The following is a 144,179-nucleotide window of genomic DNA, read 5'->3' on the forward strand; positions in this document are numbered from 1 at the left end:
TGTTGACCAGATCTGTGACGAGGCCCAGTCCTTCCAAAATTAGGAGTGAGTATCCAGCCAGAGCTGTGCAAAACCAATCTCTTAGCTTAAAATAATCTAATTCAAACCATTTCCACCTATTTAGAACTGCATCATAGAAATCGTGTGTCCATTCTGTGATTTCAAACCTGTGAAAGTGTCAATTGTTGTTTGAATCTTACTTTATTTCTGAGAATCTACCTCCATTAAATCGTCCGTATCTTTTGAACCGCGTGTGCTAGGAACGAGATTTGACTTTCATTTTAAAGCTAAGATCCCCAGCTTTCCAACAAGCCCAGGACTTTCTATTTTCTACTCCTTATAGTTTACGCACTCGGAAAAATTGCAGCGAATTGCAATTTGACTCAAACTTCTTCGCCTGTCAAAAATAGCTGTCTTTTGCTTCCATTGCTGAAATTCGTTTTCAACCTGATAATCCCTCATGAATCATTGCTAGTGTTGACCTGAACTAATTCAAAGTAGCTGTCACTTACCCTGAATCTCCTAGAGGGAATTAAAATCATTTTTAGCTATTTTCACTTCATTACAAATCACATTAAAAGTATTTCTGCATGTTTTAAAAGCATACCGGTTGCTCTAAGCTTGCTAGGGGGGAACTAGAATTTGTATTGCATTTGATTATATTCCTGAAAATTGTGTGCTTCCCTTCCATCTCTTTATATTGCATAGGGCGGGAGTGAATTGCCACACGGGGAAAAGTGATTATATTATCTCTTGTTGAAACCATATCAGTTTATCCCTGTGCTGCATTCTTTTCCATCATTGCATTTCCTTGAAACCGTAAAGCATTCTCAGCTACCTTATCCTCTCTATACCAACTCCTAAGTAATTAAAAAGTGTGCTAGTGTAATATTATCCATTGTTGATCACTGTCATATTCATAAGTGTGCTAACAAATATTAATTTATTCATAAAAGTGTAATATATATATATATATATTGTTTAGTTTTTCAAATAAATCCACCCAAACCTACTTCTTGGCTCAGTGAGGTCAGGGGGATTCAAAGAGAGGGGCGTTATACAAGAGTTTATCATCCAGATCTATGAACTTGTCATAAAAATATATAAATAAGGGCTTCCCTTGGGCATCCCAGACTCGGCATTGACTTAGTTGGAGTGCTGAATTGAAGTCACTTAACAGAGTGGGGGCTCGAGCCGGGACGTCTGTATTAGATCTACCACTTGTGCAGCTTAATACAGTGTGCTAACTGACAGGATACATAAATCCTGTTGAACCACCACGCTGTGTTACACTATAAAAACACCCCTCAAAAGAAGGACGCTCTAAGGAGACGGTCTGCTTTGCAAAATAAAATACTAACTTCTCTAAGTCAGGAAGGAAATCAATTTCCAGAATAACGACCTTGGTAGATATCAAAATAGCCAGAGAGCATCCCTTACATAAGCTATTTGTGAGAGGCGAATGGAAGGTACAGGACCAGACGGTGTGGTTGCAGGCAATTGCACCCCAGATCACTGCAACAGGGTCAGACAAATGGAGAGATCAGGGTCCATTACATGTTGCCCTGAGTGAACTAAATATGGCCCCTAAAGCCAAAGATGAGCATGACAAGATTGTCAGGATAGCGGCATATTTATATTTATATATGGGAGCCATACAGGACAAATGTGCTGAAGGCCAAGATCTGGCAAATAGGCAACATATGGCATTAGAGAAGGCTCAATCTGACCTGGTCTCTTCTGAGCAGAGGCTGCACAGGAGCCAGGAGTCAGAAAATGAGAGTAGACAGTATCTCATTAAAATCAAAGAGGATATGGGTATCTGCAACAGGAAATGTCTGACCAGGATACCAGATTTCTGGCCTTGCAGAAGGAGTACCAAGAATGATTGGACGCCCTACTGCAGAGCCAAAAAAGCTGGAGCAACAACTGGACTTCAATAGGGCATGCGCAGAGCAGGTAGTCACCCTGGAAAGCCACCTAGATAGGGAGAAGGCAGAGAGCAACAAACTGATTCTGAAAGACCTGGATACTCAGACAGAATTTGAGGAAGAGCACCAGAAAGCTGGTGCCCTTAAAAGGCAGAGGGACGACCTGGCAGCACAGATGCAGGCTCTTAGTCAGGAAAGGGACACCTTAGGCCAGGAAGTCTGCCAATTAAAAGGACAAATTGAAGAAAATCACTTGGCCCTCCAGGGACTGGGTGACCTCCAAAAAGAGCATCAAAACTTGTTGGAGCACACCAGGAGGGTGGAAGATGCTCTGGCAAGAAAGGAGCAGGCCAGTAGGGGTGGGACTCAGGAGGTAACCCTCCAGCAGCAAAGACTGGCCCAGTACTCCAAGACTAACCAGGAAGCACACAGAGAGAATGAGGCTCTCTGTCAGCACAATGATAGGTTCCAGCAACAGTAGCCATGCAGGAGAGACTGATAGAGTCTAGTAAGGCCTTGAATGAGGAACTGAAAGCACAGGCTCTTGCATGGCAACAGGGAGCAGGGGCTGATAGAGATGAGGTTCGCTGGGAAAGGGAAACACCTGAGCATAACCACAGGAGCCCTAGTACCAGAGGCCTTCATCTCTCCCAGTCCCTGGACTCTGCCACACCCATGTCCCCTGGCGCACATGAGCACAGGGCCACAGGGATGGCAGATTATTATCCAGCCAAAAGTATGGAGCTCATAGGCCAGTACCACCCAGGAATGGATGGGCGGGCATCCGGGTATGGGCACCTAAGTACAGTGCAATTTAGTGGGGAACCCCAGGAGAGTAGGCCCAATAAGGGCATCCTAAAAACCTCTGCCCAGTTAGGTCAGTGGGGGTGGGTACTCATCAAATCCTGGCAGCAAGGAGGGATCTGAAGACTCCTCTGAGCGTCGCAGGACACAGGAGACTTGGTCCCCACATTCTGCCAGCCGTTCCCAGGCTTGCAGAATCCGGGAAAACCTGGAAGATCAGACGGGCACCTCTGGGAGCAGTGCTTCTGAGTCAGAGGATGAATGGACCAGGGTTACCTGAACCAAAAAAAGGCCAATAAGGCAAAAAAAGGCCTTGCTTAAGGACCCCTTAAAACAGATTAAGGCAATAAGGAGTGTCATCACCCCTTATCACAAGAACAACAAGTATTCTGTTTGGGAACACTTGGAGCTTTACGAGCAAATGATGGAGACTTTCCATTTGAAAGACAGCAGGAGCTGCATTCAGTATGTAAAATGGACATTCTCCCCAGAATACTCCAGTTTCTTTGCAGGGCTGGAGGACCAAAACCATTCAAGATGGTCCACGTATAGGGCGGCCTTCTTGAAACATTTTTCTGTTCACAGAAATCCCCAAGAGGCTCGCAAGGCAGCCTACAATTTGCAATGTGGGGAGGATCAGGCCCCACAAGAATTTGTGCAGGAATTGAAGCGTGCCTTTGCGCAGACTACCAAAAGGGTGCGCACGGACAGTAAAGAGTTTGTAAATAAGTTTTTCCATGCCTTACCCAAATACATAATGACCCAGATAGTGAGAGATTTTCATGAGAAAAGGTCACTGGACTGGGTCATTGAACAGGCCTCCCAAATCTATGAGGTGCAGAAGCCCATAGAAAATAAAAATAACGCCCAGAAAAGTCCCAAACTGACCAGCACCCCTGCTGCTGCCAAGGTGGCAGAGGTAAAGGTTGCCCCCATTTTAGATTTGGAGATGGGGGGCCTAAAAACCTGCCTGCACTGAATAATTCTCAGTCCAGAAGGCCCTCGGGCCAGTCACAGACAGGGAGTCAAGGAGGTAGTCCCACAAATGGGATCCCTCGTTCCCCTGATTATGTAAGTCCCCGTTACAAGGGAAACCGACCCATCCAGGGTTATGTGTGGACTCCTCCGGCCCAAGGGGGGGATCCAGCCAAGCACCTAACCTAGGGAACTCCCCTCCTAACTTCCGACAGGGGGGCAGAAATTCCCCAAATACTGGTCAGAACTTTTTTCCCAGCTATCCACCCAATTTCCAACCCCAAAATCATCCATCCTTCTTTCCCCAATTCCCTGAGCCCAGACCACTTAATCCGGGAGAGAGGAGGCCAAGGGTGGAGGGGTACCCAAATCTTCCCAACCCGGGGTACTACCAGAGAAGGGATAGCTACCCTTCCCGGGATCAGCCCAGGGGAGAAAATAGAACCCTGTATCAGCCTGAGCGGGTTTCACAGTTAGAACGCCAGGTCCAAAGTATGGCACAGGATCTGGGTCACATGCTGAGGGCGCAACAGAACCCTCAGATGAGCATGCCAGTGCAGAATGCCTCAAACTCTCTACCTGGTGCTCCAGAACAATGACGGGGGCAGCACCCCGATAACCCACCGGTTCCCAGGGAGGAGGCACAAGGGGAAGGGGGATGTAAAGCCTTGGAGGAAGCTTCCTTCCCCACTTGTAAACAGCCCCTGGAAACCCAGGGACCGGAAACAAAATCTCCTACCCCTGAAAGTCTGCCACCCAAGGAGCAGAGAGGAGGTAGGAGAAACAAAGGACCCAAACAGACCCATTTTGTGGAGGAGGTACAGATCTTCCAATTTGAGGGAGAGGGATCCTCAGAGGATCCTGGGAAAAGGATCTTCTCTTTCAGAGATGGGGGAACTCCTCCCAAAGAAAAATGGGTCCCAAGGAATCCAAATCCAGACTGGGTAGATGTGGGGACTGAGCTAGCGCCGCCCATCAGCTCATCCCAGAACCAACAGCATCAAAATCCCCTGGTTCAAACCCATTCTGGTGACTGACTCCAAAAAGGGGGGAGCGGCCCAGAACCGGAACCAGGGGAACCCACAACGGCTCTGATTTCCAGTTGCCAACTTTTTCTTGCAGATTCCCATGACTCTCCACAGAATTCTGCCCAAATCTCTTCTCTCGCAATGTCTAAAACTAAAAAATTAGCCCACCAGTTGTCCAAAAATGTGCATTATCTGTGCCCCCTTGAGGAGAAGGAGGGAAGATACTATGCCCCGGTTAAAGTGCAGGGGCAGGGTACAATTTTGGCACTGGTGGACACTGGATCCCAAGCTACCCTTCTGTCCAAAAGAGCCTTTGACGAACTAAATGCAGGAAGGGGGAGAATTACCGTATTCCTCTCACCTCTCTTCCTGGACAACTTCAGAACTTTGACAGGAAGGAAATTCCCGTCGAGGGAACTGCGGATTTGGACATTAAAATTGGGCGACACAAGGTGAAACACCTGGTCATAGTAGTGACTCCAGAGGGCACCCCTTGTTTAGTAGGGAATGACCTCCTGAGAAGGTTGTCACCCCTAATAGATTGTGTAAACAAGGTCCTCTGGACCCAGACTAGCCGACCAATAAAATTAAAACAGAGTGTCAACCATGTTAGTTTAAACGGCACATGCCACATGGTTGAACAAAAATCTGACCAAGTAGAATTTCACTTCCAGAACAACCAAATTCCAGATGTGACAGTAATAGCAGTAGGACAACAGACTGGTGACGGGGGGGTCCTCTCTATTTCTGAAAATCAACCTTCCTTCCAGTTTAAGGTGGTATTCCACACTGGAAGGAAACACTCTGAAATCCTTTACTAATCCACAATCAGACATTTCCACTTCAATAGTTCCGAAAGATGTGAAATCAGCTCAGAGCCTGGCTGATATTCAGCAAATTGGAGAGCAGTTGTTCATCCCTGTTCAGTTAAATGATGGGAAGGACTCTGTTCTTGCCCGAGTGTGTGTGAACAATGGTAAGAGCTTCATCAGCGAAGCCATGTTCCGCTAACTCCCAAAAGATCCAGCCATGCCCACATTCAAACTGATAGACAAATGGGAAATGGACCTGGAAGCACCCAATTCCAAACATCTCCTGACAAGCAGGTGTATGCTCAAAATCTCCATTGGCAACAAGACCATAGTCCATAATTGTTGGGTCGTGCGAGACGTCACTGCCGCCTTTTACTTAGGCAGTGATATTCTCAATCGCTTTGCCATTAGTTTGGACCTAATAAACTTCAAAGCTTGGTCCCAATTAGCGGATAATCCCATGGGCTTTGATGATCCAGAAAAAGCATTTAGGTCGGCTCAATTGCTACCTTATGCAGTTGAAATTCAGATTAAAGAGGAAGTCACCATCCCAGAAAGGACCCGACAATTCTCCCTGGAAGTGAAAGTTAAAAGAGGACAAAAATTGAAAAACCCTGATGCTTATATTTATCTAAATGCTTCTCTCCAACAGCAAGGGTTAGGGGTAAACCCAACACCATTAGTCAACATAGAACATGACAATAGAGGTGGATAACAGCGACTTAAAGAGTATTACTCTAGCTGCAGGCACCATTATTGGAATGGCGGTTGATGACCGACATTTCTCCATTGATTTAGGAAATGAACTGTTAGGACCAAACCCCAAGGACTGTTTTGACAGTGAAAGTGATGACGATACAACACCAGACAGGATCTTTACCCGGCATGGGGGGAACTTCCTGGTGTACACTTCCTGCCCTTATGGTAAGGAAGATGTGACTTGTGACTTCAGAAGGGATGAGGTGATTTTCCAGGTCCATGAGGGCTGCCTTTCCCACCTGAAGCCTCCAGTACAAATCAGCACTCTGACCAGGGCCTTCTCCACCCAGCTGGAGGAGGCCGCTGAGATAGCAAAACCAGAAGTCTTTCCAGGCTTCAGGCAGATGGTGGAAGAGAGAGTCAACCTAGCTGATGCCTGTGTGACTCTGGAACAGAAGCAAAAGTTGAAACAAGTTTTCTTGGATTTTCAAGATCTCTTTGCGGTAGACTCATTTGACTGTGGTCGCACCGACATCCACACAACAACAATTCCCACGGACCCTGGCATGACTCCAGTGTTTGTGAAGCAATATCGCTTGCCTCTCGCATCCATGGAGTCCCTTACGGAAATAATTAAGAACCTTGAGTCCCGGGGAATAATCCGTCCAGTACACAGCACCTTCAATAATCCGGTGCTGGGAATATTGAAGCCAAACGGCCAGTGGAGACTCTGCGCCGACCTTAGGGAGCTCAACAAACGGGTCCATACTTCCTGATGGCCTCTTCCCTACATTGACCAAGGGCTAGCCCAGATCCAGGGGTCACAGGTACTCACTGCAATAGACCTGACCAATGGATACTGGACCGTGCCTGTCAGTAGGGAGGACCAATACAAACTGGCTTTTACCTTTGGGGGCCAGCAGTACACATGGACCCGGACTCCCTTCGGATACCTCAACTCCGGCAATTAATTCAACATTTTTCTACATAAGGCCATGCCCGACCTGGGTGCAAGGGATAACCTGGCTTATGTAGATGATGTCCTCATCAAAAGTTCATCTGTGGAAGAACACATAGCGGAGATCCGTTATGTTCTGACACAGTTGAGGGCCGCCAGAGCAAAACTTTCCTTTCAGAAAGCACAGTGGTGTAGAACCCGTGTTAATTTCTTGGGGCATGCGATTACTCCTCAGGTTCTCTGTCCCCAGGAAAAGAAAGTGGAAGCACTTCAGAAACTTAAAGACCCCAAAACTCTGCGGGAACTAAGGAGCCTTCTTGGACTGACTAATTACAGCAGAAAGTTCATTGAGGGCTACGCAGAGATCACCAGACCACTGATTCATCTCTTGAAGGGGGGGTCAAGTGGGAATGGGGTCCAGAACAATCCGAGGCAGTAAGACAGCTCAAAAGAAGCCTCTCGCAAGCGCCCTGCCTAGCTTACCCTGTCAGAAACAAGGAGTTTTTCTTGGAGACAGGGTTCTCTAATACATGCTTGACTGCAGTATTATATCGAAAGCATGACAAGGTCAATAAAGTAATCTCATATGCGAGCAAAACTTTATCCTCTGTGGAGGAAAAATTCAACGATTGTGAGAAGGCACTCCTAGCAATTGTGTGGGCATTGAAGAATTACCGCCCGTTTATCCATGGGGAACACATCATAGTGGAGACTCCACACCAGCCTCTGCAATATCACCAAAGTGACAGAATCCGGGTCGGAAATGTGAGTAATTCCCGAATTACTTCCTGGATTCTGTCAATGCAAGGCTTTCCTGTGGAGGTCAGATATGGCCAAACCAAGAAGAGTCCCCTCGCGCAAGGTCTGGCTGACTTGCATGATTGTGCCAGAGAAAACTGTCTCGAGGATGAAAGTCTAAAAATCAAGGACAACATGGAGGCATACCTTAATTCCCCACACAAAAAGTCTTTGAAGAAGACAAGTGTGAGGGAATGCCCACTGTCTATGTGGATGGATGCTCTTACCATGTTGACAACAACGGGGCGAAAGAACTTGTGGCCGGCGTAGGGAATGCATGGGTGAATGAGTCCCCAGATCCCTCCGCTGGGTACAAGATTGGTCCCTGAAGTAGTCAGGTGGCAGAGTTGATGGCTGTGTATCAAGCCATCCTCACTGCTGTCCAACATCAACTCCACGAACTGGTCATAATCACAGATTCGGATTATGTATGGAACGGGTTTGTGGAGCACCTGGTTAATTGGAAAACCAGAGGCATGTTATGTGCTAATAACAAACCCTTGAAACATTGGAAGTTAATTCAAAACATTGATGATCTGGTCACCGTGAATGGGATGACCATCTACTGGAAGAAGATCAAGGGTCATTCCAAAGTAGAGGGACCAGACAAAACTGGAAATGACTTAGCTGATCAGCTGGCCAAAACCGGGCCATCCAAGGGAATCTAATAGAGATTGAGTCCCTGTTGGGGGAAATCCAGGTCACTGCTATCACTAGGTCCCAGACAAATGCTCACAATGATCTTTCAACTGCACAATGGAGTAAGGAGACCCCAGATGCTGATTTGATTACGGCTCAGAAGGGGGATCCAATAATTGGTAAGTTTTACCAACACATTGAGGACCCGGAGAATTTTCTCCTGACGGATACCAATTACATTGGGAAAGAGGACCTCAGAGTGTTGATGAAATGTCCAAAAATGTTCTGAATCCAAGACGGTTTGTTGGTAAGGAAATCCCGAGCTGGCCATGATCAGTGGGTGGTTCCTACCTCATTCCGAAGCCTGATGTTAAGTCACGCCCATGCTGCGGCCACCGCCGGTCATAGGGGGTTTCATACAACACTTGAGATCTTAAGAGAGGTTGCATACTGGCCACACATGGTGCAGGACCTCGACCAATACTTGAAGTGGTGTCTTGTGTGTGCAAAATTTCAGCCAACATCCCTCACACAGCGTGCGCCTCTCCAAAAGAGGGGGATGGCACTGCCATGGTCAGATTTGCAAGTCGACTACATAGGGCCCGTGATTCGCTCCTCTAGGGGAAATAAGTACATGTTGACGGTGACATGCTTATTTACTAAATGGGTGGAATGTCGCCCGGCCCCAAACTGCAAGGTAGAAACAGCAGCTGCCCTGATGATCAACCACATCTTTTCCTGTTTTGGTCTACCCCAAAGGATTGAGCCAGACAGAGGTAGCCATTTTACCAGCGGAAAAAGTGCAGCAAATTGCAATTTGACTCAAACTTCTTCACCTGTCAAAAATAGCTGTCTTTTGCTTCCATTGCTGAAATTTGTTTTCAACCTGATAATCCCTCATGAATCATTGCTAGTGTTGACCTGAACAAATTCAAAGTAGCTGTCACTTACCCTGAATCTCCTAGAGGGAATTAAAATCATTTTTAGCTATTTTCACTTCATTACAAATCACATTAAAAGTATTTCTGCATGTTTTAAAAGCATTCCGGTTGCTCTAAGCTTGCTAGCGGGGAACTAGAATTTGTGCTGCATTTGATTATATTCCTGAAAATTGTGTGCTCTTCTTCCATCTCTTTATATTGCATAGGGGGGGAGTGAATTGCCACAAAGGGAGAAGTGATTATATTATCTCTTGTTGAAACCATATCAGTTTATCCCTGTGCTGCATACTTTTCCATCATTGTATTTCCTTGAAACCATAAAGCATTCTCAGCTACCTTATCCTCTCTATACCAACTCCTAAGTAATTAAAAAGTGTGCTAGTGTAATATTATCCATTGTTGATCACTGTCATATTCATAAGTGTGCTATCAAATATTAATTTATTCATAAAAGTGTGATATATATATATATATATATATTGTTTAATTTTTCAAAGAAATCTTTTAATTTGCAAACCAAACCTACTTCTTGGCTCAGTGAGGTCAGGTAAGGGGTATTCAAAGAGAGGGGCGTTATACAAGGGTTTATCATCCAGATCTATGAACTTGTCATAAAAATATATAAATAAGGGCTTCCCTTGGGCATCCCAGACTCGGCATTGACTTAGTTGGAGTGCTGAATTGAAGTCACTTAACAGAGTGTATCCACTACTCGGCCCCCGATGTCAGCATTGGAAGGTTGTTTTTCAGGTTCTCTGGATCCATGTGTGGCCATGGAACATATTGTGGTCTTGCGCCCTCCTTTTCTAGCCGTGGGAATTGAAATGCGCAGTCTTCCTTCTCTTTCCCCATAGCTCTCCTGTCTATCGCTGGGGTGGCATTCCCACATCGCCATCTACCTGGCAATGTCCTCAATCTGTCTACATAGGCAGGTGCTGGCCCCCCTGTGACCGTGGGGTAATCCCTCATGTCGGCCAGGCTGCGCAGCGAACTCCGATGCCCTAGGTGCGGACTCGCTAGCATCTGACCATCGTACCCCTTGGTCCTTGGGGAGCCGCTTCTCACGCCGTCTCCCTTCTTCGTGTGTCTGGACCTCCATCTCCCCACCGGAGTTGGATGCTGATTATTCCCAGTTCACGGGACAGTCCCCTGCTCCCACTACTTTGGGTGACTTCCTCGGTGTAATATAGTTGAGTGCTTTCCAGGCGCTTGTCTTCCCTTCCCCCTTGGAGAATTTGTTCCAGCCCCATTTCATTGTATATTTTATCAATCGTTTCCCCGATGCTTCTGGTGTCGAATTCATCTTTAATGTTTGCCCCATTCGTGCCTGATACTGACTCATTTGCAGGGAAGAATGCTTCCATGTCTGCCCATTCTACAAAAGGATTGGACTTTTTAACTTCCCACTCCAAATATTCAAGATCCCGTGCCCTCTGTCTACGTTTGCTTTCTATATCAGCATCGACTTCCTTGTGCTTCCTTGCTTCTTCTCTAGTCTTATCTTCTTCTCTTCTTCTTTCATTTCTACCTTCATTTGCCCTTCTAACTTCCTCATCGTCCCGTCTCCTTATTCTCTTTTCACATACTCTTTGCTCTTCTTCCAACCTTTGCAGGTTCTGTCTGTACTGCTCATAGGCTAACCATTGTTTGCAACTGAGCGGTTTTCCTTGCTCTTCGCGATATAGCTGTTCTCGCCTCAGCCTATCTTTCTTTTTTATTCTCTTGTCCCTTATTTCCTTTTCCTTCTCCTTTTCACTTCTCTGTGCCTCATCAGACTTCTCTCTCGGTCTCATATCATCACTTCCTTTACCATCAAGTTTCAACAATATCTGTCCTCCCATCCATTCGTCTTTTGCGAATGCTATCTCATCAGTTCTGCCTACGCTTCCTTTCCATTTCTTTCTCTCTCTCTCCTTAACGAGAGGTGCACTAATCTGTGCCTTGTCTTTTCTCTCCTCATCGCGTCTCTCCTTGTCCCTCGGGGCTGCTGGGGTAAGATTAATTTCCTGCTCCTTCTCCTTGATTTCGTCACTAATGTACATAGGGGACTCTTACGCGGGGTTGCTGTACCCCGTAGCTGCCTTAAGCTCTGTTAATGGGTAGAGTCCATCTGACTTACTCCCCTCAATCTCTGGCTCAGGCGGGGCTGGTGGCGCGGTAGGCGTCTCACCCCCCTCTCCGTGCATACGTTTAATATCCAGTCTGCAGGAGGCTCTTCCTCCTTTGGCTGTTCGAACATTTTACACAGTTCTAGAACAGTAAGACGTTTCTCTAGTTTCTTGCCTGTGTATGTGGCATGTAGATAAGTCGTCATATGCTGTAAGAGGGCTTTAGATAAAGTCCCGTTCTGTGGCCACGGCATAAACATTTTGTGGGCGGTACCCTTAACCCACTCCGTACTATACTTCTTAAGCTTGGGTGCGTGTTTGGGCAATTGCTTGCACAAATGGGAAAGTGGGGTAACCTCCTCCATTCTCAACTTTCGTTACCAACAATATTTTATGCAATTTTCACATGTCCAACAGTATGAGCGAGCACCAAATACCCAAGCTCCAATCCAATCTTTCCCTCCAAAATTCTACATCATCATTTTACTCAAGACCTTCAATCCATTGGCTATTCCCTCTTAGATACGGAATCATGTAAAGCCCAAACTTCATTTCAAACAATCAATGATACAGTTATTTACGTTTGACATATAACAGGACACGCATGACAGACATTTGACAGACTAGACGGACACCAGCTGGACACACATATAACTGCCTTCTAATCAATACCCCGACATGGGGTTTAAACGAACCCCTTTAATGCCGTCGTTAATGGTTACCGTAGTCTAATCGTCCCCCATTATGTGGGCTCTGAGTTCACGTTTCTTCTGACCGCTGTATTAAAGCGCAGGAACAAGGCGAATCCTCTTACTTTTTTCTCTCGGGTGCCCTCCCGGTAACCTACTTTTTCTCTCGGGTGTCCTCCCGGTAATCTACTTTTTCTCTCGGGTGTCCTCCCGGTAACCACTTTTTATCTCTTATACTCGAGTCATTAACCCCTTATATATATATATACAGTCTTCTCTATTTCTGATGCCTACAAGACATTTGCTAAAGTAATGAGTTTATTGTTTCACTCACCGCTTGCATCTTTTCCTCTCTGGAATTTAGGGATCACCGCCCCTCCTTTTTCCCCCCTCTTGCGGTCTTTTCCTCTGATCTGCTGCCCGTGGGAATGAGAAGGGTTATGCTTGGAAAGGCAGGTTCCTTCAGACCCACTGCAGATTTGATGGACTTACTCTATCGTTGTCCACGGGAAGCTTCTCAGTCTACTCAGCCGAATGGCGAAGGACTCGTGATATTGTCGAAGGCCTAGAGTTACTTTGTGCCGTCGGTCTATGGGTGTCTTAGTATTAATTAATCAATAGTTGATGGTCGAACCATCCTCACGCTACCAAGTGTACAGGAGGGCAGAGCGTCCTCTGACGGGCCCATAGGTCAGAGCTCACCCTCAAGTACCTGTAAGATAAGATAGCTGCACCTTGAGGAGGTTGGGGTGCAGGATTCTCTTACTCTGACACAATTCAATAAGAACAACTCAATAGTTTGGCAAAGGGAAGTCTGTTTAATGACAAGTACAAAAAACGGGGGAAACAAATGGTAATCAACAGAGTCACGATCGCCTGTCTCGCTTCAACTCCCAAATTCTTCATGCTGACAGTAACTTTTATGGCAAATTCGCGTCATCATTGACGTGTAAAACTCATAAGTTTGACATGCAATTCTATTGGTTGGAAAAGGAAACTTAAGTATAGGTGCTATATCTGTATTTGGTAACAGTGTGTGCGGATTGGATAACTCTTATCGGGTGGGCGTCTATACCCATCCCTCTACATCACTCGTGATAGACGTCAATACAACTATGAAGTCTGATTGGCTCTACAAACTATAGGACCCTAGATTATTTGGTCCATTGTGATTGGGTAGGTTACACCCCTAGGCATAAATCTCCACTTTAATTACCAGCATGCAGAATGGACACCCAGATGCGGATTGCCCCAAGATTCACCCTGCCTCCCTTCCACCAATCAGCGCTTTAGGGCTATGTGTCAATTAGTTGGCTGAGGATGACCTCAAAACTGTAGCTTCTTATCAGGAAAAGTTATGGCATCCTCAGGTTCTGGGTGACATCAGACGTTGGTACCTCTTTGCCCTTGGCAAGTCACGTGGCTGTTCACCGTGAATCTGCTTAATTTTCCTTCTTTTTGTATATTTGATTCTTTGTTCAGCCTAGCCACCTGCCTGGGGCCTCTTTATCTCGACCTTCACTGGCTAGCAGTCATGCTCTGAAGTTTCGATTCTTCAGAGTTGCCGTTCTCCTCCCTTCCTGGGGTTGACCTCAAATTTCCAAGCATGAGCTATTTCTTGCTGAGTTTCGATTCCGCTCTTCCCTTCTGCCTTTAGCTGGAATATGAATCTCGGCCTTGATGGCCCCTTGCAGCCTGGGCTTAGTTCTGCTTTACAAAATGGAGTTGCACTTGTATAGGGTGCTTCATTGCGGTAGATATATAATTGGCGCATGCCGCTCTATTCTTCTGCTAAGCATTGCAAGCAGTTCCGCTTTCTTAGCTTCTTGCGTTCCAAGCCTATTTACATGCATTCAGTTAGTCGTATATTTTGATCTTACTTCATGGTTACGTTTCTTTTCGTTAACATCGTTTCTTCTTATATGTCCATTACATCGTTATTCTTTATTTTTCGCCCTTGTGTGTCAATTTTCGTTTGTCGTTTAGGTTCATTTGTACGTCTGTCTGGGTTCTTTTGTTGTCTCCATTTGCCCTCCATTAAGGCTCTTTGGGTCTCTTCAGGGACCGTTTGTAAGTAATCTTTGTTTCGTGTCAGCTGCTGGTATGGTTGTCAGCCCACGGTTGTCTGGTGATTGGCGCTTCAATAGGTATACATGTCCTTCTGATGGGTACTGGACGGAGCCCCACGTGGCTCTCTGTTGGTTCATTTGCTCCTTATACGTCACATATCTTGGCGAGTATGCTTCTGGCATCTCGACATGGGTGGCTGGAGTGCAGGCCATATTTGAGACCTCCACTACAGGTGTAAAACACATGCAGAGAACCACCAACGGTAGCACTTATGGGCTGGTGGTCCCCTGCAGAAAATGTACTTGTTAACAAAACATGGGGCCATTGTAAACAAAGGTGAGGGGCTGTGGAAATCAGGACAGTAGGCGAAGTGGAGTTTCATAGACCTTTATTACACAGTGTCTTAACCAGGTAGTTGAACTCCAGGGTTGACCCCACAGTTACTTCACTGTGAGTAAAAGGCACCAGGAGTTCCTCTTCTTTTTGAGTGTCTCCTACTCTCACGGACCCGGATAGGCCCACCAGTTGCTCTCACTCTCCTCTCCTTCTCCCTGCAAAAAGCAACCAAAAACGCCATTAGGCCAGTCCCTTTTATACCTGGGGTTTGGAGGGAAAAAGGACCAATCGGGGACAACTTCCCTTCCCCCCTGTCTGATTGGTGGGGACCCTAGGCACCCACCCTCTATGAATAGTGCTGCCTCCTCCCCCCCTCCTCCTTTATACTGGCTGCCTGGTTCTAGCTTCCCCTCCCTGCTGTTAGCCACACCCCCTCCATTGGCCCCGCCCCCCCAACAATGTGTCTCCCTCAAGACATGTCTCCCGGAGGCCCGTCCTGCTTGAGGCCCCAAGCCACCGTCCTGGGTCTGCCCCACACGAGGTAAGGAGGGGGTTCTGGTGGGGTGTCCCTGATGGGTCCTTGCCCAGCTGTCTGGCGCACCTCCGACGCCGAGCGGTCGGCACGAGTCGGGCTCTCCAGTTCCCGAGCCTCGCCGCCGCTCGCCGCCGGAGGCCGCCAAGGTATGCTGCGCTCGCGGGTCTCCCAGCCGCAGCGCCAGTGAACCCGGTCCTTGTGGCCACACGCGGCGCTGCGGCTGCGAGCACCCGCGGCGCCGCGGCCGCAACGCCGGCACCGTCGCGGGACGCCGACAAGGCTCCCCCATTAACAGGGACGCCTTCCCGGCGCCCGCGTTTGGCGCCGCACACGCCCGCGGCACAGCGGGCTCCTTTGGCCGTGCGTCCCGTTTTCCCCCGCCATGTGCCTTCACATCCTCACAAACCCCCACAACAGATCCAGGCCGGTCGGGCCGGATCGAACTCCTGGACAAGTAATCCGCCACCAGCTGAAAGCTGGCGGGCCTATGCAAGGTAATGAAGTCGAAGGGTTGGAGGGACAGGAACCACCGTAGAACACGTTGGTTGGAGTCCTTGTGCCTCGCCAACCACTGCAGGGGTGCATGGTCGGTATACAATGTAAATTTCCTCCCCAGTAGGTAGTATCGCAATGAATCCACCGCCCATTTAATGGCGAGACACTCCTTTTCTATAGTGGAATATGCCAACTCATGCGGAAGGAGCTTCCGACTGACAAAACAGATCGGTCGCAGGAACCCGTCCACCTCCTGTGTCAGGACCGCCCCCAATCCCATGCCAGAGGCATCCGTCTGCAGAAAAAAATGCTTCCGGAAGTCTGGGCATACCAACACAGGGTGGGATGATATACTGTGCTTCAGCCCCTCAATGGCCAATATGGCGGCGTGATTGGTTGACAGGTCTGGGGAACCCCCGATTTTCAACGCCTCGGTCAGCGGCGCAGCCAGGGAAGAAAAACCGGGAATAAAGCGCCTATAGTACCCTATAAACCCCAAGAAGGCCCTAATTTGTTTTCTGTTAGTTGGTACTGGGATCCCCTGAATAGCCTCGATTTTGGACACCTGTGGCCGAATCACGCCGCCACCGACTATGTGTCAGAGGTACTTGGTTTCCTGGGACCCTAGTACCGATTTCCCTGGGTTGATGTGGAGTCCGGCCTGGGTCAGGGTGCCGACCACCTTGCGTAGATGGGTTAGATGGTCATTCCATGATGCGCTGTATATCACGATGTCGTCCAGGTAGGCTGCAGCGTATTGGTCGTGGGGCTGTAGGAGGACGTCCATCAGCCTCTGAAAGGTGGCTGGAGCCCCATGCAACCCAAATGGTAGCACTTTATATTGAAAGAGCCCCTGGGGTGTAGAAAATGCGGTTTTTTCTTTGTCAGATTCCCGTAGTGGTATCTGCCAGTATCCCTTGGTGAGGTCCAAGGTACTGAGATAACGGGCAGCACCCAGTCTTTCCAGCAGTTCATCCATCCTGGCCATGGGATAGGCTTCGTATTGGGATATCAGGTTGAGTTGCCTAAAGTCCATACAAAATCGTACAGCCCCGTCTGGCTTGGGTACGAGCACGATTGGAGAACACCACGCACTGGTTGAGGGTTCAATGATATCCAACCTGATCATTTCTTCGATCTCTTTCTTAATGATCAACCTTCGGGCCTCTGGGATCCTGTAGGGTCTTAGCCGGACTATCTGTCCGGTTAGGGTTTCGATACGATGCTCCATTAGGTCGGTCCTTCCAGGTAATTGGGAGAAGGTGTTGCGGTGTGGTTTGAGCGTCTCCAGGATCTCATTCTTCATGTGTTCAGTGAGTGTTTCACCCCACTGCACCGCATCCAATTGGCCGGTCGCTTGTAACGACCCCGTATCCTGGGTGGCCAGAATATCAACCGGGGCAGGCTCGGCCCATTTCTTTAGCAGGTTTATATGGTAAACCTTATATGATGGACTTCGGTCAGGTTGGTGTATCCGGTAATTTACTGGTCCTACCACGTCCTTCACCACATAAGGGCCTCTCCACCGAGCCAACATTTTGTTCGTACTTGTGGGTAGTAACACCAGTACCTTATCCCCTGGTTCTAGCTTTCTTAGGCGACAGCCTTTGTTGTATGTTTTCTCCTGTCGGTCTTGGGCTATGTTCAGATGGGTTTCCGCTAGTCCCCTTAAAGTAGACAGATGGTTCTTAAGGTCCTCAGCGTACTCGGTGAGGGATGTTTCCTTAATATTTTCCCAATCCTCCTTAACCAGGTCTAGAATCGTTCTGGGCTGTCTTCCAAACAGTAGCTCGAATGGGGAGAATCCTGTCGAGGACTGGGGGGTGTCCCTTAATACCATAAGGATCAGGGGTATGACTCTATCCCAGTCCTTCCCCTCTGGGCCTGTTACCCTCTTCATCATTTTCTTTATTGTTTGGTTGTACCTTTCCACCAACCCATCCGTTTGGGGGTGGTAGACTGAGGTACGTAGACGTCTGATCTGTAGTCTTTCACAGACTTGTCGCATGACAGCTGACATGAAGTTGGTACCCTGATCGGTGAGGATTTCGGTGGGTAGGCCTACCCGTGCGAAGTAGGGGATGAGCTGGTCACATATTTGGTTAGCCGACGTCCCCTTTAGGGGGAAGGCCTCGGGGTACCGGGTGGCATAGTCCACCACGACCAGTAGGTATCGATATTCACGACTGACTGGCTCGAGCGGGCCTACCAGATCTATACCTATCCTTTGAAAGGGTATGGTGATCAAGGGCATCCGTTGTAGAGGCGCTTTGGCTGGCTTTTCCCCACTTGTCAACTGGCAGACTTTGCATTCCTTACAGAATTTCGCCACCTCCCCATAGACCCCCGGCCAATAGAAGCGTTTTAGAATGTTTTGCTGTGTCTTTAGGGAGGCCATGTGACCGCCACAAGGGTGATTGTGGGCCAACTGGAGGACAATGCCCCTGTGTGTTTTAGGTAGGAGTAGTTGTTCCCTCCGTGCACCTCCCTCTTCTTGGTAAACCCGATAGAGTAGGCCCTGTCTAGATATAAAACCGGCTCCCTTGGCCAGGTCTGGGTCCCCATTCGTGATGGCTCTTTCACGGGCCAATGTTAAGGTAGGGTCCGTCAGGGTTTCTCCCCGGATGGAATCCTCATGGTCCTCCGGGTTCCAGGCTATCCGTTGGGTGGCATACATGGATGCGCACTGAGCAAGGCGAGCTTCCCTTCTTTTCCTAGTGGGTCTCTCTCGTCCCTGGGTGTTCGGGGGGATGGGCTCCCTGGCAAAGGGTGCTTCCTCCCACCATCCCTGGTCTAGGGCTTTGATAGTCTGGTGGAAGTGGGGTAGATCGGTCCCAATCACCACTGGGGCGGGTAAGGAGGGGAGGACGGCAGCTCTCATCTCTGCAATGTTAGGGCCCACCTCTACTGTTATGGATTTCATGGGGTAGGTCCTTACATCCCCATGTATACACCGGATCGGGATACTAACATTGGCGAGGTAAGGAGAATCACTTACGGTTGGTAGTACCGCCGTCTGTCGACTTCCACTGTCGAGTAGGGCCCTGGCTTGGTTCCCGTCTACCCGGACGTCCATCTCGTAGAGACCTTGGCATCTTGGTCCTTGCTCGGTCCTCATGAATCCGATCTCCATCGGCTCGGTGCCTCTCTTCCGGGGACAAAATCGAGCGATATGGCCCCACTCGCCACAGTCATAACATTGCGGTTGTCGGTATCCGGTGGAAAACTGGGAGGATCGCGGGTCGGGACCGCTCCTCTTCTCCTCGGATCCAGACGGGCGCCCTTCCGTTGCTCTCCACTTGGGAAACCCTCCTCGCAGGCTCTTGGTTGGGAGGGATTCCAATGGTGGCATTGGATTGCGAATGGGAGACCCGACTCTGAAGGGTTTACCAGTTCCCCCTGCCTTTTGGTAGGCCGACGCGATGTTCACCGCCTCAGATAAGGTGGGTCTGTGATGTTGTCGGACCCATCTTTGCATCGGAGGGGGTAGGGCCTCAATGAACTGCTCGAGGATGACTTTATCTAAGACATCTTGGAGGCCTGTTCCCGGTATTTGTAACCATTTCTCGGTGAAGTCCTTAACTCGGTAGAAGAGTTGTCGGGGGTTCTCCCACGGTTTGAGTTTAGTGTCACGCAGCCTCATTCTGTAGGCCTCTTCGTCAAGTCCCAACCGGTCCAGTACTGCCTTTTTGATTTCAGCGTAAGGCGTAGTCCCGTTTGGGTTAACGGCCTGGTAGGCACCTTGCATGATGCCAGACAAAAGGGGAGCAACATACTGGCCCCAGCGGTCCGCCGGCCACTGAGCGTTTCGGGCGATTCTCTCAAATGTGGTGAAAAAGAAAGCCGGGTCTTCACCTTCCTTGAATTTTTGCAACACTGCGGAAGGGACCATGGGCTGGTTTCGGGTGTCGGTAACAGCATTCGTCAGGTGTTTTATCGTCTCTTGGTGTTGGTCTTGAGAAGTGGACTGCAGGGTTCCTTGCAATTGTATGGCCTGTTGAAAGGCTTGGCGATAAGCGGCCGCCTGCTGGGCCTGAAGTTGGAAGAGCTGTTGTAACTGTTGTTGCCCTTCTGACAGTGTCTGTATTATTTTCTCCATTGCGTTCTCCTAAAATCCTGCAGACTACGCCACTTGTGGAAATCAGGACAGTAGGCGAAGTGGAGTTTCGTAGACCTTTATTACACAGTGTCTTAACCAGGTAGTTGAACTCCAGGGTTGACCCCACAGTTACTTCACTGTGAGTAAAAGGCACCAGGAGTTCCTCTTCTTTTTGAGTGTCTCCTACTCTCACGGACCCGGATAGGCCCACCAGTTGCTCTCACTCTCCTCTCCTTCTCCCTGCAAAAAGCAACCAAAAACGCCATTAGGCCAGTCCCTTTTATACCTGGGGTTTGGAGGGAAAAAGGACCAATCGGGGACAACTTCCCTTCCCCCCTGTCTGATTGGTGGGGACCCTAGGCACCCACCCTCTATGAATAGTGCTGCCTCCTCCCCACCTCCTCCTTTATACTGGCTGCCTGGTTCTAGCTTCCCCTCCCTGCTGTTAGCCACACCCCCTTCATTGGCCCCGCCCCCCCAACAATGTGTCTCCCTCGAGACATGTCTCCCGGAGGCCCGTCCTGCTTGAGGCCCCAAGCCACCGTCCTGGGTCTGCCCCACACGAGGTAAGGAGGGGGTTCTGGTGGGGTGTCCCTGATGGGTCCTTGCCCAGCTGTCTGGCGCACCTCCGACGCCGAGCGGTCGGCACGAGTCGGGCTCTCCAGTTCCCGAGCCTCGCCGCCGCTCGCCGCCGGAGGCCGCCAATGTATGCTGCGCTCGCGGGTCTCCCAGCCGCAGCGCCAGTGAACCCGGTCCTTGTGGCCACACGCGGCGCTGCGGCTGCGAGCACCCAGCAACGCCGGCACCGTCGCGGGACGCCGACAAGGCTCCCCCATTAACAGGGACGCCTTCATGGCGCCCGCGTTCGGCGCCGCACACGCCCGCGGCACAGCGGACTCCTTTGGCCGTGCGTCCCGTTTTCCCCCGCCATCCGCCTTCACATCCTCACAGGGGCTTAGCAAGGTTCTAATGGTTTTGCAGGAGGTGTGAGAGTCTGATGTGAGAGACTAGAGTAGAAATACGTTTCTCCCTCATACTTCCCACTCCATCTTCAAAACCTCTCTGTTTTACGCGGGCATATATTCCTGTTGGTGTAAAGCTAGTGGAATCATATGCAAACTGCCCCTACGAAAAGCAGCCACATTCCATAGGCATCCATTGCAAAGGCCGTCTGCAAAGCATGATTTGCAGACAGCCTTGACTTTTTGACAGAACAGAGAGTAAAATGGAAGAGTAAGGGTGATTTTGTCTGCTTCTACTCTTCCATTTTCCACTGCCTTTTGTAAATGTTGAAAATTGTACGGCGAGGAAACTAGCAGCAACATGTCAGTGCTAACATTAGCGCCCCTAAATCGTATTAGCATTTAATATAAAATGACTCCGACAGTTGAAATGATACCCACCTGGAATATTTTGGGGGAAAGGACTAACATATCTCCAGTGTTTTTGTTTACCCTTTTTGTTATAGATGTAAAACTATTTGCTTGTGGCTGTACTATGCCTCGACTATCCAAGTCCCTTTGGGGCACTTGCTCACCCTTGTGGCCTGCCGCTTCATATGTCCCGCACATGCCGCGTAAAGGACTGCACTAATTGTCTATTTTAGGAGGCCACCCTTGAATGAAGACATGCCCCTGTTTTTGTTTTTTTAACAAAGCTTTTTTTTATTCATTTGTCTCTCTGTTCCTTTCTCTCCTGCACTCATTGTTCCACCTTTCCTAACCTTCACGTTCCCCGTGATGATGTCATTGATGCCTTGCGCATGCGTTGCTATCAGTATAGTGACTTCTAGTCCTCTGATTATCACTAATGCTCCCATAACTTATTGATAACCTTCATTACTCCTCTTCCTACTTTTCCGTGTCACAGTACTTAGCTTTGAGGCCTGCCTCAATTGCAGAAACTTACTTTTTTAACTTCTAATGGTATAGTACCACCTTCTTGCCCTAAATAGCTTAGTTACGAAATTCCCAAGCCGTATCCTGGGCCTCCCACACCCAAGGTGGGAGAGTAGTGTCATCAGTACTGTGACGAGGAAGAGCAGGACTAGGTGTGATGAAGACTACTGGTAAGTAATTGGAGCTTTACCTCTACATCCCTCTTCCTCTTCCCAATACTTACCTTTGAGGTGTACCAAAGCATACGTGTGTCGACAGGTTCCAATGAGACACACCCAAGCCTTGCCGCTACATCCCATCACCACTTTATTTCCACACAAAGTCAAACTGTGCCAACAGAAACTACAGCAAACCGAACGGTCCCATCCCATGTTTATCCATGTTCACTCTATAATGTAAGTTCCATTGTTTTCTTGATTGCTTTTCTCTTTCTCCTGGACTTGCACTCTATGCTAGAGGAATCTTCAGCAGCTGCCAAGTGCTTCCTTTTTCCCTTGTATTTTGCCATGACTTGAAGCAGTGGAACGTTCACAGCAGTTTCCCTGCTGAACTCAGAGCATTCTGCAGTCTGAGTGAGATGAGGTAACCGGTAACCACGACAACCCAGCCGTGTCTTATTAAATACTGTGTAAAGATCGTACGGCCCAATCAGCTGTAGACTGTGCCGCCCCTTCCATACTGGGACCAGGCAACCTGTGGCAATGATGGCATATCAACCCCGGCATCCGTCTTTTACCGGCACTGTTGGAGCCACTTGCCAACCAGAGCCGGAAGGATTACGGCCTATTCAGCTGTAGGGATCAGTGAAAAGGGTATTCAAGGTAACCAGTCGCCACTCTCTCCATTTCATCCAAACAGTCCTCAGGAGGAGAGGATCTTCCCACAACCCTCCTCAAGGGGCTGCATCCTTACCTGCAAGCCCTAAGTGTTGAATGTATGCATGCGCAAGCCTTGTTTGGGCTCACGCATGAGCGTTACGAATAAACGCGGCCAGTACAGCAGTTGCCGGCGGGACCTCCACAGCACTAGACGTGTCCTAGAGTATGAATGCATGCATGCATGTGTGAGACGGCCCGAGGCCCATGCTGATACCAACATTGGCGACGAGGACGGTGGTTCGAGGGAGGATCACAATTGCATTCGCGAGCGCAATTAACATCAGTACTTCCTCCGACGCTGCCCGAATCTGACACTGATGCGGTCGGACATCTTAGATTCTGCTTGTGATGCAGTTGCAGCCCGCAAGGGTGCTCGTGCCCTGCGCACAGGCTGGAAACATTTAAATATTTGGAACCTTTGCGGTTCTCCTGAAAGGAGAGGCGCGGTCTTGGCCTGAGGGGCCTTTTTCTTCGAGTCTCTAACTGAGAGCCAGCAATTCAATCCATGCCCGTGGGCCCAGCTCAAGAGGGTCACTGAAAAGGAAGCCTGCACACCACCCAGTCAAGAAATCCAGGTCAGTGGGCAGCAGCAGAGAAGTGCTACAAGGGAACAGGTTTGCAGCCTCAGCCACGTGAGTGAGGTGCCTGTGCGACCTGCAAGCATGAGTGACCCTGATGAGGAGACTGCGGAACCCGCGCGAGGGGCACGTCGGCACCATGGCACTCTGGCGCCCATGCCAGAGTTCGACACGTCAGGCCCACACTCCAAGCTAGGGCCTAAGTGGCTCACATGGATAAAGAAGCTGGACATGTTCTTCAGAGCGACTGGGGAAGATGACGACGATGCGAAAGTCGCTACACTTCTGTACTCAGCTGGAACTGAGTTGCTACGCATCTATGAGTCACTAAACATTCAAATGGTGACATATGCTGCCATCAAGACGGCTCTTCAAAACCACTTCATTCCGCTTTCTAATGTGGACTTTGACAGGTTCGTGATGTGTGGGGAAAAACAAAGTGACGATTGTTAGGCAGAATCCTGTGCAGTTCCCTTAGGGAGCACTAAAGAAGATTAGGACTACAGGTGAGAGCAATAAATCCCCTTTGGTATCAGTCTGTACCACAAAGATTTAGTTGGTAGCTGTGGCTGAGCAGTCAGACTTATCTCAAGAGGGAGATAAGCAGTATTCAGGGTTTACACAATAGAACTACTGTACTATGGAACAAGGAAACACTGACCAAAGCTTTGTAGTAAAAAGAATATATATATTTATTTTATACACTTCTAGTTAAACACATCTATCACAGTTCTTAAGCAAGTTACATTTGGTCAAAGAAAGTATACACAACTCCCTAGTTAAATTGTAGACAAGTTTGAGCAAGAGTGAAAACTGAGCAAAACGGCACAGTGAAAACCAAACACAAATGGCACTCTAGCAATTTCTCACAAGGGAGGGAAAGCACAAAGTATACAGAAATATCTTCTTGCACACCCTAGCAACACTTCCTATTAGTTTGTGAACCAGTTTAAGCAAGGCAGTACATCAGTATAGAAAATACTAAAATGAAAACTGAGCAAAATGGCATTTCACAAGGTTTAAAAGTGGGGAGAAAAGGGTGGTTATAAGAAGTAGGTGCACCAACACAGTTCTAGTTGAGAAGCAATCTAGAGAAGGCAGTTCTAACAAATGTATCCAGAGTCAGTAGGCCTGTGCCAGAGTCAGTGGTACAGGGCAAGGGCCCAGGAACAAAATGTTCTTGTAGCTGCAGTCAAGTCTTTGGTTAACGTTTTTGAAAAGGTGGATGCAGAAGGTGAAAGACAATGTTAAGAGAGAGGGGCGGCCAACCCAAGCGGTAGGTAAAGGATTTAAAACACCTTTAGCTCTGCCACGCAGAAAGGGCGGCCTGGCGGAACAATGTACCTTTAAAATGAAGAAGTGGCTCCTGCGGTGGCGGTTGTACCTGGTAGTTCCTGCAGTTTGGGGGATCCAGCAGAGGAAGAGAGGCTCTCATCATGGAGGAAGGTTCGAGTTACTGCACTACCCAGGGATGAAACCATCCGCGGTGCTGCCCGACGAATAAAAGGTACTCTCCTTTAATTCATCGCGGTCCGGGTGGACTGGTGCCTGGCTATCCGGCCTCCGAGTACAGGGTACTGGCGATTCGAACAAGGCAGGTCCTGGAAGGCGATTGGCAAACTGGTTGGCCCCACCAGCTCAAGGGAAGAAGGCTCTTTCAGATGAAGATCTTCTCTCGTCGTTTGGAGAAAAGTGGTGAGACGCTGCAGCAGGGCTTCACCGGTGGTTCAGTCGTTGCAGATGTCTTTGGCTTCTCTCCTCTTCGGCTTCTTAGTTCCAGTGGCGACGTCTTGCTCTTCAAGTCCTCAGGACCCTGCTTTTATGCAAAAAGATTCCCATTCATACAGCCTAGCTGTCACTCACACAGTGGAGTGGTCATCTTGGCGGGAGACCCTCCAGCCTATCAGGATACAGTGCGACATGGGTTGCTGAGGCAACGCTGTCCGGGGGTCCTACTCCCCCTCCCACACAATTGACCCACCGCAGACTCAGTAGCGCCGAAAAGAGGGCTTCTTGGCAGAAGCCTGCCAAAAGGACGAGCAAAGGATCACTGACCTGGGTTAGGAGTTTAGAGAAAGATACGAGAAAGAAGTTATATTAAAGTTCTGGCAAATATAACCTACTGGAGTAAAGTTAATATTAAAATACACCGGCGGTATGTTAGAGGCTGTCAGAAAATGTGGTAGCCTCGAACAATGGGAAAATCCCATAGGAAAATATTCACAGTCCAATATTTATGGTAGTAACCACTGCCACCAGCCAGAAACTTTTGAGAGAGGGACTGTACGGTACCCTCTCGAAAATGAACATAGGGGAAAACTATTAACCCTTTCCAGTACCTCCATAGTAAGATGGGTTGTACTGGTTTAGTTAATAAAAATTGACTAGTAAAGTCTATTGGGACTTTACATGCCCTGGGAGACAGTAGTCAGTCCCAGGGTATGGAGTCTATGTTTGGGGGTCGCTACGACACCCCTGTGTCACTGCACGAAGGGTGCTGTGTAACACATGTGAATAAAGACGGTTCCTATGGAGGTGAGAAAACCCCATAGACATTAAAGGGATACTCTAGTAAAAAAATTTATTTCAAAAATAGATAGGCCACATTAAAAAAAAAAAAATCGCATCCTCCGTTTTAAAACTTCCTATGTAAAATTTTGAGCTATTCAAGCTCAAAATTCGAAAAAGCAAGCACAGGGGCGCCGCCATTTTGTGAAATGGAGGCCCTCCTGTGCTGGCTTTTGCTTTTGCGGCACTAATGAAGGAAAAGCCAGCCAGCTGTAGTAAACAAAGTCTACCGCTGGGTGGCTTTCCCTTCATTAGTGCCGGGACTCGGAGGACGCGGACCGGAGACCAGAGCAGGAAAGCTGGAGCTGAATCTCGGTAAGTGCTATTTTTTTTAACAAAAAATAAGCACTAGCTGCGTTTTTTTTTCTAAGTTTTCCGGGCGGGAGGAGCCCGGAAAACTTAGAAATAAAACCGCAGCTTTAAAAACATTGTATTTATGTTTGCGGTCGCTTTTGAAGCGACCGCAAACATAAATACAACGTTATTGTGTTGGAGTCCAAACCTTCTTGGTACTCCTTCTGCAAGGCCAGAAATCTGGTATCCTGGTGAGACTTTTCCTGTTGCAGGATACACATGTCCTCTTTGATTTTAATGAGATACTGTCTGCTCTCATTTTCTGACCCCTGGCTTCTGTGCATCCTCTGCTCAGAAGAAACCAGGTCAGATTGGGCCTTCTCTAACGCGATCTGTTGCCTATTTGCCAGATATTGGCCTTCAGCACATTTGTCCTGCATGGCTCCCATATATAGATACAAATATGCCGCTATCCTAACCATCTTGTCGTGTACATCTTTAGCTTTAGGAGCCATGTATAGTTCACTCAGGGCCACATGTAAGGGACCCTGATCTCTCCAGATATCTAACCCAGTTGCAGTGACCTGTTGTGTGATTGCCTGCAACCACGCATCCTGGCCCTGCTCAGTCCATTCACCTCTCACAAATAGCTTATGTAAGAAGTGCTCTCTGGCTATTTTGATGTCTACCAGTGTCGTCATTCTGGAATTTGAATTCCTTCCTGATTTACAGAAGTTTGTATTTTATTTTGCAAAACAGACCGTTTCCTTAGAGCGTTCCTTTGAGGGGTGCTGTCACAGTGTAAAACAGCGTGGTGATCTAACCGGATATCTATATCCGGTCAGTTGGCACACTGTATTAAGCTGCACAAGTGGTAATTCTAACCCAGAATATCCCGTCTCCGAGCCCCCACTTTGTAAGCGACTTCAATTCAACACTACAGCTAAGTCAATGCCTAGTCTGGGATGCTGATGGAAGCCCTTATTGATGTATTTTTATGTCCAGTTTGTTTACTCTGGATGACAACCCTTATATAACACCCCTCTCTCAGAATCCCCCTGACCCCGCTGAGCCAAGAAGTAGGTTTGTTTTGCAAATTTAAAAGGTTTATTTGAAAATTAAACAATATATATCTATCGCACTTTTATAGTAAATTAATATTTGATAGCACACTTGTGAGGATGATAGTGATCAACAATAGATAATGTTACAGTGGTACACTCTTTTTGATGGCTTAGAAGTGATATAGAGAGGATAAAGTAGCTGAGAATGCTTTTATGGCTTCAAGGACAATACAATGATGAATGAAAATGCAGTACAGAAAATAAACTTGATATGACTTCAACAAAAGACAATGTAATCACTTTTCTTTGACAATTCACCCCTCACCCCCTCTTTATGCAAGGTAAAGAGATGGAAGGAAAGCACACAGTTCTCAGGAATGCAATCAAATATAATTCAGTTCCCCCCTAGCAAGCTTAGAAGAAAACAGTTAGGAGTTTGAAACACAGGCAATATACTTTGATGTGGTATGCAAAGAAGTGAAAAATATGCTAAAATGATTTTAATTCCCTCTAGAGGTTCAGGGTGGATGACAGCTACTTTGTATTAGTTCAGGATCACTTTAGCAATGCTCTATGAATGATTGTCACGTTGCAAACGAATTTCAGCAAAGGAAAGCAAGGACAAATCTTTTTACACGTGGCTGAAATTAAGCAAAATGTCAAATCGCGGCAATTTTAGTCATGTGCGTCGAGCGCAATTACGGAGGGAGTATGAGTGAGCTTAGAATCTCAGCCTCAAAATAAAAGTTAAATCTCGCTTCTATCACAAACGGTTCCGGAGATACGGCCGATTTAGTAAAGGTAGTTTTTCGGATTTGAAATTTGAAAGCTCAGAATGACAGATGACAGTTTTCAGGTTTAAAGATGACAGAATGACACGATTCTAGGAGGCAGTTCTAAATAGGTTAAAATAGTTTGGATTAGATTATTTTAAACTAAGAGATTGGTTTTTGCACAGTTCTGACGGTACTCACACTATATTTTGGACAGGAATGCGACTTCGCCACGGATCGGGTCAGGATCGGACTGCGGTTCCCTCGCCATGGATGGTCTCTGCCTGGTTCTGCTCACTATATAATTCTACCTTCTGGGTCAGCTCTGCTAGCGGCACTGCACAGCGGTCTGGATCTCTGGTTCTGACAAAAGTTCTCGGCACTGCACGGCGGTCTGGTCTCTGGTTCTGACAAAAGTTCTTGGCAAAAATTCAAACAGCTCGCCCGGCTGTTGAATAGTTTGCAAATGATTTGGAGGCCTGCTGAAAAGGATTCAGCTTGTGGATTCAGGCCTCTCTGCTACAAATTCTGGAGTTAATTACTGGTCTCTGGAGATTGATGGATTTGAAGTCTGGATCTCTGGATGCGAAGTCTGAAGTCAAAATGCTCTGCAGAAAGTGAAAAAGCAAGTCCTATCTGGCTTCCAGTGGCTCTTTTTATGTGTTTAGAAAGTGGGTGGGTTGGCTAATTCTGCATGCCCAACCCTCTCAACTTATCATTGGCCAGTTCCTCCTCTCTCCCTTGATTGGGGGAACTGGGTTGTGAGTCAGAGTGATGAGGTAGGTTTATGGTCAGAGGATCCTCCCCTTGTCAAATTGCACACAAATCTATTTCTGATCCAAATACATATTTATCTATGTACCATTTTTCTAATATTATACGTCCAGTTAACATATTTTCTGTAGCACCAAACCATCCGATCCCTGTCTTTGTAAGATGTCATGTCCACTTATGACAGAATTCTGCCCTTTTCATCCAGATCACAACCTCTAAACCTTTCCAGATTGTACACAAATGTGCACCAGGGAATATGGGTTTCAGATGATAAAGTGTCAGATTTTTAACATGCATACATTTGGAGTAACAACCTTTTTTTCTGCCACTATCCCCAAGAACATACCACAGGGTCCTAACACCTCTTAAAATGTGCACAGAAAAATCACACGAATGATGATGTTATTTATATAATTTTTACAAGTCTGCACTATGAATTATCCATCTTTTTACAAATTATGCTCTGGCCCCAAAGGGGTGTGGTTTTCCAAAGCACATGGTGGAATTTCTGGTTTATCCACTTCCCCCAAGCTCAGCTTGCTCACAGATGCAGTGCCCCTCCCCGTTTCTCCCAAGAGGAAGCCATTTTACGACCCCCCAATATAACATTTGCCTGAGTCCAGGACAGGGATTTGTTCAATTTCCTGCAGTCTGCAGGTACCACTCCCCTAATTCAATCAGAGAGGTGTCATCTCCTTTTGGCAGGGGCAGCAGGATGCAGCCAGGCCTGGGAACACAGCTGCTGAATTCCCTCTCATGTCGGGGGTAGTTGTCAGGCAGAATCCAGTTTCATTAAGCCAGGCTTCAGCTAAATGTCACTTTTGTTCCAGTTTTTCTTCATTCAAATCAAACTCACAATTTTTACACATGCAGCTAGAATGCTGATTCTAAGTTCAAAACTATGACATTTAACAATTGCAAACTATGTGACACTCAAAAGTAGGTCACTCATTTATTTTAAACATTTAGATTTTAGTGTCTTTCAGTCCAATTTCACTTCAGCTGCTGACATCCACAGCTCAGCCAGTTTTGCTATAAACATTGTTTTGGGCTCTTTCTCTTTCCAGATTTTGTATGCACACAAGACTACATTCTGCCAAATGTCTGCTGGTGTTCATTGAGATTTTTGAATATCCTGCAATGTTTGAAATAGGCATTTTGAGCTTGCATTCAGGGAAACAAAGGTTGGTTTTAAAGTGATTTTGAGCTAACAGGCACTGATGTTTTTCCTTTGGCACCACATTTCACTCATGGCGCTTCTGATCCAGCACGCTTGCACCGGTGGGTGGCAGGTCAGGCGACTATTTTGGTGTGCGCACAACTGCGTGGTTCTCCTGGATTCAGGCGCGAATGTGGGCGGCGACAGCTCATCCCCACATCTACCCAGTCTATTGATTCAGTTTTGTTCCGGGATAGAATGATGGGCGGCGACAGCTCATCCCCACATCTACCCCGTTTAATAATTCAACCTGGGCCAAAACCCTTGACACTCAATTCACTGCAATGTGCCCCAACCTACTGCAATGCACCCGCCTTACCCCTGATCTAAAGGGTGGATGGGTGAGAAAACAAAAAGGTGCTGCCTACGCAGCTCATTGGTCCCAGGCAAGGTAAAAGACAGGGGGAGGACATTGCACCCCCTCTCTTTATACCTGCCCGGGACCCCTTGGCTCTCTACATCCAGCCACAGTGCATGAGCATGACGTTACTGTGCCCAAGCTCCAGGGCTGCTATTGGACGCTGTTAGTGGCCCTGTGTCATAATGGGCTGAAGCCCTTCCACTCGCGTGCGCACAACAGTGACCATTTACTGTGAAGGGCGCGACAGAGGAATGGAGGCCGCTGTGTGCACGGTGTAAGGAGCATCTGAAGCACCTCCTGATCAGAGCACTTCATGGCTGTTTATTTTCACAAGTGACTGGGAAGCCTCAGGCGAGCTACCAGTCACTTACAATCAACCTGGTGAAGAACCTGGATTGAGGGAATGAAGGTAATTACACGCAGATTGAATTTCCCACATCCCAAAGGATTTATTTACAGACAACTGTTTATTTAGAAACTTAACCACAGGGAGTTTGCTTAGAGTATATACAGTATATAGACTGGATGTAAACATGCCCAAAGCACAGGTTTGCAGGGTCTCATGTGTGGCCCGTGGTTGTCATCTGCCCCTCACTTAGGCTACAATACAATTGGCCCACACCCCATTTTCAGAGCCCCTCTCCATGGACTGTACTCACAATTAATCAGCATCCTTTGTGATAAAAAAATATGTCCTTTATGAGGTCATGTTTTGGCTGTCACCTCTTGTCTTTTCCAAATGTTAAGTGCCACCTACATCACAATTTAATAGACGCATTTAAGCTCAATGTTACCCATTGTGGGGACATCTGTGGGCTGTTATGTGAACTGCAGTCCTCAATCTCCATTTAATTCTACAAGTTACCTCCTTTTCACGATATTGAGGACTGATGGGCATTATGCTGTTATTGCACTGCTAGTCAGTGGAGTTGGGTTTTCAGGAAGAAAAAAAACGACCATCAAATGCAATGACTGGCTGAGCTTCCGAAACACACGAAACAGAAAGACAATAGATGTGGGAGTGTGTTGGGCAGGGAAGAGTGACAATTCAAAATTAGACTGTGGAAAAGGTGAGAGAAAAAACTGTGAAGAAAGGAGAGACAAGGCAAAGGAGGTGATGTATATCAGCTCCTTGGAGGAGCATGAAGGACCTCGAATCTGAATCTTGTCAGGTCTTAGTGCAGCCGCCTTCTGGCTCAATTCTGCTTCATGGCATGTTACCAGCTGGTGTTGTCTCCACTTCATTCCATCTTCCAGGATTACCACTGTGCCCAAAACCCTTTCCACCTCCTTGTTTGCTGATAAACTGGAACACTCATCCCCCCCTAACCTCAGGTTCCTTATTCTAACCAAGTCACTAGCTTTAAAATGGTCATGGCCATCATTCCTCCATTCCTCAAACTAATTATTATATCTGTTCACTCTTACTGGACGAGACCAGCCCAGCCACTTTCCGTACAAAGAATTTCCACTTTCAGTACAAAGTAGGCAGCGCTTGAGCAAGTCCTGCTTGGTCGCACTCCTCCCCAGGTGACCCTTTTGCGCCACCTCCAGGAGTGTTGCAGGATTGTTGCACATACTCCTTTAGGAGGTACAATGGAACTGATTACTTGCACCCTCCACTTGGTGGAACTGATTACTTGCACCCTCCACTTGGTGTAACGGATTACTCACACCCTCCATTCGGTGTAATTGATTACTCTCACCCTCCACTTGGTGGAACTGATTACTCGCACCCTCCATTTGGTGTATCTGATTACTCGCACCCTCCACTTGGAGGAACTGATTACTCGCCCCCTCCACTTGGTGTGCCCCTCCGTCTATCAGCAAGTAATTAATTTCTGCACTTTTTCACAAGGCTAAGGAGAAAATGAAAGATCAAAGGGGAATTTGCTTCTGTGTTACTCTTTCCTCTCCCCTCCACCTCGTTAAGGTTTAACATTTCATACAGAGGACCCCCCCCCGGCATGTAAGTGCTAGCGATGGTGGTTCCCTGTATGTAGCTGATGATTTTAATAACATTAGGCCACTAGGTGGACATTGTATAGTAGGTGTAAAATACATGCAGAGAACCACCAAGGATAGCACTTATGGGCTGCTGGGTCCCCTGCAGCAATTTTACATGTCAACAAAACATGGGGTCGTTGTAAACAAAGCTGAGTGGCATAGCAAGGTGCCAAAGAAGGTGTAAAGCGGTTTGTGCCCAGCTATACCACTCAGATTTCTAATGGTTTTGCAGGAGGTGTGAGAGTCCGGAGTAGAAATATGTTTCTTCCTCGTACTTCCCAATCCATCTTCCAAACCTCTCTGTTTTACGCAGCATTTATTCGTGTCGGTGTAAAGCTAGTGGATTCCTATGCAATCCGCACCTAGAAAAGCAGCCACATTCCAGAGGCATCCATTGAAAAGGCCGTCTGAGTAGCAGGATTTGCAGACAGCCTTGACTTTCAGACAGAACAGAGAGTAAAATGGAAGAGTAAAGGTGATTTTGCCTGCTTTTACTCTTCCATTTTCCACTGCCTTTTGTAAATGTTGAAAATTGTACGGAGAGGAAACTAGCAACATGTCAGTGCAAACATTAGCACCCCTGCGTCTAATTAGCATTTAATATAAAATGACTCCGACAGTTGAAATGATACCCATCTGGAATATTTTGGGGAAAAGGACTAACATATGTCCATGTTTTTGTTTACCCTTTTTGTTTCAGATGTAAAACATTCCGCTTGTGGCTGTAATATTCCTCTACTGTCCAAGTCCCTCGAAGGCACTTGTCCCGCACATGCAGCGTAAAGGACTGCACTAATTTGCTATTTTAGGAAGCCGCCCTTGAATGAACACATGCACCTGTTTTTGATTTTTTAAGAAATCTTTATGTATTCATTTCTTTCACTGATCCTTTCTCTCCTGCACTCATTGTTCCTCCAGACCTAACCTTCACGTTCCCCGTGATGATGTCATTGATGCCGTGCGCATGCGTTGCTATTAGCGTAGTGACCTCTAGTCCTCCGATTATCACTACTACTCCCATAACTTGCAGATTACCTTCATTGCTCCTCTCCGTACTTTTCTGTATCAGAGTACTTACCTTTGATCCCACCTCCATTCCAGAAACCTTTTTTTAACTTCTGATCATATAGTACCACCTACTTGCCCTTAATCGGTTAGTTACAAAATTCCCAAGCCGTATCCTGGGCCTCCCACAGCCAGGGTGGGCAGGGAGGAATATCAGTACTGTGACGAGGAAGAGTAGGACTAGGTGTAATGAAGAATACCAGTAAGTAATTTGAGCATTAGCTCCACATCCCTCTTCCTCTTCCCAATACTTACCATTGAGGCGTGCCAAAGCATACGTATGGTGACAGGTCTCAGTGAGACACACCCAAGTCACTAATACAGCTACATCCCATCACCACTTTATTTCCACACAAAGTCAAACTGCTTATTTATTTATTTAATTGTATTTTTACAAGGTGCCTAATACTATACCTGTGTTTCATTTCTAAGTGCAGATCCGGGGTTCTAACCTCTGTTGCTCTGCGTAGTCTTGTTTCCTGGGGTTAGTGGATGGCAGGCCCTCCATGGGTACCCCACGCTCCGCAGGGGAACTGATAAGGTCTTACCGGTCCCACCAACACCCTGAGCAGGGGATCCAGGGGCACGCCCTCCTGGACCGATTTCGACACCCAGCTGGAGGAGCCATGCAAGGTGCCCCGCACAAATGCTCTCCAGTGACCCACACTCGAAAGAATTGGATTCCTAGCCAGAGGCCAGAACTTTTTTTTTAACTGAGGGATTGTGGGTAAGTAGGAGGTATTACACCTCCAGAAGGAAAAAAAGAAGGTTACTGAAAATAAGTAATGGGACGCGTAAGCAGGACATCGAGCTAATGCTTTAAACTGTTGTTTTAAAGAAAATGTAAAAGTACAATGAGAGAACGTTCTTTCACATGATATTTCTCATACAGACAAATGATCTTAAATTATCTTTGCAAAGATAAATGGAAACAATGAGTTTGTGGGACATATTAACACTGGTGACTACAATAACTGACCAACCGCCGCGTTTACTCCTTTCACCCAGTGCCGCTGCCTCCCTCACCCAGAATTTTAGCGTCTTCCCAAATAACCGTGCATACGTGAAGTGGGGCAAGAAAACAAATGAGGAGGCTTTGCCTACGTATTCAGCTATATTATTTTTATTTTATTTTATTGAGCATTTGTTAGGCGCCTTATAAAACAGAATACTGCTTCAAAGCGCCACAAGGCTAAATGGGAAGGGAACAGGTGAAATAAAAACACTGGCAAAACAGTAAAATACAATCATGCCCGACTAGTCCTTGTGGCATTCAGAGGTGAAAGTGCAGTGAGATGGGGAGGCAGGAGGAGGGGAGCAGACGAGTGGACAAGTTCTGTGGGAGGGACCGGGATGATGACCATACGCAAAAATCACCATCAAGAAGTATTTATGCACAACTCGTAAGTGAGTCTGTGGTATATGTTCTATGAGAAAGGGCATTGATACCTGCAATCCGCAGAGCAGATGAAGCTCTGTGACAGACTGCAACACAAATCCGATTAACTTAATCTTTCATAACCATAACAGAGTATTTAGTCCTCATATAATTGGTCTCCAAATTCGGGTAGCACACAAAGTGCAAGTGAACAACAATAATCCAGAAGATGAGATACCTAAAACGAGTAGTATTAAGTCTAGGGGCCCGATTCTCAAGTTGGTGCTAATTACTGAAAATGTCGTACAAAGTGCTAACGACATTTTCGGTAATTGCGACCTATTCTGAAGGTGACGCAATCTTCCGAAGTCGGACTGATTGTGCCACTCTCGGAATATGGGTGCCGGTTGTTAGGAAGGGCTGAAAACCGACCTAGCAACTGGCACTTTGGTTATCTCTCCCTTTGCATGATTATTCTTGTGGCACTCCTCCAATTTCGTAAGCGCTTGAATTCAGCGCTGAAGTACAGTACCAAATTGGAGTGTCACAAGAAGCACACAGCTGTTTTGGTGTGCAGATAGTGACAGGTGGGTCCAGCACTGCATTTGTTTATCTTTGTTTCCCGAAGAGTCCCTACCACCATTCATATGGATGACAGTATGCACTCTTCTGCAAATAAAGATAAACAAATGCAATGCAGAACCCACCTAGCAACATCTGCACACCCACAAAGCATTCCATAAATAACGATTCCCTCCGTCTGTTTTCACTAGAAACAGGCTGATAACAGCAAAAGCACTGTTACGCTTTGCAACACCCAGCCCGTATGAGAACATTAGATTTATCTGAGCATCACTGTATCAAGATGTGAATCGGGCCCTAAGTGAGAAAATACGTCTCCTTCGAATATTAGAGTTGCAATTGTGCACTCTACGAATGCACTGAAATATTCGTACAGGGTCTTAAAAAGCTTTTTTTAAATAAACAGATACATTGTTATTTGCAAAAGACAGCAATACTGCAATACCCTAAAGGATTATAGGCATGCATTTATTTTACAGAGGATTGTGGGTATCCAGATATCCTGCCGAGTTCCTCTGGCAAGGTTACTCTGTTGAATTGAAATTATGCAACACATAAGCAGAGTTCTTTTTGGCGCCGCCGCTGCGGCGCGGGCCGGTTTGGCGTGGCAGCCAGTTTGGTGCGCCCATTTTGGCGCAGAAGCCTTTCTGGGGCCGTCGATTTGGCGTGAGGGACGTTTGGAGGTGGCTAACATTGCAGCCACGTCTAAATGCCCTCACGCCAAATAATCTACCAGAGCCCTGTGGACACAAGGGGTCAAATGACCACTGGTGGCTAGCTACAGTCCTGGAAGGGGATGTGGCAAGAAAGATACAGAACTACATCCAGAGCCCCTGAGGACAAAACTCCACACAACGAAAGTACAAAGCTTGGGTATGAATTTCTGTGTGATTAATTATACATCTTTCAGTTATGTAAAAAGAAGGTGCGTTCCGTCTTGCTTGCCTTTAATGTGTGCTGTAGAGTTTTGGTGAAAGCCGGGTGAACGTGCAGCTCACGATAATGTTGGATAGCATGACGCGAACGAGTGTTCTGTAAGGAGTTTCTCCATTATTAGTGCGCGTTATAAATATCCTTTAACATTAACATTAATATTATTTCATGAGAGGGCACTGCACTGTCACTGACTCTGAGCTCAATTGAGAAGGACGACAGGGGGACAGTTCTGCCATGGCAGCAAACAAAAATCGAACAAACGTAAAACAGTCTCCTGGTGCTGCATCATTGGGACTGGACCCTGAGTAGCACAAGGTCCAGTATATCACAATATTGCACACTGCTATTCCGAATCGAAAGCCAGCAAACTGGCAGAAAGCTAACATCGAGCATACTCTATTTGATGCCTTATTGCTGGAGGATGTTTATTTCTTCTCTAGTTCATATTTCAACTGACGCTTAAAGATGGGTTCTAAAGTTTTGAACAAGCACTGACTGGAAACAGAGCACAGTCCAATTGTATCCCACAACTGGATACGGGTTTGCAAATGCTTCCAATACATAGAGGACACGCTTCGGTTTCATGGCAGTTGTTTTTTTGTTTTTTTTTGTAAAAATATCTTTATTAAGTGCTTAAAGATGATACAAGGGTAATAAATTCAATTCAATAAGAAGACTTTTGTGGCAATTACATTCCCCCTTCAAAGCAGAAGGGGTAGTTTCAATTTTACTTTGGGCATTTGGGTGGGTACATATATATTTTCTTTTCAGAGTCTGTGGTTTACACAATGTTCATGTTTTTGCCTGAGTAGGCTAAGAGTTCTTTTTTTTTTGGGTGATTGCCTGGGCTGGGGGTTTTACTCAGGTCCCCCAATTTACAGGCTGTCTTTGATTTCGTAGTCTCTTAGCAGGCCGTGGACCATCCTGCGGCAGGCTTCGGTTGTCAGCAGCTCATCATTGAGGACCAGGCGTTTCCTTGCATAGAGGAGAATGCCCTTCAGGCAGCAGAGGATCCTCCAGCAGTTCTGGATTGCCTCTACTGTGTGGGTCTGTGCAAAGAATCCATACAGCACAGACTGGTGTATAATGTCTTGGGGCGGGATGTGAGCACTCAACTCAGTGGCAGTTTTTTTTTCTTTCTTTTTTGTAAAAATATCTTTATTAAGTGCTTAAAAGATGATACAAGGGTAATAAATTCAATTCAATAAGAAGACTTTTGTGGCAATTACATTCCCCCCTCAAAGCAGAAGGGGTAGTTTCAATTTTACTTTGGGCATTTGGGTGAGTACATATATATTTTCTGTTCAGAGTCTGTGGTTTACAAAATGTTCGTGTTTTGCCTGAGTAGGCTAAGAGTTCCCTTTTTTTTTTTTTTTGGGTGATTGCCTGGGCTGGGGGTTTTACTCAGGTCCCCCATCTTCCAGGCTGTCCTTGATTTCGTAGTCTCTTAGCAGGCCGTGGACCATCCTGCGGCAGGCTTCGATTGTCAGCAGCACATCATTGAGGACCAGGCGTTTCCTTGCGTAGAGGAGAATGTCCTTCAGGCAGCAGAGGATCCTCCAGCAGTTCTGGATTGCCTCTACTGTGTGGGTCTGTGCAAAGAGTCCATACAGCACAGACTGGTGTATAATGTCTTGGGGCGGGATGTGAGCACTCAACTCAGTGTTCAGGGCGCTGTGCAGTTTCCTTGCAAAGGGGCATGCCCAGAAGAGGTGGTACGCTGTTTCCTCTGCCGGGCACCCCCTTGGGCAGCTCCTGTGTGGGCAGAGGCCCCGCCTGTTCATGAATGCTCGCACAGATAGTGACCCCCTCACCGTCAGCCAGGCGATGTCCTTGTGAATGTTCAGGAGTTTGTTTGATGCCACATTTTCCCACACCTGGGTAACTGTGGCCGCTGGCAGGTCCTCAATGGGGTCTGTGGTGTCTTGGGACCTCATCAGGTTGTGGATTGTCCTCGGGTTCCACAATGCAGGCACCACCCCCTGAAGGCCAAAATCTGCGATGAACTTTTCAATCTCCCTGTAGTACCAAGGGAGCGTCCAGTTGTACGGGGCCGTGTTTTCCCACTTGTCCCAGCCCAGCCTCCTCCATGTTGGTGTGAGGAAGAAGCGGAAAAGGAGGTGGGCTGAGTGGGTCTTGCTGGCGTTGCCCAGGGAAATCCTGACGCAGGTGCAGGCGAAGCAGGCTCGCAGTCTTGTAGGGAGGTCTGGGATTCCTTTCCCGCCTTTGCGCTGTTCCTTGTACATGGATGATCTCTTACCTCTGTCCATCTTTGAGCCCCAGACAAAGTGGAAGACCATGGCGTTGATGGCCCGCGCCTCACTGGCTGGGAGAGGCCACGCTTGGGCCACATACTGCAGGACAGGCAGCGCATCATTTCTCAGCACCAGAGCTTTCCCTTCCATGCTCAGTTTGTGGAGACTCCAGAGACCCAGTTTCTGTTTGACCTTGGCCAGGCGTTCCTTCCAGCTTTTCAGCGCTGCCCCCTCCTTCCCATACCAGACCCCAAGGATCTTGATGAAATCCTTCTCGATTGGGAAGGGAAGGGGCTCCTGGTTGCTATCCCAGTGTCCAAACAGCATGGTTTGGGATTTTGCTGCATTTATCTTTGCGCCCGATGCCTGGCCAAAGTCTTCGCAGGTCCTCAGAAGCTCTGACACCGATTGACTGTCTGCACAGAAGAGGGTGACGCCATCCATGTAGAGCGAACATTTCACCTCTCTTCTCGCGTCTCCTGGTGCCGGGATGCCTCTGATGTCTGGGTTATTCCGGATGTACTCCGCCAAGAGCTCTATAATGCAAACAAACAGAGGGGGCGAGAGAGGACAGCCCTGCCTAACCCCAGACTTTACTGGAAAGGGGTCTGTTTTCCAACCATTCACCATGACTGCACTGAATATGTCTTTATACATTACTCTAACATGATCTCCATATTGTTTCTGAAGCTAGAGAGGGATTGATTAGTTCTGAAATTGGAAGGGAGAGAGTTCCAGAGTTGGGCGGCCAGGACAGGGAAGCTGTTACCTCCTGCTTTTTTGAGTTTATATCTAGGAATTTGTAGAAAGTCCGAGCAGGCTGATCTGATCTAAGCTCATCCATTCAACACTTTCACATAAGTGCCAACATGTTTCGAGTTGACGCGCTGTGCCTGCTCAGGGCCGTTTCCAAACAGAGTTTATAAGAAAGGCAAGTATCACCTCTGCCACAACCTTTGAGCACTGCGATATTCTTATTCAATGCATTCATTTTTGTGTTATAAAAGAACTACCGTTGCCCTAATGTGTGTTTAGTGTAGTTAAATATAAGAAACAAAACAAAGAAGACCAATTACAATTCTATTCAGATCCACTGTAGCTCAAAAACACATCAATCTATTGAGTGATGTGTGGTGAAGCCATATGGCCTCTTTAGGGCTGCTTTATGACACAATCAGCAAGGGTAACTCTGTGATTTAGTAGCTGGCCCTGGGCTCTTTTCCAATCAAGACATGCTCCGCTCGGCAAATCACTGTGAAAGGGACTCTCACTCCTCCACGCAATGTCGCACCTGCATGCCATACACAGACTTTTGTCATCGCCAGACCCGCCGCCAATGTCCAACCTACCTCACCATTCACAGTGACAGTCACACACCCCCACCCCTTGCTTAACTACGCACTCGCTCCACTCTTTCCCAGGCACATGACACTGCTTAGCACTCCACCCAGGTTCCCACCTCCCCATTCCAACCCGATGCGCCCCGCCGGCTTCGCAGCCCGGCCTGCACTCAGGGAGGGCCACTTTCTTTGAATTGTTGACTTACCTTAGCTAACTAAGTGGTCTCGTCAAGTCTGCCTCTCAGGACTCCAGGAGGTCGAGTCGGCATGACGGCGGGTGTCGCAGGAGCAGTCAGTCACAATCTCAGCAGCCGCGCTTGCGTCGCTGCCAACTGGGCTAGTGGCGTCTGGAAGGTGGGGAGGAGTCTGCGCAGCAGTGCACTGCGCACTCGAGTTGCAGGGGCTGGTACGTGCAGTATGTTCCCATCCCCGGGCCCGCCCCGAGCACATGACGCTCAGATGCGCAGGCGCGGTGGGAGGGTGAGGGGGAATGCAGGCACGAGTGAGAGTTCTTGTTGTTGTAACAAGAATCCAATACCCGGGCCGCTGCTGCTGAACTGCTGCATGCAAACTTCAGAGTCTGTATTTGTATTTTGTATTTGTATTTATTTTATTTATAAAGCGCGGCCAGGCCCAAGGGCATACGGGCGCATAAGTTAGATCTGGTTACAATTGCAGTTGAAGGCATTCAATAGGGTTACGTTACATTGCAGTTACAGGTAGGTACAAAATTAGTCATGCAGATGCATATATACATAGTCTAGTATAAGTATATTAATTACAAGAGTGTACAGTGACAGTTGATCATGCTAGGATCAGGCAGTTAGGCTGTCATAGAGTCCATGTTGTGAAGCCAACACTTAGTGTTATGTTTAAATAGGTTAAATGACGGTTCTGCTCGCAAAAGTGCAGGTATTGTGTTCCATAATTTGGAGGCTTGTACAGGGAAGCTAGCACCACCCGAGTTGTGATACTCATTCCTATCTCGGGGAATTATGAAACAGACAGCAAAACCCTTAATGAAATCTACTCAGTAATTCAAGCTTGGATGGCAGTAATTCAAGCTTGGATGGATCTGAAGTTTGCACGCAGCAGTGCACATGCTGCAGCCTCAAAGAGACACACAAAAGACACACAAAAGAGACACACAAACTGGGGGATACTGGGGGGGATAAATGCCATTGTATCCCCCCACTTACAATTGTGGGGGGATGTGTCCCCCCCTGTCCCTCCCCACCCCCCCATTTCCTATGACCATGCCAGGAAACGTCCAAAAAGCTAGCAAAAAAAGCCTGAATGGGAGATGTGGCTGAAAAGTTCGATCAAATCTCCATTAGGTGCTAAGGTCTGCAGTGGGTGCGGGGGTGTCCCCTGCACCCTTGTTCACTATATTGTGAGCGGTGGTTGTGAGAATGTCCCCCCCAGCCGATCCAAAAAGTAAAAAAATAAATAAAGGGAAAGGACCCTGCAGCGGCAGTTCCCGATCACGGAAGTGAAAGGGAACAGGCGTTGCAAGGACACAGCGAGTCGGCAGCACACAGCGAAGTGTGCTGCCGAAAGGTCAGCAGGGGCTGGGGGTGTGGGTGGGGATCAAGTCGGAAATGTTCAGGGGAGAAAAGGCTGAAGGTTATTTTCGGAAAAATAATCTTTGGTCTGTTCTCCCTCGAACATTTCCGTCACGGGATACTAACCCTAATCCGAGTTCCACAGACACCTCTAGCAACAGTCTGTGGTACTGCAGCCTTGTAAATCACTTCAGCTGAGTTCCACAGGGACCTCTAGCTACAATCAGAGGCTGACCGGTCCCGGGAGTGGGTGCAAGAGGGACAGCCTACATAGCGGGCTGCCGCTCTGGCCGCCCCACCCCTGAGTGGGTCAAACTCTACTCCTCCTCCTCCCTTTAGAGGCGGAAGGAGCGTCTCCCAGGACCTGATGCATCCATTCTTGGGTGCTTGGGGGCACTCATAGGGTGGGGTGCTGCAACGGTGCAGTCACATTTTCAGCAGCCCCCCGCCTGTAAGATTCCGCTCAAGGAGAGTTTGAGGAAGCATGTGGATTCCGCTCGAGGTTCGATGTAGCATATGTGAGGTAAATATGAATGGAGGTGAGCAGACCCACTGTTGGGAGCAGGGCATCCCTGGCCTTAGATAAGGCATGGATGCGGGCTAGAAAAATCCCACACCTTGCCCCAGGTCCCTAGCGCTGGCTGCTGGGTTGGGATTGTGGTGGATCCACATTGCTTCCCACCAGGTTTTACAGGTTGCCCCTACGGCCCCCGAGCCAGGGCAGTTCGTTGCTAAATAAGCAGGGGAAGGGGGGCTTTTGCATTACTCAGGGTGTGCCCAAATGGACCAATGGACCTAATTTTTGATGCGGTGGCCGAGCCGTTGTGTTTGTAGGATGATGGCTTAATAGCGAATGCTTGTTTCTTTCGATACGGCCATCGAGCCGTGTGCTCATTTTTGATGACAAGCAAGTCTACAGAAACCACGTGGCGTGCGGGTTGTTTCGGTGCACACTGCGTTTCATTTCAGAACAAATCGTGTGAACGTTGTATTTATGTGACACATGCCCAATTATGATGCGGCCGCCGAGCCGGTGTGATTATCATATGATGCAGCAAATGGCTTTCATTTCCAATCCGTTTTTGAGTAATTGTTTATTATTATGCGAGGTATAATTCAATTATGATGCGGCCGCCGAGCCGTTGGGATTATCCTACCATGCACTAAATCGAAAATCTTTACTGAAACTGTGATGCATGCTCAATTTTTGAGGCTAATGCCCAGCCAATTTGTTTTTCCTATTATGCACTAGATCGGCAATCTTTGCTGAAAATGAGAAGCATATTTCAAGTTTGGTGTGGCCACAGAGCTGGGGAGGCGGGGGGTGGGGGGTTATTATCTCTTTGTGCTAACAGATTTATGGTTTAGTATCTGGTTGTCTTAACAGGTTTGTAGTTAAAACCCACGTGGCGCAGGTTTTTGTGGTACTCTACTCTAATTTAGTACACGGCTTGGTTGAGCGCGTCCAGACGCGTGACGTTGGTGCGGTTTTCTGATGATGTCTGGCCGGTCGCTGCGCGGCTCCATCGAGGTTTAGCTACGGGCTGGTAACGGCAATGGCAGTCCGTGCCAGTTGTTTGAGTAATGCCGTGGGACGCCCCGCAGTCTGGTGCGCAATTTTATGAATTTGGTACGCTGTGTTATCTGGACGGTCTCCCGATGGAGATTTAGATGAATTGTGAGTTGCAGGTCACGGCCGCCATTTTGGGACAGTGATATTTGCTCCGGGAAGTGGCCGTGCCAACCCTGAATGGATCAACTGACTTTGAGGGTGGAACCTTGGAGAAAAACAGGAAGCAATTAAGCGACCAGGAGTAATGTTGCAAGGATATTAGGCCAATCCACGGCATGTTTAACGATAATGACTTATGTTCTGAACACAGGTCAACTACGGTAGAGAGTGAAGCGGCACATAACGCTTCATTGCTTTCCAAGAAAGAACAGAAGAAGTCTGGTAAGGCCTACATGCAAGAGAGCCTAAGTAGAACTGTTTGGTTGGAACGTTTCAGGGTTTCTGGAGGAGAGTTGATAAGCAGGGGGCTACCTGGCATCTGCAGCCTCAGGGGAAGGCCGTGCGCTGTATAATTAATTTTCAGTTTTGTTCCCATTATCCCAGGTCGGCAATGTCGGTCGAAGGATCGCAGGATATGTTCCATAGTATCGAGGTGGTTCCCAACAGCCCCAGTGAGAACGACGATGATGATGAAGGTGAGCTTTGGGCACTGTTCCAGGAAAAGATGTGCAGTAGGGGGTAGGACAGAGCAAAAAAAGTTACTTTGTGATGAGCAGGTGTTACCCACCCAGCCCTGGTTGTTCAAGCACAAATTTGCCCGCCCCGCAACCGACACCCCCCACAAAGTGAGGCGCCTTCAAAGGCAAAAACCACAAAAGGGAAGCACCAACCCAGGGGTAAGAAGCCATCGGTTGTTGTCCTGAAAGTTACATTAGCACAGCCAGGAAATGACCTGGCAGGACCAGCGGCGGTACAGATAGCCGAGATATCTGCCGTAGGTGGCAACAATTTAGAGGGGACAAATGCAGCGGTTTTATCGCCAGCACCCCACCCAACACACGTGGCAACAGGCTGTGCAGCCCTGGTACTACCTACTGGTAATGTGTTGGAAACTGAACAATTTGGTATGGCATTGGAAGAAATACTAAGGATGATTAGGGGGTGGCACACATACCTGTGGCAAGAGGAGTTTGGGGGGGTCGGTTGGGTCTTTCTGGGAACAATATCTATTCCAGGTGACCCACTACCCGTGCACCCTACTAGCTACCCAGGCCGATGCTGTGATTGCATTAGAGCACAGCCTGCCTGTACTGGATTACTGCTCCCAGTCCAGGTGCCCAGACAGCTCACTGAACTCTAGCTCTACCCACCCAGCACCCACCAATATAATGCTAGCACTCCTCACCATCATCATGTTCCCTTTTTGTATAGTCCCTAATATTACACCATGCACCAGAGGACACTTCATCAAGGTTGGCGATGGATTAGTTAGACCAGGTTGTCCACGCCACTTCCCCATCCCCTGCCCCACCCCTTTCCTCCCCACACTCCCCCCCTTCCCCATACCATCTCCTCAGGCACACAATACGCCCATCACCATCAAGAAGGTAGCAACCTCAGACATCCCGTGCCTTAGTCCTAACCCGCCTACACACAATCATACCATACCCATCTGCATTAATGACACAACCTCACCCATCCAGGGCATTGAAAGACTCTATAGACTCATGTCTAGAACCAAAATGTCCCTACGAGCTACCTCACTCACCACTTCACCCAATACATTGACCAAACTAAACACCACACCTACTAATTTCCAACACAAAAGATTCCACAACGCACCACTCAAACACCAAACCAATAACAAAACCACTGACTCTTCCCCCATCGAAGGTAACACACCACCCGCGGCCCCCACCTCCACCCTCAAAACTACACTCATCAATGCCCGTTCACTAGGTGCCCATGCTATAGATATCCATGACCTCATAGAAGACCAACACCTTGATATGCTGGTGGTCACTGAAACCTGGCTTCACCCAGCAGCAGGACCACTTCTAGCCCTTGCTATTCCCCCAGGATTCAGCATCCTGAGAACTGACAGGACAAATACCCAAGGAGGCGGAGTTGCCATAATAGCCAAAACCTCCCTGGAAATCAGAGAATGCCCAATAGAACAGATACAAGGTTATGAACTCCTATTAGTCAAGTATACCTCCAACCCCAAAAGCACCACCAACCTACTAGTGGTGTACAGATCACCTAACAAAAACACACACCCTGACTTGGACATCCCACTACTCCTAACGCCCCTCATCAAGCCTAAAACCAAATGCATAGTCCTCGGTGACTTTAACCTAGGATACAATGACCCCCTCGACTCAGAAGCATCTACATTTTATACAGCCATGTCAGAGATGAACTTCATACAACTGGTAGATAAACCCACCCACTCAAAAGGAAGAACCTTAGACTGGCTTCTCACTCTTAACTCTCGAGTCACCATTGACTCCATCCTCCCAATCAACTGGTCAGACCACTATGCAATCAACTTCACCATAGACAACACCAGTACCGAACACATCACCCCTAAAAAACCAGAAACTTTTGAGACTAGAAACATCAAAAAGCTCTCTTCCGACAAACTCATTCCAGCCCTGAGTGCCTCCTTTGCCCATATGGTTCTAGGCACCAACAACCCCTCCTATCTAGCAGAACAATACCAACAATGCCTCACCCAAACCATCGACCTACTTGCACCCATCACCACTAAAACCCGAAGACCTGATAAACGCTCCTGCTTTTGGTTTAATGAAGAACTTATAGCCTTAAGACGCACAAAAAGATCACTTGAACACCTCCATAAGAAAAACAACACCCCAGAATCGGCATCAGCCTTTGCCGAAGCCAACAAAATTTACAAATCAGCAATAATCACTCAAAAAGCCAATGCCTTCAACCTCCGCATTGCTAACGCGTCCTCAGACAGCAAAGAACTCTTTACCATTCTTAGAGAGCTCGAAAACCCCTGTCAAATCTCAGCACCTTCAAACGCTAGCAAAGACTGGTGCACCACCATTCAAAACGCACTCTCATCCAAAATCCTTCTACTACAAAATAAAATCGATAGTAAAAAAATACTCCTAGCTGACAAAACTCCTCCCACCATATCAACGACCACCTCAAACGCCACTACTGGTCCCCCATTCCAATTCTCACCAGTGACCAACAAAGAAGTCTTTGACACTATAATGAAACTCAAAGCCTCCAACTGCAAGGAAGACCAATTCCCATCCCATCTAATAAAACTATGCGCCCCCACTCTCACACCTATCATCACTGAATTCATCAACGCCTCCTTCCTCACAAACACAGTCCCCACCAGTATCAAAAAAGCTTGGGTGACACCACTTCTAAAAAAACCTTCCCTGGACCCAACAATACCCACTAACTACCGACCCATCACAACGGTCCCATTTCTCCTAAAAATAATCGACAAAATAGCCTACTGCCAAATTCAGAACCACTTGGAACAACATCACCTACTAGGAGATCGCCAGTCAGGTTTCCGCCCCAACCATAGCACAGAGACAGCCCTCCTTGATCTGAAGATCCAAATGGATGCCACCAGAGAAGCAGGTAAACTCTGCCTTCTGATGCTCTTGGACCTCTCAGCGGCCTTCGATCTGGTTGACCACGACAAACTCTGTAACACTCTAGCAAGCAACTTCAACCTAGCTCAGAACGCTACCAACTGGATCAAATCCTTCTTGGCTGACAGGACCTCCAGAGTATCCATCGGCAAAGAATCAGCAGACCCAGTGTCTGTCCCTGCAGGTGTGCCGCAAGGCTCCTGCCTATCCCCCACTTTGTACAACGCATACACCAAGCTATTATTTGCAGCCTTGGATACCCTGGGTGTCATCTATACTAATTTCGCCGATGACACCCAAATCCTCATTCCTCTCTCAGGCAACCATGAACAAGACTCCCTCCTGGTTAACCAAATCTACTCACTCATCCAAAACTGGATGGCTAACAACAGCCTCTGTCTCAATGACGACAAAACCGAGCTCCTCATACTAGGCTCCTCCAGCAAAATCAACACCCTTGAGCCCGCCTTTAAATCATTCACCATCGATGGAACCATTATCCCTGTTCTTAAACAAGTCAAGACCCTCGGCGTGTACTTAGATGCCACACTATCCATGTCTAAACAAGTAAACACATTAGCCTCATCCACTTCCTACACCTCTAAACTCATCTCCCTCAGCCGTAAATTCCTCTCTACCAGCAACTGTGTTACTCTAGCCAGAGCACTCATACTGTCTAAACTAGACTATTGTAATATCCTATTCCTTGGCACCTCCAAAGCCAACATAGCTAAACTTCAACTCATGCAAAACAAAGCCCTCAGAGCAGCTTTAGGCATCAAAAAATCTGAACATATATCCAACACCAGAAGAGACCACCACTGGCTCCCCATACAAGCCAGAATACAATTTAAAACCCTGAGCATCACCCACAAATGCAGGGCTAACAAAGCGCCCAAATACCTCAACAACACAGTCATGTTGAAGCCCCAGACCAGACTCCTCAGGTCCAACAAAAACGCATTCCTTGAAACCCCCAGATACAAAAGAGAGAAAGCAGGGGGCAGCAGCTTCAAAATACTGGCCCCCAGATATTGGAATGCGTTACCTACCTACATTATGAATGAAACCTCATTCCCCAAATTCAAAAGCCTTCTGAAGACTTGGCTCTTCAACAAGTTCTAACTGAACCAGTGCACTAACCCCCTCCAATCAATTATTTCACCTAACCACTTTGTATATTAGTGTATATTGTTGATTCCTACTATTGTATATTTTTGATTGTTATACCTGTACACCTCTATGCTCATTCTAAGATTGCATTACCCCATTGTCTGTAACTACGCCGTGATACCCCCGGGTCTGGGCGTATAACAAATGTAATAAAATAAAATAAAAATAAAGGGAGAGGATGTGGCACCGGCCCCACTGGCAATGAGCGCTACAACCACACTTGGCCAAGGGAGGAAGGAGGTGCCAAGCCCACTGGGCTTGGGCCACATGCTCACGGGGTCTACACAGCTGGGGATGGGAGTGCAGGCATAAACTTTGGTCGAGGAGAGGGGTGTGAAGGTTGGGATAACCCCACCGCTGGTCCTCATTGCACTCCTACTGTCTGGCAGGTCCTCTTTGGCATTGCAAATCCCTGCCCAAGTGAAAGAGCAGATTTGGGCAAGAAAATTTTGCAATATCTTTTCATTACTGGCTGTGTAAACGGCAGGACCAGTTATAACTGTCAGCAGAGAGGAAGACAAGAAAAGGAAGAAAAAACCTAGAGCTGAGGAAACCATATTCAATTGTAATAAGGACTATTCTTTATTAGCAGCATGTTCAGGTTGATTCATCTCTTGTCATTTCCCAGAGGTGATTCGGTAAACGAATGGCTCAACCCCGAGCACTGCTCTGTGCACTATGCTTCCTTCGACCAAGCCATGGTCTTGGTGGCAGGCATGGGTAGGAAGGCACTTTCCGCTTATTATCAGTCCACCCCGACAGTTTCATCCTACTGATGAGTGTCAGGGCTGTCCTAGCCAGGGATGAGTTGTGATGCTGCGGCTTCGGCCGTGAGTGGTTCAGGAATGGCCGTGCTCGAGCCAAATCCAAGTGACGGGCATTGACTCCCCCTCAGGGCAGTTGAGGCTACAGCATCTGATGCCAGTGGTCCCGGGAATGTTTACTGACTGACAGTACAGACCCAGAAGCATATGTCCGCTTTGTTTCTAAATGCAAACAGGGAATGAGACGGGTCATCCTGGAAATGTATTTCATCTTTATTATGTGACTGCGACCGCCGCAAATTGTTTGCTCCAAATAAACTGTGACCTTGTGTTTCCAAATACTTTACAAGGGTTGCTGTGGTTTAATATAAATAAAAATAACATGTTTTTATGCTGTGTCCACACAAGGGGGTGGTTAATAGGGGATCACCCTGCTATGTGGTACTGCAGCCTTGTAAATCAGATGAGCCATGTTCCACAGGGACCTCTAGTTACAGCCCCTCGTACTACAATCTTGGAAATTGGAGGAACGTAGTTCCACTGAGATGAGCCGGAGCCTGTGATATGGCACCCTGGTAAATCATATTAGCCAGATTTGATAGGTAACACTAGTTGCGGTGTGTGGTACTGCACCCTTGTAAATCAGATGAGCTTTCTTTCACAGAGACCTGTGCTTACAGCGTCCAAATACCTGCATACTTTAAACTAGGGACTTCAAGTTTCTGCCTGTGCAATTTATTTTATTTATTTATGTATAAATGTATAAAGGTGCCACGGGCATCGGGGCACCATAACAAAAACACAAGGACCACGGAAAGACGGGATCAGCAAACTATAACAGAAGGCACCAAGACTCAATGAAAGATGCAAGTTTTCAGTTGCCGGCGAAACGTTATTAGATCATTTACCAGCCTAAAGTTCAACAGCAAGATGTTCCACATCTTAGCGTTAAGCACAGGAAATGACCTACCCAAACTATTGACTAGCTTGAATTTAGGAGTTTGAATCAGTCCTAAAGTGGAGGATCGTAGTTTTCTTAGGAGCTCGTAGGAATGTATCAAGATTTTTATATAAATCGGGGCTGAGCCATGAAAAGATTTGTGAACCAGGGTGGCTGCTATAAATTGTATGCATGCAGTGATCGGAAGCCAGTGAAGGTCTTGACGACTGCAGATAATGTGATCTCTTCTGGACTTGCCTTTGATGATGTGCACTGACGATCTGTAGGCTTTTCTTATGAGCGCCAAACAAAAGGGCATTACCATAATCCAACGCTCACAAGATGGTTGTCCGAGCGACTGAAGGACAGTTAGGCTCATATATGAAAGGGCAGATGTTCCTCAAGAGTTTAAGATAATAAGAACCGTTTTTTATGGTTTGGGTAACATGTCTATCGGAACTAATCAAAGAGTCAAGAAAGAGACCCCAGGTTTTTATTGTTTTATAGATTGATATGTTATGTTACTTTGTATTTATATAGCGCCTTATATCAAGGCGCTGGTAGGTTGAACGCCCTCAGGAACCGTAGTTCAAGTCAGTAGAGAGAGAGAGTCATAAGGTGTGTGTGGGCACCGGATATGTGTGCAGCAGGTGTGGCACTCGTATGATAGCAGCTTCTTAGCGGTAGGTGTGGCAGTTGGGAGATCAGGAGTATTTGTTCGTTCTGGCAGGGTGATAAAAGACTGATTCTGGCTGCGTTAGGCCTAAGGAGAATGCCTAGGCTGGAGGGGTGGGCAGCCAGCTGTGTTTAGTTAGGATGATGGGGGATATGTGGCAGGTGTTGGTATGAGAACAGCTGTACAGAATGTGTCATAGTATCGCTGTGTTCTAGTTGAGTGGTGGTGTATAGAAGAGAGCAAGCGTGGTGATGTGATATGGTGGTTTCCAGTAGGTGCTTGAGATCGATCGCACATCTCAACCATTTATTATATCTGTTTTATTCACTCAGTCTGTTCAGTCGGCTTCTTCTGTTCAACTTCATCCGTTGAGTCCGTGCCATCCGTAGTGTCTACTCCATACATTCCATCCACTCCAACCGTTCCATGCACTCCAACCGTTCCATGCACTCCAACCATTCTTGCACAATGTCCATTCCATGCCCTCTATCTGTTCCATGCATTCCCTCTGTTGCATGTACTCCCTCAGTTCTATGCAATTCATCTGTTCAATCAGTTCCATGCATTCCTTCTGATCCATGCATTCCATCTGTTACACCCTGTTCGTCCGCTCCACACACTCTTCATCCGCTCCATACACTCTTCGTCCGCTCCGCGCCCAGTCCTCGTCCGCTCCACGCGCAATCCATCTGTCCCGCGCACTCCATCTGTCCTGCGCACTCCATCCGTCCCGTGCACTCCATCCGTCCCGTGCACTCCATCTGTCCCGCACACTCCATCCATCCCGTGCACTCCATCCATCCTTGCAGCTGTCCTTGATGGTGAAAGACTGATAACTGGGGTCAGGTTTAGATTTAACACAAGTTGAACCAAATATCAGTAATTATGTCTTGTTCTCATTAAGACACATCCAATTAGGAGTCATGCATTTTTCAATGTGGGAGTAGATGGATTGCATGCTAATGGAGTCCAAGATGTAGTCCGCTGACAATTCCAGCACCAGCTGAGTATCGTCAGCATAGTTGGTAAAGAATAATTTCAAATCGTCCAAGAGATCACATAGTGGCTTAATATACAAATTGAAAAGCAGGGGCGAAAAGCAGGCTCCCTGAGGACAGCACAGTTAATCTCCACTGGGGGAGAGGTGGCATCACCACAGCAAACTCTAGAAGTGCGATGAGCAAGAAAGGACTCCACCCATCTGATGGCACTCCGACCACCTAGACCAAGCTCTCTCAAGGTTGCAAGCAGACGATCGTGGCCCAGGAGGTCGGAGGCCACTGAGAGGTCCATCAAAATAAGCATACCAGAGTTTCTGTTATCAATGATACGCAACATATGAGTTGGAGGTCCAAAAGGGCTGTCTCCTCCTGTGGTATGGTCGAAAGCCTGATTGTCATGGGTGCAATATGTTGGATGATTCAAGAAACGATTGAAGTTGAATAGTGGGGCATTTGTTCAGTATTTGTAGCAGAAAATTACAGTTTGTGATAGGTCATAAGTTATTTAGGTCTGAAGGATCTAGACTGTTTTTTTTCTTTTACTAAAGGTGTGATGGTAACCTTCTGAATGGAGTCGGGGACCTGATTATTTTGAAAAGAGGAGTTTCCGAATCTATCAAGAAAAGGGGAAAGATGTCTTTGTGTTCCAAAATAAGATTGGGGGAATTAGTGAGGGGAGTAATAAAGATAAGATGTTCAACATATCTGAGATTGCCACTGGGGAATAGTTAAATCCTGTGCGCCTCTCCTTAGGTAAAATGTTAAGGCTAGGTGTTGGGTTGTTCACTTCTTTAGACACCGCAAGTTTGATTTTTATGCAGGCTTTGTCCACTTTAGCCTCAAATGCGTGTTGGATTTTACCTCAACCTTGGTTTGTAGGGACAAAAGGTGTAGACTGAGAGCCTGGGTTTTCCAAGGTTTTAACAATTTGGAACAACGTTTTGGTATTGATATTCACCTCCTCACTCTGTCTGTTAAAAAAGTTATTTTGAGCATCACAAATTGCTAGTTTGTACAATCTGTCCCGAGCTTTGCAAGTGGAGTCATTAGATTCTGTAGGGTTATTTAGCCACTGTGTTTCGGCCTTTCTCTTGTCTTTCTTCATAAGGACGAGATCCTGGGAAAACCATTTCTGATGCATGGCATTTTCTCTAACTGATTTAGTACGAATAGGAGCGACTCTGTCGATCCTGGCACCTAAGGTTTGATTGAATGCATCATTGAGGATAGCTGGAGAAGCAAAATCAGCAGTCGCGGTCTTGGTTGGATTCAAACAGTTCTTCAGATCACTACCAGTGAGCTTTTTAAAGTTGCGATTTTTGACCAGTTTGACTGGGTTTGCTCTAGGGTAGAGTTGAAAGGCAATTAAGTAGTGGTTTGACCAAATGCAGGGTGTTGTACTATCAAACTGCACCCATAAATGTCTCGCCACAACTTTTGTCGTGGGTAGCAGCATTATTACAGACATTATAGCTAATGTTGTTTAAACTTGTTTGTAAAGCTATGGCATCACTGCCAGTATTATTATTGAGCCACCGGTTGAAGTCCCCAACCAACAGGGTACCACACTGTGGGCGTAAGATCCATTTAGAATGTCAGTCAGTTCCTCGTTGATATTAGGAGTATCAATTGGTGGACGATAGGCCACAATTAAATTGACCCACGTCTGGGAAACCTTTTAAATCCTCAGTCTGTATAGAGGCCCTTGTAATTATTTATAAGCGTGCAGTACCTGAGCCTGTAACTAGAGGTCCCAATGAAGCAAAGCTCACCTGATTTACAAACCTCCTGTTTGAGCCTTTGGAGTTCCACCCTTATAAATCAGATACACCTAATCTCACAGGGACCTCTAGTTGTGTTGTGCGGTACTGCGCCCTTAGAAATTAAATGAGAACTGTTCCATACATTAGATCCTTTGGTACGGCAGCCTGTTATCAAACGATCGTAGTTGAAGCTGTAGTTCTGCTTCCTTGTAAATAACACGGGCATGTAACGACCTCTAGCTACAGCCAGTGGTACTGCATCCTCGTCAATCAGATCAGCCGAGTTTCACAGGGACCTCTAGTCGCGGCCTATGGCACTGCACCCTTATAAATGAGATAAGAATTGGTCCACATGAACCTCTAGTTACAGGGCCTCATTACAATTGTGGCGGTACAGTGACAACGGTGCCGGTAGCGCTACCGGCACCGTTGCTACCGTACCGCCATACTACGAGCTGTGCTCGAGGGTGCATGTCAGCCCGCCAGGTCTGCCCTGGCGGGCAGAGCGGCACCCACGAGCACAGCAGGTCGGATGCACCGGTGTAGATGGTGCATCTGATGTCCCCATTCCTATTGAGCTCTATGGGGCTCAAATGGGAATGGGGACTGACAGGCACCGGCACCCGGCAATGGAGGAATTACAGGGTCCGGCAAAGTCGTAATACCCCGGTAATTGCTCATTGCCGGGTGCCAGATTTTTTCGTGAGTTTGGAGGTAGCCTTGCCGGTATTACTGGAAAGGCTACCTCCAACCTCGTTATAAGGCCCACCGTCTGTGGCACTGCATCCATGGATATCAGATAAGTTTTGTTCCACATGAACAATTTTTGTTAAACGTGTTACTGGCTGAAAACTGAGTTGGTGGAACATGATTTCAAAGTTAATATAGTTAATCTTATGTACATGGCCAGAGTAGGCATCCAAAAGAAAGCAGTTTGAGCCATAAACAAATGAAGGCAGAATTGTCTTGTACGTTGTGTAACAGGAGCTCTTCATATGCAGGTGAGAGCCCACATAGTGTGCACCAAGAGAACTCTCAGAAGAGGAAATAAGTACTAGAGCAGGAGACTAACCTGCACATGTATGACTTAATGATGTTCTCTCTACCACTGTGTCAAATGAAAGACCAGCCTGTCCGTTAGTCTCTGTTTCCCATCACATTAAATGCTAAGCCACACAGTGGGGCTCATTTTGTAAGTCCCCGTAATTTGAGGGCAGTGAGCCGTTACACTTCAATGTAAAGGGCTCACAGCCACCAAATTCTGTTCATTTGCACGGCAGAGTGCAAATGTGCAGGCGAAAAGGTGGTGTACAAGCATGTATTATGCCTTTTGTCCTGCACATTTGCACTCCACCATGCAAATCAAGTAAATGCTGTGTGCCATGTACGCATGGCAGGCAGCGTTTACAATGAATCCTTCTGGAGTCTGCCTGCTTCAAGCTGGTGCATAAGGCCAGTGAGCTCCATAGGGATCCCCTGCATTTGCCCCAGCATGCAAATGCATGCCGGCGCACATTCTGTAGCATTTGTATGGCAAAGAGGAAGGGGGTTGTCAGAAATACAAGTTGCTGCGCAACAGAGGCAGCAAGTTACGGTGGCTTTACCTGAATTGTCTGCCACATTTCCGGGGTTTTGTTGAGTTACATTTTCACCTTAGCATCACTGCAACTGAAGTGTTTTCCCTCAATGTCCCTGAAACTAAAGATTTTTCCCTCAATTTCAAAGGTTTTGTCACAATATATTCCACACCTGAACTGTTTGCAAACTAACATTTTTACAGTGATTGTTAAAGGTTTTACTATTGTATAGTTTATACATTCTCTTTCCTACAATAAATAAAAGTTTGTACACACATTACAAAATCACGTTTTTATTTCATTTATTAGGTATGTTATAGCAAATAATTACTTTTCAATACCCAGACAAGAAGTATAAAGTGTCAATAAAAGATACACAAAAGAACTGATTCATGGAACTTTTAGCACGGTGCAAAGTGACTGCACTGCCAACCAACACCCTGATTCACAGAGCGGTGCAAAGTGTATTTTTGCAGTGCAAAGGGCAAAGTCACAAAAATTCCATGAATCAGGACTGATTCATGGAATTATCGGTGCGGAAAAGAGGGTACGTGCACGCCCAACTGCACGCAAATCTGCCTTCATCGATTCATGGTGCCGAATGAGCGGTACTTTCCCTGAACTTGCGTGGAGTTCGTGCTGGCTCGTCTGTGTGAGCCGTGGAGGGCCGTGCACGAGCCTCCAAGCAGAGCATCTGTGTGGCCTGTGCAGAGGGCTGGGAAGGGGAAGAACACCAAAAATGGGGAAGAGCGGTCTCTCCCGTGCGGCACGAGACGTATTCATAGATTCGATCGTGCAACGTCTCTGCTGGGAAATGGCCACGCAAGTCCTTCATACGATCAGTTACTCGAAGGCAGACGCAAGTACACTTGAGAATAGGATTTTCAGCGCACAGGTGGGGTAGCATGTCAGATTTCAGGGTGCATCTATTCAAACGGGATTCCGATGTAACTTAGGGGTGCACGTAAGCAGTGTAGCATGGTGCAGGAATGTTATACGTGGGCTTGCACGTACATTTCCTGAGTTATTGTGGAGTTATGATTTTTTTCTACGCATCTTGTTGGGGTGCTGGATACAGTTACGTGGAACACCACGAAGGGTCCCCGAGTCACAGGCCTGCTTACGGCGGACCCCATGCACTGTTTGAAGACTGCCTGTATTCGCGCCTGGGGGAATACGCATAAGTTAATGTTCTGGATGTTCATGCTTTGCGTGTGGGCGTGTTGGGGGTGTTGCAGGCGCAAATTGCGAATACGGTTACTTTGCGCTGTCAAAGTTAGCTATATTCCAGAGTCTGATTAGAGCTATTTTTATAGGAACAGAATTTGCCTGCATACACCTACCCCAAAACATTCTTCTTTCCATACTATTTTCATTATGTGAAATGTGCCCTTTAGCGCATACCATTCCTTCTTTAACCCCTAGGGCTTTGGGTAAGTATGTGTATGAGGCTTTCATAAGTGTTAGGCTCTAAACAGGGTCGGCACATTCAGTTGATTGACTGCATTTTCATATGTGGACCTGTTACTGCAAGGCATGGTAGTTGGTTTAGACTTGCTTATAAAAAGAACCTCCTCAGGAAAGGACATGGGCCCTGATTAATGGAATTATTTGCACGGCAAAAAGGGAACTTGCGCGCCAAACTGCACGTAAATCTGCATTTGTTGATTCATGGAATTGAATGCACAGTACTTTTCCTGGACTTACCTGGAGTTCGCGCAGACTCGGCCTGTCTCTGCGAGCTGTCTAGGGCCAAGCGCGAGACTACACACAGAGCGTGGGCATGGCTTGCGCAGCGTGCTGGGAAGGGGGCAACACTGAAAACACATCTTGGGGGTTTGGGAGGTGAGGAGGTGCAGGGTTGCTACACGCACTGCTCTTATCGCTTAACAGCAAATAGGTTGAGGTTCTACAACTACCCGGGGTACAATGTTATTTTAAGGACATCTTTTGTTGGTTATGTGAACTTCAGCCTTCAGTCTTCATTTAATTGTGTGTACATGTTACCCTTGCTGCATTAATAGACTGCCAGTGGTAAAATATGAAACCATAGCGCACGAGGGACTGTAGTGGGGCTTTGGATGGGCAGGAGCTAGCCACCGCAGAGCCCTGTCAGCTTCCAAGAGCGCTCCTTGAGGTGGGATTCCCTGAGTCCCGCATTAGTAGCTCCCGATGTTGGTCCATTTTTAGGGCAGCGAGGCAGTCTGGATACTGAAGAAGAGGAGCCAGCACCTGACTTCCAAAAGGTAATACTTACATATTTCTATATGTAGCCCCTGTTTTCTGGCCCCAGCCTGAGCCAGGGACTGTGCCAATTGCAAAATAAACAGACATTCAAAACAGGTGATGTGCTACATCCTGAGTCCTTACCTTCTGCACCCCAATGTGACACAGACACCGAGGTGGATTATATTACGAACTTCTAAAACATCTTATTTTCAGTGGATGCTGGGGAATTGTTGAACTGGAGGGGTGTTAATATTTGCAATGAATATGCAGGAGCGACTGAGCGCAGAGACGGATCCATGACCACACAATGGGGGTTCTGGCAAGTTACCCACCCCAATTTAATGTTTAAATTATGGGTTCAAACTATGCATTTTACAGGACTTTCTGCAGAAATCTGGGTAAACGAAATGCCACAGTTTGTATTAGGTTTTGTATGGTAGCACATGAATAAGCCCAAAAGATGCAAGTCACCAACAGCGCAAAGGAGCATTTTCCATCAAATGCTCACAATGCCTTTGCCCACAACATATGCCAGTATATAATCATTTTCATGCAGGCTGTGCCCATACATGTCCAAGCAGGTGACACCAAAATATTACAGTGTTAGCATATAATGACACAAAGTCAGTAAAAAATGCAATGCAACATTGATATATGATAGGTTATTTATAACGCGCTTAATACCCAGAGGTTTCTAAGCACGGACCCAGGGATCAAACCTGTGTTGCTCCGTAACGTCTTGCTTCCAAGGCATGCACATTGCTGCTGAGCTATCCTCCCGAGAAAGATAGACATTCCAAGTAGGCCAGTCTAGCCACGTAATAACACGTATAAGGTTGGTTAGCTTCACCCTTAATGCTCAGTAAACATGCTGGGGCATGAAAGCGCCCACGCCTAAATTTAGTGGCCCTGCTCTCCCTTCACACTCACACACAACACTTTCACCTGCACGTTCACTCATTAATGAAACAACTCCTTGAATGCCAGCATACGTAAAAGCAAATACACAAACATATAGAGGACTTAAAACATGCACAAATCAAATAAAAATTCAACCAGGCAATATATGAATGGCTGGCGACTGGCTTCCCATCTGCCCATTACAAAGGAGGCAGTATCCCAAAGAAAATAAAACAGAAGAGTGCACAGGAGTGCTGTCGTTCCCTACAGAAATCATGTATTCCTCTGCACATGTAGAATGGGCCGCAATGGAACACACCTGGCTTGCACATACAGCTTCTGGCCTGAACATACAGCTCACCCACAAATATTGGGGGCACCACAATCATCACAAAGGAGGACATATTTTGGGCACCGGCATCAACTACATGTTTTAATGTGACAGTGTTGACAAACAAATGTGAAAATGGTAGACTGTTTGCTATCCAAAACTCAATAACATGGCTTAACAGGGCAAAGCAAATAGTTTCACTCATTTCCCCGTGGGGCAGTATTCTGTATGACACAAGCACCTTTGGTGACTGACAGCAATAGAGCAAAAATGAATGTTGGCTCTGCTAACGTCAGTCCTCTATACTAGCAGAGATAAAATGATTTGCCCAGGATCATGTACCTTGTTCAACAGTGAAGCTGGGGTTTAACCCACTCCACAGTTTAGGAAATTGAACACATACCTTCCAGGCTCCACTTGGCACAAATAATAAAGTTTTGAATCTAAAGGCCTACAAAAACACTATCTTCTAGAGCAGAGCTCTCAAGTTTGCCGTGGTTATGCAAAAGAAGAAGGCTAAAAGTAGGCGTTACGAAGGACGTTCGCAGGCAGTCCATAGCACGCACACAAATGCGCACCACAAAGCGTATTCTTGGAAGTGAGCGTGCAACCTCTCGTCTGCTAAATGCCCATGCAAAGCCCTCAATCTTTCCGACACCCGAACGCTGGCATAAAGACTTGCGCAAAGGATTTGCAATGCAGAGGTGAGTTTGCATGTCGGATTTAGGGGCCGTGTATACAGACAGGGATCTGATTGGACTTAAGGGTGTGCATACACAACGTAGTGTGGTGCATGGACGGTTTACAGGAGTCACACGCAGTTTGACCAGAAAATGATATGAGGTTTGGGAAACTGTGTGCATGCTCTTGGAGTGCTGGTTGCACCTACGGGGGACCCCGCGCAGAGTTGCTGTGGTGCTGGCCTGGTTGTGGGGATCCCACACACATTTCACAGGGTGCGTGTGTATGTGGCCTGGAAGCCCGCAAAGGTAGGTGTAAGTGGCTGTTTTTGTTGTGTGCGGGGAGTGTAGGGGCAGTTCCGGCCACAACTTGCAGATAGGCCACTTTGTGGGAACAATTCCATGAATATGCGGAGCACGCATTTTTCCTTATGTGCGCAGACTCATGCAGAGTCAGTCTAGGCTTTGCTGGATCTATACGCAGATTTTCATGACACATCCAGATCTGTTGTCAAAGAAACACGCAGTCGTGTGGGACAAACTAGAAACTAACAGAAATTCAGCTAATCTTTCTTCACCAAATCGCCGGACTCAGATAGTCCTCCAAAAATTGGTATTTATGGTTATCACCGCCACACGAAGTGCAAGTGAATACCATCAACACACTTTTGTCTTACTAATGAAAGAAAATGAATTAACTCGCTGTGTAAAAATAATTCTTCTATCAATATTAGAGTGCGAATACATGGAATTATGATAACACGGTTTAAATGTATTTCATGAAAAGCAAAAGATATATAGTTCTGCACAAAATACAGCAATAGTAATGTTCGGAAAGATTACAAACATGCACATTTTTCACAGGGGATTGTGGGTATGCGGATATCCTCGACAGTGTATTGTGTTTACCATGTGTTTTATATCATCTATTGGTGTCACAAGAAGAAGCAGCCGCTCTGCAACTGATCAGGAAGTACTCCGCCGACGGGGGCATCCCTCTGCTGCCCCCCACCTGCTCCCCTTCCCCGAAAACCCATAGAAAGAGCCCTGATGGTACTTGCATTGCTGCTTCCGCCTGGTTGCAAGGCCACGCCCCTCTGCCGTGACGCTATGAGCCGCGCCCTTTGCATGAGGAAGTGACATCATGAGAGCCAGTGTAAACGGTGTGGAACATGAAGGGGGTGACTGGTGCGTCTGGAACACATGTAGTGCTGGAGCCACTGAAACGCAGCATGTGTTAAACTTGATCACTGCGTGTTTCGCTTCATATGTGCTGCACTCAGTGCAAAGCCTTCAACGCTTTCCCCCTATTCTTGGCTCTAGCAAGACTGGAATCCAGCGACCAGATGGGCCACAGTATGATAATGCACTACGAAGAGGCTCTAGTAAGACTGGAATCCAGATTCAATAGATTTCCGCACAGTGAACGTGAAGTCCAGAAATTCTACACCAGCCTACATTCCATTACCAAATCCATTGAGGATTTCATGACTGCCCTCAAAGAGCTTGAAAGGGCGTGCACATTTGTCAAGATGGCGTATCAGATCATCCGAGATGGATACATCATGCATTGCAGGGACAGGAAAGCCCTGGAAGCACTGTGGATGAGCAGAGTCCTGATTTTCGAACGAGTGAACACCATTTCCAAGACAGTAGAATGCTCACTTCCCTCCATCAAAAAAGTGCATTAGGTTATTGTCAAAGAATTTATTGCACAGAAAACAGGCTACTTGCACCCAATCTGCGCGTGCAACTTTGTCGATTCATGGAATCGAATGTGAGGCACTTTTCCTGCACTTGCGTGGATTTCGCGCTGGCCTGGCATGCATGTGCGAGTTGTCGAGGGGCTTGCACGAGACTTCCAGCAGAGGGTGGGTGTGGCCTGTGTAGAGGGCTGGGAAGAAGGCAGACCACCAGAAATAGGTAGTAACTTGCGAAGAAGTGGCCGTTCCGAGGGCCTGCCTGCAGGCAGTCCCTCGTATGCCCACTATTGCGCAGCAAGAGATGTATTCATGAAATCGATCGCGTAACGTCTCGGCTAGGAAATGCCCATGCACATCCTTCATAGGATCCGCCACCCGAAGGCTGGCGTAAGTACACTTGCACATAGGATTTTCAGCGCATAAATTGGATCACATGTCGGATTTCGGGGTGCACATACTCAATCGGGGCTCTGATGCAACATAGGGGTGCACATAAACTGTGTAGTGTGGTACAGGTACGTTTTAGGTGGGTTCGCACACACATTTCTCGAGTTATTGCTAAGCTACGAATTTTCATATGCATGTTGTCGGTGTGCCGGATACAGTTATGGAGGATCCCGCGCCGGCTTCCAGAGTCGTAGACCTGCTTATGGGGGATCCTACGCACTGTTTGAAGTGTGCGCATATTTGACGTTGAGGAGCGCACAAAGGTAGCTGCTCTGGCAGTTTCCTGCTTTGGGTGTGTGCGTGTCAGGGCGTTCCAGCTGTGACTTGTGAATATGCTTACTTTACACAAACAACATGAATCCGAGCTGCACGCATTTTTCTTTTTGAGTGCACGCTCACGTAATGTCCGTCTCGGCGCGTGGCCCTTGTGTGATTTCTGCACAAAATTCTATGAATTCGCCCCTAAGAAGGAAGCCGGACAGACCTGACAAGGAACAAGCATTCACAGAATGCATAACCTGGGAAGAAACACCCCAAAGGGTCCTCCAGAGTGGTGCCAAAGAAATTACAAATGCTTCAGGTGTGGAAACTGCAATCATATTGCAAGTGATAGATTGTGCCCAGCCAAGGGAAAGGAATGCGCAGAGTAGCACAAAAATGGCCACTTTGTGGCCATGTGCAACTCCAGAAGAAGATATACCGTAGTGGTGGTATGAGACATCTCAGATGATAATGAAACTCAAAAATAATGGAAGCAACTGGTGTTATGCTTGGATGACATGATGCAAGGACTTAGCATGCCATATGTGATATCTGGAATGATAAGCCACACTTAAGTAGAGGTGGATTCAGGATCTGACTACACCATCACCCCAAATTAAACTTAATTTCAGCTGTTTCCACAGTGCCAAGGATGCCTCCATGCCCCAGTAATCAACCCAGATGCTTAAGGACAAAGTAGAACTTCTTGATTATAGAAGAAGCAGTGTGTCATTAAGGAACACGCAGCTATAATAAAAGTGTACGTGTCCGAAAAGGGGCCTGCTGTACTGGGGTGCAATAACCTAAGGCATCTCGATATCAAGCTTGATCCATGCTCCTCACAGCACGTTTTTACAGTGCAAAGCCAGTCTATTGGAAGCATTGTTGATTGCCATAAGAACATTTTTCGAGAATTATTGGGTACAGTAAAGCAGTACATACAACACATTGAGCTGCATGCCAATGCTATACCAGTGAAGCATAAAGTGTGCCGTGTTCGATCGGCTTCATCAAAAGAGCCTGGTACATGCTGGATGCTCGAGCAAGGTGTCATTGACAGTAGAAGCCACAGATTGAGCCCCGTGGTCCTAACCAAGAAACAAGGGGGTTCCAAAACATGCATGTGCGTCGATCTTCGCATTTTGAATATGGCATCATCACAGAATCGTACCGGCTGCCGAACATTACTCAGCTACTCCTGCTAGTACAAGACGCAAGAATATGCCCCAAACTCGATCTCAAGAAAACGCACCAGCAAATCATCTTGCATGAGGGCTCTGAACACCTCACAGCCTTCGCTACCCCCGAGGTAACGTTGCAGTATATTAGGATACAGTTCTGATTATCATCTGCAGCAGCAGCGTTTGCAGGGCTGGTCACAAATGTACTCAGGAACATACAGCACATGGCGTTCTTTCAAGATGGCATTCTGGTCTATGGTCGCGGAGTCGCGCTGTTCCACCCTGTCCACTGTTCTCCTGCCGCTTGAAGACAGGGGACTGACACTGAGAAGTGAAAAGTGCATGTTAGGTCAAACGGAAGTGGAGTTTTTAGGGTACACCATGTCTGGTGCAGACATTCGCCCTAGGGTATCCTTAGTAGAAGTCATCAGAAAGCCCCGGATTCTACTTCAAAAGATCAACTACACTCATTCATAGGCCTCTCTGAGTACTATGCTAAGGTCGTAGAAGCATTTTCAACCACAACAGAGCCCCTCTGAACACCATAATGCACCAAATGCACCATATGAATGGTTGCCTGCATGCAAGAAAGCCTTTGACGCTATCAAAGCAGACATACTTAGCGTGCCCATGCGTCCTCCTTTCATGCCAGACATGCATATGATTATTACCTCTGACGCCGGTGCATCAAGATTGTGGGCACCATTTTACACAATGGGAAAAGTGGCGGCTCTATCATCGCGTTCACCTCCACAGTACTGACGGATTAAGAAAAGAATTACTCCCCTATCTAAAAAGAGAAGTTCGCGGGTCCATGTGCACTGGAGCACTTCAGAAATTATGTATGGGACAGGCCATTGACACGGCACAGGGATCACAAGCCCCTCATCCACATCCGAACTCAGAGAGGTACCAACAAAAGCACCTCAATATGGACTCAACTTGCAGAAAAACTTCAAGGGTTCAAATAAAACATCAAACATGTTCCAGGCTGGCAGAATTCATAGACTGACTGCCCATCCAGACTTCCGCTACCACATTATCCCAACAAGGACTGGTGCACCAATGACTGTGTGGTGGCTACAGGGCTGGATGCAGAATGGAGCATCACTGCCAGGCAGCGGGTGCAGCACACCAAGGAAGGCACAGAAGATTGCGACTTTCACATGACAGGTCTGATTGTCAGAAATGAACCTTCCACAAACTCTTTGCCTGTACAGTAAGGTGCAAGCAGAGACCACAGAAGAGGAGGAAATGACAAGATGATTCCTCAGGTCATGTTCACAAACATGCTCCTCGGTCTAGCCCATGAAGACAGCTTGGGTAGCACTGTAACCAAATGCAAGTTGAGGGAATGCTACTGGTGCCGAGGAACGAATGAGGATATGGATAGACACGTAGAACCGTGTTCAACTTGCAGGGAATGCTACAAAGGCCTCATGACTCACACACCTCCCACGTAGTCAGTCTAATGACAGGTGACACATGGCAAAAGATAGCATTGCCTTCGTCATTATGCACTGGTCTTGGACAACACAGGACAGTTTGTCTAGAAGGACATGTTAGACTTCCTCAATAGAAACAAGATACAACACCATCATTCAGCCCTTTATCACCCAAGAAGAAATGGTCAGGTTGAAAGATCAAATCATATGATGAAAGAAGCTATAGCACAGGCTAGAGCCAGCCACACAGGCTATCATGAGGCAGTACAAAGAACAATCTCGGCCGATAGGGCCACGATCAGTTCCATCATAGAGTCACTCCATTTCAGTTGATGAGGGGAAGGTAGGTAAACACCAGACTAAATCCAGCATGGCTAAAGAACAAGGGTGAAACTCAGGAGCTAGACATTGGGGAGGTACAAAGCAAAGTTTGAAGAATTCAGCAACATCAGAGAGAGTAATTCAACAGCAGGATCGCTGCCACTCCCAGACACATCAAGGTTGGAGATCTCATCATGGTCCAGATGCCCCAAAAAGACAGGGACACTTCGACAAAATACAGCAGTCCATTAGTCGTTACATAAACAAATCGAGATATGATAACCACAGAAGGAGGAAAGAAATGGAACCTGGCCAGAGTAGCAATGTATCAAAGAAGCTTAAAATGTTGTGCTAGAGCTGAGAATGTACAAGTGCAGTGCAACAATGAGGACCAGGCAGAAACTATTGCACATGGTGAGGGGAGAATGAGGAATTTCTGCAAGCAGCTGATTACGAACCACCTGATGTGACAAGAGATGAAAGATGACAGTGATACTGATGGAGCGAGAAGGAGATACTTAACACAGCGGGTCAGTCAGTATGAACTTTATCAGTGACAATTGGGGATGATGTAGTGATAGGCGTGCTCGGTTCTGCTTTACTCGTCTCGCCCGACGTCACCACATGGTCGGTGTGGTGCAGAGAGGCACTGGCATGGCCCATCGGGCAGAGGCAAGGGCAGCAGGTGAGGCACCAGCATCTGTACCTCCCTGCTCCTGCCTCAGACAGTCACATGCTGGATGCCAACTAACATAATTACTTATAAAATAAAACTTCATAGAAGACCTTCACAGAATGGTGGAGCCTTTATTGAGTGGTGTGTCCAGCTTACTTTCTACAATCAATGAATTGAAATCCTCTCTCCCCTTCATCCTGCCGACCTCTTTCAAAATTGCATACCCTGCCCTTCCAAAATGTGAGCACATAGACATCTACTGGTAGAAAGATGAACTGCAGCCATCAATCTTTGTTTAATCCTTGGGTGCATTAATTAGCCTCTCTGCGGTATCATCTAGGGCAGTGGTTTGCTAACGTTCTATACTGAGCCTCCCTCTTTGAGCACCAAATATTGTTGACGTGGCTTGGACGGCCATGTAAGAGGTCGCACTCTGGAGGAGCTCCGCTGATCCTGTTTTGATCCTGATGGAGGGGTACGTCCACGGGGGCCGGCCGACGTTGAAAATCGATGTCCAGGTGTGTGAATGCCACCACTACATCCTGTGAAAGTTTGGGACGTTCAGAAGGCTTAGAAATCGAAATAATTGTGATTGACTGGGACGAGCCCTGAACAGGCGGACAAGACAAAATGGCGGCGACACGTTGCGAACACCGAGGATCATGAAGTCAGTGTCGCGATCACGAGTGCTGGACCTTTGCGTCCCTTTGCTCGGAGACTAAAACACATGAGCGCCGCCTAGGACGCACGGTGACCCAGCAAGCGGGAGTGCCGGACGGATGTGGCTATAACGACAGGACCGTGGGCCTGGTGGTCGGAGTGCTCCGGGCGTGTTGGATGCCCCATGGTGTGGTGGGCCAGGCTTTGGACGTTGGGTGGCGTGACTCCCCCCCGGTGACTGGCGGGACGGGCCCCCGCCCGACTCATACAACATTATGACCACGAGAGGTGTGAAACCCAAGGCCAAACAGCCCACGATGGAGGCTTACGCCAAGTCCCCCCCAGGGGCGGAAGGAGGCAAGATCAAAGAGACCCCCGTGACGACCGCGGAGTCACCTGGCACGATACAGGAGGTGCTGGCGGCGATTGCGGACTTAAAAGTGTCATGAGAGACCAAGCTGGGCCTCGCCATGAAAGAGCTACAGGAAGGCTTAAACCTCAAGATCGGTGCCGTCCAGGAGGAGGTGAATCTGCTTAGGCTGGATGTGAGGGCGGTCTCGGAACGCGCGGGGGCGATCGAGACGGAGACGGCCACAAACACAGCAGATTGCGCTGCTCATAAAAAGGAGCTACACGCCCTTGTGCAATGGGTGGGCAACGTGGAGGACAGAGCGGAGCAGGCGGAGGGACGTGCCAGACGCAACAATATCCGTATCGTGGGCCTACCTGAAGGAACTGAAGGGCCAGACCCTACGGAATTTGTGGAATCCATGCTTTTGCAGGAGATTACTGGCGGGGTACTGACCCAGGGGTTTGCAGTTGAGAGAGCTCATAGGGCCCTAACCAGGAGGCCGCCTCCCGGGGCCCCCCCGCGGCCGGTGATCGTGAAAATTCTGAACTACCGTGATCGCGAAAAGATTCTTGAATTCTTTCGAAAAGGGGGAACGATTGACAGAGGATCGGCCAAGATTACGGCCTACCCTGACTACACGCTACAAGTACAGCGGAGTCGGATGCACTTCGGAGCGGTGAAAAGGAGACTTCGTGAAGCTGGCCATCGCTATATGCTACTCTACCCGGCCAAATTGAAAGTCTTCTACAGAAGCAGATCCCTGTTTTTCGAAACACCAACTGAGGCGATGGACTGGCTAGACGCGCTGGGCAGTCCTCAAGAATCAGGCATCCAGGCAGAGTCTACGGAAGATAAGTAGCTTATGGCTGGGCCGCCTAGGGCAACGGGGCCGAGACATTGGGACTTGAATATAGTCATTTGTACGATATGTGGTGTATGATGTGGTACTGACTGGCTGGCCCGTGGGACGTGCCCACCCGTGGTCACCTGATTGGGAGCTCCAAGAGGCTTCCTTTGTCCCCAATAGTAACATATCTAGTTAGTTAGGTCGCTGTTAGATCGGCGACGCCCCGCGGGGTCCTATTCCTTGTAAACGGGATAAGACCAGACGCGGGTGGGCCTGAGATCCAGGGATAGAGCTGGGCTTTTGTTGGGATGGGAGGGGTTGTTTGCTGTGGTGTGTAGTTGGGAAACAGGGAGGGGGGATGGGGATCAAGGGCGGAAGAGCCGGCGGAGTGTTAGACCAAAGGGGTATTGTGGGGAGGGCGGGGCTGAACACAGACCAAACCGATGGCATCGGATAGCCTTCGTATAGTTACCTGGAATGTCCGAGGCCTCAATATTTACCTCAAGCGAAACAAAGTCATGCTATACCTAAAGAGGATGCGGATAGACATAGCCCTGATACAAGAGACCCACCTCACCAGGGAGAAATTGGAGGTGGTTACGAGGAAGTGGAAGGGCAAGGTAGTGGGTGCCACGTACTCGGCGTATGCTAGAGGGGTCATCACCTGGGTGGCGCCGCATGTACCGTTCCGGGTGCTCGACTCGATAGTGGACCCGGAGGGTAGAATGGTGGCGATAACGGGACTCCTGGAGAACAGGGAAGTACACATCCTCAACCTGTATGCCCCCAATCATGATACTGCAGCCTACTTTAGATCCCTCTATGGCAAACTTGGCCCCTTGGTAGGGGGCGCGATGGTGTGGGGAGGGGACTTCAATTGTGTCTTAGGTCCCAAAATTGACCGGTCCGCAGACACTAAAGGGAAAATGTCGCCGGCGGCCAAGGCGCTCGGGACATTGCTAGGAGACTTGAGACTGGCGGATGTGTGGAGGAGACTCCACCCCACGGAGAGGCAGTATTCGCATTATGCGGCGCCATACGACTCATATACGAGATTGGATTATGTGTTTGGAACTGCCGAGATAGCGGGCGAAATAGTGGAGGCGGAATACAAGGCTCGAGTATTGTCGGACCATTCGCCCCTGGTGGTAGAGTGGTGACACCAACCCCCTAGGCCTCGGGTCCCCACATGGAGACTCCGGGCGGAAGCACTGCAGGATGAGGGCTTCCGAGAGGACCCGAGGGTTGCCATCGGGGAATATTTCGAGATAAACACGGGTAGTGTGCGTTCTACGGGAACTCTGTGGGAGGCCTTTAAGGTAGTGGTGCGCGGAGTGGCGATCTCTAAATCCAAGGGACTTCAAGGGGGTATCGAGAGGGAGCTTCAGGACACCGAAAGGGAACTGGAGAGCCTGGCTCGTCTTGAGAATGCCACTCAGGTAGACAAGACTAGGATGAGAGACCTTCAGGTGGCGTGCAGCGCTCTTTGGGACCGACTATGTAGACTGAACCATAGGAAATACACAGAGAGGCTGCACGCGGGGACGACAAGCCAGGCAGACTGTTGGCCTGGCTGTACAAGAGTGAGTCCCCTCGAGTGGTTATCCATGAGATCCGTGGTGAGGACGGTGGTCTTCGCAACACTCAGGATGGGGTGAACGAGGAATTCCTCAGGTTCTAAAAACGTTTGTATGAGGATACTGGGGAGGACAGGAGCCAGGACATCCTGAACACACTGGAAGACATTGGTCTGCCCACCCTAGACGACCTGGAGCGGGAGGAACTTGACGCCCCTATCACATCTGATGAGCTGGAGGTGGTGATCCGGGGCCTCCCCACGTGCAAGGCACCTGGGGCGGATGGCCTGCCTGGTAAGTTTTACAAGGTGTACGTGCAGGAGCTGCTGCAGCCTCTGCTGGCCTTGTTTAACGAGGCATACGAACAGGGAGAACTCCAGTTGTCCCTTCGGGAGGCCATGATTGTCCCATTACTGAAACCAGGCAAGCCGGCTGTTGAGTGTGGATCTTATAGACCTCTGTCCTTGCTAAATCAGGACAGCAAAATACTCACGGCAGTGCTGGCCAACAGGTTGAAGAAAGTGATCGGCAAGCTGGTCCACCCGGATCAAACGGGATATGTCCCAGGCAGGAATATCAGTGATAACCATAGGAGGCTGCACCATGTTATCGACCATACTAAGGATGACATGGGCGAGATGGCGGTAGTGTCGCTGGATGCAGTCAAGGCCTTCGATTCAGTGAGATGGCCTTGGCTGAAAGTGGCCCTGCAGGGATACGGCGTGGGCGCTGGTTATATCAGATGGGTCCAGTTGTTATATAGCAGCCCGGTGGCTAGGGTCAAGACTGGGGCCACAGTCTCGGATGCCTGGCAGCTTAGCAGGGGGACCAGGCAGGGATGCCCTTGGTCACCCATGTTATATATACTTGCACTGGAACCGCTGGCGATATGCCTGCGGCAACAATACGGCGAGGTGGGCATTAACACTGCCAGCGGCAGCCACTTAACATCTCTCTATGCGGACGATATGCTGTTGTACCTCCGCTACCCGGAGGAGAACCTGCAGTACGTACTGGAAGTACTGGATCATTACGCTGTCCTCTCGGGCATATCAGTGAACCCCAGGAAGTCTAGCCTGTTCCCTTTGGGCGGGTACAGGGCGTCCCGTTGGAGAGGCTACCTGTGTTGCCAATACCATGGCGGACCGACACGTTTAGGTACCTGGGGGTAAATATTTACCACCGGACTGAGGCGGTGTACAACCATAACACAGAGAAAGCCATAGAGGGGGTCAAGAACAGCATGACATTCTGGTCCAGATTGCCCCTGTCCATGATGGAGAGGGCGGCCTTGCTGAAGATGGTGGTCCTTCCCAGACTCCTGCACTTCTTCGTGAACGTCCCGTATTTGATCCCTAAAAGCCTATTTGTACGACTTCATAGTATGTGTAGGGGCTTTGTGTGGGGTAACTCCAGGAATAGGGTGGCCCTGTGGAAGCTTCAGAACCCGTACGAGAAGGGGGGTATAGGCTTGCCCAACTTCGAACTATACTATCTGGCGGGACAACTGTTGTATGTGGCTAGGTGGTTGTCTGATGAAGATTCGGCGGAATCTAGGTTGCTGCGTGATGATGCGGCCCCATATTTCCTGAGAGAGGTGGTGTGGCTACAAAGGAATAAACTGACGGGAAGAGGGTGGCTATTGAGGTTGGGATGGGAGGTCTGGCACAGAACATGGAAATTGATGGGGGAGTCAGAACCACTATCTTGGCAGGTCCCGCTGGTGGCCCTGTGTGAAAACGACACCCAACTGTTTCACTCTGTCCGTAGGCATTGGGAACCGGTGGGCCTGGCCACGCTTGGGGACATATGGAGAGAGGGGGAGGCGCTGGACTTTCAAAAGTTGCAGGATGAGACGGGGGTGCACAGAGGCCAGTACATCACCCATGCTAGGCTAGTAAAACGTGTAAAAAAGAGATGGCCGGAGACGGCACTGGCAGATGACCCTGATGCCACCCTTGAAACTATGTATGATGTCTCAGAGGGTGGGCATGAAATATCACGAATATACAAACTCCTCAGAACGAAGGCTGGGAAAGAGTTGCCCCAACTGAGGCATGAATGGGAAGAGGAGATGGGTGAACTCATGACGGAGGGTCAATGGAAGAGGGTCCTGGGATATCATAAAAAGGTGTCCAGAAATGCACGGCTCCAACAACTCCAGTTCTACATTACTCACAGGGCCTACCTGACTCCCCAGAGGATCGCACGGTTCGGAGGCTCGATTACTCAAAAATGCCCCAGGTGTGTGGAGGTGGAAGCTGGGTTGCTACATATGTTTTGGGCCTGCCCGGAAGTGTATAGATTTTGGGAGGAGGTCAAGATGAAGCTCGCAAGTGGGGGAGTGGTGTTGGACGTGGGATCTGCCTGGTCATGTATGCTTGGGATCTTCCCCAGGCCCAGACACTTTAGGCACCTGAGCAAGCTGAGGGACCTGGCATATGTTCTGGCCAAACGCAGGATTGCCATGAACTGGAAATCGGCTAGCAGGCCGAGAGTGGAACTATGGTGGGCGGACATTATGAGGTGGGCGGAGGCTGAATCCGTGGTCTGGTTTGAAGCGGTCACTAGACGGGGCGAGGAGGAGATAGGGCCCTTGCTGGCCTGGCGACAATTGGTGGCCTCTATGACCAACCCACAACAGGGCTTGGACGACTCTGAGAATTCTGAAGATGTTCCTACGGACAATGTTTCTCCTGATGGTGCCCCGACTGAGGATACAAGGGAGCCGGCTCTGGCTTGATGGGGGGTGGGGGGAGTTTTAAATAATTAACAGTTGTATTGTGTTGTGTGTTTGTTTTTCTAAAATATAAAATCAATAAAATATTTAAAAAAAAAAAAAATATATCGTTGACTCCCTTTTTGTAGACCGCTGAGCCCCCCCACTCGCATCCTTCAGGCAACCTAGTGGGGGGTAGGGGCATCCCCATAGTTTGAAGCCCAGTGGTTTGTCCATATCTCCCGATGAAGAGAGATAAGGACAGCATCCCCTGGGCTTCATGTTATCAATTCTAAGGACATCTCTTGGTTGTTAGGTGAATTACAGCATCCAATTTCGATTTAATCCTTGGGTGCACATAGTACTCCCTCTGCTTGCATCAGCTAGATAAAGGGCATCATTTAGAGTGTAGCGTAAGGCAAAATCTGGTAGTTTTCTGATGACAGAAAATGTCTTATCTTAGGTTTGCACTACTCCAGCTTTACACCAGTTATCTGCCGGCAGCGGAAAACAAGAGTACAGCTTAAGTAATGCAAACCTAAAATAAGGTCTTTTCCACAAGCAGAAACCAGCAGATCTCTACGTTATGCCATACTCTTAAGTCTTTAAACTGTGCATCATGGGAGTTGAGTGTGAGGAATTCCACCACCGCACGACGTGTGTGCACTCGCCTTTTAAAAAAATATATTTTGTTAAGAAATAGAATGATGGGAGATCAACCTCGGAAAATGTGTGGGGGTAAACCGCATATATTTTTCCTATGCTCTCTGCACAACAAACACCAAGTCACATGTACTCTGGGTGGACAAAGCCTACCGGCGCAGGCCCCCTGTCATGTTCAGCGTGAATGTGTCAGCCACGGATACATCGGGAAGGGGGAAGGCAACACCTGACTCCTACCATGGCCAGCCTAATTAAATATCAAAGGCTACATGGATCTGCCCTGCCTATTGTCAAAGTTCTGCTGGTGGCAGCGCATGCTCTTGAGGGTTAATTGAAACAGGCCTGCGAGAGGTCTGATCACAGAACTGGCAAAAGGGACAGGAAACCAACACCTCTTTCTTATGCAGTGTGTCAACTTGAAGCTAACTCCCACCCCTCTCTTTAAGGGCAGTGAATTTCATGTCTGGGACGACTGTTTACAGTAGGCAACCCCTGCAGGGGGACCCCCTTTCAGAGGGAAGAAGTATGTGATTTGATGGAGAAAGAAAGTCTGTCCTCGCCACACACTTCAAGGGAGACCTGCGCTTTGATCATGAGCCACCGAGAGTTCAAATAACCAGAGAGACACTTTGATCCACAACAGACAGGAACATGGGTGGGACTTGGTAGTACATGTTGTCACCCTTTCCCTTTCCTGTGGCAAAGCACTCTGGTTATGACCTCACCAATAACAGAAGATTGTTGGTGGGGACCCAGGATTGGCTCATCAAGGTAGGCCTACCCTGCACCAATCACTGGGGCCCATCTGGCTTTAAAAGAAGGCGGAGCCCCTCCTCTGGCAGATCATCTGATGACTTCAAAAGGACTCATTTGGACATTGGGTGAAGGTACAGTCTGCCTTACAGATTCAACAAGTCAGGGAAGGCCAGGATTTCGAAGAGGGAGGCAAGATCCCTCTCCTAAACATCTCCCAGGGAGCAGAAGGAGATACCAATCTCAGAGAACCCCTCCAGCAGCTCCAGAACCGGTACCAGCCAGCACACAGCATGCCCTGTTAGGTTCGGCTAACAAGCTTCCTAGGTGGAAAATGCAATAGAGTCTGTGACCAAAGGACAAGGCTGTTGCCTGCAAACACTCTGCTCAGCTTTGGGCCGTCCACCATAAAGGATGACACGTGCCGAGCGAAGAAGTTAGGAGGAGTGCCACAAAAAGCATCAATCAGCATCCACCTTTTGAGGGCCCTTTCGAGGCAGTCACGCCCTCAAAGTCTTTAAACTGAGCATCATGGGAGTTGAGGGAGTATATTCACAATTTAAAATATCCCATGGGCTCAATGGTATCCATTGTGAGGGCCTCGGTTAACTGCTGGGTGAACTGCAGCCTTCAATCTCCAATATAAAGTGTGTACATTTTACCTCCCCTCATAACTCCGCTCAAACAGTAAAGACCTTCGGGCATTGGGCTACATCTACACTGCTAAGTAGAAGAGACAAAAATATATTACTTTGAATGTAAACAAGACACATCTTGGGGGTTTGGGAGGGTCGGGAGCTGGAGGGTTGCTACACTCACTGCTCGTATCGTTTAACAGTACAGCACCTACAGCAAATAGGTTGAGGTTCTACAACTATCCGGGGTTCAATGCTATTTTTAGGACATCTTTTGTTTCTTATGTGAACTTCAGACTTCAGTCTTCATTTAATTGTGTGTACATGTTACCCTCACTGCATTAATAGACTGCCAGGGGTAAAATATTAAACCATAGAGCATGGGGGACTGTAGTGGGGCTTTGGGTGGGCAGGAGCTAGCCACAGCAGAGCCCTGTCAGCGTCCAAGAGCGCTCCTTGAGGTGGGATTCCCTGAGTCCCGCATTAGTAGCTCCCGATGTTGGTCCATGTTTAGGGCAGTGAGGCTGTCTGGATACTGAAGCAGAGGAGCCAGCACCTGACTTCCAAAAGGTAGCATTTCCACATTTCTATATGTAGACCCTGTGTTCTGGCCCCGGTCTGGGCCAGGGGTTGCAACACTTGCAAAATAAAAAATAATTCAAAACAGGTGATGTGCTACACCCCGAGTCCTTACCTTCTGCAGCCCAATGTGACACAGACACTGAGGTGGATTATATTAAGAACTTCAAAAACATTTAATTTTCAGTGGATGCTGGGGAATTGTTGAACTGGAGGGGTGTTAATATTTGCACTAAATATGCAGGAGCGACTGAGCGCAGGGACGGATCTATGGCCACACAATGGGGATTCTGGCAAGTTACCCACCCCAATTTAATGCTTAAATTATGGGTAAGAATTATGCATTTTACAGGACTTTCTGCTCACAATGCCTTTGCCCACAACATATGCCAGTATATAATCATTTTCATGCTAGCTGTGACCAATCATGTCCAAGCGGGTTGCACCAATATATGACATTTTTGCCATGTAAGGACACCCAGTCAGAAAAATGCAATGCAACCTTCAAAGAAGGCCAATCTAGCCACGTAATAACATATATCATGTTCACTTTACCCTTAATGCTCATAAAGATGCTGGGGGCATGAAAGCCCCCCCTAAATGTAGTGGCCCTGCTCTCCCTTCACACTCACACACGCTCCCATACAACGCATTCACCTGCGCATTCACACATTAATCAAACAACGCCTTACATCCAGCATACATAAAAGCAAAGATACAAACATATAGAGGACTTCAAACATGCACAAATCAAATAAAAACTCAACCAGACAATATATGTATGGGTGGCGACTGGCTTCCCATCTGTCCATTACAAAGGAGGCAGTATCCCAAAGAAAAGAAAACAGAAAAGTGCACAGGAGTGCTGCCTTCCCCTACAGAAGTCATGTATTCCTTTGTGCATGCAGAATGGGCCACAATGGAACACACCTATCTTCCCCATACAGCTTCTGGCTTGAACATACAGCTCACCTACATATATTGGCGGCCCACCATCATCACAAAGGCACTTTAAGAGGACACATTTGGGCACAGGCATCAACAACATGTTTTAATGTGGCAGTGTTGGTAAGAAACTGTGAACATGTGAACTGTTTGCTATCTAAGGCTCAATAACATAGCTTAACAGGACCAAGCAAATAGTTTCACTCATTTCCCCGTGGGGCAGTATTCTGTATGACAAAAGCAACTTTGGTGACTGACAGCAATAGAGCGAAAAGGAATGTTGGTTCTGCTAAGGTCAGTCCTCTATACTAGCAGAGATAAAATGATTTGCCCAGGATCAGGCACCTTGTTCAACTGTTCAGCAGTGAAGCTGGGATTTAACCCACTCCACAGTTTAGGAAATTGAACACATAACCTCCAGGCTCCACTTGGCACAAATAATAAAGTTTTGAATTTCAAGCCCTACAATAACACTATCTCTTGGAGCAGAGCTATCAAGTTTGCTGTGGTTATGCATGAGAAGGCGGTCCAGTGCTGTTTTTTGCTTGGAATTATGTGACTTGTATATTTCATAAATTTCAGGTGGGAAAGAAAAATAGTCACAGGACCCAAAAGGGAAAACAACAGGCCCTGGGAAACTTCAGAGCTATGCTGGAGTTTATTTTCAAAATACACATAAATCAGATTAAAGGAGGTTTACAATATTTGAATCATAAGAGACACATGCTAAGACAAAAGAATATTGTTTCAACTTTTTTTCACACCCTGAATGGAAAACTAGAGCTCTCAGAATGCAATATAATGCAATCCTGACAAATATCTTCTTTACATACTAGGATAGTAATAATGAGGAAGAACAAAGCAAAAAGTGGGCATTACTAAGGACGGTTTGCAGGCAGTCTATAGCATGCATGCAAATGCACACCACAAAGTGTATTCATGGAAGTGACCGTGCAACCTCTTGCCTGTGAAATACCCATGCAAAGCCCTCGATCTTTTCGCCACCCGAAAGCAGGCATACAGACCTGCGCAAAGGATTTGCAATGCAGATGTGAGTTTGCATGCTGGATTTAGGGGTGCGTGCACGCAGACAGGGTTCTGGTCTGACTTAGGGGTGTGCTTACACAGCATAATGGGGTTAAAGGATGATTTACTGGGGTTCACACGTAGTTTGACCAGAAAATGACATGAGGTTTAGGAAACTGTGCGTATGGGTTTACAGTGAATATGTCGAAAAAAAATTATAATGTGTTTTTTTTTTAATGGGGGGGGTTCTCCCCAACCCCCTGTTTATTTTTACTAGCTAAACCCAAAAAAACATACAAATAAAAAAAACACATTCAATTTTTTATTTTTTACGACATTTTTGCATTCAACCATTTTTTTTTACATTATAACTGGATACTGTGTGCAATGTCTTGGGGCGTCGTTTACACCTATGGTCTGGTCACAGGGTGCTCCCAAAGGGTACCACAGCTTTTCCCCTTTGCTATTGGGATTTTTGGTGGGTTTTTTGGATAATTGGCCCTACATGGATAGGGTCAGTTATGCTTTGGCCTAGCAGTAGAATCTGGAATCTTGCAAAGGTGGATCTGGAATGTCTGGATATGTAGGCACTGGAAATTCAGGAGAGAGTTTCCTGTCCCTGTGAGCTCCCACCCTTTATATAAAAGCGGGTGACATCACCGGGTTTATTGTTTGGCAGAACTGAGCTAGACCTACCCCCATGAACCAGATGGGGCAGCCAATGTTGGTTGCCTTCTCCTGGAGGGGACTCAGTTTATGGGGTTGTTTTTTTATGAGGTACAATGCCTTCCCACAGACCTTTTTGCCAAGAATCAATCTTAACATAAATTGCACATTTGTACAGTTGTGGCACTTTAACAAATTACATGGGCAGATTACATATTTCACGCAGAGCATGACAGTCCAATTCTCCCATTTGTAGGACTTTGTTTCGTCCGTCTAATAATTTTTCTTATTTTTCAGTGAGAAATGTCATACCTAAAATTCTATGGCCCTCATTACGACCCTGGCGGAAAGTGACTGACCTGACCGCCATAGCGTAAATAGCGTTTCCGCCATTGCACGACGTAGCAAAGTGCGGCTAATTCCGACCCATCGTGCACGAGCACTACGCCATGGCGGAAGTGCAAAGTCCGCGATGGCGGAAATGTCCCCAAAACGCCCCTCACCGCCGTCGTACGGCGCCCTAGGTGCAATTCCGCCACCCATATGAGCGGTCACCGTAATGAGCGGCAATCGGAAAGTACGGTGACCGTAAATATACGGAAACGGAAGTTAAAAAATGGTCCCGGAACGGGAAACAGCGCGGCGTACACCTATAAAATCTGAATTCCCACACAACCATAAAAAATACTACCCTGAGACACATCCCAACCCGTCATCCACCCCAGTGAAAGCAATAAAAATGGGAAAAGTAGCGAAAAAAGCGTGCGACCGCAAGCGGCAGGTCCACTTCTCCCGTGAGGAACTCACCGTGCTCACAGAGACCCTCCAGGAGAATGCTGCCGTCGTCTTCTCGACACAAATGACCAGGACGGCACTTGCGAACAAGAAGGCCATATGGGCCCTGGTGGCACAGCGGGTAAGTGCGGTGGGGACCGCACCCCGCAACCCACAGCAATGCAGAAAGCGATGGGACGACCTGCGGATACGCGTACGGAGCATACTATCCGCCAACCGTAACATTGCCACAGCTACCGGGGGAGGATCGGAATCACCCATCAAGTTGACCCCCTGGGAAGAAATCTGTGCCTCCACCATTGGAATGGAGAGTATAGAGGGAGTCGGAGGGATGGAGAAAGGAGTGCAGACATCCGAAGAATCAGGTAGGTGGGCCAAATAAAACAATGCTAAATCCACAATGTCCAATCATGTGAAGTACCATGTGTCCACATAGTGCAACAGTAACACATGTCCAGGAGAACGTCCACATACATTGGCCTGATAGCGCACTTTAAAACTCACATCAAATACATAAATAATTAAAAATCCTAAAAACACCCTCTACACGTGCAGCAGGCACACCCTAACTGCAGGCTGCAAAACATCTGCATCCTCAATCCACACAAAAATGAAACCACCTCCAAGCCCCCGACCCAAATCACCCTCAGGTACCACCCCAATGCATGTGATACATTGCCATTCCAATTTCCACAGACCCATTAATAACGCTCGCCCTCCTTTACTCCACCACAGGGTCCGATTCAAACGACGAGCTCCAGGACACCCCTACCAGCACACCTGCAAAGACGGCCAAGACCAACGGCCACAGACCCTCCACCTCAGCTGCACGCATCAAGACACGGCAGCAGCACAAATCAAGTGGCAGCACACAGGAGGGAACTTCAACAGGCACCCCAGCAGCCAGCATGCCCACAACAGCACCACCACAGGTCCCCCCAATGGATGCCACAGAAGTCACTGCTTCTGGTGGCAGCAGCACCATAGGTGACACTGCATTAATGGCAGCATGCTCCGACACAGAAAACGGGGATGTCGAAGTAAGATCCATCCATGACCTGTCTCAATCCCCCTGTTTGTTCCATCCCGTACACCATGAGGATACCACGCAGGGGCACCCACAAGACGACGACTGGCCATCCCCCACAAGCCCTGTGGCAAGGCAACATGAGGTGTCCAGCCCCTCTGTGACACCACCGCAAATGGCCATGGCACAGCAGAGGCAACAGTCCCTCGACCAGGTGATCGTGCAACAGCAGCAACTGGCCACGCTCCTCAAGGACCATGCTGATGAATGTGGGGGTACTAAGGCAGCCATAGAAACAGCAACTGAGACACTTAGGGCAGAAATAGAGAGAAGTACAGAGACACTAAGGGCACAAATGGAGAGAAGCAACGAGAGCCTGAGGGGGCAACTGCATGCGACGTCCAAAGACGTATGTGCTGAACTTGCCGCTGTGCGCCGTGTGCTCACTGAGCTCTCACAAACCCTTAGGGACATGCATGGACGTGAGCAGGCAGAGACATCATCCGTTGCAAGTTCCGTCCAGGGCAGCCCCCAACGTAGATCTGGGAGGAACCTGCGCTCCACAGGCAGGGGTGCCCCTGATACCCGGAGAGGGGGCTTGCAATAGCGTCTGCCCACTGACAATGAGCATCTTCGGACACTGGTGTTCGGGGGGGAGGTAGGAGGGTGGAGGGGGTGTGTTGGGCTCACTTGGGTGGCGGGTCGATGGGGTGTGTAACATAATTTCACATATGCTATAAACATTTCATAATCATCCAATGAGATGTGTGGACATTGATCTTTGTGTACGAGGCCTTTATAGGCGTACGGTCCATATTGTGCATGTTCCAGACACACACAGTGCCACAAGTCCCGTGTCCATGTAACAGCCACCAGGCGTGAGTGCTAGAAGCATGCATCTATGATATTCTGACGAATCTCACGGCCCTCCTGTGCCTCGCGGACTCCTTGAGGTGCTGCCACATCCCCACCCTCATCATGACCATCTTCAGGTGCTTGCAGTTCTGCGTCAGGGGGCATGGGCACATTTCTACGTACGCACATGTTGTGTAGCATGACACATGCCATGACCATCTTTGCAACCTTCCCATGGCGGTACAGGAGTGCCCCGCCAGACCTGCTGAGGCAGCGGAAACGAGTCTTCAGTAGGCCGAATGCCTGTTCTATGACTACACGGGTACGTGAGTGGGCATGGTTGTAGTCCTCCTCAGGCTGGTTCTGTGGGTTCCGGAGTGGTGTAAGGAGCCATCTCTTCAGTGGATACCCGGCATCACCTGTATGTGGACAATAAAGGATGTTTGTGGAATGACATTGCTACGTACGCCCCCCCCCCTCCTGCCAGGTCATTGCCGCATCACATACCCCACATTATCATGCATGAAATGAGACTCACCGAGTAGCCAGGATCTGTTCCCTGCGTGTCGCTCCATGTAGCGTGGTATTCTAGAGTTCCTCAAGACCATAGAATCATGGTTTGATCCAGGAAAGCGTGCACAACAATGTGTAATGATCCTGTTGGAGTCACACACCATTTGTACATTAAGAGAATGAAATTGTTTTCGGTTGCGGTACTGAGCCTCCATGGCATGTGGGACGACCAATTCAACATGGGTGCAGTCGATGGCACCAATGCAACCCGGTATGCCGCCAAGTGCATGGAATCCCACTTTTGTGTTCGTAATGTCCTGCTCCGAGCGTGGTAGAGAGATGTAGTCGTCTGCGTGCTTCAGGAGGGCATCGAGCACTTGCAATAGTGTCCGTGAGAACAGTGGCTGTGAAATGCCATGCAACTGTCCGACTGTGTGCTGGTAGGTGCCTGTGGCCAGGAAGTGGAGTACAGACACCACCTTCAGTAGGGGTGGGATGGCGGTTGGGCTATCTATCATGCTGACAAGGTCAGCCTGTGTCATGTCCACAATGGCGGTTATGGTGTCCCGGTCCAAACGGTAGAGGGTGTGGATCTGCTCATCCGTGAGGTTGAACGGATGTGCTCGGAGGCGTGGGATTGCGGGCTGCCTGCGTGGTGGTAGTGGCTGTGCTGGCGGGCCTTGCTGGCCCTGCCTTGCCCTCCTCCTCCTCCTGCGTCTCCTCTGTGCGGCCGGTTGTTGTAGTAGTTGGTGTTCGTCTTCTTCTTGAAGTTGGAGTACTTGCAGTGCTATCAGGTCCCCCAGGGCCAACATCGCTAGTCCGGCCGGTAGCATTTTGGAGTGGGTGTGGTTGTGTGAGGGGGTTGGGTGTGCAATTTATGTGTTTTCAAGCTGTATTGCCTCCACCTGTGGTGATTCATTCCACCTGTGCAAGCTGCAATCCCCTTTGGGCGAGCACGTCCCGCACGCAACGCTGCAATTCGACGCATGGCATCTTGCTATTACAATCATGTATTTGATCCCGATGGCAGTGAAATATTGGTTCATATGTTCATTCTGCTATGGTCCCATTGTTTCCCATACTATCTTTGCAGTCGCGAACAAACTTGTGAAGGCTCATTGGAATGTAGTACTCGATTAACGGTGGACCCTCATGCAGCTCTGTACCGCGGTTCACCGACGGGCGGGGCGTCCCATTTGTGAGTGAAGCCACTTTGCATTTTCACACATTGCCGCACTACATGGATGGATTTGTTATTTCAAGCGGTCACAGATGCCTTTTCGACGTGATGTTGCAAATGAGGAATTCGAAGGACGGCGCTTTCGGTCTTCAGCTAGCGGCGAGGAGACGCCCACAGGTCTGACTGCAAATATAACGTTCTATTGTTTAATGTCCTTGGGACAGGGGCCATGGCGAGAATGCAATGATTGATATGAATAGTATGGGATGCGCAATAGCGTGGTGGACGATAAGTCAGGACGTTCCCAAATACATGTTACTTCACAACACTGGAATTCCGGCCTGGAGCACAGTGGATTTTGCAGACTGCATTACGCACAGACTCAATGGAAATTTCACATGTTATGTGAGTACATAATCAGGCGTTTTCATACCGGGATGAGGGAATGATGTATGGATGCATGGACAGATGATTTGATGGAGAGTTTGCCATGTACAGGGCTTTTTGGAATCTATCCACCTCCCCTGCGCTATGTGATGCAGAGCTGCCATAGTGGGACCATCGTCTATCTGGCCTTGTTGAACCCTCCCTGTCTCGACGCGCCTTCAAACACTTGTGTCTATGCACGTTACTAATCCCATCGAATGGATTCTGTTTTGACAGACGCATGCACACAAACACTCGTTTGTAATAGTGTTTTCACCTCGATATTTATAGTTATGATTCGCAAGTGATATTTGGGTGGGAATAATCCTTTGGAGTGGGCTAGCATGCATATGGCTGTAGATTTAGTGTGATCATTGAAGTGAGTAATACAAATCAAGTTCTGATGGCCATACTATTCTTTTTCATTTCATTTGGGTGACAGGTATCTCCTCCCCTTTTGCCGCTGCCATCTGTATGCCACTCCTGCAGATGGCTTTTACTCCCAACACCTGCTGCTTCGAGTTAATCAGTGGAGCACCATTACGATCTTATGGGACGATCGCCAATGGGCCACATGCCCTTACGCGGTACTAGTGGCTAGGAGCAACATTTCGACCTTTCAGCTGGACTAGTGCCTACCTAATGGGACGGCCCTGCAGTTCTAGGCGCTTCCATGTTGCCTTTTTGAACGTGAATGTAGCCCCTGTGTACCATGAAGGAACAGGGCGTCACACAAGAAGAAGCTGGTCATTTATTGCGGATGCAGCCCACAATGATGAAATATATTTTGGGGTTCATGACCTAATGGCTGTATGGGCTTGGTGATTTTGTGGTGCATTAAATTTCTATTCTGATATTAACCGTGTAGCGTTATTCTTTGCAAGTAATGTAGCATATTCCTATTTGTGGAGCGATGTATTGTGAGTAGATCTGCATTGGGTTCCGGCTTCTGAGTATAGTTGCGTGGTACTGTACTGGCCGCGTTTGCCTACGAAGCCCAGTGTGGTCAGGGATAGGGGCTACCATTATGACTGTTTTGATGATGTCATGCTCAGGGGCGGGGGATTAGCTTTTGTGTAACAGATGCCGGTCAGCCAGGTGGATTGGTGGAATGATGTGATTATCAGTATATGGCTGGTCACAGGTGCCTGTGTTTGCGTGCGTTTCTTGGAGGGAGACTGAGGTCATGTCCATTGGAATAGCTTCTGTATTCGTGCCATCTGTGCCCTGCAGCTCCCATTGGCCCCTCTTCAGATGTGCCTGGCTGCTCAGTCACTCTGCCAACTTGTGTGGTACATGCTTATGCTGCTGGTTGGTTTGTTTACTGGCAGGAGTACAGGGCTGGTGCAGTCTGACTCAGGATACTGCTTTGAATGTTGCCTTACACTGATGTCAGTCGATGGGGGGGGCCTGTTTTTGTTTGTCTCATTTTTCTGCTCATGTTGCTGTACAAGAACCTTCACATGCCTGTGCTGCATCAGTGCGGCAATGGTGCCATGGCAAATATGGATGGCCACTCACAAGGCACTTGGAGCCCCTAGATTCATTTGTTCGTTGGCATGCATGGGTGACTTGTACATTTGACTGGTTGCATTGTGTGACTTCATTGCACCTACGAGGAGTTGTGCAATGTGGCCAGGGAGTGGTGTACAGGCACTCAGTAGGGCCGTTTACGGTTGATTCGCGATGCCGTACTTCTCACCATGGCGGAATGGTACTTTCCGCCATGCTTGATGGCGTTAGGTACATGTCCGCTAGGGTCAGAATTCGCGTACCATTGCGCCATGGTGGTAATTACGGTTTGGCATGGCGCGCGTGCGCGTACTTGGTGCAGTTAGCGTTGGCGTTCACTACGGTGTCGCTAATGGCATCGTACTTTACGGTGACGGGTCATAATCGCACCGAGCGCTATTCGATGGCGGTATTCCATTTCCGCCATCGTTTTTCGATTTCCGCCAGGGTCGTAATGAGGGCCTATAACTTTATACATGTGTACATATTATCATAAGGCATGTTAATCTTGAATTTCAAAGTGGCACCATATACACTTTCCTCAGAATATCCAATTCTCTGCCTTTGCTGTCCCTTATATGTCACTGAAGGCTACCACGTTTTGAATTACAGCCATCAAAATTGCATCTAGATTGTGAAACTTTCACATTTCTGCGTTGTCCAATTGCAGAGATAAAAGTCTCAACATTCTATTAATGAACTAGTCTTTAGAGCCCAAATGGGCGGCCTTTGTCCTCTACTGGGAACATTTTCTTCTTCAGGCTACCACCAAATGCCAGTTCAGCCCAGGGCTGCCCTGAAGTTTACCCAGCTTGAGTGACTGGTGGTTGTCACTTCCAAAAAGTAGCACTTAGGTGTCCCAGCTCTATTGTCTCAAGCTGAAGCCCAGACAGAAGTCTGACGAGCATGTGAGATTGCTTCCTCTTGGTCCATTCAAAGTTTTCAAGGGCGGTAGGTAACAGATAGGTGTCCCAGAATCTAGTGTGGCTTCTTTTGGGGGGAAGGCCTCTCCTGTTGCTAGCAACCCCCAAGCAGAAACCTGTTTGGCTAGTTCCACAATGCAGCCAGTGCCTTTACTTAGTTATTTAATTTTTCTGCATCAGAATCATGTCTGTTGAAATAAAACATCCCATCTAGGTTTTCACACACCTCCCTGATATTCCAAGGCAAGGAAAGGGCTTCATTCTACATTGTCATTTTTAAAACAGGTGTTTTTGCTTGGTTTGCAAAAACTCATTTTGACACGTGGTAAATCCTTCTCGGATTTTCCTTTCAAATTCAGTTTTTCTCTGTCATCTGGATTCCAAACATTGTTTTGCAGCCCTAGTTAGTTTCACTTATACAGCAATCTGTTTAAGACACAGGTCCACTGGAATTGACATATGCCCTTAGAGCTAGGGTTTCTTTTGAAGCAGTGATTTGTGACATTTTGTAGCCCAAAATTCAAGCGTTTTCCCGTGTGGTTGAAAGTAAAGCTTCTGTTGATTCCCGGATGAGGCCTAACAAAGCATGTTATTCAAGTATAATGCTTTCTTTTGCTGACACAATCTGAATGGGGATGGGCACAGCAGGATCTCCCTGGATTAGAAATGTGGAAGGTTGAACATATGAGAAAGAGCATCAGGGCGCCCACATTTTAAACGCCAAATATTTTCTTTTTCAAGGGGAAATGTTGAGCTAGCAGCAAAGCAGTGCTGCTCTTCCATTTTCTTCTGGGGGCATGTAAGAAACACACAGTCTGCCTTTCTCACTGTGCTCGCTGTCCCATCTTGCCCAATAGGTGCTTGGCAAGACAGTGCAGCCACCATTTTGTAGCTGAAAAACACAGTTTTGATGCGAGGCAGTGTTGCTCAAAGGAGCCAGTGCAGCCCTTTTGCTGTTAACTGCTGAAGTACAACTTGGATATAGACGGAAATTCTGCTGAGGGGGTCAATGTATCCCACATCGCCTTGGATTGCAAACTCTTTAAACCTGGTCAGTAGCCTCCAGTTAGACCTGGCCGGGTATATCATCACCCTTCCATCACTCATGCACACTCCAGATGTGTCATTTTCTGGCAGGCTTATACCACCCATGGCTGAGGGTATTAGGTACCTCTGGTGTCTTTTCATACTTGTCTGAATCTCTGATATTCTCCTCGATGTTTACATCAGGTGGTGCATCCGTTGTCGATTCAATGTCCTCCTCCTCATGTGGACACTGGTTGTCCATTGCAATGCATTCTCCTCCAAAACATTTCAATTGGGAAACCTTACGCTGACTAGGGATCAGCCATCACTGGCCAGGATCATTGATCCCTTTGTGTCTACCACTATGTACGGTTTTATTATGTATGTTCGGCATACATAGATGTGTCGGGAGGTTCTGCTGCGCAGCAGTACCTGCTCTCCTCTGTTCTGTGTCACTGTTTTTCCAACTCTCTGTGCGTTCTCCTTTGCAGTGGTCAGTTCTTGACTTTGCTCTACTTTTTGCACTTCGGGACATGGTGAAATGAGAGGAATGGAATCAGCCACCCACTTCTCGCTGTGGCAATGCCACCACTGGCGCTATGGATGTAGTGAAATGAATCGTTTAAAGATATTCCCTCTGGAATACAATAAGTGCACTGTGAAGTGTATCACCTTGAATTAGGGTAATCCAAAAGATTTTATTTAATATCCGCACAAACCTCTCTGCATCCCCATTTGTGCGAGTCCATTCTGTGGTTATTTTCCTGCACGTGATGCCACTGTTTTCCACAAACGGACAAAACGTTACGGCTGCTAAGTAGTGGGCTGTTATCGAAATGGAGCACTTCTGGAATGCCAGGACATTCCAAGATTTTCTCTAGTACTGTTTTGTGCACAGCGGTTGAGGATAGAAACTCCACTTCTGGGAAATCAAAGAATCCTTCCAGGATGACCAGGAAATGTTGACCCATCATTATTTTCCCAAAGTCAACACTGACCACCTACCATGGAACGGAGCTGCGCATAGGAGCTTCCAATATTGCCCCTTTGTCTGGTCTCCCAGTGGTCTGATACTACCCATAAATCTTCACTAGCTTTTCTTTTAGGCCAGGGACCCAGATGTTTGCCCTCAGTCTTGGCTTTATCTTGGTGGTGCGTGGGTGGCCTTTGTGTGTTGATCCAAACACCTTGTCCATGAGGTAGGATGGTGCCTCTATCCTGGAGTCACATATCGGGATGCCTTTGCTGGCATAGGATAGCTCTTGTATGATTAGCCACAGGCTTGTAATGGAAGTTGCTGCTGCCATGGTTCAGTGTGAGTTGTCATTTAAGCATATGTTCCAGTGGCGTAATTTCACCACTTGTAAGGCTAAGTATATGCATTCATCACTTTCAGTAGCCATGGTAATTTCTTCACGGGGCGCTGTAGTAATAATGTGAATGTGTGCTTCTGTCGCTTTTCACTCACTACCAATAGGGTCAGGGAACAACACTGGGTGTTTGGACGCAAATTTGTCCTAGTTGTCACCACTTGGTCGATAGCATAGTGTTATGTTGTATCCTATAGTTGTAAGAGACAGCGCTCTATCCTGTTGTCTGGGTGATGTCAAGATCTTTGCATGATCGGGAATAGGGGATCTTGCTTTGTGGCTACAAGGGCATTTTGTCGAAAGATATATGAATGGAAATGTTGACAGCCCTACATCACTACCAGTGCTTCTCTCTCAATCTGGCTATGGTTTATTCTGTGGGGGTGTAATAACACTCCTGGTCATATGCTGAAACACTGCAGCCTCATATGCTATCCCAGAGATCAGGTGTTTATTGCAGAATAGACCAATGTGGGGTAAAAAGGCTCAAATATAGTGGGAGTCAAGATGTAAAGGGATTTGGTGATAACGTGGATTGAGGTCAATCTTTGGGAAGAAATACGCACCTATGGATCCACAATTATCAGGTGTCTTTCCCTACAAATAGCCTTGTTCAATATTATTATATCAATGTAGTTTCTTGCAGCAACCAGTTGATTTAGTTTCTATGTACTGACAACGGGTGACACCCACAGTGTTGTACTATACACTTGCTCGATTATGTCAGTCTTTTCAGGCTTTAAACGTTCATGTTCCACCTGAGCTCAGAGGTGAAAGTAGCCATGCCTGTGGTGCAGTGATACCAGCTTTATACTGTCAATATGGAGTTTGATTGTCTGGGACTTCAGGTAACCTACTCCATGGAATACTTCACTGTTCGTGGTGGACCCATGCCCTTGGGGGCTGCTACACACACTGCAGCACTCACTGGGTGGCCACATTCCCTGATGGGCCACCTGTAGTCTCTACCGCACCTTGCGGCTCATTGACTCTTCAAGTGGCATCCCTGTTGATGTAGGCTGGCTGCTGTCATTCACTGAGCCGCCTCTCTTGTCTTGAAGCTCTGCCCCCGCTCTTCACTGTGGCGGCGCAGTGCAAGGAGCGGGCCACACACTCCTTGGGGATCTGGCTGGTGTTCTAGAGCTCCCAGCATGCACCCTGGTTCAGTGGAAAATGCCAGGCCACGCCCACAAACGTGGCACGGTATAATTAGGTTTCTAGGCCTGGGGAGGGAATTTAAGGTCCTCCACTGTCCTCCAAGGAGCTGTTAATCCAGAAGCTCCTTTTCCTTGTCTGTCCTTCCTCCAAAGGTTTTTGTTCACTACCTGCATGCCCGCTGTACCATCGCCATGCAGTGACCAGACTTGCCCAGCTGCTTGCTGTTAGGAGTGTCCGCCGCTATCCTGTGACCAGAGCTTTTGAGTCTAGAACTGGTTGACAGTCCAAATCCCCGAACTCAAGTGCGGATTGTGAGTAATAGCCACACATAGCCTACCACATCTTGATACTTTGGGCCTCATTACACGGAAGGCGGTAATCCAGGGTGCTATTAGCACCCTGGACCATGCCGGTAAATTACCGGCACCGCCTTGGCGGAAAGGGGATTTACCGCCCCATTCCAAGGTTGGAGGGGCGGTAAATCCCCCTTCCGCCATTGCCCTTCCCCATTCCCATTTCTGCCCCATAGGGCTCTATGGGAATGGGGAAGGCGCTAATTACGGCACCGCAATTTTGCGGTGCCGTAATTAGCTCCGAGGTCCCTTAGCGGGTTGGTACTTAACGCCTGCAAGAAGCAGGCGTTAATTCCTCCAACCCGCAAAGGGACCTCGTAGTACGGCGGTAAGGGTTAACGGTCACCGTTGCCATTAACGGTGACCGTTAACCCTTACCGCCGTCCGTGTAATGAGGCCCTTTGTCTTTGTTCAACTTTTTAAGTAATCCGCTCCATACCCTGATTCCTTGTTAAAACTGATAGAATTCTGTGTGCATCTTGATCTCCAAACGTTAGCGCCACTTTTCTATTGATATCTGTCTTGCATAGATCATACGTCCTTTGTCATATTTGGAATAATCAAATTAATTCCCACATAAAGTTGAACGTGGGTTGAAAAGGCTGACGTCGCAAATCAATCTTGGAACGTACCGTGTCTTTCTTTAACCATACAGTCTAGAGAATTTAGTTTAAGTAAAACTTGCCTTTCCTTTTTAAAACCGATTTTCTTTTCTTAACTGCTTTATTTTACCTAAACTGAACCTCATTCCACCTTGAAAATCTCATCCAATTCTTAAGATATAGTCACTTTTTCACTTCCATAGTGTCCTTGTGATGTGCATCTATCACCCAGCCTAAAATCCGATTCTGTGTATTTCACCTGTTTTTCTTAAAAAACGTTTTTGACATTTAAAACTGAAAAAGAGAAAATTGCAAGTTTTCAACGTTTGAATGTGGCTGCACTGTGTTTTCATTACAAGTTGTTTTTTAACTGTATTCCTTTGGTGATTCTTACCTTATAGTTGCTAGTGATATTACATCACTGATACTGAGGTAAAACATATGTATATCATTATTTAACCACATATATAATTAATTATTTGTCAAATTCCGAGTGCGAACTTATGCCATTGCAAAGGGTTTGAAAATGTTTGCCTCTTATTTTGTGAGGGAAGGTCAGATTTTGATTCTGTTTGCTGTCTCATATTCCTGATTCCCTGCTGCATCTTTCTATCAGAATTCGATAAATTGGGGTTTATGGGGACATTGCAGTGGGAAATCTTATCTCGGGGGCTATATATCCTAATTGAAAAAGTGCTCCTATTCATTTGTGCTTTGGATATGTTCTTGTAGAAGGTTGCCCATGTGTATTTCAGTATTTTCCATTGTAATTATCACCCCATTGGTGATTGCTGCCCAATATAAAAATTGTTTGATTTTCTTTAAAATTAAAATAAATAAATATTGTCTTACCACCCACCAGCCTGGTTCATGGTTCATTGTGACCCCGGGTATTTGTAAAAGTGGGTGTGACACGGTTTGGTATCAGCTCAATTTGAATTCGTAGAAAATCAAGAAAAAGCATTCTCATTGCTCGCTACATCTAAGGCTAAGGGTGAAGGTCCTGGTCCGGTGTGTGACGCCTGGTTGGAATCCTTCACAGCGAGCAGGGTTGTAGGCATATCTGGTATGGGGAAAACTGTATCCTGGGGTGGGGTCTGGCAAGCTTCCACATAATGGTGCCGCTGGGCCCCTCCCCCAGAATGTTATTGTCTATTGCTCCCAAACAACCGTGGATGCGTGAAGTGGAGCAAGAAAACAAATCTGGAGGATGTGCTACACATTTAGCTGTGATGTTCATGCGCTAATTTCACCATCAACAACTATACTTGCATAACTCGAAAGTGAGCGGTGGTCACAATAAAAGCCTGTTGATCGCTGTCATGGTGTAGTTATACATGCTCGACGCAGAAACGTATTCAGATCTTTTTTCAAAGAAAGAAGCGCTGCCTCTGGGACACACTACAAACTAATATCAATTAAGCTTCATCTTTCTTCATCAAATCAACGGACCCACTAAGGTTATCACCACCACACAAAGTGCACGTGAACACCAACAACACACCAAGGACTAAAGTACACAGGGCTATGGATTAATTAACTCGATGTGTCAAAATAACTCTTCTATGAATATTAGAGTGCAAACACATGGAATTACAATAACACGGGTTTTACATGTATGTTATAAAAAGCAAAAGCTAAACAGTTATGCACAAAATACAGCAATAGTGATGCTCCAAAAGATTATAGGCATGCAGATATTTCACAGGGGATTGTGGCTATGCGGATGTCCTCGTCAGTCTCTTTTGTTTTACTTTGTATGAATTTTATAGCTTCGTTGGTGTCCCAAGAAACCGCTCAGCAACTGAATCGGGCAGGGCACATCTTGGGGGGTTGCGAGTTTGAAGGGTGGGGGGTTCTGTTCTGTATCCAGAGCTCAGCTACATCCACTGCCCTTATCGCTTAACAGTACAGCACGTAGAGCAAATAGGTTCAGGTTCTACAACTACCCGGGGTTCAATGCTGTTTTAAGGACATCTTTTGTTGGTTATGTGAACTTCAGCCTTCAGACTTCATTTAATTGTGTGTGTGCATGTTACCCTCGCTGCATTAATGGGCTGCCAGTGGTAAAATATTAAACCATAGAGCATGAGGGACTGTAGTGGGGCTTTGGGTGGGCAGGAGCTAGCCACAGCAGAGCCCTGTCAACCTCCAAGAGCGCTCCTTGAGGTGGGATTCCCTGAGTCCCGCATTAGTAGCTCCCCGATGTTGGTCCATGTTTAGGGCAGTGCGGCTGTCTGGATGCTGAAGCAGAGGAGCCAGCACCTGACTTCCAAAAGGTAGCATTTACACATTTCTATATGTAGCTCCTGCGTTCTGGCCCCAGTCTGGGCTAGGGGTTGCGACACTTGCAAAATAAAAAATAAATAAAAACAGGTGATGTGCTACATCCTGAGTCCTTACCTTCTGCACTCCAATGTGACTCAGACACTGAGGTGGATTATATTAAGATCTTCAAAAACATCTGTTAGGCAGAATCCTGTGCAGTTCCCTTGGACTACACAAGATTAGGACTACAGGTGAGAGCAATAAATCCCCTTTGGTATCAGTCTGTACCACAAAGATTTAGTTGGTAGCTGTGGCTGAGCAGTCAGACTTATCTCAAGAGGGAGATGAGCAGTATTCATGGTTTACACATTAGGCCCATTAGACTATGGAACAAGGAAACACTGACCAAAGCTGTGTAGTTAAAAAGTAAATATATATTTATTTTATATACTTCTAATCAAAACACATGTATCACAGTTATCAAGCAAGTTAAATTAAATCAAGGAAAAATATACACACTCCCTATATGAATTGTAGACCAAGTGGACCAGAGTAAAACTGAGCAAAACGGCTCAGTGACAACTACACACAAAGGATCCTCTAACAATTTCTCACAAGGGAGGGAAAACACAAGTTATTCAGAAATAGGTCCTTATACACCCTATCAACACCTCCCAACAGTCGTGAACAAGTTCGGTAAACCAGTGCATCAATATAAGCAATTCTTAGAATGAAAACTGAGCAAAAGGGCACTTCACAATGATTACACAGTGGGAAGGATGAGTAGTTATAAGAAAGGAGTGCACCACACAGTTCAATTGGAGAAGCAATCTCGAGAGAGCAGATCTAACAAATGTGACCAGAGTCACTAGGCCTGTGCCAAAGTTAGTGGTACTGGGCAAGGGCCCAGGAGCAAAATGTTCTCGTCGTTGCAGTCAAGTCTTTGGTTAACGATATTTGAAAGGGTGGTTGCAAAAGTTTGAAAAGACAATGTTAAGAGAGTGGGGCGGCCAACCCAACAGATAAATAAAGGATTTCAAACACCTTTAGACATACCGCGAAGAAAGGGGGGCCTGGCGGAACAATGTACCTTAAACGTGAAGAAGTGGCTCCTGCGGTGGTAATTGTTCTGGTAGTTCCTGCAGTTCGAGGGGTCCAGCAGAGGAAGAGAGGCTCTTGTCGCGGAGGAAGGTACTGCACTACCCAGGGATGAAACCAGCCGCGGTGCTGCCAAACGAAATTTAAAGGGTACGCTGCTTTTAATACCGGTCCGGGTCGATAGCTGCCTGGCTTTCCAGTCTCCAAGTGCTGGGCACTGGCCATTCGACCACAGCAGGTTCGGGAAGGTGATTGGCGAACTGGTTGACCCCACCAGCTCAAGGTAAGAAGGCTCTTTCAGATGAAGATCTTCTCTCGTCGTGTGGAGAAAAGTGGTGAGATGCTGCAGCAGGGCTTCACCGGTGGTTCAGTCATTGCCGGTGTCTTTGGCTTCTCTCCTCTTTGGATTCTTAGTTCCAGTGGCGACGTCTTGCTCTTCCAGTCCTCAGGACCCTGCTTTTATGCACAAAGAGCCCCATTCATACAGCCTAGCTGTCACTCACACAGTGGAGTGGTCATCTTGGCGGGAGACCCTCCAGCCTATCAGGATAGAGTGCGACTACTCCCCCTCCCACACAATGGACCCACCCCAGACTCAGTGGCACCGGAAGGCAGAAACCCGCCAAACGGACGAACAAAGGATCCCCGAACTGGGTTAGGATTGTAGAGAAAGACACGAGAAAGAAGTTATATTAAAGTTCCGGCAAATAAAACCCACTGGAGCAAAGTATATATTAAAATGCACCGGCGGTATGTTAGAGGCTGTCAGAAAAAGTGGTAGCCTCGAACAATGGGAAAATCCGATAGAGAAATATTTGCGGTTGAATATTTATGGTAGCAACCACTGCCACCAGCCAGAAACTTTTGAGAAAGGTACTGTATGGTACCCTCTTAAAAATTAACATAGGGGAAAAACTATTAACCCCTTCCAGTACCTCCATATTAAGATGGGTTGTACTGGTTTATTTCATATAATTTGACTAATAAAGTCAATGAGGACTTTACATGTCCTGGGAGACAGCAGTCAGTCCCTGGGTATGGAGTCTATGTTTGGGGGTCCCTACGACACCCCTGTGTTACTGCACTGAGGGTGCTGTGTAACACATGTGAATAAAGATGGTTCCTATGGGGGGAGAAGATCCCATAGGCATTAAACACAAAAATAGCCAAGAACACACAAAGCAAAAATGCCTAAGAGTGGGAAAAAGACTCTCACTATTAGCAGGTAAAAAGAAACAAACCCTTCAAATCCAGCAAAGCTGCTGGGGGACTCTATAGCTAAGGGAAATTAGCCATAGAATGAGAATTCTCCCTAACAACATCTTATTTTCAATGGTGGCTGGGGAATTGTTGATCTGGATTGGCGTTAATATTTGCACTGAATATGAGGGAGTGACTGAGTGCAGCGAGGAATCCATGACCAAACAATGGGGGTTCCACCAAGTCCCCACCCTCACAATAAAATGTTTAAATGATAGGTTAAAAATTGGGTAAAAAAGTCACACAGTTTCCAATAGGTTTTGTATGGGAGCACATAAAAAAGCCCAGTTGATGCAGGTCGCCAACAGTGCACAGGAGCATTTACCAACACATTTTCACAATGTCATTGCCTACAACACATACCAGTATATAAATCATGTTCACAATGGCTATTCCAATACATGTTCATGCAGGTTGCACCAATATAGGCCAGTGTTAACATTTAAGGACTCTGAGTCAGTAATAAATGCCATGCCAAATTCAATGAAGGCCAGTCAAGCCACATAATAACACTTATCATGTTCACCTTACCCTTAATACTCAGTAAAGATTTTACTGTGCTACACGGGTAAAGCAAACATGACAATACATGACAATACAAGTGCCAGTCCCCACCAGGTGATGGATGGTGGGGGTATGGCATTGCACACCCCTAAATTTAACGGCCCCTCGCCCCCTTCATGCTCCCATACAACACTTTCACCCGCGCATTCAAACATTACTCATACAACTCCTTGCATGCCCGCATATATAAATGCAAAAACAAAAACATATAGATGACTTCAAACGTCCACAAATCATATAAAAACGCAACTAGACAATATATGAATGGGTAGCAAATGACATCCCGTCTGCCCATTAGAAAAGAAGCAGGTTCCAAGAGAGAAAAAAAAGTACAGTGCAGAGGAGTGCTGCTTCTCCCTGTAGAAATGATGCACTCCTAGCACATGCCTAATGGGCCACAATGGGACACGCCTGGCTTGCACATACAGCTCCTAGCTTATACATACAGCTCTCCCAGATATATTGTGGGCACCAGCATCACAAAGGCGATTTAAAATAACTAAGAAGACATATTGTGGGCACAGACATCAACAATGTGTTTTACTGTGGCAGCGCTGGCAAGAAACTGCGTAAATGGTACAATGTTTGTTATACAAAACTCAATAACATAGCATAACGTGGCAAGGCAAACAGTTTCACTCATTCCCACGTGGGGCAGTACTCTGTATGGCCCAAGCAACTCTGGTGACTGGCAGCAATAGGGAGAAAATGAATGTTGGCTCTGCAAATGTCAGTCCTCTATGCTAGCAGAGATCATGGGGCCGATTCATGGAACAAACGTGCACCGAAAATCCCAGCGCAAGCAGGCGCAAGGTGGCGCAAGCGTGAGAAAGCAAGCGCATGCGCACACGTGCGATTCAAGGAAGGCGCTGCGCTTGTTTGCCACTGGTTGTGTGCCAAATCGGTGCATGTCGCACGCGGGCACACACGTCATCAAACGGCATGCGCTACGCACACAGCAAAAGCGCACATAGCGCAGCACACACAACAAAAGTAGGCGGAACAGTGGGCGTAACACGCGGAATGGGGAATAACGCATGAAAAAGAAGGCGCAACTGTGGAAGTACTGCAGGGAACTACACGGAACGCCCACACGCACGCAAACAACCCGTATTCATGGATACAAAAGACGCACACAGGCGTGAAAGCGTCCTCCACACGAAGGCAGGCCGAAGCGTCCCCGCGCACAGTATAAAAGTGCACACAAACAACAAACACGTATATACAGCTACGATGAATACCCATTTGTCGCAGCACTGATCGTGGGACACCGCAGGAGGAGGAGAATAGCAAGGGCATGCATTTTTTCACCACGGACAAGCCTTTTTGGGATGCCTGACGACCAGGTCTACGGCAGGTATAGGTTTCCACCCTGTATCATCCTAGACCTGGTCAGGGAGTGGGAACATGACCTTAGATCCCCCACCCTTTGCTCCCAAGCATTGAGCCCCTAATGTCATGCATTTTTTGGCTGGCCACTGGGTCATTTCAGCGGACTACTGCCATAGTGGGGCAGGGGTCTCACAGGCCACGCAGTCATGCTGCCTACACTAGGTCTTGGCAATCATGACAGCGCGCCCCTCAGTCTGCAGGCACATATACATGCCCAGAACACCCGCAGAAAGGCAGGCCATTGTCCTGGACTTTTACAGGGTGGCACACTTCCCCAAAGTGCTCGGTGCCATAGATTGCACCCATGTGGCCCTACGTCCACCTAGGGCCACTGAGCACATCTACCGAAACCGCAAGCACTGGCATTCCATCAATGTACAGGTGGTATGCGATGCAAAGGGAATCCTCACCTCTGTCTATGCAAACTACCCTGGCTCCACCCATGACAGTTTCATATACAGAATGTCTGCCCTGAGCCGGGCTTTTGAAGCTGGCCAGCATGGCGACACATGGCTCCTAGGTGAGTACAAATGCCCTTGCACATGCATGCATGTCACACACACACACAAATATACAAACCCCAATAATCACAACCATTATCACCTCTCCAGGGGACAGTGCCTACCCTCTGAGCAACCACATGATGACGCCAATCCGAACCCCACCACACCACCCCAGGTAAGATACAACGCGGCCCATATTGCAACCAGGGCCATAGTGGAGCGCACATTCGGAGTGCTCAAGTCACGCTTCCGCTCCCTTGACCGCTCTGGTGGGCAGCTACTCTATGCACCCCAGTAGTGTGCAGGATCATTGTGGCAGCATGTGTCCTGCACAATGTTGCAACACGGCAGGGCGTACCGGTGGACATGGTGGTGCCCCCACATCCCCAACCACAGGCACAGGCGCTGCCCATGGGTGGGGATAGGGCACGTGGCGAGGATGCCCGGACCCAGCTTGTGGACACATTTTTCACCTAAACTCCCACCCCTGCGGAGTGCACACAGGCCTGGCACATACCAGGTGACAATCGATGATGACAAAGAGACAGTCAACTGTCACAACCTTACCACCCTGAGATTATTGCCATGGAAGTGCCACATTGTGTGCATCCCTAGCTACCTAAACACAAGCAATCCTGTGTGACCAAAAGGCACACATGCAAGGTGTGAATCACACACACCTGCAAAACAGGCCATGACTATCACTTGTATGTCACTCAAACCCTCCCAAAGCACAACATGACATGGCAAACAATAGCCATACACCAACACAGTACCTATAAGATACACATTGCCATGTGAAAAATGTAAATTGGCATCAGACAATGATGCCTGACATGGAATCAGATGAAATGACTGACCAAAAACCTCCCACCCAAAATAAGTCATACCCAAATGCATTCTAAAAGTTGAAGTTGTAACATAACAATGAATGCCTGTCTACATGCACATTGTGCATTGAAAAATCAACACTGCAGCTTCTGTGTGCCGTGTCCACCTCCTGCAACGCACTGCTCAGTGCAACAGCACAGTTAATAGCCATTGCGTGTGATGCACACCCTGAGCATCACATCTAAGCAAAAAACCACATCAAAAAGCAAATTAGGCATGTACAGGATCCACAATTGGTCATAGGACATGTGCTGCAGGGACACAGTGGGCACCAGAAGGAAAACAGAGTGTACACGTGGACATGGAAGGGTGGTTGTACATGTAGTGCATTATAGTGCGAGTGTGTGGGTCAGTAGGAACATGCACTCAACATATGCATGTGCAATCAAGTGACCATCAGTGTCCTATACACATCACATGTGAACATTCACCATGTGTACACCCCAGCATGTCAAACCACAACTATCCCCTCACACCTGAAAGGTAAACACAACACATGAACAGGCATTGATCAGCAGAACACATCATGTACATAGGATACCACAATTACAATGTCAGGATGCCCATCACACTGCAGGGCAAGGCAACTATCACCAACCAAGCACCACCTCTCCCTCACAAATCACCATGACCCACTGAACAACTGCACCAGTGTTATGGAGCCTTCATCCTTGAATTTCACCTGGCCACAGGATCACCCTTCCCCTTTGTCACCATCTCCCACCTTGTGGGTAAAACGTGGCCTGTCGGAAGGCGGCTGTACGAGCGAGCTAGACAGTGCGGCTTGACACATTCTCGTTGCCCTCTAAGTCCTCTCCTCTAGCCTTTTGCCCTTTCAACCTGAGTTGGTGCTGGCGTCGGTGAGGACGGACGGACGGACGGACGGCCAGAGCTCTGTGGAGTACTGCAACTGAGAGTGCTATTCTGAGCTGAGATCGATAAAGATAAGAGATAAGCGATCTCCCATTCTATGCCCCATTTGTTGCTTAGGAGTCCGTGCCCACATCAGTCTGCTCGTGTGTTCGAGAGTCTAGGATTTAAGGACTCAGTGACCTGAGCGGAGGCAGAGGCCGAGGCGAATGGAGACTACGGTGCTGAGCAGAGCGAGTTCTACTTGACTGAGAACTTGCCCTACAGGTCCATACACATTTCCCAGGATGTACATTCGGGAACAAGTGGCCAGTTTCAAAGTTGAGATATTGGTAAAATTATGGATTCAGTTTGCATAATTCTGTATTCCTGTGTGTATTATTGCCTTATTGCTACATTAAAACCTTTAAGTGGCAAATATTCCAACGGGAGTGCGCCGTCCTGAAGAAGATGGGCATCAACCGTGAAACAGCCTAGATGCTCCGCACCATCGAAACTACTTCCTGTGTATATGTCAGACCTAGTGTATATAGTAGGTCATGACAGTACAGTAGTCGACGTATGGCACCCCTTTTTCTAATTAGGAACTACTATTGCCTTGTCCATATATTTTTGGGGTTTTCTCTACATTGTTAAATGCGGCCATAGCCTCTGACCACCAGCCGGGTGACCCTCTTCAGCCGACTTGAGGTTCAGACAGCTTGGCAACATGAAGTTAATACTGACTGAATTTTCAGTCTGGTTTTATATTGGCACTTTGTTTCACTATGCACTTTATTCTACAACAATATGCTGCTATTTAGAGATGAGCTCGTAACAAAATTTAAAATTTAATATGTATGTTTTAAACAAATGGAATTTAAATAAAATATTCATGTTTTTCAATTATTGTTTGGTTTATATGGCCTGATCTGTGATTCCGAATTTCGGGGGCCACCTCTCTCCCCAACCCATTGCCGGTCACCACTTTAACCTGAATTTTGTTTCCGCTGACACACTCTCTGTTCACTATAAAACGTTGCCTGCACCCTCAGAGTCCACCTTGATTTGCAAAAACACTACATCTAAGAGAACTCAAAGCAGGCCAACACAGAGGCCAAGCAAAAAGCCTGCAGGCAGAAAAACTAACCAGAACAGCCTCCAGTAGATGACTTGAAGTAGCAGTACCTCACAAAGGCCAAGTACTACCACAATGACGTAACAACCAAGGTAGCACAGTAAAACAATGTCACAACAGGATGTGTACCATGTGTTGTACGTAACATAGAATGAAGCACCACAAACGGATGTGTACTGTCACTGCTCCCGTGTACAGGTGCAGGAGTGGCACGAACCAACCACCCGCACCGTGGTCTGGGTGGCTGCAAGGTCAAACTCACACAGGCCTCTGAGAACCTGGTGGGGAAGGAGGGTCAGGTATATGGAGTTGGGACAGGCGTTGGCATACTGGATAACCTGAATGAGGTGCAGGAGAGGGGAGTAGGATTGACACGGGAAAGAAGGGAATGGCCAAGAATGTAGTACTCACATTAACACATACACAATCATACCAAACTTGTTCATCATAAACATAGCAGCAATTCACTGAAATGGAAGTCAAGAAACTTATCTCTGGGGTGAGTGCTGGCCTCCTGCCTGCGCACTCTCAGGTCCGGTAACAGGAGCACTTCAATGCTGCAAAGAGAGCCACAGTTAAAAATCTGTGCGTGCCCATAACACACAAACACACCACCAAATATTCCCCAAAGTAACAAACTACTCTACAAACAGACAATCTGGTGTGGATGCTTTGTACCCATACGTAACATTACCCCTGTGATGGTTCATACACAGTCAATGCAGTAAGTCAGGCGCCGGTGGGTGCGTGGCAAATAAAACACCAATGTGTCACGAATCACACAACATGCAATGTTCCCTGGGTAAGCAGACAGACGCATATAGCAAGGTATGACTTCCAAACAAGACGTGTTCCACCATGACCCAAATAAAGTAGGCAGTGCATGTTTCAAATTCTACATGGAAATTAAATGCACTCCACCCGAGTCTGTCCCTTGCCGTCTGTCCCTGTGAGCTGCTTCTTTCCATTTCTCGGAACGCTACATGGGTGATAAAAGTGCCTTAATGGACCATGGTGGACAGGAGGGAATGTGCCACTCCTCCTACAGGTGCCCCAGACAACCTTACAATCAACTAGCCATGAGTCCACCAACACATCTGAGCTGTATTGTGCTTTTCAACATGAATATTCGTCCAAGCTCACCCTCAGTGCTGCTACTAAGCATGCATGTGCAACTGGCCTGGTGGAAGGTTTGCTGTGTTGTGGCTCCCCTGTGCTGCTCCCCTTGCCTGGAGTCCCTTGAAACACGTCAGCAGTTTTCGGATGTATGATTGCAATCCCTGTGCCTCTGCTTGCGCACACATGTGCATGTGGGCACCACCAAACGTGTCCAGATTCCAGACGTCCAATGGCCCATGTCTGCTGGCAAAGGTGGTCTGGAGGCTCATCCCCCTGCAGAAAGGTCATGAAACACATGATTAATGCATTAGATTAATCTGTGTGTGTCTCTTCAGGCATCACATCACTGGACCATGTCAGAGACGTACATCAGAAATCACAGCACAGTCCGTCTTTCACAGCCAAAGTGTGGAACACACTATCTATTACATGAATTGCAACAAGCACATGTACAGTAAAGATAAGAAACATACTACACAATGTATAGCAATGAATGTACACATGAATCATGAAACACACCATCTAGCAAAAGCAGAACAGTGGTCAATAACACCCCAATCATCCCCACTAGGGGTGTTAACACAAGTTCCACAGCAGCAGACATGCCACAGATATGACAGTACAAAGCCCTTGTGTAATAGGCTGTTACACCGAACCATCCTTGCGAGCCCATGGGTAAGGGAAGCAGGAGTGGCATATGTGAGTCAAGGACCCCAAACAGCAAACACATACACAAGACAAGCCTGAAGGGCCCAGCTGGAACAGACAGTGGATGCTTTCAAAAGCCAAAAAGCACCACACTGTCACATGAAAGCACAATAGACAATCAATTTTAAACTATATTAACTAATTACACTAACTACGAAAAACCTGCTTTACCTAATTAAACTAACTATCAAACAGAAACTTAACTAACTAAACTAAAAGAAAAATAAAAAATGGCTACATACGACCCGGGGGGGGGGGAACCCAGGAGGGGGGAGGTACAGGGCGCTGCTCAACACCCACATGTGATGATGCTGAGCCAAAAAAAAAACCTGCATGGGCTCAACGCCTGCACAGCCCGACCTATGTGGGAGATAGATGGTCGTCCGAGTCTGGCTCATCCTGGAAAGGAGGACGTGGCACAGTAGCCTGGCCACGCCTATCCATAGCTTGCCCCTCATCAGCAGCAAGTCTGCCGGACGGGTGAGCCTGGTTCTGTGTGGTGATGACTTGTAGGTCTGCATGCAGAACCGCCCGTGATACACGTACTTCCTCTTGCAAGATATCACGCGTAACATGGAGTTCCTCCTGTAAGGCCTGGCTGGACAACCGCTGCACCTCCCGGCAAGCCTGTAGCTCAGCCGAGATGGTACGCTCAAGCTGTGCAGGATCTGACTACACCATCATCCCAAAAGAAACTTAATTTCAGCTGTTTCCACAGTGCCCAGGATGCCTCCATGCCCCAGTAATCAACCCAGATACTTAAGGACAAAGTAGAACTGCTTGATTATAGAAGCAGCAGTGTGTCACTAAGGAACGCGCAGTTATAATAAAAGTGTACGTCTCTGAAAAGGGGCCTGCTGTACTGGGGTGCAATAACCTAAGGCATCTCGATATCAAGCTTGATCCATGCTCCTCACAGCAAGTTTTCACAGTGCAAAGCCAGTCTATTGAAAGCATTGTTGAACACCACAGGAAGGTTTTTTTGAGAATCATTGGGTACGGTAAAGCAGTGCATACACAACATTGAGCTGCATGCCAATGCTATACCAGTGAAGCATAACGTGTGCCCTGTTTGATTGGCTTCACCAAAAGAGCATGGTACATGCTAGATGCTCGAGCAAGATGCTCGAGCAAGGTGTCGCTGACAGTAGAAGCCGCAGATTGGCTGAGCCCCATGGTCCTAACCAAGAAACAAGGGGGTTCCAAATTATGCATTTGCATCTATCTTCGCAGTTTGAATATGGCGTAATCACAGACTCGTATCCACTGCCGAACATTACTGAGCTACTCCTGCTAGTGCAAAATCCAACAATATACAACAAGCTTGCGGTCAACATGTACCACCAAATCGTCTCGATGAGGACGTCACAGCATTCGTTACCCCTGAAGGCACGTTGCAGTATATTAAGATACAGTTCTGATTATCAACTGCAGCAGCAGCGTTTGCAAGGTTGGTCACAAATGTACTCAGGAACATACAGCACATGAATTTCTTTCAAGACAACACTGTAGTCTCTGGCCGCGGAGTAGCACTGTTCCACCCTGTCCACTGTACTCCGGCCACTTGAAGACAGGGGGCTGACATTGAGAACTGAAAAGTGCATCTTAGGTAAAACGGAAGTGGAGTATTTAGGGTACTCCATTTCTGCTGCAGACTTTTGCCCCAAGGTATCCTTAGTAGAAGTAATCAGAAAGGTCCCGGATTCTACTTCAAAAGAACAACTATACTCATTCATAGGCCTCTCTGAGTACTATGCTAAGTTTGTAGAAGCATTTTCAACCACAACAGAGCCACTCAGAGCAATTGTTAAGAAAAATGCACCATGCATATGGTCCCAATAAAACTTGAAGAGACCGGAGGTACTTTTTTACCGACCATTTATAAACAGCCCTCCATCGAACTTTTGATTAAACAATACACTATGTTTATAGGGTCACTTGCTTCTCCACTATCCTTTTTTGATTTTTTCTCTCTTACATATGATTTATAATCATTATATTGTCATATACCACACCAGTTTGTATCAAAAATAGTCATTTATTATTTTCTAAACACATTGTTAATGAAACACTTTTTTACAATTTTCTTTTCTATAATTGTAGGAATTCTCCATACAATTGTTAAACAAACAAACATATATCTCAATGATTTACAATTTCACTATGCACATCTAATAACCTGTAGTAATTAATTATTTAACAATTTTTTCAAAATAAAAATTTCATAGGGATCTGTTGTTTGCTCCCCTCTCTCATAGAGAAGTGTATCCCAATCCATAAAACATTTCACTCTATATTCATATCACCCATGCTTACTTTCATACTGCATTCAAACCATACCCGACATGTTTCATTCCTTACAAACTTTCATACAACTCACAAGGAAATTCTTCAGGGGTGAAAACTTTTTTTATACCACATTTCATTTCGATGTACAATTATGTTTGTCTTCTTTTAGAATTTTTTCTAAGGATACACTATCTATGAGGTCCATTCCATGAGGTCCAACCATCAAACAGATAACTATGGGAAGCAAGTATGGGATATTCAAATTTTAGTATTCGAATCACATCCCGGTTTACATTTCTATTATGTATAACCTACTGCCTTTACTAGCAGCACTAAGGAGTACATTATTTAACTAGCTCCTTCTACACATCCATTAAAACACTTTGTCACTCCATCTAATAAAAGCAGGCTACTAATCAAATATTCCACAGCTGGATAGGCTTTCCAATATTTAATTCAATTAATCTCAGTTTGGTCTCACCCGATAATTAGCTGATGTCAATTATTAATTATCTAGGATAAATTCTCATCCGATTACCTCAATCTTATTCACTTCTTCTTTTTTTATCTTCTTGGTCTGTCTTTAGAAAAGTTGCTCTGTTATGACGACCTGGGTAGTTGGCTACCGGATACTGTCTTGGAAAAACCTCTGTGCTCTTCCCCTATTTAAAGTAAACAGTACTTAATTATCTTGACCATTTTTCTATTGTTTGCCCATTTATCTTTCATTAGCTATTCCCATCTTGTATCGTGTCATCTTAGATTTTCCTCATACTGACCTGATCTTATTGTAGATCCGGTTCCTAATGATAGAGTGTACTAGCAGCTTCTGCGATCTTACTCTCTGCTGTTAGGCTGGAACAAAATCGTCCAATCCTTCCTTTCTGCCATGTGCTCCGTATCTATTTTTCTACAATAGAAAAACACAAAGCGCACTGAGTTTAACTATTTTTGGATTGTGCCCTTTTTGGAAGCCTCTCTCATCACTCACTAGCTGTGCCGGTTTGCTGTTCATACCTGTGTCTTTTCTTTTATTTTCTGCTCATTCAAGGTTCCACGGTTTCAACCTTTGCCCCATCTGTCTCGGGCTGTATCACGTTGTCTCACACAGCTGGCGTTTCTCTCCACCTCTGGCCATTTGTGGTTACCCGCGTTTCCTTATGTTGTCCGTCTTTATATACTATTTCTCTGACCATGTGACGAATTTGTCACATGATCCAGGGACGCTACGTTCACCGCTCACCTCCTTTTTAACTCGTTTGTTGACATTGGCTGCCTTCGGCCCCCTACTCCTCCAGCTCGAAGGCTCTGCAGCCCAGGCAAGACGCCGTGAAAACCGACCCCATGCTCTAAAACAGACTGCGCGGTGCCCACACTCGCTACAGTCCCCACGTGGGCTCCCGCGCTGTGCCAATTCCGATGTACCGCGGCTCCGTACGCTGCACTCGACATCGCTGTATGTTCGCACTATATAGCAAAGGTATATTTTGGCGGCTGCCATATGGTATATTTATAACAATGTGACAACAGTCCGAAAGTTCCAGCAAAAAATATATCGTCAATGCTATTTCTCCTTTGTTTTACTTCTGTGAACAATCCAGTTTTGTTCTTTTCCTCACTGCGGAGCATTTATTAGTAATGCAGACTTAGTTTATTTCAGTTGGTTCAACTCCTATCGGTCTGTCCGGTCTCTACATCTCTTCACTTTGGGACACCTGGAATTCATGGAAGCAGGCTTTCATCCATGTTATAGTTGATGGTGATCTGGCCCTTAGTTTGATTATTTTAATTTTTTATCTTTGTAGGATCTGACCCCCTTTCCATTTTTTCTTTTTACCACGGGGCCATCTTACTGTTTCACCCATGTCTTTAAGGGGTCAGTGAATTATCACTCTGTTTTCTCATTCAGACCCAACTCTATGTTTTTTGTAAGAAAAATCAATTCTTTCTCTTTTCTAGCTAATTTTCTTCTGTCAAGATAAGAGTCATTTGTTTGCGTCACCAAATATACTACTGACCATCTCAAATCTTCCACTTTATGTACCATCTCTATAAAGTGTTCCACTAGGGGAGCAGAATGCACTCTATTTTTTATGCAGCTTTTGTGTTCTGTGATGCGTGTTTTGATTTTTCTTTCAGTCTTCCCTATGTAGATCTTTTTACAGGGGCACCAGATCACATACACTACAAAACTAGAGTTACAATGCGTCAACACTTTTTGTTTCCAAAGGTATTTTAGACCTAAGTCAATTTCCGTCGTTTTTTTGGTTTGTTGACAGCAGACACAGGACCCACATGGATAGTGCCCTTCTGGAGCCCGCAATCCCCATGTTTCTGTTAGGGTCAACTGTGGTTTGATCTGCTTAGTGATGTCGTTTCTCATGATCTGATCTTTTATCGGCCTGCTTTTTCGGAATGCCATCAGTGGTCTCTGTAATGGTACTTTAATGGTACTTTACCTTTTTCCAGAATTCTCCAATTTCGATGGATGATCTTCTGTATTATGTTAGAGAAGGTACTGTAAGTGTTAACAAACCCTATGTTCTCTTTGTTTTTTCTTCTAGGATTTTGTTCCAGAATTGCCTCTCTGTTATTATTGTCGGCTCTCTTCATGGCCCTTTTTGTCAGCCTAGTAGGATAGCCTCTCTTCTGTAGATCACTTCTCAGTCTCAGTGCTCCTTCTTTATAGTCTGCATTATTCGTGCTGTTCTTTTTCAGCCGTAGAAACTGGCCAAAGGGTAAATTATCCCGTGTGTGTGTCGGAAGAAAGCTGGTATAGTGTGATAGGGTATTACGATCCGTGGGCTTTTTATATGGTTTCATGTACAGTTCTCCCTTCTCTGTATCTACTTTGATAGTCACATCCAGATAGTTGATCTCCACTTTGCTTAAATTTTCTGTGAATTTCAGATGTTGGTTTTGTTGGTTAATCCACTCGAAAAACCTGCTAGCGGTATTTTCTTATCCTCTCCAGATAATAAGCACATCATCTATGTACCTTCTCCATAGTAGTATATTTACTTTATATGGATTGGTATCATTATAGATGCAGTGTTTCCCAAAAGCCTCCATGTAAAGATTGGCGATACTTGGAGCCAGGGTTGCCCCCATGGTTGTACTTGTGCTTGTTTATAAAAAGTACTATTGAAATGGATTTAACTTTCCATCAATGCCATTTCGGCACACCACATTATGAAAGACACTGGGGTGTTGGTATTCATTGTCTCTGTGAGCAATCTTTCTTCCAACACTTCAAGCGATGCTTTCTGGGGTATATTCGTATACAGGGCTATTACATCCAGACTAATCAATATCTCAGTAGCATTATCAAATGGTCTACCCTCCATTTCTTTTATAATCTGGGTAGTGTCTTTTACGAAGGAAGCCATTTCCCTGACCATCGGTTGCATAAAATGGTCTGCAAATTTAGATAATGGCTCTAGCATGGAATCACACCCTGACACTATAGGTCTTCCTGGTGGTCTAGTCAAGGATTTATGTATTTTTGGGAGTATATAGAATTGTGGAATCCTTGATTTATCTACTATTAAGAAGGCCGCTTCTTTTTTCGTGATCCATCTTCTTTCCTCTGCTTTTATCACTTTGTGATGGATTAGTCTTTCCAATTTTTCTGTTGGATTCTCTTCCAGTTGTAGATAGTTGTTTTTATCTCCTAGTTGATTCATACATTCCTCTATATAGTCTTTTCTGTTTAATACCACTGTGGCCCCACCTTTATCTGCTTTTCAAATGATTATCGAATGGTTGAATAGCAGCGTCATAAGGGTAGCTTTTTCTTTCTGGTTAAGATTGTGAAAAGTTTTCTCCATTTTAGTTTTCTCTTCCAATGTCGCAACTTCTTGGAACACCCTACTTTCAAAGACCCTGGCCTTTGCCGTTTGGGTTTGTGTTGGAGGACAGAATTCCGATTTCCTATGCAACCCACTATCTCGTTCACTATTGTCGATTTTATCATTGAAAAATTGCTTCAGGTGGATCTTCCTCATGAATTCGGAGAATTCTTCTCAAAACTTAAAGCGATTATGTATGTTAGTGGTGACAAACCCTAGGCCTTTATTCAAGGCCTGTGTTTCTTCCACAGTCAATACATAATCGGATAGGTTTACCACAGTGTCTTCATACTGCGGGTCATTACTCGTTGGTCTGGGTCCCATTCCTGTTGGTCCTGTTCTAAAAAATGTTGTTGTTCACTTGTGTTTCCTCTATTGCTCTATTGCTGTTCCTTCTTGTACCGCCACCTCTTCTGAAGCCTCTCCTCAGCATGCAAAAAAGCCTTTGACACTATCAAAGCAGACATACTCAATGTGTCCAGGCTTCCTCTTTTCATGCCATACATGCATATGATTATTACCTCTGATGCCGGTGCATACAGATTGTCGGCACCATTTTACAAAATGGGAAAAGTGGCCGCTCTAACATCGCAGTCACCTCCACAGTACTGACAGATTGAGAAAATAATTACTCCCCTATCTAAAAAGAGATGTTAGCGTGTGCATGTGCAATTAAGCACTTCATAAATAATTTGTGGGGCTGGCCGATCATGCCCTGAATGGATCGCAAGCCCCTCGTCCACATCCTGACTCCAGGAGGCACCAACAAAATCACATCAAGATTGGCTCATTTTGCAGCAAAACTTCAAGAGTTCAAATTAAAAATCAAATATGTTCCATGCTGGCAGAACTCATAGTCTGACTGCCTATCCAGACATCGACTACCAGATTATCCCACCAAGTACTGGGACTCCAACAACTGTGTGGTGGCTACTGTGCTGGATGCAGAATGGAGCATCACTGCGAGGCAGCGGGTGCAGCACACTAAGGAAAACAATCTCCTCCAGCAGATTGAGAATTTCGCGTGGCAGGTCTTACTGTCAGAATGGAACCTTCCACAGACTCTATGCCTGTACAGTAAGGTGCAAGCAGAGACCACAGAAGAGGAGGAAATGACAAGATGATCCCTCCGGTCAGGTTCACAAACAAGCTCCTCGGTCTAGCCCATGAAGACAGCTTGTGTAGCGCTGTATCCAAATGCAGGTTGAGGGAATGCTACTGGTGCCGAGGAACGAATGTGGATATAGATAGACATGTAAAACCGTGTTCCACTTTCATGGATTCCGACAACATCCTCATGAATCACACACCTCCCATGAGCAGCTGGTCTCAAACAGCGTTTTTACTTCCCAGCCTACTACCCATTCCACTCCATGACAGGACCCCACGGATCCCATCTCTCTGGAGTGTCATGGTTCCCAGGGTTTTTTGACTTTGCTGCATAGTCTTTTTTTGCATGCAGCTGGTCTTAAACAGCGTTTTTACTTCCCAGGCACATACCTGACTTTCACGCATGCACACATCAGAAGCGACTTCAATAGACCTCCTTCGCTACAGGAGCCCACCATCATTCCACTCCATGACAGGACCTTACGGATCCCGCCTCTCTGGAGTGCCCATGACCCCCAGGGAGTATGTCTTTGCTGTACTTTTTTGCATGCAGTTAGTCTAAAGCAACGTTTTCACTTCCCAGGCACATACCTTACTTTTTCTCACGCCTACATTCGAAGTGACTCCAATACTTCCCCATGTGATATCCTAGTTGACCGGATTCCCACAAGATACAAGATCTCCCCTTCCGCTTTGAGCGAGACGGTACAACGGACTATCACTCGCCTCACGGGCGGCGATATCCTTTGTATTCACGAACCTTGCTTGGGTTCGTTACTCCCCGCCCCCCCATGCCACCATTGGTTGGCCCGTGGGCACACCCACCTGCCAATCATTCCTTCTGGTAGGCCCGCACTGGGAGTTACACAAACTTACATTTTGGCTCCTTCAGTCCGCCAGCCCGCCTACACATGACAGGCAACCGAGCATCTGCATTGACCGTCCTCAACTCATACCCACTTGCCAATCATTCTTGTGGCAGTTCCTGATTGGATGCGGCGCGAGCCACTTGGAACCTCCATTACGTCCCTTAGTCACGCTTTATACGGTTGCCAGGACAACCGTTCTTCTCCGGCTCTTCCTGACTTTCAGCCCGCATTTCCACGGCAGGCGGCTGAGAGCAAGACAATTCGTGTTTTCGTTCCATGCGCTCTTCACCTTTCGGCTACGTTTCAGGAGCGCTGTTCTTTACGAATCCAGGCAAGTCCCTTTTACATTTTGTAAGCTTTTTCTTGAGCACATGGCTGACAGTCTTACTCAGCGGAGTGCCCCATTCTTAACCCTGGGCATCACCTCTGGCCTGCTTTGTACTCTGCCCTTTCTTGAGTTTTCACACCATTTTCATTTTTTCTCATGTCATCTTTCCTTGCAGCATCGTGCTCTGGGACTTACACCACGACAACAACCTACCAATTGTAGGTCTCGTCCATGACTGCTTTAGTGTGGACTTTGATTTTTCCAGTTACAGCATGAACTGGCGATTCCTCTTCTCTTCTCTTTCCATTTCGTCCTGAGAAGATACTGTCCAGGTAAAATCTTTTCATGACTAGCGCTTTCACCATCCGAAACCTATCTTCCACTTTGTCTTCCTTTCATCACATACACTAATGGCTACCTCCTTCTCTTAGGTCTCAGATGCCCCAGACAGCATGATGACTAATGGATTACTAAGAGTTTTCCAGCGGACTCTCTCAGTTCCCCGCCCAAGCTACTAGCCACCTTTTACACCTCATCCACCCAGCCGCACACGGCTCTCACCCTTGCTACTTATCCTAGGTAAGTTATTCATTAAACCCCACCCAGCCGACCCTGCCTCACCCACATGGACCTTGGCTTGCTGACCAGCGGGGTGGGCCCAGGGACTCATGCACTACTCTTCCAAAGGGGACCCAATGCCACAATGTTCTTTCTGCCCTCTTGTTTGGGGGGAGATTCATCTAAATTTCTCCAGAGGCTTCCCTCATTTTTTGGGGGTTTGGCTGCATGTGGCTATGAGATATATTTCAGACTCGACCAGGATCGATGTCTGGTTTTTCGATTATTTTCTACTTTGCATGCAGAACAAATCTGTACAGATCCACCTCTATGTTTGTTTGTTTTCATAATTTTATTCATTCATGGTGACTTATCCCCCTTCTCTTTCTACCATTTTCGTTTTCTCCCTCTTTTCCTCTCTCCCCCTTTTTCACCCATGCAGGGTCCTGCTAATTATTGCCCTGACGAAAGCGGAGTACATTCACTTCACATGACAAGCACTTCTTTACTGATTCTGTTCCGCCGAAATGCTTCCTTCAACCAGAGGGGAACCAAGGTCTCTCATAGAAGCATCTGTGAACTGCCAAGACCGTATTTGCTCACACGACATTATCCATTTATGGGACCATGTCACTGATGTGAAGCATTCGCATTTCACATTGTTTATTCATTCCCCCTGTAGCGTTGGCAGACCCTATCCCACACACAATACCTTTAGCTTCGGGAATTGATCCTAGTCACTAATGAACATTGCTCATTTGCTCTATTTCTTATTAGGTTGAATAGAGTTGCAGTTGTATTTATTACTCTCTTTTTTGTCTTTCTGTTTTTTTGCTTCCGATTTAATCAAGCATCCCATTGACAAGCAACTGGTTTTCTGTCAATATTGAAAATTGCTTTATGTCTTTTTACAATGTACTAATTCTCCTTTATTTTGATTGTTTGAAAGTTTTCACACTCAATCTATAAATGGGAGATTTATGTTTATGTTTATGTTCTTGATTGTATATGTTCTTGCAAGTTGGATTTCATTTTATTATATGTACCAATTTTCTGATATAAAGTTTTAACATCAATCTCTCCTACAATCTGTTTATTTTCAAGGAGTGTTCTAGTACACACATTTGCATGAAACATCTATAACCATTATGGTTACATGGGTTGAGACCGGGTGAACATCTCGAATTTATTTTTCATTTCACACTGGCCAACCCTTAGCATACCAGTATCTTTGTTTTGTTGAGATTATAGATTCCGCCCCCTACTGGTATGTTAACCCCCGGGGCAGACCACTGTGGCCACTGAATGGCCCCTTTTTCTGTCTACCTGCTGAAGAGGATTCAGCTTGTGGATTCAGGCCTCTCTGCTACAAATTCTGGAGTTAATTTCTGGTCTCTAGAGATTGATGGATTTGAAGTCTGGATCTCTGGATGCGAAGTCTGAAGTCTCCCGGCAAAGCGTCCCGCAAGAAAGTGGAAAGTGAATGTCTCTACCTGGGTTTCAATGTTCCTTTTATGTGTTTTGAAAGTGGTTGTGTGCCTGGGCCTAGCTAAGCCTGCTCCTCTCACTGATCATTGGCCAAGCTTTCCTCTCTCCCTTCCCTACCATTTTTCTAATATAATAGGTCCAGTTAACATATTTTCTGTAGCACCAACCCATCCGATCCCTGTCTTTGTACGATGTTATTTCCACTTATGACGGAATACTCACCTTTTCATCCAGATAACAACCTCTAAACCTTTCCAGATTTTACACAAATGTGCCCCAGGGATATGGGTTTCAGATGATAAAGTGTCAGATTTTTAACATGCATACATTTGGAGTAACAACCTTTTTTTCCGCTACTATCCCCAAGAACATACCACAGGGTCCTAACACCTCTTAAAATTTGCACAGAAAAATCACAAGAATGATGATGTTATTTATATAATTTTGACAAGTCCGCACTGTGAATTATCCATCTTTTTAAAATCATGCTCTGGCCCCAAAGGGGTGTGGTTTTCCAAAGCACATGGTGGAATTTCTGGTTTATCCACTTCCCCCAAGCTCAGCTTGCTCTCACAGGCACTGACCCTCCCAGTTTCTCCCAAGAGGAAGCAACTTTAAGACCCCCCAATATAACATTTGCCTGAGCCAGGGACAGTGCTTTGTTTAGTTTCCTGTAGTCCCCAGGTGCTCCTCCCCTAATACAATCAGAGAGGTGTCATCTCCTTTTGGCTGGGGCAGCAGAATGCAGCCAGGCCTGGGAAGAGTTGTTGAGCCAGTTCAACTCCTGTCGGGGGTAGTTGTCAGGCAGAATTCAGCTAAATGTCACTTTAGTTCCCAGTTTTCTACATTCAAATCAAACTGACAATTTGTACACATGCAGCTAGAACGCTGATTCAAAACTATGACATTTCAACAGTTGCAAACTATGTTACACTCAAAAGTAGGTCACTCATTTATTTTAAACATTTCGATTTTAGTGGTTTTAAACCCAGATTCACTTAAGCTGCTGACATCCCCAGCTATTTTTTATATATACATTAAATAATTACTTCCTTCCAGTCATTTCAGAATAAAGTTTTACATTGTATCCACCTCTTAGCAAGTATTTCCTTGACCTGGTTTGGGTTCATTTGTTCAGTTCTACACAAAAGTCTGGTGGTTTTAAAACGCCGGCTTTCTGATAGTGGTGAGCACCAGTATTTCATCCATTTTTGACATTAAGAAAATGAATTCCCCACAGTTCTGGGGTGCTTTTGGCAATCAGCATTGCCATTCCCAATGGTTTCAGGCTACTGTGTGTGTAGCCCAATGGTGGTTTTAGGCAGTGTCCTCCTGTGCTCACAACATAGGCAAAAATGGGTGGCGGCCTATTCTTCATGTTTTCCCTTTGCACTCTCTGGGGAGTTCTGGCCATCATGATGTTTTCAATGCCAGTAATGCACAGTTTTATGGTAGGGCTTGGATGCATGGGTAAAAACATCCCACAAGCCCCCCCTCTTGCGATGGCCATTCTGATCTTTCACTGATGGAACTCGCAATATCTGGGATGTTCGCCTCATCTTCTTCCAATTCCATAGATGGCACAGTTCAGCATCTTTTCCTCCCTCCAGTCGATCAATCAGTTCTCCTTGCTGGTCCTGATGGGAGGATTGGGCAGTAGCCCGGGCACCTCGAATCTTCGCTCCCGGTCCCCAGGTCGCCTTCCGTGGTCAGTCTCCAGGTTTTCTTTCTCCTAGGACGACAAAGCAAAGCGGCAATACACATTCCCAGACCTTTTTCCACCACTATTGATATAGTGGGGCGGCATATACATTTTACACATCAGGATATATTTTTCAGTCTTATTTTAAAACAAGATATAACATGAAACATTTTTTTTTTCAAATCATAATATTTTAGAGACTATCTGTGGGATATTTTAGGATGGGAACTGAATTAATCTGGAGTGGTCCCCTCTGGTATTGCAGAGGACTCCTCCAATTGCTGCAGAGTGTGCCTGGGATGGCAACACTTTAGCTGATTTATATGTACCCACTTGTCTTCCCCTTCCGCCAGACTACCTTTGGGGATGCGGATCTTATACGCTACTGGGGAGATTTTGTCTATAATTTCAAACAGTCCCTTCCATGTAGGCGAAAATGTTCGCTGTTTGGCCTGGTTCCTTTGGAAATTGTATAGATAGACCCGGTCCCCCACCTCGTATACTTTCCTGGTGGTTTGCAGGTCATAGTGGGTCTTCATGCTATCAGCTGATCTTTCTAGATTCCGCTGAGCATAGGCAAAAGCATGCTGAAGGTGTTTCCTTAAATTCTCCACATACTCATGAGTTGTGGAGGCATTTATCAATGTTTGCTCTTGGGTTCTGTAGAGCAAATGCTGGGGAAGCACCATCTTGCGTCCAGTCATCAACTCAAATGGTGACATTTTAGTTGCAGATGAAGGGGTAGATCTGATGGCCATTAGGAGCAGAGTTAATCGGATATCCCAACTTGGCCCAGAATCTGCCACAAACTTTTTTAAGATGCTCACAATGGTTGGGTTGTAGCGTTCGACTGCACCAGAAGAAGCTGGCCTGTAAGCAATGTGTAGCTTCCTTTTAACCCCCAGTATCTCCCACATCTTTGCCATTTCCTCGCTGGTGAAATGGCTACCTCTGTCTGACTCAATCCTTTGAGGTAGACCAAAACGGGAAAAGATGTGGTTAATCGTCAGGGCAGCTGCTGTTTCTGCCTTGCAGTTTGGGGCCGGGAGACATTCCACCCACTTGGTAACAAGCATGTGACGGTCAACATGTACTTGTTTCCTCTAGACGAGCGAATTACAGGGCCTACAAAGTCAATTTGCAAATCTGACCATGGCAGTGTCATCCCCCTCTTTTGGAGAGGCGCCCGGTGTGTGAGGGATGTTGGCTGAAATGGTGCACACACCAGACACCCCTTCAAGTATTGGTTGAGGTCCTGGCCCATATGTGGCCAGTATGCAATCTCTCTTAAGATTTCAAGTGTTGTATGAAACCCCCTATGACCGGCGGTGGCTGCATCATGGGCGTGACTTAACATCAGGCTTCGGAATGAGGCAGGAACCACCCACTGATCCTGGCCAGCTTGGGATTTCCTTACCAACAAACCGTCTTGAATTCGGAACCTTTTTGGACATTTCATCAACACTCTTAGGTCCTCTTTCCCAATGTAATCGGTATCCGTCAGGGGAAAGTTCTCAGGGTCCTCAATGTATTGGTAAAACTTACCAAATATTGGGTCCCCCTTCTGAGCTGTAATCAAATCAGCATCAGGGATCTCCTTACTCCATTGTATTGTTGAAAGATCATTGTGAGCATTTGTTTGGGACCTAGTGATAGCAATGACCTGGATTTCCCCCAACAGGGACTCTATTTCTATTAGATCCCCTTGGATGGCCCCGGTTTTGGCCAGCTGATCAGCTAAGTCATTTCCAGTTTTGTCTGGTCCCTCTACTTTGGAATGTCCCTTGATCTTTTTCCAGTCGATGGTCATCCCATTCGATGTGACCAGATCATCAATATTTTGGATTAACTTCCCATGTTTCAGGGGTTTGTTATTAGCACATAACATGGCTCTGGTTTGCCAGGTTCTCCACAAACCCGCTCCGTACATAATCCAAATCTGTGATTATGACTAGTAAGTGGAGTTGATGTTGGACAGCAGTGAGGATGGCCTGATGCATAACCATCAACTCTGCCACCTGACTACTTTGGGGACCAATTTTGTACCCAGCAGAGGGTTCTGGGGACTCCTTCAACCATGCATTCCCTACGCCGGCCACCAGTTCTTTCTCCCCGTTGTGGTCAACATGGTAAGAGCATCCATCCACATAGACAGTGGGCATTCCCTCACACCTGTCTTCTTCAAAAACTTTGTGTATGGAATTAAGGTATGCCTCCATGTTGTCCTTGATTTTTAGACTTTCGTCCTCGAGACAGTTTTCTCTAGCACAATCATGCAAGTCAGCCAGACCTTGCGCGAGGGGACTCTTCTTGTTTTGGCCATATCTGGCCTCCACAGAAAAGCCTTACATTGACAGAATCCAGGAAGTAATTCGGGAATTACTCACATTTCCGGCCCAGATTCTGTCACTTTGGAGATATTGCAGAGGCTGGTGTGGTGTCTCCACTATGATGTGTTCCCCCTGGATGAACGGGCAGTAATTCTTCAATGCCCACACCGTTGCCAGGAGTGCCTTCTCACAATCGTTGAATTTTTCCTCCACAGAGGATAAAGTTTTGCTCGCATAGGAGATTACTTTATTGACCTTGTCATGCTTTTGGTATAATACTGCCGTCAAGCACGTATTAGAGATCCCTGTCTCCAGGAAGAACTCCTTGTTTCTGACAGGGTAAGCTAGGCAATGCGCTTGTGAGAGGCTTCTCTTGAGTTGTCTTACTGCCTCGGATTGTTCTGGACCCCATTCCCACTTGACCCCCCCTTCAAGAGATGAATCAGGGGTCTGGTGATCTCTGCGTAACCCTCAATGAACTTTCTGCTGTAATTAGTCAGTCCAAGGAGGCTCATTAGTTCCCGCAGAGTTGTGGGATCCTTCAGTTTCTGGAGTGCTTCCACTTTCTTTTCTTGGGGACAGAGACCCTGAGGAGTAATCTCATGCCCCAAGAAATTAACACGGGTTCTACACCACTGTGCCTTCTGAAAGGAAAGTTTTGCTCCGGCGGCCCTCAACTGTGTCAGAACATAACGGATCTCCGCTATGTGTTCTTCCACAGATGAACTTTTGATGAGGACATCATCTACATAAGCCAGGTTACCCCTCGCACCCAGGTCGGGCATGGCCTTATGTAGGAAAATGTTGAATTCATTGCCGGAGTTGAGGTATCCGAAGGGAGTCCGGGTCCATGTGTACTGCTGGCCCCCAAAGGTAAAAGCCAGTTTGTATTGGTCCTCCCTACTGACAGGCACGGTCCAGTATCCATTGGTCAGGTCTATTGCAGTGAATACCTGTGACCCCTGGATCTGGGCCAGCCCTTGGTCAATGTAGGGCAGAGGCCATCGGGAAGTATGGACCCGTTTGTTGAGCTCCCTAAGGTCGGCGCAGAGTCTCCACTGGCCGTTTGGCTTCAATATTCCCAGCACCGGATTATTGAAAGTGCTGTGGACTGGACGGATTATTCCCCGGGACTCAAGGTTCTTAATTATTTCAGTAAGGGACTCCATGAATGCGAGAGGCAAGCGATATTGCTTCACAAACACTGGAGTCATGCCAGGGTCCGTGGGAATTGTTGTTGTGTGGATGTCGGTGCGACCACAGTCATATGAGTCTACCGCAAAGAGATCTTGGAAATCCAAGAAAACTTGTTTCAACTTTTGCTTCTGTTCCAGAGTCACGCAGGCATCAGCCAGGTTGACTCTCTCTTCCACCATCTGCCTGAAGCCTGGAAAGACTTCTGGTTTTGCTATCTCCGCGGTCTCCTCCAGCTGGGTGGAGAAGTCCCTGGTCAGAGTGCTGATTTGGACTGGAGGCTTCAGGTGGGAAAGGCAGCCCTCATGGACCTGGAAAATCACCTCATCCGTCCTGAAGTCACAAGTCACATCTTCCTTACCATAAGGGCAAGAAGTGTACACCAGGAAGTTCCCCCCATGCCGGGTGAAAATCCTGTCTGGTGTTGTGTTGTCCTCACTGTCACAGTCAGAACAGTCCTTGGGGATTTGTCCTAACAGTTCATTTCCTAAATCAATGGAGAAATGTCGGTCATCAACCGCCATTCCAATAATGGTGCCTGCGGCTAGAGTAATACTCTTTAAGTCGCTGTTATCCACCTCTATCGGAATGGTGTCATGTTCTATGTTGACTAATGGTGTTGGGTTTACCCCTAACCCTTGCTGTTGGAGAGAAGCATTTAGATGAATATAAGCATCAGGGTTTTTCAATTTTTGTCCTCTTTTAACTTTCACTTCCAGGGAGAATTGTCGGGTCCTTTCTGGGATGGTGACTTCCTCTTTAAGCTGAATTTCAACTGCATAAGGTAGCAATTGAGCTGACCTAAATTCTTTTTCTTGATCATCAAAGCCCATTGGATTATCCGCTAATCGGGACCAAGCTTTGAAGTTTATTAGGTCCAAACTAATGGCAAAGCGATTGAGAATGTCACTGCCTAAGTAAAAGGCGGCAGTGACGTCTCGCAAGACCCAATAATTATGGACTATGCTCTTGTTGCCAATGGAGATTTTGAGCATACACCTGCTTGGCAGGAGATGTTTGGAATTAGGTGCTTCCAGGCCCATTTCCCATTTGTCTATCAGTTTGAATGTGGGAATGGCTGGATCTTTTGGGAGTTGGCGGAACATGGCTTCGCTGATGAAGCTCTTACCGTTGTTCACACACACTTGAGCGAGAACAGAGTCCTTCCCATCATTTAACTGAACAGGGATGAACAACTGCTCTCCAATTTGCTGAATATCAGCCAGGCTCTGAGCTGATTTCACATCTTTCTGGACTATAGGAGTGGGAGTGTCTGATTGTGGATTGGTAAAGAATTTCAGAGTGTTTCCTTCCAGTGTGGAATACCACCTTAAACTGGAAGGGAGGCTGATTTTCAGAAATAGAGAGGACCCCCCATCACAAGTCTGTTGTCCTACTGCTATTACTGTCACGTCTGGAATTTGGTTGTTCTGGAAGTGAAATTCTACTTGGTCAGATTTTTGTTCAACCATGTGGCAGGTGCCATTTAAACTAACATGGTTGACACTGTTTTAATTTTATTGGTCGGCTAGTCTGGGTCCAGAGGACCTTGTTTACGCAATCTATTAGGGGTGACAACCTTCTCAGGAGGTCATTCCCTAGTAAACAAGGGGTACCCTCTAGAGTCACTACTATGACCGGGTGTTTCACCTTGTGTCGCCCAATTTTAATGTCCAAATCTGCAGTCCCCTCGACAGGAATTTCCTTCCCGTCAATGTTCTGCAGTTGTCCAGGAAGAGAGGTGAGAGGAACACGGTAATTCTCCCCCCTTTTTGCATTTAGTTCATCAAAGGCCCTTTTGGACAGAAGGGTAGCTTGGGATCCAGTGTCCACCAGTGCCAAAATCGTACCCTGCCCCTGTACTTGTACCGGGGCATAGTATCTTCCCTCCTTCTCCTCAAGGGGGCACAGATAATGCACATTTTTGGACAACTGGTGGGATAATTTTCTGGTTTTGGACATTGCTAGCGAAGAGATTTGGGCAGAATTCTGTGGAGAGCCTGGGGAATCTGAAAGAAAAAGTTGGCAACTGGAAATGGTTTCGGGTTCTGGGCCGCCCCCCCCTTTTTGGAGGCAGTCCTCAGGATGGGTTTGACCCATGGGATTTTGGTATTGTTGGTTCTGGGATAGAATAATGGGCGGCGACAGCTCAATCCCCACATCTACCCAGTCTATTGATTCGGTTTTAGGTTCCCCTGGTTCCGGTTCTGGGCCGCCCCTGCCTTTTGGGAGGCAGTCACCAGGATGGGTTTGAACCAGGGGTTTTTGGTTTTGTTGGTTCTGGGATAGGATGATGGGCGGCGGGATAGGATGATGGGCAGCGACAGCTCAATCCCCACATCTACCCAGTCTGGATTGGAATCTCTTGGGACCCATTTTTCCTTGGGAGGAGTTCCCCCATCTCTGAAGGAGAAGATCCTTTTCCCAGAATCCTCTGAGGATCCCTTTCCCTCAAATTGGAAGATGTGTACCTCCTCCACAAAATGGGTCTGTTTGGGTACTTTGTTTTCCCTACCTCCCCTCTGTTCCTTGGGTGGCAGACTTTCAGGGGTAGGAGATTTTTGTTTCCGGTTCCTGGTTTTCCAGGAAGGCTTCCTCCAAGGCTTCCTCCAAGGCTTTACACACCCCTTCCCCTTGTGCCTCCTCCCTGGGAACCGGTGGGTTATCGGGGTGCTGCCCCCGTCATTGTTCTGGAGCACCAGGTCCAGAGTTTGGGGCATTCTGTGCCGGCATGCCATCTGAGGGTTCTGTTGGGCCCTCAGCATGCGGCCCAAATCCTGTGCCATGTTCTGAACCTGGCGCTCTAACTGGGAAACCCACTCAGGCTGATACGGGGCTCTATTTTCTCCCCTGGGCTGATCCCGGGAAGGGTAGCTATCCCTTCTCTGGTAATACCCCAGGTTGGGAAGATTTGGGTACCCCTCCACCCTTGACCTCCCCTCTCCCGGATTAGGTTGTCTGGGCTCAGGGAATTGGGGAAAGAAGGATGGATGAGTTTGGGGCTGGAAACCTTGTGGATACCTGGGGAAAAAGTTCAGCCCAGGGTTTGGTGAATTTCTGCCCTCCTGTGGGAAGTTAGGAGGGAGGTTCCCCGGGTTAGGTGCTTGGCTGGATCCCCCCCTTGGGCTGGAGGAGTTCACACATAACCCAAGATGGGTCGGTTTCCCTTGTAGCGAGGACTTACATAATCAGGGGAGCGAGGGACCCCATTTGTGGGACTACCTCCTTGACTTCCTGTCTGTGACTGGCCCGAGGGCCTTCTGGTGTTAGAGTTATTCTGCGCAGGCAGGTTTTTATGCCCCCCCATCTCCAAATCTAAAACAGGGGAAACCTTTACCTCCGCCACCTTGGCAGCAGCAGGGGTGCTGTTGGTTTTGGGGTTTTTCTGCGCATTACTTTTATTTTCTATGGGCTTCTGCACCTCATAGATCCGGATGGCTTGCTCAATGACCCAGTCTAAAGATCTTTTCTCGTGAAAATCTCTCACGAGCTGGGTCATTATGTACTTGGGAAGAGCATGGAAAAATGTGTTGATGAATTCTCTGCTGTCCGTGCGCACCCTTCTGGTGGTCTGCGCAAAGGCACGCTTCAATTCTTGCACGAATTCTTGTGGGGCCTGATCCTCCCCACATTGCAAATTGTAGGCTGCCTTGTGAGCCTTTTGGGGATTTCTATGTACAGAAAAATGTTTCAAGATGGCCGCCCTATATGTGGACCATCTTGAATGGTTTTGGTCCTCCAGCCCCGCAAAGAAACTGGAGTATTCAGGGGAGAATGTCCATTTGACGTACTAGATGCAGCTACTGCTGTCCTTCAAATGGAAAGTCTCCATCATTTATTCATAGAGCTCCAAGTGTTCCCAAACAGAATACTTTGCATTCTTATGATAAGGCGTGATGACACTCCTGATTGCCTTAATCTGTTTTAAGGGATCCTTAAGTAAGGCCCTTTTCACCTTATTGGCCTTTTTGGTTCGGGGAACCCTGGTCCATTCATCCTCTGATTCAGAAGCACTGCTCCCAGAGGTGCCGATCGGATCTTCCAGGTTTTCCCGGATTCTGCGAGCCTGGGAATAGCTGGCAGAATGTGGGGACCTGGTCTCCTGTGTCCTGTGACGCTCAGAGGAGTCTTCAGATCCCTCCTTGCTACCAGGATTTGATGGGTACCCTTCCCAGTGACCTAACTGGGCAGAGATGTTTAGGATGCCCTTAGGGGGCCTAATTTCCTGGGGTTCCCCACTAAATTGCACTCTACTTAGGTGCCCATACCCGGGTGCCCGCCCATCCATTCCTGGGTGGTACTGGCCTATGAGCCCCATACTTTTGGCTGGATAGTAATCTGCCATTCCTGTGGCCCTGTGCTCATGCGCGCCAGGGGACATGGAGGTGGCAGAGTCCAGGGACTGAGAGAGATGAAGGCCTCTGGTACTAGGGCTTCTGAGGTTATGCTCAGGTGTTTCCCTTTCCCAGCGAACTTCATCTCTGTCAGCCCCTGCTCCCTGCTGCAATGCAAGAGCCTGCGCTTTCAGTTCCTCTGTTAAGGCCTTACTACTCTATCAGTCTCTCCTGCATGGCTACCTGTTGTTGGAGCCTATCATTGTGCTGACAGAGAACCTCACTCTCTCTCTGTGCCTCCTGATTGGTCCTGGAGTACTGGGCTAGTCTTTACTGCAGGAGGGTTACCTCCTGAGTCCCATCCCTACTGGCCTGCTCCTTTCTTGCCAGAGCCTCCTCCACCCTCCTGGTGTGATATATCAAGCCCTGATGCTCTTTTTGGAGGTCACCCAGCCCCAGGAGGGCCAAGTGATATTGCATGCCCTGTTGAAATTGATCTGTTGCTCCAGCTTTTTCTGGCTCTGCAGTAAGGAGTCCAAACTGTCTTGGCGCTCCTTCTGCAAAGCCAGAATTCTGGTATCCTGATCTGTCTTTTCCTGTTGCAGTATATCCATGTCCTCTTTCATTTTAATGATATACTGCCTACTATCATTTTCTGACTCCTGGCTCCTCTGCACAGAAGAGACCAGGTCAGATTGGGCCTTCTCTAATGCCAACAGTTGCCTACTTGCCAGTACTTGGCCTTCAGCACATTTGTCCTGCATGGCTCCCATATATACATACAAATATGCCGCTATCCTAACCATCTTGTCGTGTTCATCTTTAGCTTTAGGAGCCATGTATAGTTCGCTCAGGGCCACATGTAAGGGACCCTGATCGCTCTAGATATCTAACCCAGTTGCCGTGACCTGTTGTGTGATTGCCTGCAACCACGCATCCTGGCCCTGCTCAGTCCATTCACCTCTCACAAATAGCTTATGTAAGAAGTGCTCTCTGGCTATTTTGATGTATACCAGTGTCATCATTCTGGAATTTGAGTTCCTTCCTGACTTATAGAAGTTTGTATTTTATTTTGCAAAACAGGCCGTTTCCTTAGAGCGTTCCTTTGAGTAGTGCTTTCACAGTGTAAAACAGCATGGTGATCTAACCGGATATGTGTATCCGGTCAGTTGGCACACTGTATTAAGCTGCACAAGTGGTAAGTCTAATCTAGAATCCCCGGCTACGAGCCCCCACTTTGTAAGCGGATTCAATTCAACACTACAGCTAAGTCAATGCCTAGTCTGGGATGCTGAGGGAAACCCTTATTGATATATTGTTTATGTCCAGTTCATTTACTCTGGATGACAACCCTTATATAGCACCCCTCTCTTAGAATCCCCCTGACCCCACTGAGCCAAGAAGTAGGTTTGTTTTGCAAATTAAAAGGTTTATTTGAAAATTAAACAATATATATATATATATATATTTATATCACTTTTATAATAAATTAATATTTGATAGCACACTTGTGAATATGATAGTGATCAACAATGGATAATGTTACAGTGGTACACTCTTTTTAATGGCTTAGAAGTGATATAGAGAGGATAAAGTAGCTGAGAATGCTTTTATGGCTTCAAGGGCAAGGCAATGATGAATGAAAATGCAGTACAGAAAATAACTTGATATGACTTCAACAAAAGACAATGTAATCACTTTTCTTTGACAATTCACTCTCCCCCCTCTATGCGAGGTAAAGAAATGGGAGGAAAGCACAAAGTTCTCAGGAATGCACTCAAATATAATTCAGTTCCCCCCTAGCAAGCTTAGAGGAAAACAGGTAGGAGTTTTAAACACAGGCAAGATATTTTGATGTGGTTTGCAAAGAAGTGAAAAATATGCGAAAAATGCTTTTAATTCCCTATAGGAGGTTCAGGGTAAATGATAGATACTTTAAATCAGTTCAGGCCAGCCCTATCAATGATTCAGGGATGGTTATTAGGTTGAAACGGATTTCAGGGATGGAAAGCAAAGACAAATATTTTTACACGTGGCTGAAATTAAGCAAAATGTCAAATCGCGGCAAATTTAGTCGTGTGCAATTACGGAGGAACTATAAGGAGTAGGAAGTCGGTAGGCTCGTTGGAAAGCTTAGAATCTTAGCTTTAAGATGACAGTTAAAACTTGCTCCTAGCACAACCGGTTCCGGAGATACGGGTGATTTAGTAAAGGTAGTTTTTCGGATTTGAAATTTTAAAGCTCAGAATGACAGATGACAGTTTTCAGTTTTAAAGATGACAGAATGACACGATTCTAGGAGGCAGTTCTAATAGGCTAAAATAGATTGGATTAGATTATTTTAAACTAAGAGATTGGTTTTGGCACAGTGCTAGCTGGATACTCACACTAGATTTTGGACAGGAATGCGACTTCGTCACCGATCGGGTCAGGATTGGCTGGACTTCTGCTAGCAGTTCTTCACAGCGATCTGGTCTCTGGTTCTCTCTGGTTCCGGATACAGCACTGCTTTCTGGATACTGCTACAGGTTCTTGCAAAAGTTCTTGGCAAAGAATTCAAACAGTTCACCCGGCTGTTGAATAGTTTAGTTGGTTTTGAGGCCTGCTGAAGAGGATTCAGCTTGTGGATTCAGGCCTCTCTGCTACAAATTCTGGAGTTAATTTCTGGTCTCTGGAGATTGATGGATTTGAAGTCTGGATCTCTGGATGTGAAGTCTGAAGTCTCCCGGCAAAGCGTCCCGCAAGAAAGTGGAAAGTGAATGTCTCTACCTGGGTTTCAATGTTCCTTTTATGTGTTTTGAAAGTGGTTGTGTGCCTGGGCCTAGCTAAGCCTGCTCCTCTCACCTATCATTGGCCAAGCTTTCCTCTCTCCCTTGATTGGGGGAAATAAATGGAGTGTCAGAGTGATGCTGTAGGTTTTATGGTCAGAGGAACCTCCCCTTGTCAAATTGCACACAAATCTATTTCTGACCCAAATACATATTTATCTATGTACCATTTTTCTAATATTATAGGTCCAGTTAACATATTTTCTTTAGCACCAACCCATCTGATCCCTGTCTTTGTACGATGTTGTGTCCACTTATGACGGAATTCTCCCCTTTTCATCCAGATAACGACCTCTAAACCTTTCCAGATTTTACACAAATGTGCCCCAGGGATATGGGTTTCAGATGATAAAGTGTCAGATTTTTAACATGCATACATTTGGAGTAACAACCTTTTTTTCCGCTACTATCCCCAAGAACATACCACAGGGTCCTAAACCTCTTAAAATGTGCACAGAAGAATCACAAGAATGATGATGTTATTTATATAATTTTGACAAGTCCGCACTGTGAATTATCCATCTTTTTAAAATCATGCTCTGGCCCCAAAGGGTTGTGGTTTTCCAAAGCACATGGTGAAATTTCTGGTTTATCCACTTCCCCCAAGCTCAGCTTGCTCTCACAGGCACTGCCCCTCCCAGTTTCTCCCAAGAGGAAGCCATTTAACGACACCCCCAATATAACATTTGCCTGAGCCAGGGACAGTGCTTTGTTTAGTTTCCTGTAGTCCCCAGGTGCTCCTCCCCTAATCCAATCAGAGAGGTGTCATCTCCTTTTGGCAGGGGCAGCAGAATGCAGCCAGGCCTGGGAAGAGTTGTTGAGCCAGTTCAACTCCTGTCGGGGGTAGTTGTCAGGCAGAATTCAGCTAAATGTCACTTTAGTTCCCAGTTTTTTACATTCAAATCAAACTGACAATTTTTACACATGCAGCTAGAATGCTGATTCTAAGTTCAAAACTATGACATTTCAACAGTTGCAAACTATGTTACACTCAAAAGTAGGTCACTCATTTATTTTAAACATTTCGATTTTAGTGGTTTTAAACCCAAATTCACTTAAGCTGCTGACATCCCCAGCTATTTTTTATATATACATTAAATAATTACTTCCTTCCAGTCATTTCAAAATATAGTTTTACATTGTATCCACCTCTTAGCAAGTCTTTCGTTGGCCTGGTTTGGGTTCATTTGTTCAGTTATACACAAAAGTCTGGTGGTTTTAAAACGCTGGCTTTCTGATAGTGGTGAGCACCAGTATTGCATCCATTTTTGACATTAAGAAAATGAATTCCCCACAGTTCTGGGGTGCTTTTGGCAATCAGCATTGCCATTCCCGATGGTTTCAGGCTACTGTGTGTGTAGCCCAATGGTGATTTTAGGCAGTGCCCTCCTGTGCTCACAACATAGGCAAAAATGGGTGGCAGCCTATTCTTCATGTTTTCCCTGTGCACTCTCTGGGGAGTTCTGGCCATCATGATGTTTTCAATGCCAGTAATGCACAGTTTTATGGTAGGGCTTGGATGCATGGGTAAAAACATCCCACAGTCTCGAAGGATATGTTAGACTTCCTCAATAGAAGCAAGATACAAAATCATTGATCAGCCCTTTATCACCCAAAAAGAAATGTCCAGGTTGAAAGATCAAATGGTATGATACAAGAAGCTATACAACAGGTCAGAGCCAGTCACTCGTATTGTCATGAGGCCGTTCAAAGAACGTTCTCGGCCCATAGGGACACGATCAAGTCCATCACAGGAGTCACGCCATTTCAGATGATGAGGGGGAGGTAGATCAACACCAAGCTAATTCAGCATGGACAAAGACCATGGGTGAAACTCACAAGCTAGACATTATAGAAGTATGAAGCAAAGTATGAAGAATTCAGCAACATCAGAGAGAGAAATTTAACAGCAGGATCGCTGCCACTCGTAGACACATCAGGAGTGGAGATCTCATCAAGATCTGGATGCCCCAAAAAGACAAGAACAATTCCACAAAATACAGCAGTCCATTAGTCGTCACGTAAACAAATCAAGACACGATAACCACAGAAGGAGGAAAGAAATGGAACATGGCCAGAGTAACCGAAAAGGCAGCTCTTGCACACGCGAGCCGCAGTGCGCACATACAGGTATGATTCATCCCAACTCGGGTAGCAATCCGGTGCATGGATCCTTCCTCGAAAGACGGTGCACCCTCTATTTATGCAGGGTTCTCATTTTTTCTTTCCTCTCTTGCCCCCTTTTTCCTTTCTTTCTCTCTGTTCGCACTTCTCCACCCTTCCCTTTTCCCCTTTGCCCCCCCTCCCATCTGCCCATAGTCCAGGATTCATTCATGCACAAGACATCATCTTGCCCCCTCCTCGGATGACTAGCACTCTATGGCTGGATGACCTGTGCATACACGCTCCCAACTTCGGGGAATTGCCTGAATCCAGATTCCTGTCCAGTCAGCTTTAGGACAGGAAAAACACAGGACGTGTAGGTGAGTACCACACCTGCATACCCCCACCAGTAGCTGTGCACGTCGTGTAACTACCCAATGAAACAATCCCCCCCTTTCTTTTCCCCAAGTACTGACTCCTACCACGCCTTTTATGTCCCGCCAGCCTGACAGGACAGCCACCCATTTGTGCGGACATTGGAAACAGCGGTACTCTACTCCACCAGCCCGGTTTCTTTCAGTCCACACCAATTTCATGGATGAATTGGCCATCCGTCTAGATGTGACCTAGGATGCTTCCCCACCCGCTGGCCACCAAGGTCACACAGCATGCAGGTCTATCTGTACATTCACGCCAATAACATGGCACAAGAAAGGTTAGGGAACGAGGCTCTCGAGGCACCGGCATATGGGAACATTTGGATAGAAAATCTGCACTTCTTTCCTATCTTTTTTCACAGATGATTAGGCAACCACGGTAGAAAGTTATGTATGAATAACTCACCTATTATGTATGTTTTGATAGTGGAGATTCTCTCTATTTCCCTTTTTTTCTTTTCTCTTTTCGCAATACGAATAATCTCACAACTAACCTTTGACTATCTTTTTGGACATCTATAAAACAGGCATTGACTGCCGACCGTAAGGCATTCCCCAAGTTTCCCTCTTAGCAGGGTTTCTCTCTTCTTGTTTTTGCAGAACCTAAACACCATTGCCCTGATGAAGGCGGAACATTTTACATCTCTAAATCCCTTTTTTCTTATTCTAACCGCCGAAACATAACAGACGTGAGGGGAGTGTGGGCATGATCATATTCACCCACACAAAGATTGTTTTTTCATTTTTCTTCGTTTGAACTCAGTCCCCCCACTGCATTGGCAAACTCAGACCTCAGAAAACAAAGCTACATCCGAGAAAATAATGCCATCATGGTTTTCTAGGCATTTTCAACTCAGACCTCAACTGGGAGTAACAAAGTGACACTCCCAAATGTAACTTTGCACAAATTGCGGTTAGCCTAATGATTTGTTCTCAACACTCTGTTAGGACAGGAATGACTCTGTCCCACTTCTGCTGCTATCACTACTTTATGTCTTTTCCTTTTTACTTTTGCTAATCATTCAACTTCCTTCTATGCATGCTTCCCCTTCTACCCCACACCACCACTTAGATTCGAACCTACATGTCTTGTGATCAATGAACAAGAATGTATAAGGTGTGTGTTTTTCTTTTTCTGTTTGCTTCTTTTCGTTTAACCCTTCAATGACAACAAACAACTTTTTGTTTTATGCTTTATGTTATCAATACAAAATTATTTTGTACCTTTTATATAGACTGTGTGTTTTTATCTTCCTATCTTTGGTGTCCCATCTGCTTTGGCAATAGGACTAGTTGTGATACACACTAAAGCATTTAGTTCTATGCTATTGGATTGGCAAGGGGAGGTTACAGAATAATATTAACCCACCCTGTTCTTCAAAATAAAAAAACCCATGGCACAGCAACACTCTCTATTCTATGTTTTATAGCTTACTGGCTCTGTCTTGCTCGTGCCTCCCATTGGGCCGTACCGAACCCCTTCCCCCCATTCTAGGGGGATTGATATGAACCTTTATTTTCTTTTTTGACAACACCAAGTTGTCGGTTCGGTGTGGGAACTCCTAACTGGGAAACATACTCATTCTGAAATTCCTTTCCCAGCCTGGAGGTCATCTGTATACCAATACACATTTTTTCTGCCTATTTAGAGTACCAAAATACTCTACTGAATTTCTCTCCTTCTCTCCACATGCTCATGTTCCCAGGCGCCGGGTGCTTTTGAGTGCATCCCCCTCGCCGCTTTTGTGAGAAAGTATGGCAGAAAGCGCCACACTTAGCTACTCAGAAGAGCAAACATCTGAACTAATTAGAGGCCCCTCTTTCTTCGACCCACCAGATCCCAACCAGCCAAGAGTCCAGTCTAATACCACGGAAGACATTTTTAAACTTAAAAAGAAAACGTTTAGAACCGAATTACATGGGCATTTCCTCAGGGAATATTTGAGATCTAGCATTATCCCTGAGGGCTTAATTGTGAGTAACGGACCACTCTGTTCCTAGAGGATAAGGAGTACACGACCAATTTCAGCTTCATTGCTACAAAATGTTGCCGGGACCTGATGGTCCTGACAATAACCACTGCCCAACGCATCAGGGCAGACCTACAGAAGACCCTAGAAATTGAGGAGACGAATTTTAAAACCAACACGGCTATAACCAATGCCCAGGAGCAATTGAACAAACTCAACAAGCAGTTTGAGATATTTAAAACCAATTCTATTGCCAGGAAAACGATTAAACTGCAAAAAGATATCAAAGATTTCAACACAGAAGTTGTCTACCCCTACACATCTGACGACTACGCTAATTCACTCAAACAACAAGGAGGCACACCTAACACCAGAGGGTGAGGTGGCAGGAGGAGAGTGACCTTCTCAGGATCAAGTAGTAGCTCTACAGGTAGTGGATCCAATTACAATTACCCACCATATATACCACAATTTGGCCAACAACAATTCCCACCCCCACCCTCACAATTTCCTTTTTTAGGAAGAGGAGGCCCAGGAGGAGGATGGGGACCGCGCATGTACCCCCGCCCTGGACTACGCCATACCAAGGGCAACGCAGACGCCCCACACAACGGAGACGCCAACGGTAGATCTCTCTGCGAATATGGTACCCATCTTTAACCTGGCAGAAATTGACCTTACACCGAGCCAAACCTCTGCTCTAGCTAAGGGCCTTTCCTTCGTACCAACTACCAACATCGATTGGTACAATATGGAAGTGGAATTGAGACGCTTTTTTAGAACCCTTAGATTACGCGTTTTCTTCAAGGAGCACGATGAAATAGAAGGCGACACAGACACAGGTCTCCATCCACCATTTACCTTCACGCCTACTGACAGCCAGACACCACAGGATCTGATTACCTTTGAGAAATGTGTCCTAAGGGACATTAAGCAAATAAGAAAAAGAATTATTCCAGACAACAGAATTTGACCAAAAAGGAAAGAACTGCCTTGAAGCAACTGGCCGACAATCGAGACATCATAATTAAACCTGCGGATAAAGGAGGGGGCATTGTCGTGATGACCAATGAACAATATTCCTCAATGGTCATGGACCTTTTAAGGGACCAGACCAGTTACCGCCTACTTAAAAAGGACCCTACCAGTGAGATCAAAATGGAGATCGCAGAAATGGTCGCCTTTGCTGCTGACAGAGACTGGATCTCAACAAAAGAAGAATCTTTCCTGACTACCTCCCAAGAGCGCATTCCATGCCTATACGCTCTTCCTAAGATCCACAAAGATGCACAGAATCCCCCGGGATTGCCCATTGCGTCGGGATGTGGGTCGATACTGGAACCAAGCTGCAGATTTGTCAATTGGTTTCTCAAACCCATCAGCATCAACACCAAAGCATATCTACGTGACACAACCCACACTATCCAGATTTTCAAAGGCCTCCCATTTGATTCTGAATCTCAATACCTAGTGACTATGGATATCAAATCACTTTACACATCCATTCCCCAAGAAGCAGCCATAGATTGTGTCTATGAACACCTCACATGCAGTAATACCCAATCTCGAGTCCCATCAGAATTCATCATAGAACTCATCACTCTGGCTTTATGCAATAATTTCTTCAGTTTCAATAAACAGTTCTTTCTGCAAACTAAAGGGACGGCGAAGGGCGCTACCTTCACCCCAAGCCTGGCCATTCTATTCATGGCCACCTTCAAAGATAAATATGTGTACAATCAAGTCAACCCATGGATAGCCCACATACATGAATGGCGAAGGTACATAGATAACATCATTTTCCTGTGGTCTGGAGATGAAACATCGCTAAATACCTTCTTATGTTGGCTCAATGACTGTGATGAAAATATCCAATTCACAATGCAATATGACCGCAAGACCATCCACTTCCTAGACCTTCAAATATCCTCCATAGAAGGTAAACTTGCATGTAATCTATATAGAAAGCCGACAGATCGCAATACCCTCCTGCACTTTAAAAGTGACCATCCTAAACATATCCAACAAAATCTCCCATACGGCCAATTCCTGCGTGTTAGAAAGAACTGTACATCACTATTAGACTTCTACGCTAACTCTGACATTTTGGGTGACAGACTAAAGCAGAGGGGCTACCCTAAGAAACTCGTCTCTACTGTTCAAAAAAGAGCAAGATTCACGAACCGGGATACTCTCCTGGAACCTGAACCATCACAGAGAGAGGAGGCACCAAACAGGATCACATGTGTCACCACACACGGGCCAGCCTCTCTCCAAATTGAGAAGATGATTCACAAATACTGGCCGATAGTAAGACTACAACTACCAGTAGAACAACCGCCGATATTTGACCTAAAAAGAGCTAGAAACATAAAGGAGCACCTAGTCCACTCCATGTACATAGGGGACACTCCATGCACTGGACTATGGAACCTACACAAGACAACTGGGCATTACCCCTGTGGGTCATGCTCAGTATGCAAATTCACCAAGAAACTCAAGTCATTTCCCATTGAAGGAAGGCAATGGACCCTCAAACACCACACGAACTGCAAAAGCAGTCAGGTGGTCTACTGTATCCAATGCCCATGCGGCTACCGATACGTAGGCCAAACAATGCCAAGGTGGGAACCCGGATCTCAGAACATAGATCCAGGATCCGCTGTAAACATCTGACGTCACTGATGGTAGCGCACTATGTAGAGACTCGCCATACACCTGATGACCTTCTATGGTGGGTCTTGGAGAAAGTTGATTTGGGCCCTAACGTGCAGACAAAGCTCCTCAATCTAGAGAGTAGATGGATCCACAGATTAAATACTTTTGACCATGGCCTCAATGAATGACACAATCCCCAGCTTTAACAATTTTTCGGGACTAAACGTGCATCCCCGCATCCCTCCACCTGCTCATGCAGGCACCTTTCGTGCACCCCCCCTCCCCTGGGGGGCACAACTTGAGGATCACGTGACCGTGCCGATCCTGCACATTTTGCCTACCTAGATGCTCACCTAGCCCCTGTGCACACCTTGCAAAGTGGGAATAGAGCACACATCCATGCTTACAAGAGATATGAGACGTATACCTAATGTGACATAGTCATGCCGCCATTACTCATTCTGGAGGCCAGCCAACACTTGGACTTTGCCCCCCTTGCCCCCACCTACTCCATCTGCTTTCCTTTCCCTCCCTCCTCCCTCCCCTTCTTCCCCCCTCGTCCCTCCCTTCTTTCTTTCGCTCACCGTCCCGCTGCAAACCGATAGTCCCTTCGAGACAAGCATGCAACAAGCCACGCCCCCGCCACTTAGGACCAGCATCTGCTGCCTAGCTACTAGACCGTTCTTCCGCCTCACACTGAGTCAGCAGGGAGAGCAGATCTGGCAGGTCTAGGTGATGATGCATTTCGGCGAGCACACAACTAATCGCACACCGCGAGTGCTGAGATCGCCTCCAGCGCCCCCGAACAATCACAGCTTGATCCGCAAGCCGCTTCCGTCTCCAGACGAAATTTCGAAGCTCCGCGGATAACTGAAAAGGCAGCTCCTGCACACGCGTGCCACAGTGCGCACATACAGGTATGATTCATCCCAACTCGGGAAGCGATCCGGTGCATGGATCCTTCCTGGAAAGACGGTGCGCCCTCCATTTATGCAGGGTTCTCATTTTTTCTTTCCTCTCTTGCCCCCCTTTTTCCTTTCTTTCTCTCTGTTCCCCCTTCTCCACCCTTCCCCTTCACACCTTCCCCCCTCCCATCTACCCATAGTCCAGGATTCATTCATACACAAGACATCATCTGGCCCTCTCCTCAGATGACTAGCACTCTATGGCTGAATGACCTGTGCATACACGCTCCCAACTTCGGGGAATTGCCGGAATCCAGTATCCTGTCCAGTCAGCTTTAGGACAGGAAAAACACAGGACGTGTAGGTGAGTACCACACCCGCATACCCCCACCAGTAGTTGTGCACGTCTTGTCACTACCTAATGAAACAACCCCGCCCTTTCTTTTCCACAAGTACTGACACCTACTACACCTTTTATGTCCCGCCAGCCTGACTGAATAGCCGCCCATTTGTGCGGACATTCTAAACAGTGGTACTCTACTCCACCAGCCCAGTTTCCTTCAGTCCACACCAATTTCATGGATGAATTGGCCATCCGTCTAGATGTGACCTAGGATGCTTCCCCACCACTGGCCACCAAGGTACGCAGGCCACACAGCATGCAGGTCTATCTGTACATCCACGCGAATAACGTGGCACAAGACCGGTGAGGGAACGAGGCTCTCGAGGCACTGGCATATGGGAACATTTGGATAGAAAATCTGCACTTCTTTTCTATCCTTTTTCACCGATGATTAGGCAACCATGGTAGAAAGTTATGTATGAATAGCCCACCTACTATGTATGTTTTGATAGTGGAGATTCTCTCTAATTCCCTTTTTTTCTTTTCTCTTTTCGCAATACAAATAACCTCACAACTAACCTTTGACTATCTTTTTGGACATCTATAAATAAGCATTGACTGCCAACCTTAAGGCATTCACCAAGTTTCCCTCTTACCAGGGTTTCTCTCTTCTTGTTTTTGCAGAACCTAATCACCATTGCCCTGATGAAGGTGGAACATTTTACATCTCTAAATCCCTTTTTTCTGATTCTAACCGCTGAAACACAACAGACGTGAGGGGAGTGTGGGCGTGATCATATTCACCCACACAAAGATTGCTTTTTCATTTTTCTTCGTTTGAACTCAGTCCCCCCACTGCGTTGACAAACTCAGACCTCGGAAAACAAAGCTACATCCGAGAAAATAATGCCATCAAGGCATTTTCAACTCAGACCTCAACTGGGAGTAACAAAGTGACACACCCAAACGTAACTTTGCACAAATTGTGCTTAGCCTAATGATTTGTTCTCAACACTCTGTTAGGACAGGAATGACTCTGTCACACTTCTGCTGCTAACACTACTTTATGTCTTTTCCTTTTTACTTTTGCTAATCATTCAACTTCCTTCTATGCATGCTTCCCCTTCTACCGCACACCACCGCTTAGATTCGAACCTACATGTCTTGTGATCAATGAACACGAATGTATAAGGTGTGTGTTTTTCTTTTTCTGTTTGATTCTTTTCGTTTATGCCAACAAACAACTTTTTGTTTCATGCTTTATGTTATCAATACAAAATTATTTTGTACCTTTTATATAGACTGTCTGGTTTTTTCTTCCTATCTTTGGTGTCCCATCTGCTTTGTCAATAGGACTAGTTGTGATACACACTAAAGCATTTAGTACTATACTATTAGATTTGCAAGGGGAGGTTACGGAATAATATTAACCCACCCTGTTCTTCAAACTAAACCATGGCACAGCAACACTCTCTATTCTATGATTCATACGTAAACAAATCAAGACACGATAACCACAGAAGGAGGAAAGAAATGGAACATGGCCAGAGTTGTAAGGTGTCACTGGACTGGAAGAGTGGGTGGCTACGGTCCCATCTTTTCCTGAGACCCGATTTTGAAATCCCAAAAACGGGCCTGGTGTGAATCTTCCTGCTCTGGGCTACATTGACCCACTCAACAGAATTTGTTTCCATCACAAAGCTGCGCTTTGGCAGTCAACAGCAAAATGGCCGTGTTGGCTCCTTGTGGCACCATTGTGTCAAAACTGCGCCTGGCAGCGACAAAAGGATGGCTGCACCATCTTGCCAAACACAAAATGGGCGAGTTGGATCTGGGAGCACACAGAGAAAGGTACCAGTGTGTTCTGGGGTGCACCCAAAATAAGTGAATCAAAGCAGTGCTACTCTGCTGCTTGCAAACCCACAGTTCCCATTGAAAAAGGGAAATATTTACATTAAAAAGAATGCTGTTCTGATACTATTTTCCTTGTTCTTTGTCACACTACCGTGATCAAAAAGACCCTGTCATGCCCAGCCATATTCACATTGTGCTCCATCTGAAAAGAGCTTTATTCTGGAATGGCAGGCTGTGCCAGCCAAATCTGAGAAAATCAGCAAAAGCTTCACTTCAGCTGCATGGAAAAATGCTTAAACTTTTGCTAGACAATGTCAAAAATCACTGCTTGAAAAGAAATTCTAGGTTTCTGGGCCTATGTCAATTTCAGTATATCTATATTTAAACAAAGTGCTGCATACAGGATACTAACTCTGGTTCAAAAACAATGTGGGAAGTCAGAGGGAAGAGAAAAATCGAATTTGCAGGGACAATGCCAGCAGTCACCACATGTTAAATGTACTTTTGCAAAAAAAGACAAAGGGCCTCATTACACGGAAGGCGGTGGTCCAGGGTGCTATTAGCACCCTGGACCATGCCGGTAAAATACCGGCACCGCCTTGGTGGAAAGGGGATTTACCGCCCCATTCCAAGGTTGGAGGGGCGGTAAATCCCCTTTCCGCCATTGCCCTTCCCCATTCCCATTTCTGCCCCATAGGGCTCTATGGGACTGGGGAAGGCGCTAATTACGGCACCGCAATTTTGCGGTGCCGTAATTAGCTCCGAGGTCCCTTAGCGGGTTGGTATTTAACGCCTGCAAAAAGCAGGCGTTAAAACTCCAACCCGCTAAGGGACCCCGTAGTACGGCGGTAAGGGTTAACGGTCACCGTTGCCATTAACGGTGACCGTTAACCCTTACCACCGTCCGTGTAATGAGGCCCAAATACTTGTTTAAAGGTGTATGTTGGATAAGGCCCTGCCCTTGTCTAGCAACGTAAAGGGGGTTTGTGCTGTGAAAGATACACGAGAGATCTTATTCAGCAAGTTTTTCCCGGATTCAGGAAAATAAATTATAAGATAAGGAATTATAAGGCAGTGGCTACATGTGGGGAAAATCAGCCCAAAACAGGTTTCTGCTGGGAGGATGCTAGCAACAAAAGGCCTCTTGCAGTAGATCCTAGAACACACAAGTGATAATTGCTACCTTTACATACTTCGGTCTGTGCTCCAGCCTCTTGCAATGGGGTTTCTGGGACATGGATGTGCAAATTGAAAAATCACACCTCGACGTGACTTCTACAAGAAGCTTCAAAGAAAAACTCCATGACGACCCTGGACTAAGGGAGGGTAGCTTGGAAGCTATGCCCATATATGGAGAACAATACTGAACAGTTGTTTCCAAAGACTATGTTATTAATAAAACATCTAAGACTTTTATCTTTGCCACAAGACTTTGCAAAAATGTGAAAAGTTTACAGTTTAAATGTGATTTTATGGGCTATAATTTAAGACGTCATAGACTTCCCTGGCACATTGGGAATAGAAATGGCAGAGAATTGGGTATTACAAGAAAAGTATCCATGATGCCATGGCGAATTTTAATACTTACATGCCTAATGATGATCCGCACCCATGTATAAAGTTATGGAATTTTAGGCCGAATATTTCTCACTAAAAACGATGAAAAACTGTTAAACAAATGTAGCAGAGTTTTACAGACTGCAGGATTGGACTGCCATGTTCTGCATAAAATATATTATCTTCCCATGTTATTTGTTAAAGTGCCACAACTGTACATATGTGTGAGGTCTGTGAAGATTGATTTTTGGTAAAAAGGTCTGGGGAAGTCTTTGCACGTCATAAAATATAATCTCATAAACTGAGTCACCCCCTAGGGGAGGCAACCAACATTGGTTGTCCTATCCAGGTCTTAGAGGCGCGCTTAGCTAAGCCTGCCCTGCCATATGCTTCTATGATGTCACCATGCCCTATAAATATGAGTGGTTGACAGAGCTCCAGACACTCTTTCCTGAATTCCGTGGCCTGCATTCCGGATTTTCTACCTCCATCTTGCCAGATCCCACTGCTAAGCCAAAGCATAGCTGATTCGAGATCCCACTGCAAAGCCAAAGCATAGCTGATCCTATCCCAGCAAGGCCAAAGCATTGCTGACCATCCCAGGAAGGCCTCAATCCCGCAACCCCACTAAAAATCCCAATACACAAAGGGAGAAGCTGTGGTATTCTTTTGGGAAGCATCCTGAAACCAGACTGGCTTTTTGACCACTAACTGCATGCACGCTGCAACCCGCTCCATCCCACTGAGGCACCGCTGTGCTGTGACCAGACCTTTGCCCAGCTATCTTTAGCCAGGAGAGTCCGCCATCCGGTGACCCGAGCCCTGGAGTCCAGAACCCGGTTGACTATGCCTAATCCCAGGTTTAAGAGCAGACTGTGAGTATCCACATCCCATCACAGATAGGCTCCCCATCTGGACCCTTTTTGTCTTTATTGCCCTCTCTAAGCAACCCTATCCAGATCCTGATAACTTGTCCAACCGTCATAATTCTCTGTGCATCTTGTCCTTGATCTTCAAGCGTTAGCGCCACTTTTCTCTTCATTTCTGTCTTGCATAGATCATAAGTCATTAGCAATATTTTGATTAAATAAATTAATTTTCCTAAAGAAAAGGGGTACACTGCGTGAAGGGTTACAACTGCAGCGTACCTTTTATATTCACGGGTGGCGTTCCTCTTTTTTTAGTAATTAAATCTGGTTTTAGTAAAATTTGCTTTTCATTTAACCCGATTTTCTCTTTTTCACTGCTCTATTTTCCTAAAAACGAACCTCATTCTACCTTCCAAATCTCTTTCAATTCACCACCTGTAGCTCTCCTTTCACCTCTATGTTGTCCCTGGGCTGTGCATCTATTACCCTGCCCAAAAACTGCATTCCAATTCAGTGTTTTTCACCCGTTTTTTGCAGAAACCGTTTTGACATTTAAGACTGCAAACTAAAAATAAATGCAACTTTTCCATGTGTGAATAGGCTGCACTGGATTTTCAATCTGAGTTGTGAATTGTATGGTTTGGTGATACTTTGCCTTTGGATTGTTGGTGTTTATACATTCATGCTACTGTGAGATATCATATTTGCCTCATCGATTTAACCGCACCTTAATTATTTATTTGTCAATTTCCGAGTGTCGTTTTAGACCTTTGCAAAGGGTTTAAAATCTTTTATTTTGTGAGGGAAGGTCGGATTTTGATTCTGTACGCTGCCTCTTATCCCTGACTACCTGATGCTTCCTTCTATCCACTCAGAATATTATGGGTTGAGGGATCTTGGCAGGGGGAAACCTTAACTTGGGTGCTATCTATCCTAATTCGAAAAGTGATCCTATTCAATTGTGCGTTGGTAATATTCATGTAGGAGGTTAACCAAGTGTAGTTCAGTAGTTTTTATTGTAATTATCACCCCGTTGGTGATTGCTGCCCAATATTAAAATGTGTGTTATTTTTGTGAATTCTAAAAATAAATAAATATTGAATTTTCACCAACCGGTCTGGTTCATGGTCCATTGTGACCCGGGGTATTTGTAATCAGATTCTGAGTGGATAGAAAGAAGAAACGGGTACTCAGGACTAAGGGACAGTAAACAGAATTAAAATCCGACCTTCCCTCACAAAATAAGAAGCGAACACTGTTTGCAAAGGCCTAACAGGACATTTGGATTTTAACAAATAATTAATTAATGTGCGCTTAAATGTAGGAAGCAAATATGATTTCTCACAATGGCAACAATGCATAAACACTAGCAATTACAAGGCAATGAATCAACAGAAGGCATACAATTCGAAAACAAGGGGAAAGGTAAAACATGCTGCAGCCGAATGGCACGTGGGAAAATTGCATTTCTTTTCAATTCCTGTTTAAAAATGACCCCAACGGTTTTTATAAAAACAGGTGAAATTCTGAAAATCGCAATTTGGTTTTTGGTCTGGGGGACAGATGTATATCACAGGGACAATATCAAAGTGAAAGGATGACCAAAGATTTATATGAGAATTTCAGGGTGGAATGGGGTTCAGTTTCAGGAAAATAGAGCAGTTAAAAATAAGAAAATCGGTGTTGAGAGAAAGGCAAATTTAACTTAAACTAAATTATCTAGACTATATTGTTAAAGAGGAACGCAGTAAGCTCCAAGGTTGATTCGTGAGGTCATCCTTGTCACCCCAGCGCTCAACTTTAACTGGAAATTAGTATGATTACTCAAAATATAACTAAGGGCTTAGGATTTACACAAGACAAAATTAAGAAAGAGATGGTGCTAGCACGTAGAAATCAAGGACAGGGTGCACAGAGAATTATTATAGTTTTAACAAGTTACCAGGGTATGAACATGACTGCTTAGACAGTGCGATAAAGACAGAGGCGAGATAGGGTAGGCTATGTGTTTCTATGGGGTGGGGATTATACTCACAGTCCACGATTGAGTTTTGGGATTTTGGACAGTCAACAGGTTCTGGTCACAACACGGCAGGCGCGCCTTACAGTAAACAGCTGGGCAATTCTGGTCACCGGATAACAAGGACAGCTGGATGGCAGGGTTGCTGGGGGCATGCAGGTAGTGGGCAGCAAGCTGGTCTGATTCCAGGATGCAAAAGGTACCACAGCTTTTCCCTTTTTTAATGGGATTTTATGGCCTTGCTGGGACAGGATTAGCAATGCTTTGGCCTTGCTGGAGTAGGGTCAGCAATGCTTTTGGCCTTGGAGTGAATCTGGAATCACCAAGATGAATGGAGCAGATCAGGAACGCAGCCGCAGGAAATTCAGGAGAGAGTGTGTCTGGGGCTCTGTCAAACACTCTTATTTATAGAGCATGGTGACATCACAGAATTATTGGTGGCCAGAACTAAGCTAGGCCTACCTCCAAGATGCACACAGGACAATGAATGTTGGTTGCCTCCTCGAGGAGGAGTCCCAGTTTATGAGGTTGCATTTAATGAGGTAAAAAGCCATCCCACAGTCCTTTTTGCCAAAAATCTGTCATAACCTAATTTAAACATTTATACATTTGTGGCACTTTAACAAATCACATGGGCAGATTAAATATTGTATGTAGAGCATAGCAGTCCAATCCTCACGGTTGTGGGACCTTGTTTTGCCCTTCTACCAGTTTGTTGCGCTTTTCAGGGACAAATATATTACTTAAAATTCTATAACTTTACACATGTGGATAGATTATTATTAGGCATATCAGTGTTAAATTTGACAGTGGCATCCTATACACCTTCCGTGGAATACCCAATTCTCTGCCATTTCTATTCCCCATGTGTCAGTGAAGTTTATGACATCTTAAATTAAAGCCCATAAAATCACATTTAAATGGTTAACTTTTCACATTTTTGCAAAGTCCGGCTGCAGAGATAAAAGTCTTTAACATTTTTATTAATAAATAGTCCTTGGAGGCAAATGTCAGTATTGTTCCCCATATATGGGCATGCCTTTCCAAGGCTACCCCGTCAATCCAGGGTGGTCACAGAAATTTCCTTTGAAGCTTCCTGTAGAAGTCATGAGTAGGTGCGATTTTTCACTTCGCACATCTCTGTCCTAGAAGTTCCATTGTAAAATGGCTCAGCCCAGACCAAAGTCTGATGAATATATGAAGTTTCTTTGTCTTGGTCATTATAGTTTTCCAATCTCATAATTATCAGCCAGGTGTCCTGGAAGTCTATGGTGGTTCCCTTTTGGGGGAAGCCTTAGCTCTGACCACCTGGAATAACCTGTTTGGGAGCTTGCAAAATCCAGCCAATGCAGTTTAACCGTTTTATTTTTCTTTTATTTTGTCCTGAATCAAAACAAGCCTGTTGAATAAAACAGCCCATATATGTTTGCCCAGCAACAAACACCTTTACATTGCTAGGCACGGATAAGCTTTCATTCAACATTGTACTTTTAAAAACCGGCATTTTTGTTTTCTCTGGTTTGTAAAAGCCCATTTTGACATGTGGTCAATGCTGCTATTTATCATCCATCTACTTCCCAATATTGTTCTGTAGCTGTAGTCAGCTTGTTTTACACAAATGTCTGTACAAGGCAAAAGTCATCATGAATTGACATGTGCACAGAAAGCTGTTATTTTCTTTTCAAGCAGTGATTTTTGACATTTTGTAGCAACATTTAAGTGTTTCCCATGTAGCTGAAGGAAAGCTTTTGCTGATTTTCTCAGATTTGGCTGGCACAGCCTGTCATTCAGGAATAAGGCTCTTTTCTGATGGAGCACAATGTGAATATGGCTGGGCATTACAGGGTCTTTTTGATAAAGGTACTGTGATGAAGAACGGGGACAAATAGCATCATAGCGGCATCATTTTAAAGGTGAAATATTCCCTTTTTCAATGTGAATTTGGGCTTGCAGCAAAACAGCGCAGCTTTTTCACTCCATTTCTTTAAGACAAACAAGAACACACCCTAGTAGCCTTTCTTGGGGTGCTCCCTGTTCCATATTGCCCAAAGGCGCTTGGCAAAACATTACATCCGTCCTTTTGTCGCTGCAAAACGCAGTTTTGGTGTGAGGCAGTGGTGCCCACAGGAGCCAGCGCAGCCATTTTGCTGTTTCTGCTGAAGTGCAGCTTGGTGATGTGGGGAAGTACTGCTGAGTGGGTAAATAAATCCCACAGAGATTCTCCTCATCGGTACACCTGCACCCTCCTTTCCTGCCCCTCTGTGGCTGGTCTCCCTGGCCTTCTCCCTGATCCCACCTGTAAGGCTAAGAACCTCAGGGTCATCTTCGAATCCACACTCTCCTTTTCTCCTCACATCTCTAATGTCTCTAAGAAGTCAAACTAAACTGCACCAACCACTCTCTTCTCATCTTACTCAATCTCTCTTCTTCTTTTAACACGGTAAGCCATGCCATCCTGCTCAATCCTCTTCGCGATAACCTGGGTATCACCATCAGGCCCTGGCCTGGCTAACCTTGTTCCTTTTCTCCTAACATCTCTGACCTCCCTAAGAAGTCAAACTAACAACTGCACATCCTCAGAGGTATTCTTCGTTTCCTCTCCGTCCCCCAGAAGCTGTCTCTAGAGCTCTGGTTCTCTCTAGGCTGGAATAATGCAACAGCCTCTTTCTAAAACTGCCTGCTTCTACTCTCCGCCCTCTGCAAACCATCCAGAACAGACTTGTCCATGGCCTCAAGCCCATGGATCGTATCTCTCCAGCACTGACATCTATGCATTGGCTCCTAGTGGATACAAGGATTAAATTCAAAACCATCTGCATTGTCCACAAGGCCTTCTGGGGCTTGGGTCCTCAATACCTCCAACTCTCTCTTCGTAAATCTCTTCCTACTCGAGCTCTTCGCTCCTCCACCTCCAACACTTAAGGAGCACCATCTCCAGTTCCGGAAGCACCTCAAGACCTTCCTCTTTGCTTCTGCCTTATCTCTTCCTCGCCCCTGCTGATTTCCTGTCTGATACTTCGCTGGTCACCTGGCTACCCTCTGATCTCGGGCCCAGGTCCCTGCCCACCCAATTGCACACCCGCACTGCCTCCCGGCAACCCTTGCACTTGGGTCTGTATCTGTAACCCTACAGTCCCCCTACCTGCACTTTTGGACACCTGCTGTCTGCACTTACTCTTGCACTTGCCACCTGCTGGCCACACTTCTTGTTATTGTTTTTATCCCATGTACAGCATTGCCCCCTGCCCTTTCTCCTGGCACTTTTCCCCTGCCCACTCCCTTGCACTTGCACGATCTCAATGTCCTTTGGCCTAGTAAGATCATTGTCTCATTTGCATATAAGCGTGTTACAAATGCCATATCAAATCATATCCGCCGGTGGCGGAGAACATGTTCAAAGCCGTGGCTAACCGGTGTAAAGCTGTAGTAGTGCAAACCTAAAATATGGTCTTTTCCACCAGTGGAAAACCGGCAGATTTTACGTTATGCCATACTCTAAAGTCTTTAAGCTGTGCATCATGGGAGCTGACGGGATATACTCACAATTTAACTTCATCCCATGCGCTCAATGTTATCCATCATGAGGGCTTCTATTAACTGCTCGCTGAACTGCAGCCTTCAATCTCCAATATAAAGTGTGCACATTTTACCTCCACTCAAGACTCCACTCTAACAGTAAGGACTTTCGGCATTGTGCTACGTCTACAATGCTAAGCAGAAGAGACAAAAATATATTGCTGCATGCAAAGGCTGAGAGGGGCTCTGTTACACTTTGAACGTAAACAGGACACATCTTGGGGGGTTGCAGGTTTGAAGGGTGGGGGTTCTGTTCTGTATCCAGAGTTCAACTACATTCACTGCTCTTATCGCTTAACAGTACAGCACGTACAGCAAATACCCGGGGTTCAATGCTATTTTAAGGACGTCATTTGTTGGTTATGTGAACTTCAGCCTTCAGTCTTCATTTAATCGTGTGTGTGCATGTTACCCTCGCTGCATTAATATGCTGCCAGGGGTGAAGTATTAAACCAGAGAGCATGAGGGACTGTAGTGGGGCTTTGGGTGGGCAGGAGCTAGCCAAAGCAGAGCCCTGTGAGCATCCAAGAGCCCTCCTTGAGGTGGGATTCCCCGAGTCCCTCATTAGTAGCAGCTGACGTTGGTCCATGTTTAGGGCAGTGAGGCTGTCTGGATACTGAAGCAGAGGAGCCAGCACCTGACCTCCAAAAGGTAGCATTTACACATTTCTATATGTTGCCCCTGCGTTCTGGCCCCAGTCTGGGCTAGGGATTGTGCTTTCCCAGCCCCTGGCCAGCTGGCTAGGATTGGGGTTCAAGCACACCCTGCAAAACAAAACTGTTTGTAAACCATCCTTACCTTCTTCATTCCAGTGTGACACAGACACCCAAGTGGATTATATTAAGAACTTCAAAAACATCTTATATTCAGTGGTGGCTGGGGAATTGTTGAACTGGATTAGCGTTAATATTTGAACTGAATATGAAGGAGCGACTGAGTGCAGCGAGGAAACCATGACCAAACAATGGGGGTTGTCACCATGTCCCCCCACAATAAAATGTTTAAACAATAGGTTAAAGTTTTACGGGACGTTCTGTGAAAAATTGGGTAAAAAAGCTACACAGTTTGCAATAGGTTTTGTATGGTAGCACATAAAAAAGCCCATTGGATGCAAGTCACCAACAGTACACAGGAGCATTTACCAACACATTTTCCCAATGCCTTTGCCTACAACATATACCAGTATATAAATCCTGTTCATGCTGACTGTTGCCATACATGTCCATGCAGGCTGCACCAATATATGCCAGTATTACCATTTGTTTAATTGTATCATACAGTTAAATAAATAACTTTTGATACATTCAATCATCATGATTACCATTTAAGGACTCCCAGTCAGTAATACATGTCATGCCACATTCAACGATGGCCAGTGAAGCCACATAATAACACTTATCATTGTCACTTTAGCCTTAATACTCAGTAAAGAAATTACTGTGCTACACGGGTGAAGCAAACATGACACTACAACTGCCAGTCCCCACAAGGTGAGGGATGGTGGGGGCATGAAAGGGCCCACCCCTAATTTTAACGGTCCTTCTCCCCTTCACACTCACACACGCTCCCATACAACACTTTCACCCACACATTCACACATTACTCATACAACTCCTTGCATGCCTGCATACATAAACGCAAAAACAAAAACAAATAGAAGACATGCAGGCCGATTCATGGAATAATTAGCGCGGCGCAAGTGGGCAAAAACGTGCGAATCGCAGTGGAATAGCGAAAATCGCAGTGCAAGTGCGAAAATCGCACGAAAAGCAGCGCACGTCGATTCATGGAAGTCCGTGCGCGAGAAAACCAGCGGATGTGCGATAAAAAGTGTGCCGCGCACGTTGGCGCACAGGCCATCTAACAGCGTGCGCCAGGTCACAGCGAAAATCGCACAGGCCACAGCGAAATTCGCACATAGCGCGGCGCACGCAACAAAAGTAGGCGGAACACGGGCGTAACACTCGGAATGGGGAACAACTTGCAAAAACGTGGGCGTCACAGGGGAAGTACAGGGCACAAGTGCGCGGAACGCCCACACGCTCGCCTACAACACGTATTCATGGAATAGAATAGGGCAAAAAAGCACACGCTCAAACCAGCGCACAGGCACAAACACGACCGCCACAAGAAAGCAGGCGGAAGCGTCTCTGCGGCCGTAAGAAATGTGCGCCAAAAGGTGCGCCAACAAATAGCACCCATATACTGCCATGATGAATGTCCTATGCTGTGGCCCTCCAGGACAAATGACGTGCAAAGGGGTACCCACAAACACGGACACGCTGACAAAAAATACGTGTGCGTGTATACCGGGGTACGCGGGAAGTCTCACACGCGATTTGGCCGGGTAGGTGTATTTCAGGGGTGCGCGGGAAGTTCCACACGCGATTCCATCAGGGTACGTGTATTTCAGGGGTGCGCGGGAAGTCCCACACGCGATTCCATCAGGGTACGTGTATTTCAGGGGTGCGCGGGAAGTCCCACATGCGATTACAGCAGGGCGCGTGTATTTCAGGGGTGCGCGGGAAGTTCCACACGCGATTCCATCAGGGTATGTGTATTTCAGGGGTGCGCGGGAAGTCCCACACGCGATTCCATCAGGGTACGTGTATTTCTGGGGTGCGCGGGAAGTCCCACACGCGATTACAGCAGGGCGCGTGTATTTCAGGGGTGCGCGGGAAGTTCCACACGCGAATAGCCTGGGCGCGTGTATTTCAGGGGTGCGCGGGAAGTCCCACACGCGATTACAGCAGGGTACGTGTATTTCAGGGGTGCGCGGGAAGTTCCACACGCGAATAGCCTGGGCGCGTGTATTTCAGGGGTGCGCGGGAAGTTCCACACGCGAATAGCCTGGGCGCGTGTATTTCAGGGGTGCGCGGGAAGTTCCACACGCGAATAGCCTGGGCGCGTGTATTTCAGGGGTGCGCGGGAAGTTTAACACGCGATTTCAGCAGGGGCACCCTCCACCAGGCCCCCACTCATGTCTCCCACCACCCCCACCCCCCAGCAGTGCAGGGGCAGCCTCCACCAGGCCCCCACTCATGTCTCCCACCACCCCCACCCCTCCAGTCACCAGGGGCACCCTCCACCAGGCCCCCACTCATGTCTCCCACCACCCCCACCCCCCCAGTCACCAGGGGCACCCTCCGACAGGCCCCCACTCATGTCTCCCACCACCCCCACCCCCCTGCCACCATGGGCACCCTCCACCAGGCCCCCACTCATGTCTCCCACCACCACCACCCCCCAGAAGTGCAGGGGCAGCCCCCACCAGGCCCCCACTCATGTCTCCCACCTCCCCCACCCCCCCAGTCACCAGGGGCACCCTCCACCAGGCCCCCACTCATGTCTCCCACCACCCCCACCCC

The sequence above is a fragment of the Ambystoma mexicanum genome, chromosome 1q, assembly GCF_040938575.1.
Source record: "Ambystoma mexicanum isolate Mex_15411 chromosome 1q, UKY_AmexF1_1, whole genome shotgun sequence".
NCBI classification, from domain to species: Eukaryota; Metazoa; Chordata; class Amphibia; order Caudata; family Ambystomatidae; genus Ambystoma; species Ambystoma mexicanum.